At 34.3% G+C, this 113,452-nt stretch overlaps 4 protein-coding genes, 1 long non-coding RNA gene and 1 pseudogene across 5 annotated transcripts; 4 read left to right on the forward strand and 2 right to left on the reverse strand.

Annotated features, from left to right (window-relative positions):
- The first annotated feature begins 6,233 nt into the window (after positions 1–6,233).
- LOC132555516 (long-chain-fatty-acid--CoA ligase ACSBG2-like) lies at positions 6,234–21,582 on the forward strand. Its single transcript, XM_060219865.1, has 16 exons — positions 6,234–6,295; positions 6,873–7,192; positions 7,962–8,123; positions 8,588–8,673; positions 9,270–9,358; positions 10,164–10,365; positions 10,841–10,942; positions 11,295–11,342; positions 12,435–12,602; positions 13,938–14,119; positions 14,318–14,505; positions 16,133–16,242; positions 18,949–19,099; positions 19,626–19,765; positions 20,605–20,851; positions 21,503–21,582. The coding sequence occupies exons 1-16, from the start codon at positions 6,249–6,251 to the stop codon at positions 21,580–21,582; spliced, it is 2,322 nt and encodes a 773-aa protein (XP_060075848.1). The 5' UTR covers positions 6,234–6,248.
- Positions 21,583–38,270: 16,688 nt separating this feature from the next.
- LOC132555497 (long-chain-fatty-acid--CoA ligase ACSBG2-like) lies at positions 38,271–51,216 on the forward strand (annotated as a pseudogene).
- Positions 51,217–56,909: 5,693 nt separating this feature from the next.
- LOC132555515 (long-chain-fatty-acid--CoA ligase ACSBG2-like) lies at positions 56,910–84,121 on the reverse strand. Its single transcript, XM_060219864.1, has 17 exons — positions 84,034–84,121; positions 77,561–77,627; positions 73,237–73,364; positions 72,409–72,570; positions 71,889–71,974; positions 71,361–71,449; positions 70,883–71,084; positions 70,393–70,494; positions 69,407–69,454; positions 64,363–64,530; positions 64,000–64,181; positions 63,243–63,430; positions 62,633–62,742; positions 62,281–62,431; positions 61,432–61,571; positions 60,758–61,004; positions 56,910–57,381 (listed from the first exon to the last, which is right to left on the reverse strand). The coding sequence occupies exons 2-17, from the start codon at positions 77,620–77,622 to the stop codon at positions 57,302–57,304; spliced, it is 2,145 nt and encodes a 714-aa protein (XP_060075847.1). The 5' UTR covers positions 77,623–77,627; positions 84,034–84,121; the 3' UTR covers positions 56,910–57,301.
- A 10,165-nt stretch (positions 84,122–94,286) lies between these two features.
- LOC132555522 (uncharacterized) lies at positions 94,287–96,285 on the forward strand. The gene is made up of 2 exons (XR_009554440.1): positions 94,287–94,423; positions 95,563–96,285. It is a non-coding gene; the product is annotated as an uncharacterized LOC132555522 (long non-coding RNA).
- Positions 96,286–100,237: 3,952 nt separating this feature from the next.
- On the reverse strand, positions 100,238–103,267 carry LOC132555514 (uncharacterized). The gene is made up of 2 exons (XM_060219863.1): positions 102,926–103,267; positions 100,238–101,179 (listed from the first exon to the last, which is right to left on the reverse strand). Exons 1-2 carry the CDS (start codon positions 103,223–103,225, stop codon positions 101,078–101,080), a joined length of 402 nt encoding a protein of 133 aa, XP_060075846.1. The 5' UTR covers positions 103,226–103,267; the 3' UTR covers positions 100,238–101,077.
- Positions 103,268–107,310: 4,043 nt separating this feature from the next.
- LOC132555523 (ADP-ribosylation factor-like protein 15) lies at positions 107,311–112,988 on the forward strand. The gene is made up of 5 exons (XM_060219871.1): positions 107,311–107,364; positions 108,815–108,959; positions 110,484–110,543; positions 111,891–112,099; positions 112,809–112,988. The coding sequence occupies exons 1-5, from the start codon at positions 107,311–107,313 to the stop codon at positions 112,986–112,988; spliced, it is 648 nt and encodes a 215-aa protein (XP_060075854.1).
- The last annotated feature ends 464 nt before the right edge of the window (positions 112,989–113,452 follow it).

Consider the following 113,452-nt stretch of genomic DNA (forward strand, 5'->3'; position numbering starts at 1 on the left):
GTACTTAAGCTATATTTCAGAATCTAATTTGTGATACTTATCACAGTATAGCATTTTTGTCTTCATAGGGAAAGATTTCACCACATACTTTTCTTCTCACACTATTATTATATAACAGTCACCTACTTCTAGCCAAATCTAATATCTGATCATTAACTCTTCAAGGGTGAAGACATGCATTAAATAGAAATGAAGGAAAAAGACTTTATAATCATTTCTATTGTATAGTTAAAACATCAGTATTTATATGGATGAAGTTCTATGCTACGTATAAATATTATTTTGACAATAAATTAGATCCAAAAATTTATTTTGAAATGTTTAAACATCAGTCAATTGTAGAAATGTATCAGGTGATTATAGCATTTTTCAGTTTGAGCAAGTCACGATGACATGACAAAATCAGTTGAGTTGCCAACACTGATATAACTTCAATTTAAACAATCTATGTGATAAAATACCCCAAACTGTCAAAACCCATCCAAAACTACCCAACACTTACCCCAAACTTGTAAGATGTGTCCCAATATGATACATGTAGACAGCATGAAAATGCACATTTGTGTTAAATTTATGTTGTTGTCATAATGGATTAGGATGTGTAGCACTTATCTCCCCTTGATTTTATAAGATCAATTAATAAGTTTACATTAATTGATATGATAAATAATGTTGATCAATTACATTTTGACTCAACTCTATGCATAATAAAGTCAGTTATCTATGTGTGTATCATTAAAATATAAAAATCTAATGTATATTGATTCATTTATTAATATATGTATTATTCAAATTCATTTTTGCAACATTTACACATGATCGATGCACACAATTCCATTCCAACTTTCACAAACCATGTAATATACATGAACCCTATGAATAAATTCTCATCACCTTTAAGTGCTATACAAAGTCACATCCGACAGGATGACATAAACTCAGCACAATTGTTGCAAGTTTTAACGTTATCTTTCAAGTTGTAGGTATTTCCTTGTGCCGATAATTTATTAATCATGAATGTAGAATGACGTTAAGTTTAACTTCTGATTGTTATGCTTTACTTAGTTTTCACTTTTTAACACTGGTTGAGGCTGTGGCAAAATCTAGGAGGCATTTTGTCTCATTATGGGCAAAAATGGTAATCAGGACTGAAACGGTCAGAAGTATATTGCAAATTTGGCTTAAATACGAATTTCATTTGGAAAACCCCTGCTTATAGGTAAGGCGTAATATAATTTCAGCAAGGAATAGTATAAATGTTTCATAGTGACAAGGAACGCTTTAGCTATATTAAATCAATATACTCACGTAGGGGACACGTGAATTATCATTTTCGGATATTTTGTAAACAACTGGTACCGAAGATGTTAAACGATCGCTGACTTATATCATGTTTTGAGGTTGTCATAAGAAAATGGTAATCAAGGCTGATAGAATACAGCATGTTTCTCCTTTACATGTAATACACATGCTACATCATTAGTAAACATAGCTTTCCTACCTTTATTTACAAACACATGCTTCGTCCATTTTATTTCCCGCTTTAGTCTGGGTCCATCCGACGCTTGCTTCAATTTGACAGCTTTCGCAAAAGAAGTTTACGTTTGAGGCGGACCAAACGGTCCCACTCTGCATGATTTTAATTCATTCGCGGAACTATAACTTATAACTGAATAATCTTATTTATCTTTCTACTGCATTGGTACGAAAGTTCAATTGATCTGTCAACATACAGGCAGGTCCATAACTATTGAAGCTGAAACCAGATCGGTTTCTCCAAATAAATGAATAGGGCATTAGACTTGCGGATGACCGAATTTCAAATCAGAAGACTGACAGCAAATTGACTTTCATAAGATAGAGTTTTAGTCAACCCAAGGACTTTAAATTCAAAATCCGTGATTAAACTCAAAATGAAATGACTGGTCTACTTGATCAGTTTAATTATTTTTTCTTAGCTTATAAATCAGAAAACACAAACAGTAGTATACTGTACTGTATGTTTTTATAACGCCAACGATAAAGTTGTCTTGTTTGTACTTCTAGCATAACAGTCTGACAATGCCCGACTTCCTCCCTCCTTTGCTTTGGGCTTACACAAAATCTCAAGTTTTAGGAATTACACAAGGCTGTTAAACAACCGCCTTTGAAGTTCCCTGTGCTTAAATGAAAAATCATTACAATTACGGAATTGCCACAGAATGGCATAAAATCTTTGATTCCATTATCAAGTCTGCGTCATTGTTTGGTGTCGGATTCCTTAACCTTGTAAACGAACCGGAAGTGAAAGTTGATATGTTGCACGTGTTAGCGCGAGATTTTGAGATCGAGAGTGCTTGTAGACCCAGTCGTTCGTAGGCCAACGGAGCGAATACAAAATACAAGGTATAGGACCTACTAGAACTGGTAAAAGACATGTAAACTATTTAAGTTATTTCCGTAGAACTTTGAATGTTTCAAGTCAAAATTGTGATTAGCAGAGGATGAAAAAGGATTTTCAGCCAACTTCTGGAATAAATTCCCTTTGCCATGGACATTCATATTCAGGGTTAAAAGAAGTGTGTATAACATATTAATACAGACTGACATGACCAAAAAATATTCTTTCAGAGGGGTATGATATATTGGTACTGAACAAGCTGTATAAAACTGAAGGTTCCATGTGCGACACCTTGTGGACAAGACGTGAAGACCTTTGGTTTGATCCTTTGATGTACATCAAACGAATCGGGTCGCATAACAGCATATTGAAATGGCTTTGAAGTTGGGTATTGCTCCTTTGCTATCTTCAAAAGGGGCGTATCAGCCTGTGAAATGTAAATGTTAACTTCCAGGGCTTAGTCTTATCAGAGACGTATATATATATATATACGTCTCTAGTCTTATGTAGATGATGCATTTGTTTATCTGAAGAGCAGTTAGCATTCTACTGTTTTAGTGCATCGTCAACTAGATATCTGGGGTTTGATTCCCGAAATGGATGTGAAAAGGTATGGGGTCACCTGCTCGACATATGAGTTTTCCCCAGGTAATCCAGTTTCCTCCCACACTTGCAAACTTCCATCCGAGCCAACAAGAGTAATTAATATAAGTTGAAAAAACTTGCTTCGCAATTGTTGTAAAATAAATAAAATCTATTATGATTATATGGAGCAAGAGAATGTTAAAATTTCACATTTTTTTTGTTTGTTTTTGACATGTGGAAGACTAGTTAGGCTACAAACGTATTCAGCTGATTATTTCTTAAAATTTACCTTTGTTATCAATTCTATCTTTTTTTTACCCAGTCCTTTGCAGACCATTGAAAAATTACGTGATAAAACATCACACGATTACATAAAAGAATTCTTTGAAGAAGTGTAACCAGGGCTCTCACACCCCATTTTGGGACTGGGGCCCGGGGCCCTTAGAATTGGGAAAAATAATGGTGTTTTAAAAAGATATTATTTTGCATTGGGAATAGGGCCGAATATCTGCCCCAAATCTGGCAGATCCGAGAGCCCTGGTAACAGTAATAACTTACTACAACACCAACCTCATTATTAACACAATTAGTGCCAAACTGGGAAATAGTAAGAATTTTCCTATGACCATGATGGCATTTATTTTCCAATGCAAAAAATAAAAATATGATCAGGACTCTTGAAAGAATCCCATTGGGATATCTTGATTTCAATATTTGGATATGCATATTGCCAATTTAAATCAGAATGTGCTTATGATTATGTGTGTATATTGCTTTTAATTGGTATTTCTTGCAACTGTACATAAAATAAATTGACATTGCATATGGAGAAAAAATACATGGTATGATGTCATCTATTGATAAAATAACTTAGAGGGGATTAAAGTGTTCAAACACATTCTGCATGCTTGAGGTTTGGGCAAGGTGTGATTTCACTGTTATCAAGGGGAGGACGGGTAGGTGTTTTGTTCGTGTACATGACGGCAGATAGAGTTAATGCCCAACTCCAGTGGTATGAGAGATAACAGATAGTCCAAAGTGCAGTCCTTACTCATAATATAAACAGTATACTACAGGACCTTTACTAGGGCAATGACCAGAGTGATTGGAAATGACCACTGGTCAAAGCACATTGATGAAGAAATGTTTATGGACGTGTTCAGACTTCACCACTTCCATATTAGATATTGAGTTGGTTTGAAAGCTGTAGAGACCAGTACATATACTGTGACAACATATAAAGATTTAGATATTTAATTACGCATCAAATTTCTTCAAAAGTAACTGGAACCTGGCACACACTTTCTATGGATGTTTCAAGCTAAGGTGGATATACAGCAAAGAGGATTTTAAAAATATTTCATTGGTAAGGTTAGTATCTAGATATTTATAGAAGTACGCAAGAAATTTCAGAAGATCATCAGTATAATTCATAAATTTAATTGACAGTTTAGAAGTAAAACGTCTTAATCAGATAGCATGATACCTAGATTAGGAAATGTCTAGTTGACTGACTTTTAATGGGAACTGTCAGCTTAGCAGCATTGAATGAGAATTGGACTTAGAATGGGAAATTTGTTAAATACGTTAAATGAGAGTTGGACTTAGAGTGTGATATTTGGGTTTTTTTTGTCAGAATCATCAGATGAGAATTGGACATGGAATGAAAAGTCTGTGAAAGTCTGATAAGGGAATGAATGAGTTCAAAATAGAAATGATTGAATTTAATAGCAACATCAAAGGAGAGATAGATCTAGGATTTGAACTGGCAAACATTAAATATGATTTCAATAGTGTCAGACATGAAGTGAGTGACGTAACGACATTAAGAATCATATGAGTGTTAAACCTAAAATGACCGTCAAATGTGCCAACCCTCCCTTCTGTACTTAGGACAGAAAGATGACTTCTTTTAAACTATTAGGAATTTGGAAACCGTAAATAGTTGTCAAAAGGAGGTCTTAGCACAGGGCTCTCGATCTGCAAGATTTGGGGACAAATCTCAATGCAAAATAGTATCTTTTTTTCCAAATTTAGACCCCAAGTTTTCCCAATTCTAAGGAAAACGCTGCTATTTTCCCCAATTCTAAGGGCTCCAGGCCCCGGGCACCCGTCCCAAAATGGGGTGTGAGAGCCCTGTAGCAGTTGTCCCATTTATGCTAGTTCATGTCAATTAAATTTTGCACATGTCTATATATTTATATACATCTACCAAAAGATATATTTACTAACCATCTATACAACACATATATATAATATATAGGTATCTGTTTCTTTATTATTTACCATTTAGCCTTGATTACTTTTGATTAATGTATACAGTTAATCATTACCAAGTTTCAGATGAAGTAATTGTGTTCATAAATTATAACTTCAATTCACACCACAAAAGCAAGACGTGTATACATATGTACATATAATGGGGTGAAGAAAAGTGAGTATGATGTACATGGCATGATACATAACTACACCCTTGTTTACAGGGTACTGTCATACTGGCAATGTTATTGTTTCCACTAAATTTTGTGTCTTTATACCTATTGTTCATGACGTTGCCAGTTTATGTTGTTAAATGACATCACTGATCTATGTTGTTTATGTCCATATTCATAACGACACAATTAGTCACTGTTGCTCTGATGATGAGTCACTTAGACCTGAAATATGTAAGCAATATGTGGCACAAATAAATTGTGTATTGGATCGGAACTGGTCGTGTTGTGCTCACTCCTTATGGTTACATGACATGACAAAGTTTTACAATCATCATGATCTCATTAGACAACATTTTTTTTATTGTACAATATTAAGCTAGACGTGTTTGATGTTTCTTAGTCTACCTGTTGGTTCCATTGTTGTTTACCTTCTCATTTGGGAATGTGACATTATCTACTTGAATTTACCAAAAATTATATTGTAGGTGTGGTTGATGAAGCAGAATACATTTACTGTTCAGGAACACTTTATCTTATTCTCCTTGTACTTTTTCAGGAGTCTCTGTGTGAATATTTCTTTTGTACATAGCTTGCCCTAGTTTTATTGACTTTAATTAATTCTGTTGACATGTTGGAATTTTCTTCATTGCTTGTGAATCTGTTTTTCCATTCACATTTTGACATCTTGGGAAAGTCGTTTGAATGGTACGGGTTGTGAAACAAACAAAAAATAATAACAAAGGATATATATAACCATTGGAATGAGATAAAATAGAAATTCTGCAAGTACATGTACACATTTATATTTGCAGTCATTCAAACTGGAGTAAGAGGAAGTATAACTAAAAATGGCTGACGTGGATACTTTGCCTTCTGCAGGCGTGGAAGAAGTGGAGTAGGTATTCAACATTGATAACATATAAGTATCATCCTGGTCACTTACATATATGATATAGTCAGGCTGAGACAGCTAATATGAATTCAAACTTCACTTACCATAAATATGCTAACAAGATATAAAACAGATGGATCCAGCTAAATTTTATGCTAGAGAACTTTAAACTAATTTGATGAAGTGACTAAAGTTGCAAATATTTTACTGCATGAAATCAGAATATGAGAAATGAATACTCTAACTATGAGCCAACATAACAGCAACAGACGCTGGTTTTATGAATAAATTTACTACATCATCGTAGCTGTAGATCTATACAGAGCATATTTGTTATATAACTTGGGTGTATATTATAGTATAAATGTACACGATTCTAATCTTTGTTGAAATGTTTTCAGGAAACAAAGAAATGTGCATATGAAATTATTTCACATTTTCGTGAGAGAAAAAATCTTTTACTGAATATTTTTATTATCAAATAAGTGGTATGAAGAACTGTATCACTTGTAATCTTACTGATTCAAGTTCACTACAGTGTGTTTTGGTAATAGATGTTTGTTTTGATGCGGTATTGTAGAGTCCAGATTGAAGAAATCAAACCTTTTGAAAACAACAATTTATCACCGCCACCATCTGAGCCAATCGGAGGTAATGTCAAAATCATCAATGACAAGGATGCAGATGTCGGGAAGGGAGAGATATTTGTTAATGGTAATGAGAAAGGCAATGTTTCAAGTACCACCAACGGTGACATTAAAGTCAATGGTAATGCTAGTGATGAAGTTATTATCACTAATGAAGAGGTCAAGGTCAAGAATACCACTCCTATAGAGGTCAAGGCCAATGGTTCTTCTAATGGAAAAATAACCGTCAATGGATCTGCACCAAAACGAAGCAGTAAGTTGGAACTGTTATTTTTTTTTATCTCACTTGGCCGGAGTGGACATGTGAGCTTAGGGCATGATGCAGTGTCAGTCAGCCATCCATCAATTTTTTCTACCAATTTGCAGCTGGTCATAAATAACTGCGAATTTAATGGAGGATATAAAAATAGAAAGGGAAAATCCTTCTTCTGTTGGGATAAAGGTATATGGACCAACTTCGTTCAGGAGCATTCTTCAGGAAGAAAAATACAAATTTGTAAATTGGGGAAGGAGAGGGGCTCCAATAGAGGAAATGAGAGTAAATATATAAGTTCTTTCTTTTTGGGGGAATAAAGAGATTCTGAGAAAATCTGTTCTGAGATATTATTGGATTTAAACGGTTCTATTTGGTGTAAGCCACAGATCTAAACCCCTTGGGACAGAAGAGCAGCGCCATTTAGGGGAAAATAGAAGTAAACCTTTAAAATCCTCCTTCTTCATTATGGATAAAGCAGTAGTGATCAAACCAAACCAGGCATGCAATACAGGCCCTATTTGTTAAAATATTTTAAAAATGTAAGAACTTTAATTTCTTGCATGCTTTGGAAATTTGATTGGTCTGTGATTCATTCAATTCCTGTTAAAACGTATCTGGTATAGTTGTGTATCACAAACATTATTTATAAATTTGAAATTAAAGTTGGAAAAGTTAGACTAAATTCTCATCATAGCTTAGAAAAGAAATGAAAAGAAAACAAATTGACTGATTTGCCAGTCTTATGTATAGCTTTACTTATATTCAGGTATTGATGATCTAATGCCAGCCACATCACAGTTCACAACACAGAGAGATGATGCGGTCAAGCTCCGAATGGACGAAACTGGACCCGGTGCTATGAAACCACAAACTGTTCCAAGTGTTTTCAAAGGCACTGTAGACAAAGCTCCTAATGCTACAGCTCTAGGTATGAACAACGCAGAGAAATATCTATCCCTTCAGCTTAAGTAGTGGGTATGCTAACTAAATAGACACATCCTATTCAGCACCAGGTGTGAGGTGCTGTTTTCTCTTTGTTCAAATAAAATGTACACATAAATTGAACTATGATGAGTCTACGTTTTTTCTGTTAAGCTCATACATGATCTAAGGTTCCAGCACTTTAAACTAAAGGTCCTGCTCATTTCAAAGATTTATTCTGAAACTGGTCCCAACTGTATATTTCTAAGGTACTTTTAGTATCACTATGAGAAATAGATGAGCATTTTGTAAATACAAGTGCATACTGACCCCTGTCTGTCCTGACCATTCTATATTACAGTTTAAATCTTGACCACTCAGTGTTGCATATTTCAATTATGCACCTTTATTACTGTTCATCTTGACCATTCAATACAATATTTCTTATCCACCTGTATTCTATGTCTGTAGGTGTGAAGAGAGATGGAGTGTGGGTAAGATGGACATATAAGCAGTACTATGACGATGTCCGTCGTGTGGCTAAGGCGTTCATCAAGGTAGGTACACAAAAGTATTGATGATACCATTAATATGTAAAGGGAAGGAGGGGTAGGGGAGGGGTACAAGAGGGAGAGAGAGAACTAGGTTGAATTGTACCTGTTGATAAAAGTTTACACAATTATCAAAATGTTAATGTTTTTGCCATAAGGCAATGACAGTGTAGAATCAAGACTAAGTAGGGAAAACCAGCCTAAGGTATATAGACCAAATTTTTTTTTTATGTCTAGATTATCTATGGATTTGAATAATTAGGTTTTAAAAATGTCTGTTAATAGGCACAAGTTGTCTAGAGTAACCTGAACTATACAATAATTATCTGACAAGGTGTCATTGTCCTAAAAATGTGTTGCCTCCTTGGATTATTGATGGAGAAATCTGATGATATAACTTATCCAGAAGGTTTGCAGCATATCCTTCTATTCACAGTAAAAAACAGTGGCCACTTAAAATACATAAAGGAAAAGTTTTAAAATCCCATAAAAACAAACTGAAATATTTTTTTACTAATGTCAGGTCTGCTAAAATTGATATTTGTATTATTTCAATAAAGTTGAATTATTTCATTATTTAATTTAAATTTTGTCATTTGTAGCTTGGCCTGGAACCATACCATGGTGTTGGAATCATTGGATTTAACTCGCCCGAATGGTTTATAGCTGACTTAGGTGCCATATTCGCAGGGTAAGTTTTAAATCCGTTACTAAAAGTGGAATCGAAAGAACACTCAGAAACACTCATATGATTAAAAGATACTTTTACTCTAGTGGAACACTATCTTCCTATTTCAGTTTTCAATGCAAGGGAGATAACTAAAACAGGACGTTTGCAAATCAGGATATTTTTCCGAAACATAGAAACATAGGAGATATGAAGTTTGGTATCCATGTTTATAATTCAAGTAAATTAAAAAAAAAGTTGTGCATGTAAGATCTTTCAAGAGTGTTCTATATCATTTCATGGGGGTGCAAATGTGACCTGTGTTCGTCTATCCGGTTTCATTAGGTTCTATTCAAAATAAAATAGATTTCTTTAATATTTAGACCATAATGTCGTCACATCAATTTACACAACAGTATCGTAACATCAAATTCTACACTTTTTCATGTTCAGATGGTCATCGGTCAAGGTTTAAAGGTCAAATGTCATCATGCATGGGTGTTGAAGACAGACATTTTCTGCTTTTGTCATAAATTGCTGAATTATACCAGTTGCCATCTTGCAATAAATCTGTGTTCAGTCTACTTCACTTCACACTTTGAAGTAAAGTTTACAGTTGCTAGATAAGAAATTGGTAATAATTTGACCCATTTGGCTTCTTATATCATGGTATAACTCATGAAAACATTGGTGTTGTTCTTGCTACCTTACAGCACAGTGTGTGACAAAATTAAGACAGATTAATGGTGAGACTGATTGAGAAAATGTTCTTTATAAAAGAAAAAATTATATTTCTTTGTGTTTGTAATATTCACATCTACTTTTGCAGGGGATTTGCTACAGGTATTTATACCACTAACACTCCAGAGGCTTGTCAGTATGTGGCTGCTGATTGTGAGGCTAATATCTTGGTAGTGGAGAATAATCAACAGCTCCAAAAGATTTTGAAGGTCTGGGACAACCTGCCACACCTCAAGGCTATAGTTCAGTATACAGGGGAGGTGGCTGAGAGGAGGGACAATATCTACTCGGTAAGACCAGAGAGATAGGAAGAATAGAAATTCTTATAACACTGCCAGTAGGAAATTTATGTGGAATGTTTTGATGACTACACTGTCACCTTCATCAGGCCAATGACCTGTGTGAAATATACTTGTACTTATGTATAAAGTGTTGGAAATGGTAATGAATCAAGAGGACTTTTGACTGTACTGTGTAAAACTTTGTACACTAAGGTGGAAAAAAGTCTGATTAATGATGAAATTATAGTGAAAGCAGGTCAAATGGTGATCTTCTATACAATGTACTATCCCAACTACACCAAGAAACATGGTCAAGTTGCACAGTAGTAAAACACTTGCCATTCACCTAGACATCCCTTTTGATTACTCGAGCGTACATGAAATTGTGAAAAGGGCAGTCATTTCCTTACCATCTTGTGCTAGTAAGCTTCATACTGAAGAGAGTGATCATGTAGTCATTGTATTCATTGTGTATCCATTTCAGTGGAGCGAAATGATGGCACTGGCTGAACAAGTCCAGGACTCGGAACTTGAAGAACGACTGCAGCTGCAGGCACCAAACAAGGCCTGCACCCTCATATACACAGTAAGTAGTCTTGTTATTCATTTTCACTTCTGAGGTCAATTTCATTTTCAAATCAAACAAATATCCTAAAATATAATTCATATGATCATATGTTTGTCTATTAATGTGAAAATGATCCAGTTATATTTGAAACCATAAAAATATGAGCAATCAGAAAAAGAAGTCAAGTTTACAGAATAATGGGTTTTATTCACATTTATTTAGGACGAAAGAAAAACTCGCTTTGTTGTATCTTCTTAAATATTTTATACATCTGCATATGTAATAAAGCAAATGACCTCATGCTTATCTTTTTATTCTGCCATTATCTCATTTTGATTAATAATAGTGAGATTCAATTTTTGCCTTGCAGTCAGGAACTACAGGCAACCCCAAGGGAGTGATGCTTAGTCATGATAATGTGAGTCTCATTTATAAGTATTTTAATGCTGTCTCTTGATTATAAGGAAATTTAACAAATACAAATTTTTTTATGCTCTCGATCCTTTTTTGACCAGAGTGGGCAGTGGGAGCATTTAGTGTTACCTTTGTCCATTCTATCATGCTCTTTTGAGAACCGCACAACCGATTTGGTCGATAATACTCCATTTTATCATGACACCCGCAGCTTTTGTTTGAAGTTCTACACCGGATCAAGTTCTCGCTTACAAAGAAATGAGAGCTTTTATGTTTTATAAATATTTTCTAGGACTTGACTTTGGAATTTGGTATGTAAAACTCCTCTTGGAAGTTTTTTTTTATTTACAGAATATACTTAGTGATTAGACAAGTCTTATGTGTTTGTTGAATTAGTGAAAGAATAAATATGATTTATGAACTTATTTGTATCATTTATCTAACAATAGTTCTATCTATTTGTTTATTAATACTGTAAACATTCTTTGTAAAATAATGTCTGACCAACTAAAACGTTCTATAGCTGACATGGACTGCAAAGTACTTCGGACGGCATCAGGGCGCTGTTTTTCAAATGGAAGTGATTGTAAGTTATCTGCCCCTGAGTCATGTAGCTGCACAGATGATTGATCTTCATATCCCAATGTCTTATGGTATGGCTGTGTATTTTGCTGATCGTGATGCACTCAAGGTTTGTGCTGTAATTTTATTTGACAAAACTGTTCTGCTTGTTGTACCAACAAACACACAGTATACAGAACAACATAATGTGATTAAAAATATAAGACTAAGGTAGAGAATTAGAGGAACTAGGTTATGGCCTATGAATGGGTGTCATTATTTTGGAGACAAAATTCAAAAATGAAATTTTTAAGAACATAAAAAAAAATTACATTTGGGAAATTTCCTTGTTGGCATTTGTAATGAATCTTTGATAAATGTTATAATAAATAATATGATTTGTGTAATGTCATAATCAGTAACGAGGATGAATTATAAGAATTATATACTTTGATGTGAGATGGTACAGCAAGGACCTCAGTTATAGCTTTAGTGAAATCTTAGATTAACCTTATAGTGTTTCTTCCCACTACAGTTGACCTGGACTACACAGAGAGTTGGGGAGATTAGTAAGTTGGCTTTCAATGCAGATGTTGGTGTGAGTTATCTCCCCTTGAGCCATGTAGCGGCCCAAATTATTGATCTGTACCTCCCTCTAGTACATGCCATGACTGTGTACTTTGCTCAGGCAGATGCTCTTAAGGTTTGTTGTTCATACTTGGCATGAAAATGGGCAGTGAATCCTATGTTTTTTGTTTAAATTGGCATGCATAATTTATACAGTTGTTGTTTTGGCAATATGTGATTGTTATTAACATTTTGCATGAGTTTCTGGTTTCAACACAAGGCATGGGCAGTTTTTTTACAGGAACCATATATCATTAAACACATTGATGTGTTTTGTATGTTTTTTAGTTTGCATGTGGAATAACTATGTTGATGTACTCACTATTTGTTGCATGCTTGTCAACTTTTGTAAATTACTTAATCATATTTTATGAAATATGTGTCACAAACTGTACGTTTTTTCATGGGAATTATGTATGCTATTTATATCTATAAGATTAACATAATCACCAATTAACATGGTCATGAATTAAAGCTAACATTTATGCCTGGAAAAGGTTATTCAGATTTAAGTTATATATATACCTAGTAGACAAAAAACAAAAACAAAGTTTTTAAAATGTGCCCTGTTGGTAGTTACCCGAATTTCTGTTTTCTTGCTTTCATTCTGAATGATCAAATTAAATTAAGACTTTCTGACAGTTGCTGTTGGTCCTGTGGTGGTATCTGATAGTTATGTTGAAGAATTCTCTTTGGTTGTTTATTTTTCCTTCGTCACCTCCTGCCTTCAATTGTTTATTTTTCCTTCGTCACCTCCTGCCTTCGATTGTTTATTTTTCCTTCGTCACCTCCTGCCTTCGATTGTTTATTTTTCCTTCGTCACCTCCTGCCTTCGATTGTTTATTTTTCCTTCGTCACCTCCTGCCTTCAATTGTTTATTTTTCCTTCATCACCTTCTGTTAAGAAAATGAACTTAGATTGATTTAACAATCATTCATTTGACACTCATAGAAAATTTCCTGGTTGGTTTTGTAGCTGATTCTATGTACATGTTGATCCATGGTGTACAGTTATTTTACAGATGTTTAAGAATTAGAACTTTTGTACAGCTGCGATGATTGGTTCAATATAACGCAACAAATACACAATGTTTAGACACTCTCTATTAAAGTATTTCTCATTACCATAGAAACACCATGAATTTCAAGGAATATTGATGTTTTGCTTTATGAATACTGGTTAGAGTGGATTGATTATGATTCTGTTATTACTAAATATCATTTTCATATGATTCTGGATTTCCTTAAAGCCTTTTATAAGAGGTTTGGCCTTACCACCTTCCTCTCAATTTACTTGGTTTACAGTAGAATTATTTCACAAAAACACTGGAAGATGCAGTAAAGGAAATAAAACATTATTACCTTTCAATGGGTTGACTTGATTTTCAGTAAAAATAATCTACCTAATACAGGGTTCCCTGAAAGACACGTTGAAGGAAGTTCGTCCCACTGCCTTCCTGGGAGTACCCAGAGTATGGGAAAAGTTTGCAGAGAAGATGCAGGAGAAGAGTCAAGAAGTGAAAGGGATCAAAAAAAAGATTGGAGCATGGGCGAAGGGAAAAGGCAAAGAGGGTGTGATGGCAAAAATGGAAAAGTGAGATTTTAGTTTGAAGTTTTTGTTTCTCTGTATATATTGTGTCAGGTTTAAGAAAATTGAATTAAAATCTTTTAAATGGCTCTGAAGAGGGATCAAAACAAATAAAGAATATGAAAAAACAAAAACCAAAATGCTTTGTCAGACACTGAATGAATAAGACACTGATTATATTTAAATGTAATATTTGTTTTGCAGTCGGTCACTTCCATGGTTTTGGGGTTTAGCTAATTCATTATTGTTCCGTCCGATAAAAAAGGAGATGGGGCTTGATCGATGCAGGATCTGTGTGTCTGGAGCAGCTCCCATCATGAAAGACACCCTGGAGTTCTTCTACAGCTTTGACATCACAGTATTGGAGGTGTATGGCATGAGCGAAAGCACTGGTGAGTTATGAGCCCTTGTTTGTTATAAAAGCTAGGTCCGCTTCCATTGTGGTCATGTCCCTTTCCATCTGGATTATGTCTCCCTCCATCTGGGTTATGTGCCCATCTTGGTTATGTCTCCCTCCATCTGGGTTATGTCTCCCTCCATCTGGATTATGTCTCCCTCAATCTGGGTTATTTCCCCCTCCATCTGGATTATGTCTCCCTCCATCTGGGTTATGTCTCCCTCCATCTGGATTATGTCTCCCTCCATCTTGGTTATGTCTCCCTCCATCTGGATTATGTCTCCCTCCATCTCTGGGTTATGTCTCCCTCCATCTCTAGGTTATGTCTCCCTCCATCTGGGTTATGTCTCACTCCATCTGGGTTATGTCTCCCTCCATCTGGATTATGTGCCCATTTTGGCTATGTCTCCCTCCATCTCTGGGTTATGTCTCCCTCCATCTGGGTTATGTCTCCCTCCATCTGGATTATGTCTCCCTCCATCTGGATTATGTGCCCATTTGGGTTATGTCTCCCTCCATCTGGGCTATGTCTCCCTCCATCTGGGTTATGTCTCCCTCCATCTGGATTGTCTCCCTCCATCTGGATTATGTGCCCATTTGGGTTATGTCTCCCTCCATCTGGGCTATGTCTCTCTCCATCTGGGTTATGTCTCCCTCCATCTGGATTATGTGCCCATCTGGGTTATGTCTCCCTCCATCTGGATTATATCTCTCTCCATCTGGATTATGTCTCCCTCCGTCTGGATTATATCTCTCTCCATCTGGATTATGTCTCCCTCCATCTTGGTTATGTCTCCCACCATCTGGGTTATGTCTCCCACCATCTGGGTTATGTCCAGCTCAATCTGGCTTATGTTCCCTGCCACCTAAGTTATGACCCTTTCAGTCTGGGTTATGTCTCTTTCCATCTGAACTGAGTCCCTCACCAACTGGTTTGTGTTCCAATCTTTCTGGATAATGTCCCCCCTCCATCTGGGTTATATCTTCCTCCATGTCGGTAATGTCCACATCCATCTGGGCTTTGTCCCTCCTCCATCTTGGTTGTGACCCAATCCGTCTGGGTCATGTCCCCCAGTCTTGCAATGTCTCCATCAGTTGGTCATTTCCCCATCTATCTAGGCTCTGTCCTCCTCCATTTGGGTTATGTCCCCTTTCGACCTGGGTTGTCTCCAGTTATATTCCCTTATGTCTAAGATCTCTTCTCTTACATTAGAGTTTTGTCTCTCTTATTTCTCAGATACATCATCCATATGTTTTCCCCCTTTACATACAAATTTCCTTTCCTTATTCTCCTTTATACGCCTTATGTCTCCTTACATTTGACCTCTGTCCTTTTGAATCAAGGCTTTATTTACGGCTAATTTGAACTTGAATTATATTACTGTTAATATATCTCCCATAATATTTCTTTTTGTATTGGATGTCTGTGATCTTACCTTTATATTACATCCTATTACTATTGCAATTTTGCCGTTAGCATTGAGTTATTTCAACTTACATTTCATCCTCCTGTTTTTTAGTTATGTACAGTCCTAATCTGAGTTATGTCCCCTGATGTATTTGAGTGATTTGACAAGATATCAAAGTTTTTTGATGTGGTGAATACTTGCATTTTCCTATAGGTCCTCACACTATAGGGACTAATGATTGCTTCAGGCTGAGCAGTGTTGGCAAAGAAATACCAGGGGTACACACCAAACTGGCTGACAAGGATGATGAAGGAAATGGAGAGGTAGAATGTTTTATACACTTTGCAAAAACATGAGAGTTCTTCTAGTCTTAAGAATAAATGTGTCCATCTGTCTATCTGTGGATGAATGCTGCTCCGTTCTTATTTAACTGTACAGGCGGCCATCTTTTATTTTGAAAGTAAAAGTTTGTTACCGCTATTTCTGAGAAAGTACTGGATGGATCTTTCTCAAATTTCATATACAGGTTCCCTTTGGTCCCTATTTGTGCATTATACCTTTTTGGAATGATCCGAATTCAAGATGGCTGCTTGTCAACCATCTTTTATTTTGAAAGTAAAAGTTTGTTACCGCTATTTCTGAGAAAGTACTGGATGGATCTTTGTCAAATTTCATATGAAGCTTCCCCTTGGTCCTTAGTTGTGCAGTATACCTTTTTTGGACTGATTTGAATTCAAGATGGCCCACAGACGTCCATCTTGGATTTTGAAAGTAAAAGTTTGTTATCACTATTTCTGGGAAAATACTGGATGGATCTTTCTCAAATTTCATATGCAGGTTCCCCTTGGTCCCTAATTGTGCATTTTACCTTTTTTTGGACTGATCCGAAATCAAGATGGCTAACAGGCAGCCATCTTGGATTTTGAGAGTAAAATCTTGTTACTGCTATTTCTGAGGAAGTACTGGATGGATCCTTCTGATATTTCATAGGTATTGGTTTCCCTTGGTCCCTAGTTGTGCATTGTACCTTTTTTGGACTGATTTGAAATCAAGGTGGCCCACAGGCAGCCATCTTGGATGTCAACAGTAATACAGTAGTTTGTTATGGCTGTGACAGGATCCTTCTCAAATTTCATATTTAGCTTCCTCTTGGTACCTAGTTAAGCATTGTCCCATATTTAGAATGATCTGAAAAACAAAATGGCCTATAGGCCTCCATCTTGGATTTGAACAGCGAGTAATTGTTTTATGGCTATTTCTTACCCAGATGATCAGTCATTCTCAAGTATCAGATTTTCTAAATTAAGTAAACATTGATAAATACACTGTTCAGGGTATGTATACTAAACCATGCAATGAATTGAGTTAATGGCATATGTGTTGACACATGAGAAGTAACAGAAGAATTGATTTATTAAAAATGTCAATAATTCCTGATATTTAAGTGTTGGTGTTACAAAAACATTAATGTAATAAAATAAAATATAAAAATTTAAAAAAAAAAATATAGTTTTAAAAAACTTTGAACTTTTATTATACTTGTTGCGCTCTTGTACATGTGCATCATTTCATCATCATCATCATCATCATCATCATCATCATCATCATCATCATCATCATCATCATCATCATCATCATCATCATCATCATCATCATCATCATCATCATCATCATCATCATCATCATCATCATCATCATCATCATCATCATCATCATCATCATCATCATCATCATCATCATCATCATCATCACCATCATCATCATCATCACCATCATCATCCATTTTGAATTTAATAAGTATACAACTTAATAAAGGCTGTTCATTTTATCACTATATCCCTATAAAAATATCTTGTGCCATCATTGAGTACATTCAATGAAGACCAGTTCATGAACATTTACAACACAAAAACAAAAAAATAAACAAATCTTCAAGAACTGAAAACAGATCCTCAAATGGTGGGCGCCAAGATCCCTCTGGGATCTCTTATTTTGACTTGGATGGTATTTAGAGATACACCCCTTTTAAGCATCCACTGATTAATATGTTTTTATGTAGAAAATGGATATATTGAGTTAGTCACATCCTTTAAGAATGTTGTATGTATTGATATGTAATTTTACCTATTATATGTATGCAGGCTGTCAACCGATTCCTATATTCCTATATTTCCCTATATTCTGGTTCAAAAACCAATATTTTGAAAGACCTTTTTCCTGTATTTTTCTATTTTTTGGCTTCTTTATTTGAGAGAATTCTTAAGTCTTTAACAGCATCACCAGCCACCAGAAAATGTTTCAGTGCATCTCTTTAACACCTGTATGGGCACCTTGCAAGGCAGTACAAAGGATATTGGCCTTTTAGGTGCTCATCCAAATGATGATGATGATGATGATGATGATGATGATGAGCTATGCAGCAGCTCTTTGCCTGGATTGTGATGTTGTTGTAGTTTTTAATCATTGATTATTATAGAAAAAGTAAGTGAAGGTAAAGATTGTTAGTATAAATGCCTTTGGATGAAATGATTTTCGTTTGGAAAACTCCTATATGTTGCTTCAAAACTAGCAAAAACCTGCTATATTTGTTGAAAAAATATTCCTATATTCTTCTGATATTTTGAAGAAGACGTGGTTGACAGCCTGTGCATGTTTCCAATCTCAATACATACATAAATACTTAGATATGCTTTCTATAGGCTGGCAATAAACATAACAAATTCATAAAAAATGCTTAAATTAAATTTAAAGATTTTATGATATAAAGTTTGGTTGTAAGTTAGATGTGGTAATGAGTACAAACATAAGGTGAAAAAAATCAACAACTTATGGAATTAGGACATCTCCAACATAGTTCAGGTAAACGATTTACAGCCAAACGTGTCTACAACTGCCGCTCAACTAAACAGAAAAAATAAGTTTAATTTTGTACCACTGTATGGTCACACGGCCAAAGCTAATCCTGATACAGAAGTTGTTATAAATTTCTACTTGAAGATCTTGTGATAATTTTCATCTTTCTGTGTTAGATATGTATGCAAGGTCGGCATGTATTCATGGGTTACTTGAACAATGCTGAAAAGAATGAAGAGGCTTTTGACTCTGATGGCTGGTTACAATCTGGTGACATCGGCAAAAAGGACAAAGACAACTTTCTCTATATTACTGGGCGTAAAAAGGGTAACTCATTTTAATTCATGTTAGGGAAGATGGTGGAAAGAGGAATTATTTAATATCTTCAAATATGATATTTAAAGCTCAAATAATTTCTGTATGTTTTGAATGTCAAATTAAACACATTTCAAAAGATTAATGCAGTAGAAACTTAGAACTTCTCTAGTTGGAAGAAGTTTCAATACATCACTGTGCCTGGAATAACAACAGCTTCTCATGTTAGATTTTTTCGATGTGTCAGTGTGTCAGAAATTTAAGAAATTTCTATTTAGATCTGAAGTTATTCAGTAAATCAGTATATTGGAAATTTAGAACTTTTCATGTTGTACAGAAGATTTTTGATAAATTATTCTGTCATAAATTTAGTAATTTTTTTATGTCGGACTAAAAATTTTTCAATAAATCATTATATCAAAATTTTAAATCTTTTCAGGTTGGACTTAAGATTTTCCAGACAGCAATATATTAGAATTGAAAACCAATCATGTCAAACTGCTTTAGTTCTATAATTGACCTTTTCTTGCTTCCTTAGAGCTGATCATCACGGCTGGGGGAGAGAATGTGGCACCAGTACCAGTAGAAGACATTGTTAAGGAGCAGTTGCCTGTCATTTCTAATTGTATGCTTATTGGGGACAAACGCAAGTTTCTGTCGATGTTGATCACATTAAAGGTAGGTGTAGGAAAAATTTACCCACCATTTTGAGTGGTTGGGTTGCACAGTGACAACACACTCACTTTTATTTAAATGTCTGGAGTTTGATTCCCTAAGGCGACGTGAAAAGGGGTTTTCACCTGGTAATCCAGTTTCCTACCATAGTAAGAACCCTCGCGCACTTCCATCAAGGCAGCAAAGAGTGATATGATATGTTTTTACTTTGTTCCACAATTGTTGAAGAAAATGAACAAAGTTAAAGGAAAAATCTAGAAAAGAAATTTGCACCTCAGTTGTTGGCTCATATTTCACATAGAGAAATTACTGAGACTAAATATAAAAGTATATTGTTGTTCTTGTAGTTTTAAGCAGAAACAGGAAATCCTTTGATTTGAAAAAATTTGGCCCTATTGTTACAGTATCTAATTCTGAATTTTTACTGAAATGTGCTATTTAATTTTGTTTCTGTTGTATGATCCTGACTAAAAAGATGACATTTTCATATATTTGACATGTTAATGTGAAATGTTTGCCACTCATAAAAGTTTCATCCTCCACATATACATACAGGTATCAAATGTCAGTATCTTTCGGATGTTGGGAATATTTGACACCTTATGAAATCTTAAACAACTTGTAATTGTGCACAAGAAATCATTTTCTCACAACAAAAACTGTTCTACAATTCAAAATACCCACTTACCTAAAATGCGAAATCAGATACAAGGTAAACAAAACTGGATTTTCTTAATTCTGTTTTTGTTTGAAACTATCAGTTTTTATAAATGAATGTAAAAACAACATAAACCATGGAAAAAGCTACTGATGGTAATGTTGAGGCCTTTGTTGTGTTTTAGGTGACTGTTGATCCTGACTCAGGGGAACCAACAGATAATCTCACTAGAGAAGCCAAACAGTGGTGCCAATCTGTGGGAAGTGAATCTACAAAGTTGTCTGACATTATAAATGATAAAGATGCTGTTGTCCTTAACGCAATTCAGGCTGGTATCGATCGCGCTAACAACAAAGCTGTCTCCCGCGCGGCAAGGATTGCTAAATGGTCTGTCCTACCCCAAGATTTTTCTATTCCTGGAGGTGAACTTGGTAGGTTAAAAAATGACAGTATGTGTCAGTTTGAATATTTAAGTGAAAATTTGAAAAATAAAGAATAACTGTTGATCATTTCTCCCCCTTAAATAATTTACTACCGCTCCGAGTACCATCTTTTAATTTGTCAACCCCTACAAAGCTTCAAATTGTTTTTTCAAAATAATAATAAGATAAAATACCAGTCTGAAAGATACCTGATTGTGCGCAGTACAATTAACGGTGCTGGTTTTTCTATATGTGTTAACGAAAATTATGGTCATATGTCAACAACACTACCTAATGGCCAACAAGATATGAGAATATTATGGATGGATATTGACACCTGTATTAAGATTAAGAGTAATCAAACACTCTGCAAGATTTGCGTCATTACAACTTTGAAACTTCCGCCTATTATGATCCATCTCCATAGCTCCCCAGCTGTGTATTGATAGGGTTTTGATAGGCACAGAGATTTAAATAAATAAGATTTTCTAGTGTCCAGAACTTGACACAGCCTCAATTTAAACTAAACGATGATCTTTCTTTAATTGGGGCACTGTTTTTCCACCTGCTGCACATATTGTCAGACATTGCATTCTATATGTAAATCTTGCTGGCTGTTTTTATCTAGTCATATTTCATTGTGTTCAAAACTGTTTTCAGGACCAACTTTGAAACTACGAAGACCAATTGTGAGCAAGATCTACCACAAAACCATTGAATCCTTTTATGCTGAGACATGATCGCTCCAAAATTAACACTACTGATTGGATGACTTGGACAAGACAAACATTCTTCATTGTGGATATAACTTTACAGATATATTGTGAACAGAAAAAAAAGGAAAACTTCTGATGGTTTACAGAAAATGATGCATTCCTGATTATGAAAAGAAGACACATTCCTGGTTTCAAACAGGCAAAATGTATGTCTGTGTATGTTTGTCTAGAAGTACAAGGTGAACGTCATTTTGCAGTGTTTTATGTATCAGTTTATTGGTTGTGTTCAAAAATTGAAATTTAAACACAAAGAATATACACAAGACATGGATCTATGATTTCTCTTAGGGGTTGATTCAGTCTTTGTAATGTTTAATTCATAATCCTGACATCTTGCTTGAAAAATGAAATTGTATACATTTATAACAAACTTCAGTCCCAGTTTTAAAAAGAGGATCCAGCTGAATCCTGATCCCCTGGATCCAACTCCGGCACTGGGTATATTTCATCATTTATATCATTATATATTTGTTGACAGCATAAGATCTGCTTTACGGTGATTCTAGTTAAATACTTCATGGTGATCTATTATGAATGATAATCTTATACATGGATAAATGTCTTTTGTACTTGGATTAACTTTCATCGCTCTTTAATCAAGCCTCTCTACAGTTAACACAATATTATACAAAATATGTTTCTTAAACACTCTTTATCTTACAAAGATTCAGAAAATTTCCCCTGAGGTAAGCAAATGAAACTGAAGTTGTGGAAAAAAATTAGTTTAAGGAAATTTTAATCAATTTCAGAAACATTTCAATTTCTATGATTTAAATTTTAAAAAAAAAAGGTTAAAAATTTTCCTTCACTTCTGAAAAGTTTGGTTAACCAGTGATTGTGCTACTTGCAACCTATATTAAAAAGTGTTTTCATAGTTTGCTGCCACTGTATGGTAAGTAGAAGCATGTGCATGGATGTTATATGTTAAGATGATCAAATAAAATGCCCAGAGTTTGTTGGAGTTATGCCCCTTCGCATGTGTCATCTGTAGAAAAACTTTGTATTATTCAGTAAAGCAAAATATGCTACATGTACAAATATTTTCATCCACATAGCCTTATACAATGTATTTTTAGTGTTGATTTGTTGCCACACAATAAACAGGTATTCATATGAAATTAGCATGGAGTATTGAAACAAATTAACGTTTTACTATATACCTTGTAACTGACATGAGGAGGAGTTGATTTTGCTATTTAACCCCAAATAATGCAATTTAAAAAATTTTGTCCTTATTTCCTCCTGAAATTGTGTAATGTTATTTTACTTTGTTTACTGCCTGCTCCTTAAAGAATCTCATGGTCATTGAAAATTATGAATGTCATGCATGACTGGGTCACTTAATAAGAAGGCATGTCATCCAATCACATTAGATGTCATTTGCAAAGTACATGAAAAGGATGTTTGAAAAAAAAATAGTATAGAAGTAATTAAAGGCCAATTCCAAAGTTGAACAAAGATGTAGGGCCCAAAGAGATTGATAAATGTTGCACTTTATAAAAGTTTTGGCATTAAAGGGTTACATACATGTAGAGGACAATTTTTTAGGATTTTTTTTTCATTTATAGCTTTTAAACTAGTTTGGAAAAAAACCTTGATCCCTTGAATTATACCAGAATGTGTTTTCTTTTTTCCTTCTTATTTTTTTTTTGTAAAAGCTGAATCATTTTTTAATTCCATAATCAATATCCTATTTATAGAACTCTCCATACACACAGTAAAAATAATTGAGTATCAATGAAGTCTCTCTATTTGTTGAATTCATGGTTAATCTTAATCAATAATTTAATTTGCTCACAAAATGATGAACAGATGAATGTTGACATAAAATTGTAACACCAGAGGTTATTTGAGCAGGATTTAACCATGAAATCAAATAATTCACATTATTGAAAAAACCACAAAATCTTAGCTCAAATGATGTCATAGTAATATAGCCTTAGAAATGAATATGTACACAGAAATCTACATGTATTTTCAATCTCTCATTTTGTCACTAATGCCCTGTCCATTACCATACATGCATGCCCTGATGGAAGTCAGTGCATTCTCCTTAACCCATACACCATTTCATGGCATGAAGAACAATTCATTCATGGTATCGGCATTGACCCCAGAGTCCAATCCTAAGGTAGCATTCTTGACCCCCTCATTTGAAATGGTATTTGTTGCATATAAATAGATGTACTTACATCACAACCAATTAGAAAATTATATGACATTTTGCTGACCATGTGTCACTTTCATCGGACAAATGACCCGTGTAAAGCACTGAGGTATGCAGTGTAGGAAATGATAATAAAATCACTGGACTTAACTGAAGGAGAATCTGTTGTATAATCAGGTGGAAAATTGTGTAATGACATAGGTGGTAACATTACACCATCCCACGAAATTGTTTTAATTTCCACCCACTATTGTAACCATATACATAATTTTATTCTAATTCACTCTGCTCAACCAAACGAAACCATATCAAACTGGATAGGTATAATAGTGTACACTAATTCTACAGTGAGGAATACATGGGCATTAATGACTACTAGCAAGTCTCACATGAAATGTGAAGGTGCTTCATTGAATTTGCCCTAATGTGGTTTCCATTGATAATGCTCAGGAATTAAAAGCATCATGTGATAAACAATAGGATGGTTTTTGCCAATAGCACTGAACAATTTCCATCCACATTGCATTATTGTCTTGCAGAACAACTTGATTTCATACACAGCATTTGAATTAATAGAAATATGTTTTATATAGTCAACGTCATAATTTAGTGCTAGAATGATTAATTTATGCAAAACTTTTAAATGACTGCCACAGCATGCAATGTTTTGTACTTATATTTATAAAGCATGTACTATTCTGTAGGTAGAGGGCTGTGATAGCTCAGACTGTAAAGTGCTAGCTTACGAATCCACTTATGAATTCCCAAAGTGTGTGTTATGACACACCCAACCCTTGGGGGCTTGTGTTTCTTAAGGAGTTTAGATATGGACTGGTCTGTGTTGGCATGGCTACGTATAGCCTTATTGCTTTGGATGGCATCAATAGCCACCAGACCCTTCCTCTTATTGGCCTTGGCTGGGTGATAAATCCTACCCACAAGTAACTATTTCACAAAACAAACAATTTTTTCTTAATGATTTGGGAGTTCTTGAAAATTTGTCTGAAGTCATGACATACATAATTCTTGCTCCAGGGGTCAGTGGATTTGTACACTGCTGCCATGCTAATGGAAAAATCTTAGGAAAGGAAGAAAATAATCTAAAAGTAAAGAAAAATGAAAAAGGAAATGCATTGTAAATACCAGAGAGGTCACAAACTTGATCTTTTGTTGTTTGTTTCTAGTCATAGAAAATATCTCATACATTTCATTTATATAGATCTATAAGCTTGTGAGTTAAATTATCCATGTTTAGATTATATTTTGTTTTTGTTTATCACATTTATGCAAATAAACTTACGATGCATCTCAACATTTGTTGTTTCTTGAACATGTTCAGATCAAGAAGATATTATTATACATCACATGAAATCATTACGGCAATTCTAAATTCTAAGTACCCCGGTAAATGAATAATGCTATGTATATATGTGTCCAACAGTTTTCAGATTCTGAGTGAAATCATGCTATTATTTTGTTAAATTTTTGTAAACAATATTTGATAATGAACTAAAAATTCAAAATTACTGCATAATGTAGATATGTTCTTAAGGTAGGAGGGGTGAGGAGGGTGGGAGGGGTGAGCCGGAAGGGGTGGACCCATTTGGGGAAATTTGGAGTGGAGAGTGGGGGGAACAGTGGGCTCATTTAGGGAATGAGGGGTGGGCCAGGAGGGCCCATTTAGGGAAATGTAAATTATCAACAGTCCTTCTTCCATACAACAATATTGTCAAAGTATGGGTTTGAAGCAATTTTTATGAAAAGTGAATCTGACCTCTGTTTGACCACAAGGGTGGGACCCAATAGCGGAATTATATCAGAAATTTTTTGTCATGTTTGAAATTCTTTAGTAAATAGTTGAATAGCTAAATTAACCAGGCAAGCGATTCAAGCCCCTTTGGCCTCTTGTTTCACAATTTTACTCGTTAGATTCTCCTTGAAGACATTTGTAGCCATACCTCGTCGAAAGCGATTGATTCCTTTGCCTGCAGAATTGGCCACCTTGCTCAGCTTTAGCACCTCACCTTGACTCAACTTTGATATAAGGGAAAGTCAGGCTTGTTTCATAATGTGTGCTGCTCCAGGACTTACGTGTCATTATAGGTCGTGAATAGAAGATATCTTTTACCTTTGGTATTTATTGGCTCCAGGTCATTTGACAAATCTGATGGTTTTATTAGCTCACCTGCCCAAAAGGCATATGTCCATACAAAGTAAACACATCTACATCATCACAGCATGGAGATTATTTAGATCCATATCATTTTGCTTTAACACTGTTTATACAAATTGTTAAATGCATGTCAAACTAGTTCTTCTAGCTGTCAATACTTCAACAGATTGTCAGTTGATTGGAATTTCTATAGAAAATATTGTACTTGTTTCATAACTTACAGATATCTTAAAAATCTTACCACTACTTCTTCTAAATGGGAAGTGGTATCGGAACAGAACTTCCACTGATGATTTGTGTTTGGTCCATGTATTGTCAAGAAAAAGATAAAACCTGTATTCAGGAGGGTCACCATTGACTGCATACCTGTCAACTTTCCAGTTACATCTGGAAATCACATCTAATATTTACATTTTTGTAGATCTCTATATAGCAAAAATGTATCAAGGCAGCACTTCTTATACCTAATGAGTTGTGAATAGTCAACATATATTTTTTACTGTAATTTGGACCTGCCACATTGGCCGCCATCTTGAAAATCTTGTCATCTCTTTACTTCTTCTAAACTGGAAAATGTAGCTTAAAACCTATTAGAAGAGGTACCAAGTAATTGCGTACCATCTTAAATAATAGTTATATGACATACACAATGTTTGACACCAGGAGAGATCCAGTTTCATCAGGAACTCATTCAAATTATGTGATGAAATATTAATGGCCTTTGAAATTGACCTTTTGTTTTAAAATATATATATATGTAAACTTTATTTATTTTATTACAATTATGAAACAAGTTATCAAAACCCTGGGACAGCCAGGTGAAAGGCCAGTGTGTTAACACAGTGCCACCCGACCTTTTTATAGAAATCACTCTGAGTAGCCTACTCAAATCACGACCTGGCAAATTGTGCTAGGTGTTGTTAACAAAAGGTTGAGAGAATTATCTACCTATACAGGTGAAGTTTCTGGTTGGCTAGCTAGTTTTGCATACTTGCCTGGTATAAGATTTTACTACTTATCCTTACCTACCTGTCGTCTGACGGAAGGCTGTATTAGCCAGAGCGGAACCAGTTAAATAAAGAATAAATGTACTCTTACCAATTACAGGGACATACAGCTTATTTAATTTGCAATGAATTTTCATTTATAATGGTAACTGGTCAATAATATTTTAAGTAAGAGATATTTAGGTATAGAAGAAAGGTAGATAATTTGATCATATTAAGGTTCTGAAGAAAAGAGTTTTCCTTTAAAGAAATTCAAAGTTTTTAATAAATTATCTGTTTTGTACAGGTAACAAGATATATTGCTTTATTTTATTGATATGTGATAAAACACTCCCTAGTTTCAAAGTGTACTTCATTGTTAGGATCAGTAGTTAATATCTCTTTGGGAAGCAAGTCAATTTTGAATATATTTGTATCTCCAAAAATGCTTTCAAAATATGTGTATACATGTATGTAAATCTTTTCCCTTGTTCATTTTCAAGTAACTTTTTAAAGTCTTTGAATGAAAACAATGCATATTATTTTTTAAGTGGACACTTTCGGTGAAGTGTTTAGTTAAGATTGTTTTAGATATACTGAGAAATCTATTGGAATAGGAAAGATTTGTGAAAAAATCTGTTGTACCTAGCATGAAATTAGTAGCAGACAATGCCTATGTGGAAACATTTGTATAGCAGCAGACGACAAACAACAATGATTGAAGTTTTGCAGGCATTGAAGCCAACGCTTATAGCCCAAGTTGCCGGATGTCGCTGTCCCTCAGTTGATCCACTGGGTGTCGTCCATCAATAGGAGTCACTGACGCAAAACAAGCCTAGGATATTGCGTTCTTGTGGTTAGCAGACCTTGACATCCTATACCTGTACAGGTAAGCTGGTTATATGTTTGATATGGCAGTGTAAGAAAGGTGAACGCTCGACTGTAAAGTGGTGAGTATATGTAAAGGTAGAATTTGTTTTACGATGCACACCTGTAATGCTAACTCTTTCAAAATTATCTTTATATCACTTAAAATCAAGGTAATGTTTTTTTTTATTGTGCAGGAAGTATATGATATACAGACTAGCTGATATATTTTATGGACTGTTTGGAAAGTGATTTTAATGTTTACTGTGTACGCAGGTCACAAATGATTTGTTTACATGTATGGAACACTAGAAAATCTTAAGATTCCTCCAGGTTCTGGGATCCATCCTGTCAGTCCCATGGGGTATTTGAAACCCGCCATTCTACGACAGAATTAAGTGTGAGACTGCAATGATAAAGTAACAGTTGTTATTGCCATAATTGAAATATATCAATTGGTCAAACAAGTTACCGAGGGGTTAGACAATGGAGGTGCACAACAACTTTTTTATGTATGTATTTTCTCATTGGTGTAATATGTTTCTGTATTGGACATGGAAGATACATGGTTCAAGGTGCATTGATTGAAAGCCTGTACTTCTAACAGTCCTTGCCACGGAGTAAACACTACAATACAGTTGTGACATCAAGAGAACTAAAGGTGATTCACTCATAGGTCACTACATTTGAGCTGATCATAAATCCAGTCAGTTAACAATTAACACGACCTACAGGTTTAACGGGATGTTGGTCTGATCCTCTGATAATGAAATCTTACTGAATGGAAAAATTGTTGAGGGCATTTTCGTCCTAATCACCCGTACTAGAAGAATATTGTGTGATGAGAAGATTAGACATGTTATGAAGTCTCTTTACCTTTGCTACTACTACACTCCAAATACATCTAATTTTAGAGTGCTGATAATATAAGTTTTTCCATTTTTCTTTTAACAAAGACTTGCTGTCTGTTTTTTTCTTCCATTCAATTTTAATATCTGCCATATATGGTACTGGTACCTAACCCTACACACCAGATTTTTTCTGATCTCTGCCATATACATTGTATGGTACTGGAACCTAACCCTACACACCAGATTTTTTCTGAGCTCTGCCATATACATTGTATGGTACTGGAACCTAACCCTACACACCAGATTTTTTCTGATCTCTGCCATATACATTGTATGGTACTGGAACCTAACCCTACACACCAGATTTTTTCTGAGCTCTGCCTCTCTATGAATATAACCATCAAAGTATAGCATCAAATGGATGATGGCCTCCTAACCGACCCTAAGGGATTCCCTCATCTGTCCTCTACACAGTCCATTTCAGAGACTCTAGTCAATGTCTTGACATCGACTATGGGCAGGATCTTAGACTTAATATGTGGGGATAAGGAACCCCCTCCCCCTCCTACCCCACCTCACATCTGCTGCACACTTATATGTCAGTGAAACTAAACATGTAACCAACTTATAACCATCAACTTCAGTGCAAATTATATTTTAATTACTAATTAGTACAGTTAGGTATTGTGCTGACCAAAAGCCTAGAACTATAGGTATATATCTCTATACCATTGAAGAGGAAGACAAACACAGTCAGGGTAGTTGCCAAGTTTTTAATTTGTAAAACACGCTACTGACAATGTAATTCTAAACTTAAAGCCACAAAGTGGAGCATTTATAGACAACCTTCTCAATGTTCATAGTATAAAATTTGTTAAAACATGTAACATTTAATTGCTGCCTGTTATTTAGTTGAAATATTTCATGTTTCTATTTATTTTATTGATATGTTGATGATTCTACAATTATCAAAAACAAATTTGGAGTATAGATTGTGCAGTGTAAAGAAACTTGTTTTAGACAGTTTTGATAAATATTATGTATAGTTTATATATAACTTTCCTCAAAGACCTTTAAAAGGTATAAGCTGATCTTATCCTCAAGAAGATTGCTTTGTGTAACATAAGACATAGTTGTACAAGAAGTTATGTATCATTTAAATCCTCGGGCGTAATAAATCATAAACTATAAATTATCACATGATTATGCATGTTTTTTAAATGACTTGACTAGAAGTAGAATAGATTTTTACTAATGATACTTATGACATATGTAATTTTAGAAGTAGATACTTATGACAGGATAGCCTTGTTATTCAGTAACTATACTCATGTAAAATTTCTTATATATTACTCATGAATAACTGAGCCCTTTGCGACAAGGTTTAGATAATAAAATCACATCCCACTCACTGATTACATTGTGACGGGACAATGGAGACGGTAGATATAGTCAAGATGTCTGAGTTTGTCGTGGAAACATCTATTTTCTTCAATTTGATAAAAAATCATCTGAAAATCATTTTCTATTTAATATTATATTGGAAATTCATAACAATTTGTTTTTGCATTTTAGCATGGCAAATTAAAAGGCTCACTTAGAATTCATTGACACATTTGGAAAAGAACAAGTAAGATCAATATATAGCTGTGTATATTCATGATGGATGGATTTCTATAAACTCTGTCAGAATGTGTTTTTGTAGTTGTGGGGTACTTGATAAGCTGTTAATTGGTTTGTACTTAGATTAATTGTCTCAGTTTAGATCTGAGGTTGTGTAATTATCGCACAACAACTATGTTATGTATGTAGACACACCCACGTCATACTAGTTATGTAGGTGTGCTTCCTCCTGTTCATCCTTTTGGTAACAGATTTAGACTGATGGACATGAAATATGATAAAACAATAATAATACAATATAGCTATAGCAAACCTTTCTGCATGTAACAGGTACACCTTCTTATCTTGATAATGGTAAGATAAAGGTTCCTATTTGTGAAATTTTCTTTCATTATAAACTGTGCTTCTTTTCATCTTAAAAAAATTTTTTTTTCAAATCTCCAACAAAATAGAAATTGATGATAAAATATACAGATTTCCATGTTCTCAAACTTTGCTCCAACTTCTGTCAATGCTGAACATGTGCCTATAATGATATACTTGTAAGCTTATAAAGCTTTTTTTCCATCACAAATTTTTTGATAGGCTAGATTTAACATCATACATCGGGCAAATTTCTACAAAATTTGTTTGTACTTAAAGATTTTATCAACAACCCAAAGTCTAACCACTCATACGTGGATTTAGATCAAGTATGATAATACGTGGGCCGTGTTCATACTTCATTGCAATTCTGAGCACATATTTGACATACCTGCTCTTCTACTTACATCAATACCGAAAAATGTCTCCACACATAAAACTATACAATAAATATCAGTCATTGTGAAGAGCATTAATATGCTTTTCAGTTTTGGACAGGTCTCCAAAGAACACAGGAAAAATGAAGGCAATGGCTTTAGATAAATATTGTACAGTATTTCGTGACATTGTATCATTAACCTTTTAACCTTTAAGATGTCTAGTCTAGTTGGTTTTAGATGTAGCCCCAAATATGTTAGTAATTTTTAGAGAAGGATAGATTTTACAAGTATATCCCTTACATATGTTCAGTGGAGAATGTCTGCAATGTCTGAAAGTCTCAATTTTCTGGCTTAGCAGTCTAACAAAAAAGGTTCTATAATACAAATTTTCTTGAATTATCGTTAGTTCATTTCAAAATTAGAGGTATCAGTCTTCCAGTACATGTGTAGGGTTTCATTCCAGCTGAAATTGACATCAAGTGTTGATAGATCTGTTCAAATGGGAAATTTGAGGTATCTAGGTTAGATGAATATATTATTTAGGTTCTAAAGCAATAAAATTGCTGTCTCCCTTCAACTGTAACTTATAGCTAAATAAAATACCGGAGTATTTTACAAAGGGTGTTTACAAGATGTGTACTGTACTAGAACACAGGGCAAGCAACAGGGAGAGAAATTAGAGACTGTTTTAAAAGAATGTTTACAACAGAATTCTCCTACATGTATTATGTAAGAATAAATGTGGTGATGTTAAGATTTAAATTTACTGGTAACTGTGGCCTACTTTATCAGTTTTTGACCTTTTTTTCGTAAAACTCCTTCAGTTTTAAAACCTGATAATTTTTTGGCACATAATTTGCTGTTATTTTAATTTTGAATTTGTAAGCACTATTAACAACAAAATTTTCTTATTACAACAACACCAACCCTCCCCATTTTACCCAGAAACCTTGTGAGCTCACACAAAGTCTGATGTATTCAGAATGGAAAATCCACAAAATTGTTCAAATCTGCAGCCTCTCTTTAACATGATTTGTAAGTATATATCAGTTACTCTCTGGTTGAACTAAGTATAGATTTTTACCAAATCTGGTGATGTTATTGATACTAACTGCATTAGGAATATTTTATAAGATGACGAGAAAACAGCATTTACCCATAGCAATGTCAATGTATAGAGTTTGTATCCAGTAGTATTCCTGTCACCTTCTGTGGACACTTGGATGATGAGTTTGTGCTTGGAATGATTCTGTATGTCCAGTAGTGTGATTGGAGGATGACTTGGTACTGTGCTGTCTATGTATAATGACATGATGACATCATTTATGTAGGAGCGTTTAGCGCCTACACCACCCTGGTGTGGTTCTTAATGTCACTAATGACATCTCCTCTTGATGTCATTTAGGTGTTCAGTCTCGGGTACAGAAGCTGAATTCATGCTTGATTTTTCCAACATATTGTCACTTATTTTTGGAGCAGATTATCATGTATTTTACGTGTAGGTTTTAGGTATTGCAAATGACCTGTAAGTCTGCATGATAGGTTTGCGTGCATGCTAGTCAAGTGTGTGTTTGCAGACCTTCCATTTGTTTGCAGTCGATGTCGTGGGTGGTGATAGTGGGCCTGATTCACATGGAAATTGAGCTCTAACTTGTCAATCTGCAAAGATTTTTTTTACCTTGCTATAGAGCAATATACATCAATTATTTCATGCATGATAAGTTAACAAAATTGAAGAGTCGAATATAGCTGCACTCATGTGATAAGTATAAAATGACTTAGTCTTTTCTTTCAGTTAGATTGTAGGTCCTTGGTTCCTAAATTTTACCATCAGATTAAAAAGCATCATAGATACCAGCCTCGTCTGTCAATACATTCATATACATGTAGGCATAATGGACATGACTGTATTTACAGGCAAGGCTTAATTGTACATGAAACCCAGTATGTGAATGTTACAGGATATAAATTGTATCCCTAACTTCACTTGTGAAGGTATTTATAACAAGTGCTTTAAAGCTAAATATATTAGAGATTGCAATTATACTGGTACTATAAGTATAGGTTACTAAGAGTGATTCTCGTGTGAACCTTTTACCAAATATATTTGATGGAAATAAAACACACTAGACAAGGATTATTGTAACATGGCTTATACCAGGTAAATAGAAAGATGCTTTGTTGTCCTTACCTATTGAAAAGCAAAATTTCACTATCTTTTGAAAACATATTCTCTTTGTGAGTAAAAGATTGTAAATATCACCAGCTGTTGTGGTAGTATATCATATGTTATTGAAAAAAGCTATTTAAAATACAGTTTGCTGAGTGAGTTGAAAAAATAAGAAGTTTATTACAAATATCTCCATCGCAATTGCACTCTAATGCCTGTACCTAGTACTTGAGAATGCTGTTTATTTGGGTTTCGTTTTTCAGGCAGAAATACTGTAAGTAGGCTGTTGTTTCTCATTTATATAAATTTAACATCAAACCGTTTAAGGTTCGTCTTTCCCACTTTGTTGTGTTTTCTTTGCAAATCTTTCATTTTTCTTCTAAACAACTTTTGACAAAATTCTATTGTGATTTTTTGATCATTTCAAACAAAGATTATTTAAGATATGACAAGTTAGTGTGCAAACAGAATTTTCAATCTTCCTAGCTGACACATTTTTGAAGGATGACGTTGACCTACTTATCCATGCCTAATAGGGCTACACTACGGTAATTACAATTGGGAATTGTTTTGGAAGTATTCAGGGTTCAAAGTCTGTTAATCTTGTATGGCAGATATCCACCCAATAAACAAAAGGAGATGGCCGACATATTTGCTAATGTTTATGTCCTTCAGAATTACCTACCTGACAGAACCTAAGTCCTTGTTTATGGTGTACAGGAACAAAAAATTGCAGAGCTTAGACATTACAGTGTATGCTTAGATGGAGCATTGCCAATAACTGCTGTTATTCCACACTGTTATCATTAAGATATCAAATCTTATCCTGTCCTCCCTTAATTAAAGTGCCTGTGTTCCAGGACTACTTTATTTGCTCAGAGGATTAAACCAAAATGACCTCTCTCTCTAACTCTACATTTTTTTGACTTGAAAATAGTTTAAGTAACTTCACTATGAAACTGAATATTAGGATTACATAAAATAGATGTAGGTAGTGTCCTAGTTGTGCCTCTTGGTAACAGCATGTTGACACTCTGGTCTGATTAGTATGGATGTACCATTGAGCAAGACACTTTGCCCCAATTGTTCTCAATATTTTAAATGGGCCTCCAGTATGTTGTTCAGTGAGGTAGTAAGCAACTACTCCAACCCTGGTAGATGAGAGGGTGATAAATTTAATTAAAAAATTGTGTAGATAATTATGTAGAGTGATAATTCTCCTTTATCTGAATACCCTATACTTTATAGACACGAGAAAGTTTGTGTGTTATAAGCATTCATATAACTTACAGATTCAGGTCTAATGTTTCACTCTAAGGACAAATGAAATTCTTTGATGTAGAGACCACCAACAAAATTCTGGATACACTCCAGAAATTTTGACATTTTGTGTTATAAGTTTTGTTATGGATTATTAGACCTGATGTAGTGGAGTGTGTTTGCCTGTATATACTTATTTAGATATATCAGTCAAACATCTTACTACCATATTTAAGATGTGACAGGTCGCTACCCTCAGGGCACCTTGTAAGGAACAGCCACATATGGTGTATGTTTGTCATTTCTATTTGTAAAGGTTTTTCTTTGATATACATTTTTTACAGTAATATGCTTTAAAACATAGTTTTTCAAGAAAAATGAAATTCAAAACACTGACTAGATGTCTTTACAATTGATGATGGTGCACTTCAACACAAACATGTGAAAGCCTTACAACTTAGACTAAAGTATAAAACAAAACAAGTATACAGTCAGCTACAGAATAAAAACCAAATATGGAGCATCAATGTTCTAGTAAAACTGACGACTAATTCAGTTTCATCTCCATATACATAATTCTGTGGCAGTAGTAGCCAAACTTTAACTTACAAGGATGTTTTGAGCTCTTAAGTAATATATATACATGTATAAAAAAATCTAATATGTAGCTTGATTTTGCTGGGTTTTTCCACCTCATGAACAGCACTGAGATGGAGCTTCCATGTAGTAGCTGGTGATTATCTCACTGAATAAGATGGGGAGGCCCACCGAACACTATCCAAAACAATTAAGTGAAAATGTCTTACTCAAGGTCACAACAACAGCAGCACAGACCAATTCATTTCTCAGCTCTCCAACAAAAACATACCACCATGTGTTGGAAGCTCATCACCTTAGTTTTTCATATGAAGTTCAAAGGTCCAGTGCAGTAACGGTTGAAATATGCCCCATATCTTTCAAACTTTTTATTATCAAAGTTGTGAGATTCTTTCATTGATGGTACATAATATACATATTAAGCTTATTGCATGTTATGTCAAGAACAGAAAATTCTTTCCAGTAATAATTTCTTAAAAAAACTCATTTTACATTATGTCAATATTTCACGCAACCTGTTATTAACTTGTAAAGTCAACAAATGATATGTTGGTCTAGCACATCATATTGACATAGTATTTATAGAAATACACTTTCTTCTTCTTAAAACCTTTACGGGACAAGTTTTTCAACTTTAGGTATTCTTGTTTATTGGCACCAGGAAAAACATGTGTAGGTGGAGGAGTAGGGGTTAGAGAGAACTGGAATCACCACTAAACATTTTTTTTTTTAAAATTCTGAATTTCAGATACCGGTAAATGATATATAAAATGTACTTTTCCATGTGGGAAACCCCCATATAAAACATATGTGCTTGCCCTTTTGTGGGTATCCCTTCATAAGATTCACCCACAGTCTTTTGGAAAATCCTAATAATACAGTATGATTATTGAAATACTGAAATGTCTAATGCTTGTTTGTATGGAGATAGCTGAAAGGTAATTATAGAAGGTTTTTGGGATTGAAATAGGAGCATTGCTGACTATTAATTGTAGAATTAAGGTGTGTAACAATGATCGTTGAGGTCAACGGACAACTTATGATGTCTCCATATTACCACAGATACAGGATGTGGTACATGATTTGGTCATTATGTCTCTTCCTTGTATTAATGGCCCTCAAGGTACTTTTTGTATGTACAAACAGTGTCATGAATTAATTGTTGTGTCAATGATTTATTGATATTTGTCATAAACATATGATATCAACCAAATTAGCTGAATGATGACCACAAAACATAAGTGCATAATATTTTAAGTGCAAAATATAAATATAAAAATTTTTGTCCACCATCATCAGATGGTGGACTATTCAAATCGATCTTTGTCTTTGGTCCGTCGTCCATTTGTCTGTCTGTAAATTATTTTTGTTATTACTATTTCTTGAGGAGTCCTGGATGGATCTTTCTCAAATTTCATATGTAAGTTTCCCATTGTCCTTAGTTGTGCTAGTCTCATTTTGGATCTAATTTTTAAAAAAAGGCTGACAGGCGGCCATCTTGGATTTTTCTTAGTAAAAATTGTTATTGCTATTTCTGAACAAGTACTGACTGGATATCTCTCAAATTTCATACGTATGTTTGCTTTGATCTCTCCTTGTGCTTGTTTGCTTTTGGGGCTGATCAGAAAAAACAAAATGGCTTCCAAGTGGCCATTTTGGGTTTGGCAGGTAAAGATTATCATTTAATTCTGCACAAGAATATTCAAATGCCTTATCATTAAGAGCAAAAACAGAGAAGGGGAAAAAATCCATCTTTCATATAAAGATCAAACAATGCTGGGTACTAAGATCCCTCTGGGATATCTTGTTTCTAAGTAAGGCTTCAAAACCAGCAAGTTAGACACATACTTATCCTAGCCATGCTCAAGCCGCAACTGCAATGTTGATGAAGTTTGAGTCTCTGAGGACATTCACCTTGTGTACTCTGGGGACATTCACCTTGTGTACTCTGGGGACATTCACCTTGTGTACTCTGTTGACATTGTGCACTTGCTTGCAGTGTGGCATATAAAATGCAGACTTTATTGTACCCTGTAGAGAGTGTAAAGAAGTAATTACTAACATTGTCATTGTTTAAATGACCTTGTTAGCATTGTATAACAGACATGAAATATCCCTTCCTTGTTCTGAGGGTCATATTAAATTTCCGACATAAGAGTAACGACCTTCTGTTTTCTTACGTGACTTGAAATTTAATTTATTTTAACAATGTACTCTGTAGTATAGGGACTATTCATGTCAGTAGTCAGTATACATACATGTCTTGTATTTCATTAACTACATTCAAGCCTGCTGTAGTGCTCACCCATCTATGACAGTGGATTAGCTGATTCATCGTATCGTGTTTCATGTACTGTTCCTTAAAAAAGAATGCTTCAGATTTATCTTTAACCTTCCATCGGTAAGATCACCACATTTTGTATCATGTCTCATTTGGTGGGTGTTTTGTCCTGTGAATAGCCAGCTATTAAGGGTCATTCTTAGGGTAATTCTCTCGTAGTAGAATCTGGTATCTATGTCTTTGAACATCATGCAAGAGGCCCATGATAAGCAATATAACCAAGAGGTTACGTGATGGTGCGTGATCTCGACAACACAAACAGACCCTGGTGGGAATCAACCCACACTTCTCAGGTCATTTGCTGATATGTAACATACAAGTGTTGCTTCCATGAGGGATCTGGGCTCATATAGGGAATGACTTGATACCAAATTCTGTTTATCCTTCTCCTATTCATGCTTTGAAAATAAATGTTAGATGAAGGATGTTTTCTGTGTGCAAAAAGGTAATGGAAGATATGAATGTTTTCAAAACATTTATTTTTTTTTTTTAGTCTGATTGTTTCAATATTTTTGTCATTGATACAGGCCCTTTTTGTCTCTTGTATTAAGTGGGTATTCTGCTTTTTATGAGTATGTATAGAGGTTTGACAAAAACAGAAGTTTTCATTGAAAAGAATCAACAATACTGTTGATGATATCTGACTCTCTTAAAGTGGAAGCTCACCGATTACAAGTAACTGTGAATTGTGAACTGTTCCCCCGGGCATCTTTGAATGGACATACTAATGTATACACATATAAATTGAGTACAAATACAAGTCCGTTAATTTGACAACAAACTGATCAGAAAGTTAAGAATTGTGATGAAAGTATATTTCTTTTGTGTTTTTCAGAAACTGATATTTTGAAGACGAGTTAAAATTCTCCAGAAGATGGAGATTTCTTCTCTTTACAAAGGGTAAGACAGACAGTTAGATGATGTTTTTTCTTTCTTGTGTTTTTTCATTATCATTATGACTGAAAGAACATTGAAATTATGACATTTCTTTGTGTAACTTAATTTATATTTAAATTTTTGGTTTAATGAATTTTGATGAAGGTATTGAATTTTTATGAAGTGCTCATGGAATAAAACATTAATTTAGTTGATTCAAGGTTTTCTTCTGTAAGTTCACATAACTGTACTGCAACCATGAATATGTTTAGTCAGCAGTAAGATGGTAAGCAGCTTTCTAAAAGTGCCTGTAGAGCAACACCTATCCCACCAAAAAAGAAAGAGAGAAAAAAAAAAATTTGAATGCTAATGAAAACGTTCTATAAAAGGGGAATTTGCATATTTACTGGGAGAAAATCCAATAAACAGCATTCTCTGTCAGGTTTTTAATTAGCTGGTGCATGTTCATGTGTATCTATACGTATTCTTACATGCAGTAGTTATACATCTCTTGTACAATTCACGGTCTTAGCTACTAAGAAGAAGGTTAATAAAAATCTAAATTATTCCCTCCACTTATTAATTGATTTTTTGATTGTAAAATTGATCACAATTTTGTATATTTGTGCATTGTAAAGGCCCCAGGAGGAAGAGCTACCTGTAAAGACAGGCCCTTCACAGAATGGCACATCTAATCGAGGTGAGTAATTGACACTAATGTCAGCTGACTTATTTTGTAATGTGTGCTTAAAATTTTTTTCAGATTTTCTCAGTTGAAGACATATACTGGTACTGTCTATATAAATGTTGATTTATCAGTAATTGACCATGAAGGGAGAATGCAATAATTTGTTCTGTTAGGAGTATCCAAAACTTAAAGATATTGCTTAATTTGTAACTGAATACATTCATCAGGGATATGTGTCATCAACTTTACATACCTGGTAGATGATAATTTCAGGCTTGATAATTAAGCTAGTTTATTTTTCTTTCAAATTTAAAAAAATAACTTCAAATCTAATATATATGACTTAATGTGTAATTACAAAGCATTATAACAGGAGTTTGGGGTTTTTTTATATCAAAAGTTTGAGTTGTACATATCTGGGCTTGAAAATCTATTGTAAACCTGTTTAAGAGGATCAAGTTTTGAATTGAACAGTCTTAAATATGCTCACTAGCACTGAACTGATTTGAGGATTTTTCACGCTGTTTTGTTCCAACAAATTTAATGTTCAGGACGTGATACCCCAGTTCCTGCCAAAAAGTTATGGACATCAAACAGAGCTGAACCTATAAAACTAAGGATGGGGGCTGGGAAAGGTGAAGATTCGCCACCAGTAACAGTCCCAACAGCCTTTGAACGGACTGTCCAGAAAATGCCTAATAACATCGCCCTTGGTATGTATTCTGGTGTACAACCTAAAGGGTTAAAAAAGGGTATGGCCTTAAGTTGGGGAAATAATCAAAATTTGAAATAGTAGAATCTTCCTTTATATACAACTAAAACGAGGTTGAGACTAAGATCACTTCCTGTTTTATCAGGAGTAAGTCACTCAAGGTTGAGGCTAAGATCACTTCCTGTTATATCAGGAGTAAGTCACTCAAGGTTGAGGCTAAGATCACTTCCTGTTATATCAGGAGTAAGTCACTCAAGGTTGAGGCTAAGATCACTTCCTGTTATATCAGGAGTAAGTCACTCAAGGTTGAGGCTAAGATCACTTCCTGTTATATCAGGAGTAAGTCACTCAAGGTTGAGGCTAAGATCACTTCGTGTTATATCAGGAGTAAGTCACTCAAGGTTGAGGCTAAGATCACTTCCTGTTATATCAGGAGTAAGTCACTCAAGGTTGAGGCTAAGATCACTTCCTGTTATATCAGGAGTAAGTCACTCAAGGTTGAGGCTAAGATCACTTCCTGTTATATCAGGAGTAAGTCACTCAAGGTTGAGGCTAAGATCACTTCCTGTTATATCAGGAGTAAGTCACTCAAGGTTGAAGCTACGATCACTTCCTGTTATATCAGGAGTAAGTCACTCAAGGTTGAGGCTAAGATCACTTCCTGTTATATCAGGAGTAAGTCACTCAAGGTTGAGGCTAAGGTCACTTCGTGTTATATCAGGAGTAAGTCACTCAAGGTTGAGGCTAAGATCACTTCCTGTTATATCAGGAGTAAGTCACTCAAGGTTGAGGCTAAGATCACTTCCTGTTATATCAGGAGTAAGTCACTCAAGGTTGAGGCTAAGATCACTTCCTGTTATATCAAGAGTAAGTCACTCAAGGTTGAAGCTACGATCACTTCCTGTTATATCAGGAGTAAGTCACTCAAGGTTGAAGCTACGATCACTTCCTGTTATATCAGGAGTAAGTCACTCAAGGTTGAGGCTAAGATCACTTCCTGTTATATCAGGAGTAAGTCACTCAAGGTTGAAGCTACGATCACTTCCTGTTATATCAGGAGTAAGTCACTCAAGGTTGAAGCTACGATCACTTCCTGTTATATCAGGAGTAAGTCACTCAAGGTTGAGGCTAAGATCACTTCCTGTTATATCAGGAGTAAGTCACTCAAGGTTGAAGCTACGATCACTTCGTGTTATATCAGGAGTAAGTCACTCAAGGTTGAGGCTAAGATCACTTCCAATTTGTCCTTTGAAACTTGTTGTACATGGCTATATTGGCATTCCTCTCTTAGAAATACTAACATTTTCTAATTTATTAAAACAAAAATCCACATAGTAAAATAAAATATACTAGTTATTGTCATTAAATATGAATAGAAATGGAAGATATTTTTTTCTGTTTGCGTTAAAGTCAACATCTATCCTGTTAACATAATGCATAGTGGTCAATGTTTTACAGGTGTAAAGCGAGGAGGTCAGTGGAAGAAGTGGACATACCAACAGTATTACCTAGATGTGCAGCGGGCAGCTAAATCATTCATCAAAGTACAATTTACTATCAAATTATCTCCCCTCTCACTCATTATCATCTCCCCTCCTAGTTAAATCAATATTGTCTCCCATCCCAGCCAAAGTTATCTCCCTCTCCCAAGCAATGTTATCACCTTAATGAACATTATCTCTCCTCCAAGCCAAAATTATTTCCCCCACTTAAGTAACACTATCTTGAATGAAATCTCCCTTCCCTGTCTAAGTATTCTCCTTCTCAACCAAAGTTAAATCACCTCTCAACCAAACTTATCTCCCCTTCCAACTCACCTCCATCTCCCAAATCCCCTGATGCTTTCATCATACTCATGATCTCAATAACATGAGAGATTTAATGAAATTTGGATAAAGTTGTTCAAAGACCCATGACTGCAAAGTGACAGATTCATAAAAATGATTTCATAAAAAAAATTATTCTCTTAATTCTTTTATGATAAAGAAGGTTCCTCATCATCATCTGTTGATTGTGTTACACAGCTTGGTCTGCAGCCTTTCCATGGGGTTGGAATCCTTGGGTTTAATGCTCCAGAGTGGCACATTTCCTACATGGCAAGCATATATGCTGGGTAAGTGAGGTTTGTTAATTTTCCTGATTAATTTCTTGTTAATGATTTCCGATGTACACATAAAGAGATCTTTCAGTAAATCCTTATGACTGGAGTTTGGTGTTTTCTTGAAGAAGCGTTTCTTTTTCATTTACAGTGGATTAGGTACAGGGATTTATACTACAAACACAGCAGAGTAGCATTTGTCAGTACATAGTAAAATAAAATACAGGGGATTTATTGAAGCCATCCACATGGATAACATATAGAAATCAGGGTTGGCCAAAGTAACATATCCTGTTAACATCATAATGCATGGTGGTCAATGTTTTACAGGTGTAAAGCGAGGTGGGTCAATGGCACAACTGCATGGATAACATATACACAGTAAGTATAAGATTGTGGCAGTAAGTATGTTAAGTGGGATTTATATCAAAGTCAGTATTCCAGCCTATACACAGTAAGTATACAGGGGAGGTGGCCATCCTAGGATAAATATACACAGTAAGTATACAGGGGAGGTGGCTTTCTGTATGGATAACATATACACAGTAAGTATACAGGGGAGGTGGCCAGGGGAGATGGCCTTTCAGCATGGATAACATATACACAGTAAGTATACAGGGGAGGTGGCCAAAAGTATATCAGGGGAGCATGGATAACATATACACAGTAGGTGGCCTTCAGCATGGATAACATATACACAGTAAGTATACAATGGAGGTGGCCATACCAGTAAGTATACAGGGGAGGTGGCCATCCGCATGGATAACATATACACAGTAGGATAACAGTACATACAGGGGAGGTGGCCATACTCTGTATGGATAACATATACACAATAAGTATACAGGGGAGGTGGATACACATGGATAACATATACAAAGTCAGTATAACATGGCCTTTATACACAGTAAGTATACAGGGGAGTATACAGGGGAGGTGGCTGTCTGTATGGTGGCCATGGGAGATGGCCTTTCAGCATGGATAACATATACACAGTAATAAGTATACAGGGGAGGTATACAGGGGAGGTGGTTTCAGCATGGATAACATATACACAGTAATGGATAACATATACACAGTATACAGGGGAGGTGGCCATCCGCATGGATAACATATACACAGTAAGTATACAGGGGAGGTGGCCATCCGCAAGGATAACATATACACAGTAAGTATACAGGGGAGGTGGCCATCCGCATGGATAACATATACACAGTAAGTATACAGGGGAGGTGGCCATTTCATGGATAACATATACACATGGATGGCCGTACACATGGATAACATATACACATATTTCACACATATACAGGGGAGGTGGCCACAGCATGGAAACATATATACAGGGGAGGTGGCTGTCTGTAGATAACATATACACAGGGGAGGTGGCATGGATAACATATACAAAGTCAGTATACATGGGAGATGGCCTTTCAGCATGGATAACATATACACAGTAAGTATACAGGGGAGGTGGCCATCCGCAAGGATAACATATACACAGTAAGTATACAGGGGAGGTGGCTGTCTGTATGGATAACATATACACAATAAGTATACAGGGGAGGTGGCCGTACACATGGATAACATATACAAAGTCAGTATACATGGGAGATGGCCTTTCAGCATGGATAACATATACACAGTAAGTATACAGGGGAGGTGGCTGTCTGTATGGATAACATATACACAGTAAGTATACAGGGGAGGTGGCCATCCACATGGATAACATATACACAGTAAGTATACAGGGGAGGTGGCCGTACACATGGATAACATATACACAGTAAGTATACAGGGGAGGTGGCCTTCAGCATGGATAACATATACACAGTAAGTATACAATGGAGGTGGCCATCCGCAAGGATAACATATACACAGTAAATATACAGGGGAGGTGGCCATCCGCATGGATAACATATACACAGTAAGTATACAGGGGAGGTGGCCATCCGCATGGATAACATATACACAGTAAGTATACAGGGGAGGTGGCCGTACACATGGATAACATATACACAGTAAGTATACAGGGGAGGTGGCCTTCAGCATGGATAATATACACAGTAAGTATACAGGGGAGGTGGCCATCCGCAAGGATAACATATACACAGTAAGTATACAGGGGAGGTGGCCATCCGCATGGATAACATATACACAGTAAGTATACAGGGGAGGTGGCTGTCTGTATGGATAACATATACACAATAAGTATACAGGGGAGGTGGCCGTACACATGGATAACATATACAAAGTCAGTATACATGGGAGATGGCCTTTCAGCATGGATAACATATACACAGTAAGTATACAGGGGAGGTGGCTGTCTGTATGGATAACATATACACAGTAAGTATACAGGGGAGGTGGCCATCCGCAAGGATAGCATATACACAGTAAGTATACAGGGGAGGTGGCCGTCCACATGGATAACATATACACAGTAAGTATACAGGGGAGGTGGCCGTCCTCATGGATAGCATATACACAGTAAGTATACAGGGGAGGTGGCCGTCCACATGGATAACATATACACAGTAATAAACAGGGGAGATGGCCGTCCGCATGGATAACATATACACAGTAAGTATACAGGGGAGGTGGCCGTCCTCATGGATAGCATATACACAGTAAGTATACAGGGGAGGTGGCCGTCCTCATGGATAGCATATACACAGTAAGTATACAGGGGAGGTGGCCGTCCGCATGGATAACATATACACACTAAATATACAATGGAAGTGGTTGGCTGGGGAAAGGGACTATTGACAGTCCATCCTGTCGCATCCTGTTGCATCCTATCATGTCACATCACATTGCATCATGTCTCATTCCGAATTTATGTCAAACTTTGAGGACCTTTTGACAGATTTGATTCATGTTTTTGCCACAGAGTATCATAACATCAAGTTCTACACAAAACAGCAGAGGAATGAAACATTCCAGTCTTACCAATTTTTATACTCTTATCCCTTTGCTAGAAAAACATTGTAAAATTGAAGGGTAATACCAATTATTTTCGGGAAATTCCTGTTTTACAAAGCTGCCTATGGCAATAAAACACAAACACTTCACACTGTGTTAATTTTTGCAGAAAAAAAAAGGCAGAAAATCATTTCCAAATTGGATTATATTCAATAGTTTATATCTTTTATTTTTGTTTTTCAGTGGGATGAGTTTATGAACTTATCCAAAGATATGCCGAACTCAGTTGTCAACGACCGTCTCAAGAACCTGGCCCCAAACTATTGTTGTACACTTGTGTATACAGTAAGTGAGAATTTTGTATTCTTGATCACGAACATTGTTTTTTTTTCTGTAGTTTTTTCCTAAATATCTTTGCAACATTATTGAAGAGTGTATGTTGTTCTTCAATCAGTCTTTCTTCAGAAGTTTGTCCTGGGTGAGGCTACTTTCTACATAAGAGTTGTACCTATATGTTAGGTGCTGAAGAGTTATGTCCCTTTTTATTCACTAGATATGAAATTTGTCAAGAATAAAACTGCTTACTCTTTCAGTTTGTTCTTTTCAAAATTTGTTATATCACATCCATTTGTTTTGTTTAAACAATCAAGAACTACAAGAAGGTTCCTTTGTATAATTTATAAATAAACAGCCAAATGACAACAGGAAACTTTCTTTGTATAATTTATAAATAAACAGTCAGGGGGAGACAGAAAAAATACATTGTATCATTTTATTTTACAGTCAGGGACAACAGGAAACCCTAAAGGCGTCATGCAGAGTCATGATAATGTAAGTATCAGGCCATAGACAATTAATTATATGATTATTTCTCTGAAAAATAGATTTGAATGACAATAAAGTACATACACTACTATTGATATTATATGTATGTGTATTGCCATATAGAGAATTGGAGAATCAAATTATATTCCATTTGGGATGTTTAATCAGAGATCTGATCATTACTGTATCAACTTACTTCGAATGGTATCATTGTAGGCAAGCATGTGTTACTGCTGTAAAATTGTTGAGTTATGTTCACTGATTATCTTAACCATTGCGTTACCTAATGAAAGCTTCAAGGAAATCATACATTTAAATGGAATGTTATGAAGGTGAAAAAAATAAAACAAATGAACAAAAATACTTCATTAGATGAGTGCCCAACATTCCTTTGATCATTTTAAAGTAAAATTGTACATTGTGTTCCTTAAATTTGTTTAACTTTTCTAAAGGTTTTATTTCTTTTATAGCTCACTTTCTTGTGTGCATCAGGAATGTCTGTTTACAACCTTAGAATGGGAGAGGAAGTGGTTGTCAGTTATCTGCCCCTGAGCCACAGTGCAGGGATGATAATGGATATCCATGTGCCCTACTACACTGGTGCCACAGTGTATTTTGCACAGCCAGATGCTTTGAAGGTACAGTGAATAATGAAACTTTGGAACAGTGTTGTTTTAAGTGATCATGGTTTTAATTCATTTATTTGTACATTCAAGTAGCCTACATGTATTTTTGGAATTTAACAGATCTTCATTTGGATTCACTTTTGTTCTTGGATATTGAGAAACGTATGAGTGGTCGGTGGTGCGGTGGTAACATATTTGCCTATCACCTAGATGTCCAGGGTGTGATTCTCAAAACGAATGTGAAAAGATATAGGGTCACCTGCTCAACCTTATGGGTTTTTCCCAGGTACCCCTGTTTCCACCTACAATAAGACCCCTTGTGTCCTTCAATCCAGGCCAACAAGATTTATTTATAATAGCTGTTAGCTTAGTTGTTCAGCAATTATTGTAAAAATAGATAAAGCTGATATTTCTATTTTATGGAGAAACATTCCATATTTATTTCCCTTTAATGAAAAAACAGGCATGTTACTTTTAGTGATATTGAAGAAACTGGGAAATGCATGTTTGTCACAGCCTAAATGTGTATTACTGTACCTGTGGGTAAGGATATAGTATTGAGTAACACATTTTACATTGGTAATAGGGGACATTGAAGAATACACTAGTGGAGTGTCGTCCCACCATGTTCCTCGGGGTCCCAAGAGTCTGGGAGAAATTTGCCGAGAAGATGCAAGAAGCAGCTAGATCAGTTAGTGGAGTTAAAAAGACTATTGGTATCAAGGCCAAGAAATTGGGAAGAAAAGGAATCTATGCTTCAATGAGACAGTAAGGACAGAAAAGATAGCCCTGAAAATACTTAGGATATTATTATAATTATCATATGCATACAATGAGACAATAAGGACAAAAAAAATAGCTTTGAAAATAGTTTAAATATTATCATAGTAACTATATATATACAAAAACATGTTCATCAAGTTCTTTCATCTTAATCTGCAAATTTGCACTATGGTGAAAAAGGAAATTAAATGTCAATAATCTATTGAATAAATTTACAGAGTGTAGTACATGAATAGAGTATTTGGTTCAAACTTGACATTCGTGAAATAACAAAACATCAGAATAGGAATACAAAATTTGAATTTTACATGAAAATTATTTTTTGCTCTCCAGCCAATCCAAACCCCGTGGGTGGAGTATTGCCCAGGCCTTAGTGTTTAACAAGGTAAAAAAGAGCCTTGGTCTGGACCGCTGTCACCTACATGTCACTGGAGCTGCTCCTATCACCAAGGAGACCTTGGAATATTTTTACTCTTTCAATATCAACATCCTGTCTGTCTATGGCATGAGCGAAAGTGCAGGTAAATTACGTAGAAATCTTACTTTGTGACATACTTTGTTTCTCTTCAGGATAAATTCAGATTTTGCTGACGCGTAAGTATGATTTGATGATCAGTATGGGAGGCTAATAGGTTAAAGGTCAGAGGAAAAGACAAAGTGTTTACAACATATGGAAATGGGGAGTATATCTTATTTTTCTATTATTAATTTCTTTTACCATTTCACTGTTCGATCTTGTTTTAATCCTAGCTGCCAATTGTATTCTGAAATCCGTCTAGTCTGACCCCACAATTCCCACAGAAAGTTAGGATATTTCTCTGTGTCATACTTATAAAATCAGCACAAAAATGGAGATGTTTAACAGTCAGCTCTTCTGAAAAACTATATTATGTATCTGCAGAAGGTAATGATTTCAGAAATTTATCACAAGTTTCAGTGCATCTATCACTTTTTGTTAAATTTATGCAATGATGGGTTAGTACATATATAATATTTGCTATATTAATAAAAGGACAATTACAGCAAAAATTTTATAGCAATACTTTTGGGACTAAAAGAAAATGTGTACATTTACAATATAAATTAGAAAGTGACATCAGTCTTTTTACTTTGAAACAATATGAGATTGAATTTCAATATATAGAGTTTATGTTGTATTTTCCAGGTCCACACACTTCAGAGAGAGTGGAAAACTTCAGAACCGGAAGTGTTGGGTACGAGATTTCTGGTGTCACATTGAAGTTAGCTGATGCAGAAACTCCAGAGAAGGATGGAAGTGGAGAGGTAGGACATATATTTATTCTCAGGAGTTGGACAGTTGTAATTTGCAAGGTTTTATAGTTTCTATTTTGAGCCATGCAGATACCATTTTGTAAAGGTGCTGTAAAGTTTTGTATATTTGACAGGCTCCAATTATCGTGGTTTTATAAAAACACGCGTTTTCATCGGCTCTAAATTTCATGGAGCTATCTTACTCACCAAATTCATAAATTTTAAAATTCATGTCGATTTTCAGCTGTTTATTATTTTGTGAGCCTCTGATTTCATTGATTAACAATACCCACCAAGTCACTAAAAATATAACCCCCATAATCATTTATGGTTTCGCTTAGTTTTAAGTTTATATAAGGCTTGACCACCAACAATTTAACATTTTCTAAAGATGCCAACTTTTGAATCACCAAACATGGTATTTGTCAAGATTGTTTACCTGCAATCCTCACATTACCATTAGATAACATGCAGACATTGAAAGAATCCTGAAATCTTGAAAACAGCTGTTCAATTTGATAAATGACTTCCCCTACCAAGGGTTATGATCTGCCTATGCCCAAGAAAAGTAGGTAGATTGTAACTGTTGGCTAGCAGCATAGATGTCAGATGGATCACATGGTCAGAAATAATTTTTCTAATCATCATAAAGCGGTGAAAATTGAAAAAACTTGAGGTTTACAATGTCTAGCCATTAGACTGTCTTTGTATGGCATTTATAGTCAATATGAATGATACAGATCTGGCAATATATAGAATAACCAGATGAATACATGTGGTGGATTTATTAAAGATGACTTTTCTATTTCCACCCTACTATTTGTCCTTGTCGGGGTCACATTAAGTGTGACATAAATTATTGTGATATAAATTACTTTACCTGTGATTTTTTTCACCTGTAGGTATGCATGTGGGGTCGTAATGTATTTATGGGCTACCTAAATAATGAAGAGAAGACAAAAGAAGCTGTTGATGATGACGGCTGGCTTCACTCTGGAGACATTGGCAAAAAAGATGAGAACGGTTTCCTGTTCATCACTGGCAGAATAAAAGGTAGCACATCATCAAGGGTTTTATCGGAAATGAATCAAAGCTGTTGTGAAACTTCTAGGATAAAGTTGTCAAACTTTCCACAGAAACCGAAATGTCCAGATAAAGTGGAGGCAACAGAAGGAGCACTTGTTTCAATATTGCAAAATTTATGAAAAAGATGGAGTATGCAAAATTGAATCCTCTCTGTGAGGGTTGTATACCCAGGAGTAGAGAAATGTACACTTAATTTTATTTTTACTGGTTTTTATTACACTAATGCATTGGAATAGTTGTTAGATAAAGCTAAACATGTTTTAAATACATTTCCAATATGTTATCTTGTTCTGATATGGACAATTTCCATCATTAATTAGAAGTTTGAGAGACAGACACTTTATAATGACTGTCTCCAGATTTACTCATCACAATCTTGTAATATTTTGAACTTTAATTATACTTTTTTCAGAATTACTGATCACAGCAGGTGGGGAGAATATAGCTCCAGTTCCAGTGGAAGACAATGTAAAAGAGGAGCTTCCTGTCGTTTCCAATTGCATGTTGATTGGCGATAAAATGAAATTCCTCAGCATGTTGATCACGTTGAAAGTAAGTCCTTGTAATAGGACAAATTTCTCTGTTATGATTTACTTTCTTTTTGGTCTGTATCCTCATACATGAACCATTTTGTCAAGGACTTATTGAACAATATAAAGCTTGGCACGCATCATCAAAAGGAGAAATGGCAGCGATTGTAAATTCCTGTTCGTTATTATTTGGAAACATAGCATATTTGATCTCATTAGATGGAACAGCCCAACTTTAGTAACTCGCTCATGGTCTCGATTATGTTTAAAGAACTAAAATTGTTTATTTTGGGAGTCATACAGTCTATCACAAATGTTTTCTTAAATATTCAATCATTATGATATTAAATTTTGAGCAGAATAGATTAGAAATTAAGTGATGTTCTGTTTCACAATAGTTTGAATTGTGTCCGTTCATCCGTCCTTCCACTATCTTGTCAAGTCATGTATCAAAAGTAGGTCACTCTGAACTACATTTTTACCTTAAACATTTATTACATGAAATACTTACCTGACCTACATTTTGACCTTTGATCTACATTAAAGGAGAAAATTTGTCTGGGGTCTATCTCCTATACTATCAGTCATTGGATCTTCACACTTGCAGTATGGGTTTACCTTGGTGAGGTACTGTGTTAGATGGGGACTGAAATCTACCAAATTGTCTTGCTATTCATAAGTTGAAAGATTAATTTCTAGGAGCAAATAACTGCCAAGGTTTGACCCAAATAAATGATAGTTGAACATTTGTATAATCAATACTTGGAAATAGATGTTATGGTGAAATCAATCTAATGCAGATAGATTTTGAAAACTTAATTCTCAATAACTTTCTCATCAGGTTGAGGTAGATATTGACACTGGAGAACCCACAGATCAGCTGACCGCTGAGGCACGAGACTGGTGTCAATTCCATGGATGTAATTATACTACCGTAACAGAGTTCTTGGAACGAAAAAACCCTGATATTTTCAAAGCCATACAAGCTGGCATCGATAAAGCCAATGACCGTGCTGTTTCCCGTGCATCCAAGGTCCAGAAATGGTCAATATTACCACGAGATTTCTCAATTCCTGGTGGAGAATTAGGTAAGCTCCTCACGTAGTTTCAAAGTTCAGGAAAAATTAAGATCTGTTGCATGTGCTTTCAGAATTACTAAACTTTAATGAACCTTTATACTGGAAGCATATTGGCGATTTTGGAGTATATAAAATATCTAAACAAGTACATGTTAAAGCATTTCTTAAACTAACTAAATATTCACTTGTATTTTGTAGGCCCCACTCTCAAGCTGAGGCGACCAATTGTTGTGAAGATGTATGATAAAACAATCAAGGCTTTTTACACAGATACGTGATTTGAACCAGCAAGACCAAGAACCCAGTGACTTATCGTTACATTCAGAACTGATGATAGCATTCCACTTTTACACAGAGAAAACTTGAAGCAATATATTTACTTATTCAGGGGGAACATACCACAGTACCATGCTAAAACATTTTGAATGAGATGCTATAGGAACAATTGTAAGTCTGCTAAATCTGACTGTAAGTCGTAGGCTTCAATAATATTAGGTCAGATATACTTCTTTTTTTTAGAATCACTGACAGTTCAGTGGAAGACAGCATATATACACATATATATTGCCATTATAAATAAGAATAGTTTGATGGGGGGGGGGGGGGAATCCATTTTAAAGTAACCTTTAAATATGTCAGTCACATACCCTAAGTTACATTTCAGGTAAAGTAACCCATAACTTTAGAAACCTTTTTAGTACAATGGCTGATCCTTGTTTCTGAAACTGTTTGTTCGGAAAACTCAAGATCTGGAGCGAAATTTAAGGACAGGTTTTCATAAAATCAGAATACTTTAGCTCTAGAAATTTCAACGACTTGGATCATGGAAATTTACTGATAAACATGGGTCCAGTATGTTTAAAAGGACTCTCCTTTGCTTGGTGTGTTTCTGCAGATATTGGAGAGGCATGGTATGAATTGATATACCTAATGTTAAGGCAGCATGAACTGGCAGGATATATCTTGATCTGACTAGTAAAATAACTCATTATTTTATAACAAATATTGTGAAAGTTTGGATGTAATTCAATCAAACTCTTATTTCTCATAATTTCACTGAAATACATTAAACTTAAAACCATAGGCTGTACTAAAAAGTTTGAGATATTTCTGTATTTCGTTAATGTCTAATTTCCAGTTTAATTTTTTTTAGATGATTTCGTTTTATCTACTGAGTGATGAATATAGAATGTATGATAATATATTGTTTTATTTTTTGTTAAATATGCAAAGAGAGTATAGGATGAATATAATGAGATTAGAATAGGATTGGCCGACACTACCTGAAGGAAAAAGATTGATCTGAGCTGAAAACGACATACATACTGTTGTTGTTTTATATTTAATATTCTAATGATTTTTAGTACAGAGAAATTGAAGGTTTTTTCACGAGGTCTATTATGATGTTATTTTTGTAAATTAATATACATTTACATTGAACATAATAAACCACCTGTTGGTTATTACAAAGGAGTTATCATATTTACAATATTTGACCTAATGAGCACAACCATTCACTCACAAGCATCCCAACTTTGTAATTGAATTACCCGTACCTATTCAACATTCAATATTTTGGCTTCTTTTACTGTACGAAGTATGATTGAAATTTATGATTTTATAAAAAAAGTATTTCCTGTTTGTCTTTTTTTTTTTAAAGTGAACAGTTGGCTTTTTAGGTTGAATTCAATACATTTATCAGTTACTCAGAAAGACTGTATCATTTATGAATCTACCAGTTACTACAAAGATATAATGATATAAATGAATCTACTATGAAATACCCAAAGAAACTTGAAATATCTTTTGTATCGCTTTAAAGTTATTTTCAATACTTTGTTTTTCAGATTTGTAAAAATATTTACTTCTCTCTGATTAAATGACCAAAGTTTTTTAATTATTTGAACAATGGAGAGTTGCTTCGGAGATCAAATGTATAAAGAAAAATTCCCAGTTTGTTACTTCTCATCTGATTAATAATTTGGTTGTATAATGTTAACAGATTATTACATGTCAGAACATGAAGAAACTCTGTTTAGGTAATGTAGTACGAGACAGAACTTTAGTTGTGTAAAACACCATCAAATGAAAATAATCACAGAATCTTTCACCACTTTACATGAATTACAAAAATAAATTTTGATAACTAATTAATCCAGTCCAAACAAATAATACTCCATCATTTACCATTTTTGTTTTTCCTGTATGTTATTGGGATTTGTTTTGTAATTAAAGAGGGAAAAAAAGATAATAAAAAAATAGCTACAGCAGATACATATACATGTTATCTATATATTTTTCTAACATTTATATTCATTTCAGGAATAATATAATAAAGATATATACGTTTTCTAATACATATTGTTTGTGTTTTTAAGACTTTTTCAGTTATAAGTACCAATTACTGGTCTGGAATTTTAGATCGTTGCTTTGTCAAAACAAATATGAAAAAAATAATACTGAGGACAGTATGTGTTGGTGAAATCCAAAATGGCTGCTAGTGACCACCTGACATATCTGATGCAGCTCAAAATTTGGCATGCACATATAGAACACATATTGAACATGGTCCTTAAGTTCCGAAAATTCAAAATTCTTTCAATATATCTGAAGAATAAGCAGTAATCAATTTCAAATGTTGAAATAAATATTGTCTCCAACAGTCACCTTGGATATCAGATAAAGCTTATAACAGTACTGAAGGCAAAATGTTAATAGTTCAGGAGATGTAGTTTTTGGGAAACTCTGATAGACAGATCATGTATAAAAAGCAGTTCAAAAGACCAATGCATGAAATTTGAATATAGTTTTAAGGTCAATATCTTGTTATACTGGGATAATAAAAACATTTTTGAATTCATTGCATTAGAAATTATACACTTTACTTTTACTTCTACACAGTGGTATATAGGAATTTCTAGTGCATAGCATAAAAACTGAGAGCTGAATATCTCAACTAGGGAAAGAATCCCCAAGTTAGGAAAATGTTTTCACTTATAAGTCCCATTAACAACCAGGGTCATTCAAAGTCCTTCCAGTTTTTAAGTGGTGAAAGAGTACTGGAGTTCCCGATGAAAAATCAACCGATGTGCCGAGTACCCGGTGACTGCCCTGGTATAAAGGATACTCAAGATATCATTTTGTCTGCGAAAGGATTTCAAAGATTGCCCTTATTGGCCCTATGTCTTTGTATCCCTCTTCACAAGAAGACCACACCTGTTTTTACAACACAATGAGTAGCCACAACAAATTTAGTCAAAATTTTGCTTTTCTCTACAAGTAGAATTTCAAAAGAAAATATCATTTACAGATGTAATGAAACAGCATTCTTTCACTGATATCTTTCTGTTGAAAAGGAAATGAAGATAACAGATCTATTTTTTTTTTATAAAAATATTTTATTTTCATATGTTTCATACAAATCTTATATTAAATACACGTATGCATGTATATAAATGGCAAGTGTATAATCTGCCTTGTTGTAAAATTTATTGGGAAATCAATTAATGTTAATATAATTCTCATTGACAGTATCTCTATATATACAGACACCTATCTCTATATATACAGACACCTAAAAGGTCATACAAACCTGGGTATTGTCAGTACATGTACCTCTATATGTTCTGACCCCATCATGTCACATGACCTGGGTATTGTCAGTACATGTACCTCTATATGTTCTGACCCCCATCATGTCACATGACCTGGGTATTGTCAGTACATGTACCTCTATATGTTCTGACCCCAATCATGTCACATGACCTGGGTATTGTCAGTACATGTACCTCTATATGTTCTGACCCCAATCATGTCATACGACCTGGGTATTGTCAGTACCTCTATACACCGCTGGTCAGTAATAGTATCATTTTACATGTACTACAGTGTATTTTTTTTATATTTGTTATAAGTAAAAATGAGCTACAAGTATACTTCAAATGTTAAACACAATAATTATTAATGATATGTAAAGATATATTGCTGATTTACAACAACTCTTAACCAGCTTGTACCAAGCTTTATCAGGGCACTGTAATGGTTAGACTAGCCATTGTCTCGAAAATATTAAGATAAAAAAAATTGAGCATTATAATTATATTCTCTCGAATAGTCTTTTTCAAACAAGTGGGAGATAAACTAATGTAAACATTCAGAAGAGCAATTCTTTACAAAAGCTAAGGGGTTGGTAGGCATTCTATATTGTGGTCTTCATTCAAATTTTCTATATATTAATATATAACATTTATATAATATCAAACTACACCAATGTTTCCTGGTCTTTTCTTGTAGAAAGTTTGGAGATGTATCACAGCATGATAAAATATACTGGGATGTATAAAAATAAGAGTTAATTAAATGGCAACATAGCGGACAATTTACATTTGTATGTCATATTCCCACATCTGAAATCTCACTTTCTGTTGTACAGCTGTATATAATGGATTACCTTATCAAACAAGATTTGAGTCAAGGTCACATTACACAACTCATCAGTTATTCATACACACACAAGTAATTGTAATTTCTGTTCAAGATCTACATAACTACAGTATTGTTATAAGATCTCTGCTTTTGTATACCGATTTTTCAACACTTCTTCATTGTCATTTTTGTAAATATATAATGCAAAATGTGAAAAATATATAGATATGAGGAAATCAACTTTATACACCAATGACATTGTATTTAACTACCTGACTGGAAGCACTTATCATTTAAAATACTTTTTATAAATCTCTCCTACAAAAAGAAGGGTTTCATTTACCAACTGTTTGATATACATGTATAGTTTTACACAAAGCCAAGTCCTGAAAACACATAATCACAGTTCTTAACACAGGTTTCAGGTAAGTTTGTACAGAAAGACTTCCGTTACGTGTGTACATGTAAGCTTTAATCCTACATTTAATTAAAACTGTAGTGTTTATATGTAAGTATCTATTAAGTCATACAATTATCTTTAGAGTCTGAACAACTAAGTTTCAAATAGGTCTGTTAAAGTGCTTGCTACATGTAAAGCATGTATAGTTTAGCATCAATGAAGTCTTTACAAGTAGTAAATTAAGCCTATAAAGGTAATCTTTCATGATTGTTACAGGTAAGCTTCAACTGAGCCTGTAAAAAGTAATCTTTCAAGCATGTACACATAAGCTCTTAAAGTCTCCATTTATAACCATGTAGAGGTAAAATTCAAATCAAGACTGCACAACACAGCTTCAGAAACAGCTTTAGGTAAGCATTGAAAACTATGCTCAGGTCATCTTTGATAAAGTCTGTAATAATTTATGAAGACTATAGGAATAATTTAGTTTACATGTAAATCCTATTTTGAGAAACCAGCAATTAAACATCATATGACCTGAAAACACATGATATCAGGTTTTAGGTTTACTTCTTATCGTTTATTCAGAAGTGGAAGATTTATGCAATAATTTATGAACTCCTCTACTGCTCCTGGCAGATTCATCCAACCAACCATGAATATCCCTGTTACAATCATTCAAAGCACCAGGGGAGTTAAGCATGCATCCCTAACAGGGTAGACAACTCTATCATACCTTTGCATATCACCATGTAAAAATCATTTGTAGCACTCTTAACTGAAGTCAAAATAAAAAGTTTCTCTGGTAAGCTTTCTCCCTTCAAAAACAATCTATATTCAAGATTCATTATCCTTGAGGACAACAATTCCAAAATTTATTATTGTACGTAAACATAACAATCATTACCACCATAATTAAATTCATTATGGACAATTTCTCTTGCTTTTGCATTATGTAAAGAGGATTTTTAGTGCTCAGTAAGCAGAAAGGCCTTCCCAAAGAAAAAGATCTAAATTAGTTATCTTTTTCCTATAGAAAACCAAATTCAGTCAAATCATTTTAGAGAAGAATGGCCATGAAAATTGGCCTAAAAGTTAATTTAATTCCAAAACATTTAAATAATGTATAGTAAAAAACACAGGCACAACACAAAAATCTCAAAATGGTAAATTGAAATACTGTCACAAAAATTTTTGCATAGTATAAGTTTCTCAACAAAGAGAATATTCACTTACAAGAAACAGAGTATACAAATGTTCCTTAGAAAAAGTTTGCGACATTGTGTTCTGTTTCATCCTGTTCTTTAAGAAATCATAAATTTTCCAGTAAATACAGGCAAATCATTACGCATTAAATGCACAATAAATGAGTATAAAATCAAACAATATCAGAGGTCACCACCACCTCAGCTGTGTTCCTACCCTCGATCTTAGAGATTCTGTAACGTTGTTTATACCTATAGTTTCATGAATAAAATTTTGTGCATGTTTTATCACTACCAACAGTAAGTCCCTAAGCTGTATGATATTTTCATTCCAGTCAATCATAGATTAAAACATACATGTCTGAGCTGCTATCATTAAGATTCAACATAAAATGCCTCTATTTGTTCCTTGTATTTCTTCACAATCTTGGGTCTCATTGTCTTAAGTGTTGGTCCTACAAGAAAGAATAAACAAATTATTTTGTAGAATTCATATTTCCTATTTTCAGGGATACTAGTAAAAACGTAAGTCATGTAGTTTATTCAGACCTGCAAGTACACGTATAAAGTTACAGATTAAAGGGTGTTAAGTAGAATCTGCATTTTAATGCATGAATTTACATATTCAAATGATATATATGATAATATTTTCAGAAAAACCTTGAAAAAATTGAGCCCTTTAAAAATAGCTTCTTTCATAGAGGTCAATCACAGTACAGTTGCCATGAACATGCAAATTTTTGACGATAACCCTGTTTTCGTGCCTTTTTGGGTTAAAATATGAATTTCAATTTTAATTAAAAATTAACCTTAATTGCAGTTACTGTATATAGTTTCTATGGCTATCTTTATGAATGTACAAGTTCATCATCACTCCAGTAATTTATCAAATGTGAAAATTTTGATTTTGCTACATGAAGTATGATAACATTACACTTGTGAACTCAACTTCAGATTTGAAGGAGACGGTAGGAAAGGATTAGAGGAAACTAATCCCATTCATCATCATTAACTCATACTGTTCATATGCTTCAGTGCTATTTGTCCAAATTTGTATTGAAATTGAACAAAAGAGAAACAACGAACTGTAGATTTAAAAGAAATTACGGAAATACAGCTCAGTTTTGGTTTCCATCTATTTCGTCTAAGCTGTGCAGGACAACAAGCCTTGAATCTCATCATGTGTATTTGTTTACATACATGTAGAATACAATGTGTGTAGAAGTAGTCCCGGTTCACTTCCGGTGCACCCACTATCTGTCATACAATAGAGGTTGACAGAGAAATCTTACCGAAGGGGTTTACAGAGAAATCTTACCCTAGGGGTTGACAGAGAAATCTTACCCTAGGGGTTGACAGAGAAATCTTACCCTAGGGGTTGACAGAGAAATCATACCCTAGGGGTTGACAGAGAAATCTTACCCTAGGGGTTGACAGAGAAATCATACCCTAGGGGTTGACATAGAAATCATACCCTAGGGGTTGACAGAGAAATCATACCCTAGGGGTTGACATAGAAATCTTACTCTCGGGGTTGACAGAAATCTTACTCTAGGGGTTGACATAGAAATCTTACTCTAGGGGTTGACATAGAAATCATACCCTAGGGGTTGACATAGAAATCATACCCCTAGGGGTTGACATAGAAATCTTACTCTAGGGGTTGACATAGAAATCTTACTCTAGGGGTTGACATAGAAATCTTACTCTAGGGGTTGACATAGAAATCATACCCTAGGGGTTGACAGAGAAATCTTACCCTAGGGGTTGACAGAGAAATCATACCCTAGGGGTTGACATAGAAATCATACCCTAGGGGTTGACAGAGAAATCATACCCTAGGGGTTGACATAGAAATCTTACTCTAGGGGTTGACATAGAAATCTTACTCTAGGGGTTGACATAGAAATCTTACTCTAGGGGTTGACATAGAAATCTTACTCTAGGGGTTGACATAGAAATCATACCCTAGGGGTTGACATAGAAATCATACCCTAGGGGTTGACATAGAAATCTTACTCTAGGGGTTGACATAGAAATCTTACTCTAGGGGTTGACATAGAAATCTTACTCTAGGGGTTGACATAGAAATCATACCCTAGGGGTTGACAGAGAAATCTTACCCTAGGGGTTGACAGAGAAATCATACCCTAGGGGTTGACAGAGAAATCATACCCTAGGGGTTGACATAGAAATCTTACTCTAGGGGTTGACAGAGAAATCATACCCTAGGGGTTGACAGAGAAATCTTACCCTAGGGGTTGACAGAGAAATCATACCCTAGGGGTTGACATAGAAATCATACCCTAGGGGTTGACATAGAAATCTTACTCTAGGGGTTGACATAGAAATCTTACTCTAGGGGTTGACATAGAAATCTTATACCCTAGGGGTTGACAGAGAAATCATACCCTAGGGGTTGACAGAGAAATCTTACCCTAGGGGTTGACAGAGAAATCATACCCTAGGGGTTGACATAGAAATCATACCCTAGGGGTTGACATAGAAATCATACCCTAGGGGTTGACATAGAAATCTTACTCTAGGGGTTGACATAGAAATCTTACTCTAGGGGTTGACATAGAAATCATACCCTAGGGGTTGACATAGAAATCATACCCTAGGGGTTGACATAGAAATCTTCTTATCTTCTAGGGAAATAGAAATCTTACTCTAGGGGTTGACATAGAAATCATACTCTAGGGGTTGACATAGAAATACCCTAGGGGTTGACATAGAAATCATACACTAGGGGTTGACATAAGAAACTCATACCCTACGGGATTACACAGAAATCAATACCTAGGGGTTGACAGGAGAAATCATACCCTAGGGGTTGACAGAGAAATCTTACCCTAGTGGTTGACAGAGAAATCTTACCCTAGGGGTTGACATAGAAATCATACCCTAGGGGTTGACAGAGAAATCATACCCTAGGGGTTGACAGAGAAATCATACCCAATCTTACTCTAGGGGTTGACATAGAAATCTTACTCTAGGGGTTGACATAGAAATCATACCCTAGGGGTTGACATAGAAATCATACCCTAGGGGTTGACATAGAAGTCTTACTCTAGGGGTTGACATAGAAATCTTACTCTAGGGGTTGACATAGAAATCTTACTCTAGGGGTTGACATAGAAATCATACCCTAGGGGTTGACATAGAAATCATACCCTAGGGGTTGACATAGAAATCATACCCTAGGGGTTGACATAGAAATCTTACTCTCGGGGTTGACAGAAATCTTACTCTAGGGGTTGACATAGAAATCATACCCTAGGGGTTGACATAGAAATCTTACTCTAGGGGTTGACATAGAAATCATAATCATACCCTAGGGGTTGACAGAGAAATCTTACCCTAGGGGTTGACAGAGAAATCATACCCTAGGGGTTGACATAGAAATCATACCCTAGGGGTTGACATAGAAATCTTACTCTAGGGGTTGACATAGAAATCTTACTCTAGGGGTTGACATAGAAATCATACCCTAGGGGTTGACAGAGAAATCATACCCTAGGGGTTGACATAGAAATCTTACTCTAGGGGTTGACAGAGAAATCATACCCTAGGGGTTGACATAGAAATCATACCCTAGGGGTTGACATAGAAATCTTACTCTAGGGGTTGACAGAGAAATCATACCCTAGGGGTTGACATAGAAATCTTACTCTAGGGGTTGACATAGAAATCTTACTCTAGGGGTTGACATAGAAATCTTACTCTAGGGGTTGACAGAGAAATCTTACTCTAGGGGTTGACATAGAAATCTTGAACAAGTAAAATGGGTGACAAGCCTGTGAATGATGGGAGAAATTGTAATCTTACCCAGTTCTCCCCCAGGGATGGAGAAATCGGTTGGAAGGATTGACCATTTCTGTATCTTTGTGGCCCTTGAGGTAGTTTTCGTGTTGGCCTGGTCTATACCAGCCTGAATAGCCTTCATGACATTTTCATCCTTGTTGTCCAGAACGTCAGCCATTTTTGTTGCCTCACTGCCAACAGATTTACACCACTCCTTGGCTTCTTCAGTAAACACATCTGTTGGGGCTCCAGTTTCAGCATTCATTTCAACCTTGATGATACAAAATTTTACAGATGCATAGGTTTATCTCAGTAAATTTAGATATGACTATACTCTTGTCCACACACTTGCTAACTATTAAAATTTTCATCAGGGAGATAATATTGTATGTTTTCAAAACTTAAAGCCCCCAAAAGGTGCATTTATATATCACAAATTTTATAATAATTCAAAACCAGATATCTGAAGCTATTCCTCCCATGGACTAATCAAAGTGTTAAAACAAGTGCCGAATGAGTATAGATGTAGGTATTCAATATCTTCATCGATAGACTACTTTTTATCTTATACGTCGAAGCTAAACAATGTAATAAAATTACAGAAAGAAACATTCGCAAAAACAACGAATACAAGTATAGAGTTTGTAAACTACAAACCATGAGGATTATTTTTTTTATCCAAGAACAAAGATACACACCTTAAAGGTTAAAAACATGCTGAGGAACTTCTTCTGGTCTCCAATCAACATGCAGTTAGATACAAATGGGAGTGCTTCTTTCACATTGTTTTCTATAGGTATGGGAGCCACATTCTCTCCTCCAGCTGTGATGATTATCTCTATCAAAATACAACATATACTACATCATCATCTAATAGGCATAAAGTTGACAGGATTGATTCCAAAGTAGAAGAAAGAGAAAACAATCTTTTGAGGTGACAGGTCACAGAAGCTATTTAGATATGCCAAGTGGACTAAACAGGGGGGAGGGGCCCATAGACCCTCACACATCTATGACCACGTTTAAAAAAAGCAAGGTCAAATCAACTTTCCTGGGCTAGAACATCATAACCACTGAATGAGTGCCCAAAGACTTGAAGAACTGTTTCATAAACAGATTGTTAAAAAAATTAATCATGTAGGTATTTTTTAATGTAAAATATTCAGATAATTCCAACAACAAAAAAATATATATTTTATGGTTATATTCACTGCATTACAAGGCAATCATGCAATAATGGAAAATATATACTTGATACTGAGCTGCTAATAAAGGATAAAATTCTCAGAAAATAAACTTGATGCGAGCAGTGGTTCACCTACATCTATCAGAGGATTAAAATGGTAAGGTATGACCTTTGACCTTTAATATTGACAAATGACCACCAACATCTGATGAGGTGTACACCTTGGCATTATGATGGTGTAGAGTGCATTCATGAAAATAACCTGTACACATTTCAGATACATAAACATACACACTCTCATACACAGACAAGGTGATTGCTACACCAGATTGGACAACAGTTATAGCATTCTCTCACCAACCTTTAATTCGGCCAGTTACAAATAAGAATCCATCCTCGTCCTTTCTACCAATGTCTCCTGATTGAAGCCAACCTGCTTCATCGAATGCTTCAGCTGTTTTTTCTTCATTTCTTATGTAGCCCATGAAAACATGTCTACCCCACATGCATATCTGTAAACAATTGTACAAACAGATGAATCAAACAATGTCCAAAAACCACCGTCAGCCATATTTATTTACAGATAAGTCTCAAAATGGAGCAGGAAACCAACAGGGACCAAGGCATGCTATCAGACTGACTGACAAGCTGAGATGTCCATCTACCTCTACCTTCTGTAATTAATAATGAAAAAAAATACACAAGTATCCTACCTCTCCATTTCCATCTTCTTCTGGATTTGCTATTTTTGTTTGACAGCCGGGCGTTTCCTTACCAACACTTCCTATTCTGAAATCTGTTGTAGTATCTACTGTATGTGGACCTGGAACAATCAAATTTGGAAAATTCAACAATTTCTGAAGTATAAACTGATCATGAAAAATTGGAAAACTTGACAAATTTGATTAAATAATATGATCTTGCGAAAAAGAAATTATCTGAAGTGAATATTTATCTATATGATCAATGAAACCATGTTTGATTAAGTAAAATATTTTAACAGTTCTTTTAGTAGAATTCTATGAAATTATATACAGTATTTGTCTCACCTTACCCCCTCTGACTCAAAATAATGACTGACTTAATGTAGTTCTTAAAAAACAATCTTCAATCTTGGGATACTTGGCCTAAACACACCCATCTCTAGTCTCAAGTATTCCAAAAAATTACTTGATACAATTTATATGAAATGCATAAGAGTAAGTGTCCATTTTGATTTGTCTTGCAGTAAGTCCATGTAATATCATAACAGTCTTGTAATAAGCACCCATACTCGATTACTGCACGATATATGGAATATATCTAATGAATTTGCATACGTACCTGTTGACTCACTAAGTCCGAACACAGACAGCAAAGGAATGTTGAGACTGTAGAAGTACTCGATGGTTTCACGGGAAATAGGAGCAGCACCTGTGTATGTCATAGAGCACCTGTCCAGTCCAAGTTCAGCCTTTACTTTGTTGAAAACCATGATATTTGCCAAAGTCCATCCAAATGGCATCCACTGTCTAAAAACAAATTTGTTAATAAGTACAGAAGGCAGTTGAATCTCATCAATGAGAAATCTCACTGGTCATCATAAAATATTCACAATATCAAGTGACTTTCAAGCCAAGCTTCTTCACCTTTATCCTTTCACTCAAATAATGTAACAGAACACAGCAAAGACCTACTCAACCTCAAGCATACAAGGTGTGTGGTTTGACACTCTCCTATCTAGGGCAGTTTATGTTTCCTGGAAAGCTGAGAAACAGACCTGAGTCTGCGTTGTTGTGATTGTGTCCCAATTTATAAAAACCTCCTGTTCTTAGTAATATGCATACTGGTAGCCATAATCGGGCAACTCGTGCAAGAAAATCAACAGCTAATCACAGCTTATGATTGAAGTTGTAGAAATAAAAAGCTGAATGAATTACTAAATATGCTTTCTCATCACACCATGTAACTAGATTGAGACTCAAAATAATGTATTTTTGTTTTTTTTAACTGGCTCAGAGAATTTATAAATATTAAAGATGTAATTTTTAACTAAATTCAATAGTTAAAAAATATCAACCATCAAGAATAATTTTCTTACTTGTTCATTTTGGCGTAGACACCACGAAGACCGATTTCTTTGGCCTTAGTACCAATCATTTTCTTCACTCCGGTGACTGATTTCCCTTTTTCAATCATTTTCTCCATGAACTTTTCCCAAACACGAGGGACACCAAAAAAGGCAGTTGGACGTGCTTCTTTCAAAGTATCCTTGAGTGTACCCTGAAATTGATAAAAATTACCTTGAAACAAAATTCCAATGAAAATGATGAGAAATAGATTTTGATCTTTGAGCTAAACAAAAAACTAAAGAATAGTATAAGGAAGACAAACAAATATTTCAACAAGGTATCATCAGAACTGGTTAGACTTTTATCTCCAGAACAGGTAAGACTTTTCATACCTTAAGCGCATCTGGTTGTGCAAAGTATATGGTGCCTCCAAATAACACTGGAATGTGTATGTCCATCAGTTGGGCTGCAATGTGACTCAAGGGAAGATAACTCACAGCAACCTCCACTCCAAATTTGTAATTAACATTGTCTCCATGCTGCTTGCATATCCATGTGATCTATTGTAAAACAAAAAATGATGTAATCATATACTCTCAATTTTGAAACTGGCTTTCTCGCTTCATTTAGAAATATCTAACTGGCTTTCTCACTTCATTTAGAAATATCTAACTGGCTTTCTCGCTTCATTTAGAAATATCTAACTGGCTTTCTCTCTTCATTTAGAAATATCTAACTGGCTTTCTCGCTTCATTTAAAAATATCTAACTGGCTTTCTCGCTTCATTTAGAAATATCTAACTGGCTTTCTCGCTTCATTTAGAAATATCTAACTGGCTTTCTCGCTTCATTTAGAAATATCTAACTGGCTTTCTCGCTTCATTTAGAAATATCTAACTGGCTTTCCTGTTTCATTTAGAAATATCTAACTGGCTTTCTTTCTTCATTTAGACATATCTAACTGGCTTTCCTGTTTCATTTAGAAATATCTAACTGGCTTTCTTTCTTCATTTAGACATATCTAACTGGCTTTCCTGTTTCATTTAGAAATATCTAACTGGCTTTCTTTCTTCATTTAGACATATCTAACTGGCTTTCCTGTTTCATTTAGAAATATCTAACTGGCTTTCTCGCTTCATTTAGAAATATCTAACTGGCTTTCTTTCTTCATTTAGAAATATCTAACTAGCTTTCCTGTTTCATTTAGAAATATCTAACTGGCTTTCCTGTTTCATTTAGAAATATGTAACTGGCTTTCTCGATTCATTTAGAAATATCTAACTGGCTTTCCTGTTTCATTTAGAAATATCTAACTGGCTTTCTTTCTTCATTTAGACATATCTAACTGGCTTTCCTGTTTTTCATTTAGAATATACTGGGCATTTAGAAATATCTAACTGGCTTTCTCGCTTCATTTAGAAATATCTAACTGGCTTTCTTTCTTCATTTAGAAATATCTAACTAGCTTTCCTGTTTCATTTAGAAATATCTAACTGGCTTTCCTGTTTCATTTAGAAATATGTAACTGGCTTTCTCGATTCATTTAGAAATATCTAACTGGCTTTCTTTCTTCATTTAGAAATATCTAACTAGCTTTCCTGTTTCATTTAGAAATATCTAACTGGCTTTCCTGTTTCATTTAGAAATATGTAACTGGCTTTCTCGATTCATTTAGAAATATCTAACTGGCTTTCTCGCTTCATTTAGAAATATCTAACTGGCTTTCCTGTTTCATTTAGACATATCTAACTGGCTTTCTCGCTTCATTTAGACATATTTACTAGTACTCCTTCAGATACAATTACATTGCATCACTCCTAGCTTTCAGGATTCATACGCCAGGTGTAAGCAACTCAACAACTTAGGTGTTGAACGTGATGCATTTCACCAGCTCTTTCTTTCTCGCCTTTTGGCACACCACTTTCCAACATTTAAAGTCATTAATATTTTCTACGTATGTATTTTTTGCCAATACCTCAAGTTCATATAAGTACAATAGGATTTATTCCATTAACAACTAAATGCAATTATAGGTATATTGTTTTAAGTAAAATATGGATATTTTATGTGAATGAAATTTGTAAAATGCAGTAACTATTTTCTATTGATGACACAGAGAAAATGGGTAGGGATAAGCTATCACTTAACAGGTTTTATAAACCGCTGTTTTGTATGGAACAAAGATTACATACGGTAAATCCTTGTATCTGACTCTCCATGAACGCTGTTATTGTTACAAGAAACTAGAAAAAGTATTAACGTTGATCTGTTAAGTTTACAAGATTGTAAATCCATTGGAGCAGTCAGTGAAATGTTTGTTAATGCTTTGCTCCTTATACAATTTATCTTACGCTCCATTGGATTTATGATTTCATAAACTAAAGTAAAACAAATAAAAGGTAAATAGTCTTACTTACAAAAAATTTTAACGATAAAAAAGTAAACAAAATGTAAATTTTCTTGAAATAAAATTGAAATAAGTAACTTTATTGTAAACAAGCCACTCAGGCAACATTGCTTGCAGGGCATGTGATTGACATGTAAATCAATTCCATTGTGAAGGGACATCATTCAGTGCCGATGGTTTTTGCTATCATTGTAGTCAGAAGTTACATAACTTTATCATTACCTGACCTCCATCACACATGAATGATATATTTACATCTCTCCCTTCTTAAGCCTAGTAAAAGTCTGACTGTGAATAAAGCATAGTATATACAGTGAAAAAATGGCTTGGCGCATCAATTTAGTTTCCAATATGGTGCCAGATTACTTCTATACCTGGTATATTTATTTCACGTTTCAGCGAGATTGCATCTTCACATTTTGTCTTCAGCAAGTACAAACTGAAGTTAAAACACATTAAATATGTGTAAATAGATTAAATAAAGCTTGTGTAAATAGATTAAATAAAGTATGTGTAAATAGATTAAATAAAGCTTGTGTAAATAGATTAAATAAAGCTTGTGTAAATAGATTAAACAAAGTATGTGTAAATAGATAAATAAAGTATGTGTATATAGATTAAATATGTGTAAATAGATTAAATATGTGTAAATAGATTAAATATGTGTAAATAGATTAAATATGTGTAAATAGATTAAATATGTGTAAATAGATTAAATAAAGCTTGTGTAAATAGATTAAATAAAGTATGTGTAAATAGATTAAATAAAGCTTGTGTAAATAGATTAAATATGTGTAAATAGATTAAATAAAGTATGTGTAAATAGATTAAATATGTGTAAATAGATTAAATAAAGCTTGTGTAAATAGATTAAATAAAGTATGTGTATATAGATTAAATAAAGTATGTGTAAATAGATTAAATAAAGTATGTGTAAATAGATTAAATAAAGTATGTGTAAATAGATTAAATAAAGTTTGTGCAAATACATTTAAATCAAAGTACTGAAAGTACTGAGAGGCTAAACGTATTGAAAAATGTTCACAAGTAACAGCAAAGATATGTTACTTTCCCCAAACTCCTACACTTTGGAATGCAAAAATTACTAAAATAAGAGAACCAGAGGCTGTTTTTCTGAATTTTTACGCGATTTTATATCTTTTGTAATTCTTATTTCAAATTTAACGACAATAATAATGTGAACAAATCAAAATAGGTAAAAAAAAAGAAACAACAACATACACACAACCATATATTTATCACCAACAAGCCAAATGATGAATAGCTCTATGATAAAGTTGACTAAATAAAACCTTTGAAATACCCAAGATGTTGCAATTACTATCTTATCAATATGGGGATTTATACAAATCGAAAGGACTTTATACCTACTTCTTTATTTCAAATGTATTGCAAAGCAATATTCCTTACTTATTATAATTATATTTGTAGTTGAAGAAAGTAGATAAGGTGTCCACAGCATTTCAGATAGATAAAAGTGTAAATAAATACATTAAATGTATTAACATGCCTATCTTCCTTGAAGTATCATGATTAGACTTTTCTTCCAGTAATTATGTCTATAAAGACATACCGGTAGTTCTTTGAGATTAAACCAGACTTCCATATATATACAAAATTTACAATATTTTCACTATAGCCACTACTATTTCTGATCTCCAATGCATTAGATAATGTCACCATGACACGCAAAATGAATAAATATGTTATGGAATATTTCGTTCTATTTAATTGAAAAGTATAAACATGAATATTTTGGGGTTTTTTATAAGCGCTTTGTTTGAAGGAATATTTTCATTTCAAGGAACAAAAAATACAAGTTATAACAAAGTCAACATCATGATCAGTACAGTATTAATCATATATTATTCATAAATCATGAGCACCAAATGTACCTTGCGCAAACTTTTGATCTTCAAAAACTTGAAAAAGTGTCATGGCGGTGGGTGTGAAAAACCTGAAAAAGTGTCATATCTGCGGGTGTGCGCGTGGGACGAACAGTCCAATTTTGTGACGTCAAATGAGGTAAAGCGATATTATATATTAAGACGATCTTGCCACAATGACAAGGATAAAAGCAAATTTATTTTCTGTTTGTAAGTTTTGTTTGTTTATAAGTGCTGTTAGTTGATGATTCAAACCAAGCCCCCAGACTAGCTTCTTACCATGGCACCAACTCGCATGCACAGTGTTCTGTATGGGGAGCGTTCAAGGCAAACGACATTGAAAAGGTTCACTCATTTTTGTAAAAGAACATTACATGTTAAAAAATCGACCTCAAATTCAATGGTACATTGCGAGCTAGGTCAAAATTTATCGATAGTTCAACCACACTGTGCTTATTTTTTTAAATATATAGTAATCGTATTATTATTAGAAAAAATAAACTGATTGTGGATGCTTTTATAATAGCGATTTGAAAGATCGCGACAATATTTACGCAGAAATTTGCCGCTAGAGGGCTCTAACTCTTTTTCGATATTTCAGCCAACGAGAAGGCAAGGATCGGTAAATTTTGTCTGAAAGGCCGTCGCAATAGTGTAAATATGTGTAAATAGATTAAATAAAGTATGTGTAAATAAATAAATAAAGTATGTGTAAATAGATTAAATAAAGTATTTGTAAATAGATTAAATATGTGTGTGATTAAATAAATAGATAGATAAATAAAGTATGTGTAAATAGATTAAATATGTGTAAATAGATTAAATAAAGTATGTGTAAATAGATAAATAAAGTATGTGTAAATAGATAAATAAAGTATGTGTAAATAGATTAAATAAAGTATGTGTAAATAGACAAATAAAGTATGTGTAAATAGATTAAATATGTGTAAATAGATTAAATAAAGTATGTGTAAATAGATTAAATATGTGTAAATAGATTAAATAAAGTATGTGTAAAAAGATAAATAAAAGTTAAAATCCTTATAAAAAATAAAATGAATGTAAGTAGGTGAATCCTAATAAAGTCTTGGAATAAATTCCCCAGCGTTAAAAAAATACTTACACTGTCATGACTCAGCATAACACCCTTAGGGTTTCCTGTTGTTCCTGACTGAAAGCAGAAACAAGCAGTCAGTGTATGGATAGTTACTAAAATCTCATGGCTACTATTGAGAAAATTGGATAGGGCAAACATACTTTTTTCAAAGGTAAGCCTATTTTAGCATTTATCACACTGAAAAACTTATGCTGAAATATGATTGCATGTATTGCTGTTTTGTTCAGTCATTTATACCATTGTGGATGTACAGAAATCATTCTTGTGCTTATTTGCAAAAAAAGTGATAACATGCTAAAATTTGATTGTCAAAATCTCTACAGTATATCATCAAAGTCCATCCCTCAGCACCATTCCTAAAGTTTATATGAATTAAACTAATATGTGTAAATATTGAACCTGTGTGATCCAGCACTCTGTGAGGTAATGTTTACCACTACCAAGATATCCTTTTAATAAGTATCAATAATTTTTATGACCACACATTGTTTTAACACTAAGAGGTCTCTATTCTTTAAATTCATAGCTTGATGGCATTAAAATGCATTGTGACATCATCAAATATTGAGACAGCGTGAAAATATCACCAATTAAGATTTCATTTCATTGTAATGAAGTGTTTCTCACAGATAGTGATCTGAGAAACAGAATCTTATATGAGTTTCCATTACAAATGAGATCAATGAAACTCAGTCATCACAAGCTTTTCATTTTATTTTGACAGAGGCCCAGAATAACAGAAATTAATTTGCTTTTATATATGACCCCTCCACTAAGGACAACAAGGCAGTCTTCCAAAGGTCAGTGAATGAAAAACCAAAGGTCACAGCGACCTACAATTACTGCTCTATTACCCATCAATATGTCTGCTACTGTACATGTTACAATGATTAAAAATTGGATAAACTATGTCTAATTACATAAATAATGTGTCAAGCAGAAGAGAAACAGGAATTATTCAAAGCTTCCTCCTGACAACCCTGTAACCTTACCGTATACACTAATGTACAAGCTTTGTTGGGAGCCTGCATTTGAAGTCTTTCCTGGAGAGCTGAGTCTGGCACACCTTCTGCCATAGCCATGAATTCCTTCCACTAAAAGAATAAAAGATCACATGTGAAGCAGTAAGTATTAAAAAATATGTCTGAAAATATGTCTCCATCTTACGTTATTACTGATCCTACTTAACCTAGTATCAGTAAAATCCAACTCACACAGGGGTTGTGTACCAATAATATAAATATCATTATGTGTATGCATGCATGGATCCCTGATTGACTTGTAAACAAGATAACATCCTGAACAGATTTGGTACACATTTAAAGCATAGCACCATACAACAAAGAATCGGACTACTTTCCAAAGTAAAATATCAAACATAGTTACCTGGTAGCTTGAAAATATATGATTTTTTTAATTGATCCAGTTAATGCATTTTAAGAAGTGTTATACACAAGCAGTTTCTTTTTTCTGAATACCTACAGTGTAGACATTTTCCTTTGCTTCTTTCAGTTCTCCATTATATTGTACAATGGCCTTGAGGTGTGGGAGCTGATCCCAGATACAAAGGATTTTCTGGAGTTGTGTATCATTTTCCACTACAGCAATGTTAGTCCCAGAGTCAAACAATATATACTGACATGCTTCCGGTGTGTTGGTTGTGTAGACTCCAGTAGCAAGACCACTGAAATGAGAAGCAATTAATACAATCTTCAATCAAGATCGATTATTTATGACAAGCATGTAATATGACTTGAAAATGCATGGATAGGCTACAAGTTCCAGTTGTTTCCATGGTGATGTTATACATTTGTTCAATCATTTCTAAATTTATAACCTGAGTGAAAATAAAGAGTTTTATGCAGGGTAAAACAAAAAACACTAAACAAAAGAAAAGGATGATTTTCCCCCATATACAGCAAGTATACTTGCCCGAAAATTTAAAGGTGTAAAATATTACCCTGCAAATATACTCCCTAAATCTGCGATGGCCCATTCCGGTGAGTTAAATCCAAGAATACTGACTGCATGGTATGGTTCTAGTCCAAGCTGAGGATTGAAAACATAAATTCTGAATATTTATGTAAAAGTTTGATCTCATCCTACTTTTCACTTTCAACAAAACAAATATGCATTGTCTTCATTTTTTTTTTAATCTTTTAAAAATTTACCTTTATGGAATTATTTTCTAAATTTCCAGACCTTTCTATCACTTCTATTGCTACAACATGCTTAATGTAATGTCGGTCTATCATTTTATGGGTACACTATATATCTTGAATTAAATAAAACTTAACAGTTATCTAAAGTTGAAAAAAATAACGGTGTTTCCTCAAATCTTTAAACGAAAGCAGAAATACGATAAAGATTTCTACTCTTGTGCTACAGCAGCAGTATTACACAACCACCATTGCCAGCAGCAAAGCAAAAGGGAAAACAGCATGAAATAGGTCAAAACACAAAACCAACTGCCATCCTCAATACTTACCTTAATGAAAGCCTTTGCAGCAGTTTTGACTTCATCATAATACTGCTGATAGGTCCATTTCACCCACTCACCATTCCGTTTGACCGCTGGTAAGACAACAAATCACCTGTCAGTTTAAGTTTATATATAGAATATTCATTTTGTTATATAATTTTTATCCTTTGTAAGACCAGAGTCTTTAAATTTTGGACAAAATTTCAACTTTCATTATTTAATCAAAATAATTTTCTTCCATTTCAGAGTATGAAAAAGCAAGGATTTCAAAAAACAGCTAAATGAATCTGTGCTTTCCATTTTTTTTTCTCCCCCTGATGAAAATTGTAATAAATGTTTAATTCACATTTAAAGGTATGTAAATGGAAAGGCAAGACAAAGAGAAATTATCTTAATGTTCACATAAATGATGAACAATAATAATCATTGGATAAACCAATACACGCGAGAACATTTTGCAATAAAAAAAGTGAAGCATTTTAGAGACCGAACAATAAAGGAAAGAAACATTATTACTTTAACATACTAATAGCAATGCCATTTGGCAGCTTTTTTACAGTGTTCTCAAACACAGAGATGGTTGTTATTGGTGTGTTTGAGTAAGGAGGAGTGTCTCCCATCCTCAATATTACAGGGGTGGAGGGATCAGATGTCCACATGGTTTTGGCTGTCAGACAATCATCAATATCTGTGTACAAAAACAATGAAGTCATCAAAAGTTTAGAGCATTGATAAATATATTTAAGTGATCATGTACCAAGAAATTATATCTCCTGGAAACTCAAAGATCATGGTTTTCAAAAGAACATCAGTTTGTTAACACTTGATTTTAACTTAAAAACAGTACTCCTGAAATCAACATCTACTAATAATTTAATTTTTTTTTAATTCTTCATGATTTCATGGACAGATGAAATCGTGGATTAGATTAACACAAACTTCACAAAAATAAAACTTCCATGAAAATTAATTATTTAACAGTATGTATATGTATCAGGCTGGACAAAAACCTCTTATAACATATTGTTATCATCTTATCATTTTCAGCAGACAACTGCTACTGATTTTAAGAATATTAAAAGAATTTTTCACTATGTTAACACACAAACATCATTATTATTATGTTAATGGACATGAATATCAATAACTAATAAGAAAGTAATTTACACCAAGACTTTACAAAATCTACTGCAGTTTTTTGTAGGTTTAGCGATATAGAAGATTCAACAAATTACATACATGAAGTATTTCAGGAGGTGTTTGGTCATTTTCTTATCATTTCTAATTCATTTATTGATATCACTTAGGAGATAAACATGATCTTTCTTTTTGAAACTCTGCATTACACACTTACGTCTTGCTGACTTGTTCTCCTGGTCCTGAGCTGTGGTGTTTGTAGAATTGGTCACGACATCTTGTTTCTGGTCTGTGTTGTTATTGGTAGAACTGTCTTTGCCATTTCCAATTTTTGCTTGGGTTTCTCTGTAAACATAGATACCTTGATATGTACAACAAAAGTAGCTATTCTCTACTGTAAACAATCTAGGCCAAATTGTATCCTAAATAACTGAGTTGTAAAACATATTTGACCTTCACAGCTATGGAGCTAAATGAATTTGAAAAGACCTATAGGGCCTGTATTGCTCATCTGGCTTTGTTTGGCAGAAATTCCTTCATCCAAACTATATGAAAACAAATTCTAAATTTACCAGAACATAGCACACACTATATTTATTTCCATATTGGGCCCCACCCTTCTCCGTTCATAGGGGTCAGCCAATCAATTCATGCTTCATACCAAATTGGGACAGAATCCTGCCATTCCAACAGAAGAATTATAAATAATTTTCTACATTACCCTCGAATTGCTCCTGCCCCTCCCATCCCAAGGGGCCTAGACCAACCTGTTATACTGATTTCAATTTACTCAAGGATGCATCAGACCAAATTTGGGCAAAATTCAATCCTTCCTACAGAAGCAGTAAGCTGTTAAAGAATTTGCTGTATGTTCCTTATTGGGCTCCTGTCATCCAAGGTGGTCAAAACCCACCATTTGTACATCATTGATTCCCCTTCACCCTAGATTACTTCAAAAAAACATTTGGGCAATGAAAATCCCATCATTCCTACAGGAGTCAGATTTTAAAGAAATAGCTCTATTTACCCTTTTGACCTCTCCTCTCCTGCCCTAGGGGGCAGAGACAAGCTTGCTCAGATATTTGATCATTAACATTCAACAAAATTACAACAAAGTCTGATCAACCACTTCTGTAGTGTTGGCTTTGAATATGTAACCAAAAATCTTTTGGCAGTGATAATTCAGTTCAGCTGACAAAAAAAGCTCCAAACCATAACATTCTAGGCTAAAACACAATACAGGAAATATGTATATATTTATTTACTTTTACAAGAATACACCTATCAATAAAGTAGTTGCTCAATGCCCATCAGGATGTACAAAAAGCTCTTGGTAATAATCCATTCATTCCTAAACAAGAGGCCCTTAGGGCCTGTAACACTCATCAGGTTTCGTTCTTTGAAATTAGTACATCTAAACTAAATGAAAAGTATTAAAATGATTTATATCCCTTATCAGAAATCTGCCCCAGGGGAATGAGATGCATCATTTATACAAAATGAGGTTCCTTTCATTCATGGTTGCTTCAGACAATATTAGGACAAAACTCAATCATTTCTAATGAATAAGAAACAACTTTAATGAATTTCTTGTATTGTATCCCTAATCCTGCCCAAATCTAAGCCCCACCATTTAAACAAAATTGAGTCTCTCACCAAAGGATTAAATTTGGGCAAAATCTATTCATTCATACATGAGGAGTAGGATTTTAGAGAATTTGTCCATTTCCCTTATTGAGCTCAGTCCCTCCCATCCCAGGAGGCCAAGACCCACAGTTTATGCAAAGAATTTATCCAAGAATGCTTTAGACCAACGTCAAAATCCACTGTCATTTATGACTATTAGCGATATGTAGGGAAAGATGATGGACACAGTAGTATGGCAAAAGCACACCAGTCTCTCTGACCTGGTGAACTAAAAATGCGTTAAGATATTTTAGGTGAATTCTGTGGTCACTAGACCATGACAAAAGCAAATTAATATATTCTCATGTTGTGTATGGCTGAGTATTGTTGTAGTAGATTACAGGTGTCTGAACATAGCACATATACACATATACAAAGTATATAATGTCTACAATTTTGGCTGATTTTTCAAATACTAAATAACACTTTTAAATGATACGATCTCTAAAACAACTTTCATTTTTCAATAATTTTTTGATCACATGATGAAACTTGGTCACTCAACTGTAAATCTTAAAAGATACAGGTAGACATCATACCTGTGCCAGCCAAGCAGAAAATATTTGAAAGTGTCGATTTCCTTCCAAACACTGTGCTACAGTATATACTATACTGAATATTTGATAGCTTCAGTATGATAAACAGACCTGGTTTTATAGAACTTACCACACCCTTTAACTTAAATTTACAAAGGAGAGAGAAACTGCTTGATGAAAGACAACATTTGTGTCTTTAATATTGATATACAATAACACCCTAAAGTAGTTTAGTTTTGATAATTTTAGCTGTTCTATGTAATACACTAATTAAATACAGGATAGTTTAAATTAAGTAAGTATACAAAATCTGCCATTTAAGTATGTGTATCAATCTCGAATGAAAATACATGTAAATGACAGACTGTAAAAGGAAGGACAGGAACATTCGGGACAAACTTGAAATCATCCCACTCCCAAACAGACATAATATGACAAATACATATACTAATATTCTTATGCATCAACAATTTCCAACATAAGCATTTTTAGCATTCATGTAGTAATCGATTCTGCTGAATCTAATCTTGTGATCTTAAAGTGCACTTTCTTACATCTAAGTTTCGAATTTTAGAGTTAAATTACATGTATGTATGCTAACTACAGGGTAACAGGTTAGGCAAAGAAAAAGAAATGTTGTAAAGTTCCTAAATGTATGTGCTCATCTGGCAGATAGTATAAAAATCAATGAGGAGCCGCGCATACCTAAGTCAGCAGACCATTGGCCTATTTAGCACCAGGTAAAGATCTGAGTTGTGCGGTTTGGTGCTCCATACTCATGGTAGTTTATGTCTCTCAAAAAGTTGAGAAATGGACTGTCTTTGCTTTGGGCGAAATGGTTTACCATTATTGCACTGGGTGGTATGTAATGGATCTTCTGTATGATGTTCAGTAAGGTAGTAAAGAGCTTTGACAAGGTGACGCCACCTTAAATTGACCCTGGCTGTACATGGGGCGATAATTTCACCACACTAAAAGCTAAAGATCATAAGTCTCCAGTTGACCTAAACACACACCTGCGCCTTTTTAAACCATCATTAGGGATTAACAGGTGTTCCTGGTTAAACATGTAATTTATCATGGTCATCTCTAAAAGCATTTTCTTGTAAAAGAATGTTCTGTGCTCATTCAAAAAAAAATTGGAAAAGAAGGATTTGGAAAAGTTCCAAACATCAGAGAAAACAATGCCTTCTGAAATGAATAGTTTAAACTAACATAGCAATACCTATACATTTATCATGCAAATAAGTCAAAGGAATGAACGTGTAACCTATTCTGAACAAGAGGCCCTAGGGGCCTGCATCGCCAATCTTGCTAACTTAGTTATTCAGCCATTTAATAAAGGATTTCAAATATGGTCCTCCCCTTTATCCAACAATGCTTCAGACTAAATTTGGGCAAAATCCAATCATTCCTACAGGAGGAATAGGATTTTAAAGAATATTGGGCCCTGCCCCTCAGACCCCATACAAAATTGATTCCTCTTAACCCTACATTATGCTTTAGATCAAATCTGGGCAATATCCATGGACTCTTTCAGAAGAAGAAAAGTTGAAGAATTTGCAAAATTTCCCATATAGGACCCCACCCCTCAGGCCCACCTGGCAGACACACCAATTATACAAAAATGGATCCCCCTTCCCCAAAGGACGTTTCAGACCAAATTTGGTCAAAATTTGCTCAGTTGTTCATGACTAGTAGCGATTTATAGGAAAAGTTGACTATCATTGGCTCCTCGGGCCAGGTAAGCTAAAAATCAGGGGATGGGTCTATCATAGGACAATGAAAGAGCATGGATTTATATTTTAATTGAACAGCTACATAAATGGGTTGACTTATTATATACATATACATCTTGAAAGTGGTGCAGTATTCATTTCCTCGGTGAAGATAGAAACATGACCATGATGAATCATGATGAATCATCTAGTCTGTCAAAGCATGAGACTTTAATGATCAATCGTAATGATTGTGAAAACTTTAATTCATGTCCCCCACCCATCCAAAGGTGTCTTACCAATCTTACCGAGGGGATTTTCGTAAGTGGGTGGTTTTTAAAACTTCTGGTCATTGACTTTTGAAGGCGATGAGCCTGATATGCAGTTTAACTTACTAAAGAATACCTTTTGCAGACAGGTATGTTTCTACAAATCTAGACAGTTGTTACTTGTGTTGAACTTAAAATATTAGTATAAGCCTAAATACTCAGTAATATCATAAAGTGATTGATTTAAGTTGCATGAGTCTGTATATATCATCAATGGTATGTGTTGTCTGGGGAGGGGTAACAGAGGTTGGAGGGCTAAATGTACTACTTACGTCTGGATTTCCACCTGGTCAGGTGACACTTCACTTTGCACCAGAGTTTCTGAGTCAGCCATAATTCCTACAAAAATAAACAAATATTTGTTAAAATTTGTACAGTGATATAATTAAGATACAAAATAGAACCATTTTTCATTTTTCTTTGTAAACCTTTTGCTGAAATATAATCACACAATGCCACATTTTTTGTTACAGGTATATAACAATATTATTGACTCCATGCTTTTTCTCTGCTAATTTCTTTTTGCCATTGTTGTATTAGATATAAAACTGTTACAGCTATGTAAACCTTATCAAATCATTCAAAAGTCAATTATAGCTCAATAATCTTCAGATCAAAGTCATTGCTAAACCCAGAGGCCTCTACCTACCAAATACGTATTACACTACTTCAGTATGGTCACTGATTTAAAACCTGTTTTGTACTGACTATAATATAGCTAGACCTAATATCACTGTAGATCTGTCCCCATCCTCACTAATGTTATAACATTTCATTATACCAGTCCTAACTTGACCTAATTCTGCAGGAAAAGTAGTACAATGCATGTCTAAGTGATTCTTGCCACCCAATGAAAACCGGATGTTTGTCATAAGATTTGTACTATAAACCTGAACTTCGTTTTCTCATAAAGTTGTCCCTGCATGTAATCTCAATTCAACTGTGTTCATATATAGTAGCTTTTCTGATATAAAAACAATGACCAGACTCAATTTACACACAGTAACATGATTATACACCAGAAAAATTACATGTACAGTAATAGCATATCCAATACATAATAAACACACACAAATTTCATCTAGACAGTGTCAAAGGTGTGATGTAAAATAGTTCAAATGTAATGTTTCACAATATCGTATAGTCAATACATAATGCTTGATCACTAAATTGTTTTTGAAATACATGTATTTTATGTAAATGAATTACCTGAAAAATACAAGTACTTACAACTAACGTCTGGATAAGTTGTTTTTCAAGAGAAATGACATTCCAGACTCGCACAGATATTCTCTACATTGTTGTATAATATTGTCCTTTCAAAGTGGTCCATTGTGACAAATAATGCTTTACATTTACTAATTACTGTAAACATATGGTGAATACAAAGCAAGAGGCCCAGAGGGTCTGTATCGCTCACCTGGATCTTTATGACCAACATTACTATATCTGTGCATATGTTCCACGTTTTACACATTTGACCCCTGTGACCTTGACTATGGGTCAAGGTCATTTCTTTTACTCTCTTGGACTTCATAAAAGGAAATACTGGTCAAATATAATGATTCTAGGCTTTTTGATATTTCAGAAGAAATTGTTTAAACATTTTAACACATTTGACTCTTTTGGCCAGGTGAGCTAAAAAAACCTGTTGAGAGGTTCATAAGATATCTTGTCTACAATCACCACAAAATTTGCAAACCCTCCCTATTAAGGAAGGTGACACTTGATTTTGGACCACTTATTCAGCCATTTTCAACGTGTGATTTTGCAGACTATTTTTATATTCAAAGATCAAATGTTTTCATTTGAATGATTAACCCACAATAAGCCATTTACAAGTGTTATTTCTTTACTGGATGGTCTAAGCACTCATTTTATAGATGCTTTAACTTAGAGTATGCAAAATCTCCTGCATGAAAATTTATTATTATTATTGTACGTTTGTTCAACCTCATTCATTCAGACTTTCTCCTGAAATTAGCCCAATATACCAGTAACACATTACTAATACCTCTCTCATAACCAGAAGGCCGGCTTATCACCAGACAATGAAACAGCCTTCATTTGTAATTTTTGCTGAACTGCAGTAATGAGTGGTAAGGCTAATACTTTGCATGGCATTACTGACAGATAAATATGTAAAGTTACATCAAATATTTGGTAGGTGATGCTCATTGTAGTCTGATGGTAGTAAATCTATAAAACTACTTTTAAGACTGGTTTATTGCGAGTATCTGAACGATCAAATGTTGCCCACCCAAAGTCAAACACTTGTATCTGATTCCACGTGACAAAGATTGTTACACATGACCAAATAAGTGGTGCCATAAACAAAGTTAATGAGATCTTTATTTCCCTGTACAATCATATTGTTATACTTTTGTTTATTTTCTTAGTTTTATCACCCAACAGCTGGAACCATTTTGAGGTAGGGTATTGTAGTAGCTGATGGCTACCTCAATGAACACCATACAGGAGGTCCATTGCATTCCATCCAGAGCAACTAAAGTATTGATTAGTAGCTAAACTAATGACATGTAAGCAAGGGCCTCACAATGTATGTAACTCTAAATAGGCGCTTAACAAGAAGGTTACATTTTTAAAGAAATACTGCATTTATTTTTAAACCCACTGGCCTTGAACTTTGATAAGACATTACCTCATTTGATTCTGGTGAATTTGGCTTCACAATGTTTAAATAATATATTTACTAGTGTAATATTCAAAATATGATCCAGTGACCTGTTTTCCACTGACTATCGTTTCATTATGGTCATTGCTTCAGATATTATAAAGTCATAACAAAAGATTTGACAATAAAATATTTCAAAATAACATTTGAAAATAATACATGCTCTAAAGTAAACAATGTATGAAAATGATATAGCAAAACTTCAACAAACATGCAACCTTTGAAAAAGAGATTCTTTTTATAAACTATGTACTAAGTGTATGTATATATATTACTGTACCACAGTAATTGTATACTCACAAAACAGACTGTTGAACTTTACACAATGTTGCAACAAGAGACCTGTAGTCCAATTTTCAAATCTTTAAATAAATTTGTAGTTATAAAAGTCACTTATACATCAGAAAAAAATATATATCATGTGTCATGGTACAAGAAGTTGTCAAGAGAAATTATAGAATATATACACTGTACCTAGATGTCATAATGCTATTTTTGTATAAACCTAAACCAAATCTCTTTCATCTTGTAAAAATACCTTGCATGTCAACAGTACCTAATTCTGTTACATAACTCTAAAGCTCCAGGTTCTGGTGACAAATTTCATTCAAGCTTGAATCTTTCAAAATAGATTTACCAGAGTTATCAAGCAATAGGTTCATATCTGCTAAAAGCTACATACATATGCACATACTATATCCCTTTAGAAAATCACTTCTACATTAATTAGTGTTTCAAAATGGTCAGTACCTTGACCATTGCTATACTGTAAAAATATGGAGGCATGGTCAGGTTCTTGAAGAAATAGTAGCAAACTTTGACTGTGCAATTACCGGAAAAATCATTCTCATACAACTTGGAGCAGGCAGGAAAGAAAAGCAGGGTTGAAGCTAACAGGATGATAGCTAAAGCAAGAGATTTAAAACTGAGGGCAGACATCTATCAGAGAACGAGTTTCTAATTAGAAGTGCAGCTCCAAGGTAAAGTGGTCATAAAACCCAGAGCTGGACACAGTTTAACAGGAGAGTCAGAGGTGATCAATGCAGCAAAATTTGACAACAAGGAGCAAAACCAACCAGTCTCTGTTTGGGCCTCATCAACCCAGCCAATGCACCACAAGAGGATGTTGTGGAAAAATGTCAAACCATCTGTGGAAGAAGGATCTGATGATGGGACTGTCAAGCATTAATCATACCAGCATATTCAAGACATGAAACAATTGTCACAAGAAGTATTTTCATCTGTTCAACTATTGTATGAATTATTTATCCATATTTAACCTGCTCTAATCCTAGGGGACGAACACTCTACTTCTAAAGCAAAGTCATAAGTTGACTTATTAAGGGATTGTTAAATAAACATCATTGTAATTTTACTGAACAGCAATATATGAATGGCCTTGTCAACCAACTTATCACTATAAAAAAAGGTAAGAAGATGCTTTAATGACAAAGCTTTCTACAAATAACTTTTCACCTTGACCTTGAAACCTATACTTCATTCATTTGAAGTATCCTTGCAATCCAATACCTATCCATTACATTAGAGTTAGGATGTCAACAATACTAACATACCTATGTATTATGTGACAATGCAAATTCCTTTACCGTAGGACAGTGACTTGTATCTGCCTAACAACATTGAAAACAATAAATCTGTGTGCAGAAATCTGTCATGTGAAAATCAGGCGAAACTTTATTTTATTCTCAATCTAAACCAAATGATTCAGAATGTTTACTCAAACTTTCTGAGTTTCTCTGTCAAAGTTGATTTATCTATAAATTTTACAATTAAAATGCATCATTTTATCAGAACTTTTCTTGTATTCCAAAATAATTCAATTGAAAAGGAATAAAAAATTTGTATAATTTTAGATTTGTGACTAAAATACCTAGTGGGTAATTTTAATTTTGAAAATATGTGTATGTTTTCACTTTTTAAGCTGTCAATACTTAATTTTCCTATTTCCTATAAATTTGCTCATGGTAGATAACCTTAACTCACTGGTTTGGAAAGATTAGTTTGGTTTGTAGCTGCATCACATCTCAGTTACATTCAGGGTCATTTAAGGATGTGTCATATGTGGATATTTGAGGAAAGCAGGGGTTCCCAGAGGAAAACCACCAATCTGCAGGCAATATTTGGCGACTGCACCATGTAAGTTTCGAACCCAAAACCTAGGGGTTAAGGGCTACTGATAAAAACAATAATTATAATTAATTCACTATTATAATTGACTACTCTACCACTATGGCCCTGTCAAATCCGATATATACTATGCATAGTTTGATTAAGAGTGAGACTGCCACAAACCATACAGAAAGTTTCACTAAAATGAATTTTCAATAGTTAATATTTTACATATTAAGAAATAAAAAATGGTGGGTGTTTTTCATGGAAAGAAAAAAATGTAAATATAAATGCAAGTAGTCTTGTTACTTTCAAATATGAAATATATATACAAAATAAAAACAATGTGGGTCGTGACTGACATAGATACCCCCCACCACCTATTTCTTCTGATCTTAACATATTGAGAGGGTACTGTATAAAGGGATTCATGAGATAATGAAATATCTTGCATGTAAGCTGTTTAAAAAATAATTCACTGTGGTATAGAACTTGGTGGGGAAAATGGTATTGTTTCCACTGTGAATATGAACTGAACTATCCATTAGTTCATGAGATATCTTATACACAAATTTATCATTTCAAAAGTTGTCCAGGGTGACCTTTCATCTTAATAACCTTGACTGATGACCACCAAAATGTAATGTCGAAAGTTTCACAAGTATCATGAACAATTACTTAACACATGGATAAACACATGGACATACAAATGCACACAAGTACAGATGCATGCACATGTAACAGAGTTCGTTCATTCAAAGTCTATGCTAGGATTCGAACATGGGACCTCTGACATACCAGTCTGATGCTCGACTAACCAAGCTAAAGAGAAGGTCTCTCTAGCTAAGTGGTATATTGCAGCTAGTATTTACCCGGGTGACAAATGCCCCTCCAGGAATAGCTCATCCTCAAGTTTCCAGGTTTAAGCATTAATCCCAAGTCCCTACATAGGCGCCAATGTAACAGAGGTCATTATTTATTTCAATGCCTCCGCTAGGAATCGAACCCGGGACCCCTGACTTACTATCCGAATATCCGAATTCTCTCAGACTGAGTGGTATACCGCAGCTTGCATTTTACCAGAGTCACATATTTCCCTCCTAGAAATAACTTGTCCTTGAGTTTCCAAGGGTTACAGTGATGCTTGTGAAAGTAACACTAAGTATCATCAGTGTGATAAGTCATTATTTATATGACTGTCATAGACTGAAGATGACCCAAAGTTCTTAAATAATGAAATATTTGAAATTCTTAATTCAACACATAATGCCACAAGATTATCAGATCATGAAACAAGTGTTTCATAACATACCTCGAAACATTTTAAGCAACAACATATGGCCCAATCACGACATGCCCCTGCTGGTAATTGTGATTATAATCACAGCAATCACAGACGTGTTCGTAATTAGATGGCAATGCTTATTAACGCTTATTATCAAAAACATTTGCCATCAAGCACACCTATATCAGTAGGCCAGATTCCTCTACGTCCCTGTAAACAGCGAATAATGCCAAACCAAGTCGTCTTTTAGAAGATATTATGTTTACTTGTACGCGACAGCGGGAGGCTATACACGTGTACGCCTCGTAGGTACATTACACGTGTGTTTGTCTTGTATGTCGGCTTTAGATATTATATATACATGTCAGCAAGTAAAAATACTTTTAAAACGTTTAAACATCTGGTACATAGCTGATACACAGATTCGCAAAACACAGAATACGAGTTAGCCGTCAACATATCGGATCTGAAAGTCAGGGACGACATGCATCATTACAGCTCGATAGCTAGTGCTATTTTCGTCGTCTACGGTACCAAAAACTAGCTGGCAGGCTAATCATCTACATTTAAACTAAGAGCCAGATAACAGATTTTTGATTTCGACAAAACAACATTAAAATCTTAAATCATCCTACCTGTGTATTTCGGTCGTAATTAGTTCATTAGCCGGACAGCTTGAATCCTCCTGCACGCCGAGCTAACGCACCACTAATTTACAATCTTCTCGTAAACAGCCTCTTGTTAGCTTGACCTTTCATGACCTTTGGATGTTTGATCCTGCCTGTTTACGGGAGGGCATCGAAGTATGTAACTGAACATGCCGTGTTGTGTCTAATTCATTGATGTTAAAAATCTGCTTACGTTAATGATGGATTACAGCATACATGTAGCTATTCACATGACAACAAACACGTGTGTCCGTGCTAAAGCTTTGTCGACTTTCAGGCTTACTCAGTGGAAATTAGTCAAAGACTTCACAATTGAATGTATACCGTGAGCTGCGTTTTATTTTTGAATGTGTATGTGTATTTTAAAGTTTACAACGAGTCTTTTACACGTAAGAATTCAAGAATATCTCCTACTCAGATTATAATGTATGTTACAGCCATGTACAACGTATATATACCACACATAATTTCAGGCATAAGGTCACTTTGACGTCACAGACTTTCGTTTTTCAAATCGAAAATTTAATAGGGATGTTTGGCGACTTATCAAAGCCCCGTGAACAGGTAATGATATTCTAAGACGGGTCTTATTGTAGCAGATAACGAGCTCAATGAGCAACGTACAGGGCACCTGTCCAGAACAAAAAAGGGTAAAGTGTCTTGCCTAAAATTACATCTATATAAGAAAAGACAGCCCGTTTCTCACCAACCACAGAAACATTAACTGACAGTTGTCGGGAGCATCGAACCATTGCAGCCCGAGTCTCACGTGACAGTAAAGATTTAAGATGTCAAAATATAACTTCATAAAGGCTTCCAGAACTGAAGTTATCAAAGAATTAATGAGGAAGTTCAGTAATCAAGATATAACCTAAACACTGACTTTTACTGAATTATGGGTACGAGTCTTAAAAATTCCAGCAAGCAACACAACAATCGTTTGGTTTCTATTGCTTATCGTTGTATCAACAGTAAGGGTCAGTTACGGACGGCTTCCCAATACACAGGGACTTCAACGATTTCCCAACCAACGGTCCATATATTTGTTATTGTAGTATAATACATATGGACCATGGGTTGGGAATTCGTGCCAAGGCCCTGTGTCACTATAACCTTTATTTATGGACGCTGGGATGGGAATTCGTGCCAAGGCCCTGTGTCACTATAACCCTTATTTATGGACGCTGGGATGGGAATTTGTGCCAAGTCCTTGTGTCATTATAACCCTTATTTATGGACGTTGGGATGGGAATTCAGGTCAATTCCCTGTGTCACTATAACCCTTATTTATGGACGTAGGGATGGGAATTCGTGCCAAGTCCTTGTGTCACTATAACCCTTATTTATGGACATTGGGATGGGAATTCAGGTCAATTCCCTGTGTCACTATAACCCTTATTTATGGACGTAGGGATGGGAATTCGTGCCAAGGCCCTGTGTCACTATAACCCTTATTTATGGACGCTGGGATGGGAATTCGTGCCAAGTCCTTGTGTCACTATAACCCTTATTTATGGACGTTGGGATGGGAATTCAGGTCAATTCCCTGTGTCACTATAACCCTTACATATGGACGTTGGGATGGGAATTTGTGCTAAGTCCCTGTGCTCCGATATACGAGCTGGAGAGAAGTTCCCGTGAAGAATCACTTAAATTTGATTAAGTTTTAAGTATCAGGTCGAGAATGAGATAGGAATTTATTGAAGTACCGAATTAAAAAACTAAACTACAAATTTATTCAGTTCTAATATCAACTGTACAGATTGATTAAAATATTGGAGATGGAAGTATTGAAGTACAGTAGAACAGGTATCAACTAAATAAGGATTTATTTAAGTATATGTATCAACGCTAGATCTTTAAGGACTTACACTGAAGTCATTAGCTCAGTCTAAAAAGTATCAAACTTTTAAGTATATAGTTATTTCTCTTGGGGTATCAATTCATACCTTCGACGAATCTGATGATAAAGATGCAACATTTTAAAATACTTCTCAATTTTTATCATATAAATGCAAGAGACAGACTGTTACAAGCTACTAATGGCTCTGTGGAGAAATAACTTTATTTTCGGCTAATTGGTTAGCCTTAAACCTCACAGAGCATGTGGTGTTTCTGTCATAGCGATAATTTTTTAACAATTAATGGTAACGTAATGATTTGTGGTTTGGATAAATAAGGTATACTTCACTGGTATAATTTTTTAAAAATCAATATTTAATGTCAAAAACATTCGCAAATACATGTCATTTTCAATTGAATATCTGTTTAGCAGAAAATAACTTTCTTTACAAGTGTCATTCAGGATTTAGGAGATTCATTTTTCCGATTTGATTAAATTTTGGACAGTTGTCAACTTTTACACTTGTCTCGTTGTATTTGACCTTCAAAAGGCTTAAATTGGAATTTCCTTTAAAGAAAAAAGTAACTCCTCTCTTTCCGGCATATGAGATTTATCTTTTGAGAACATCTCTCCTAAATCACGGAATATTGTACGTGGTGCACTAAAGGTCATTATTTTGAACTCTTTTTTATTCTATTGTTATGAAAATGACAAGAACACTAGGAATTTAAGATTAAATTTCTACACTTAATATCAATGCTCAAAGGAATCGTCATTGTATGAGTTGAACATTCTAACACGGAACACTATTTTAAGTCCCGTCCAACTGATTTATTCTTTTGGTTTCTCTGCGTGGGTCATCAGTTCATAGCTGTCTTTCGTAAGGAGACAATCCTTATTATTACAATCCTTTCTTTCTCTTCAAGCATGTGAGCTACTGACTTGATGAAACTTTATCCAACCTTTTTTTATATAAAAGTGCATAATACAGGGTAAAGTATGAAATTAGATTTGAAAGTCTTATAAAGAATAGCATTTGGAATATCAATGTTATTAAAATGGATATATATATGTAAAATTGTTCTAAGATAAATGCTTGTCATATGGTGATCTGGCGTCACAAAGTGCCTGATGTAGAAAAACTACATATAAATGTTTGTAAGGGAATCTCAGGGCTTAAAATAGTACAAACATTATGGCTTACCAAGAAATTGACAGACATCCTCTATATATAATTTGCAAACTTAGACTTTTGAAATATTGGCTAAAACTTAGAAACTCGGATAACGGCGTGCAAAGGGTTTGCTAAGATATGATTGATAGGGGGGAGCGAAAGGACTGAAAGTATAAAGAATGAAGTATTTAGAATAACATTAGGGTGTTTCTAGGAAAATGGTAATAACAGCAATGAAATTGTGATATTGATTTGAATTAAAAGTAGGATGAGTGATGTTTTTCAGCAAGAATTCATATGTTTGATTGGGTTGCTATTTAAGTGTATACTATATATATACTAGTGGTAACTTTTGTATTTAGCAGTATTTAACAAAACCTATTTGTTTACGAAATATTAAACAAATTTCAAAAATTAGATTGCCATCGCATAAATTGGATATTGAAACAGGTAGATATTATAATGTTGAATAGAGTTTACACATATTGTACTAGTGGTGATATAGAGGAAGGGTATCATTTTATCTTAAAATGCGAGCATTATAACGATATCAAAAAACGTTTTATCAAAAAGTATTATAATTTGAAACCTAGTATGGCAAAATTTATCCAATGTTTGGAAACAGAAAATAATAAAGTTTGTCGAATTTAGGAAAATATATCATTATCAGTAACAAAAGGTGGATAAATGCTGCTTAAGAAATATATCTACATACATAAATATATTGGAGTTATTTGGATGTTTGGAATTACTCTCTATGCTTTGTTCGGATATGTGTGATCTGTGTGTTCTAAGCCATGTTTTGTCTTCTGTTTGTTGTTGTTTTTGTACTTGCACTGTAAATATATGCACTGTACTGATAAACCGTTGGGTAAATAAATTGAAATGAATTTGAAAGTAAAATTTGAGGAGGGATTAAATGGACGGTATAGACAGGGCGGGCCAAAAGATGAGGGCTATATGGAGGAGTATTATTTCCCAGGAGTACCTTTGTGAAAATTTGTTAATGTAAAAATGATGTCTGTTGTGAAGGTGGTTTGTTGGTGTCGAGGAAAAGTAAAATTAATAACTTTATTTGTATAGTTAGTGCAGTACAGTGACGGAATTGGGGTAGGGGGCGGGTGGTGGTGAGGGATGGGAGTTAAATTCAAGGGGAAAAAGATACAGGGTTAATAATAGTAAAAATAACGCACATGTTTGAAATTTAAGATATGTTATCTGGTTAATAACTATATGCATGCTATTTTATGATATTTATTTGTATGTTGCCTGTGTACCAGTTTTGTTGTGATCTGGATGTCTTCTGTCCTGATTAGAAGGTGTATACAAGTAGGTTGTTACACAATCTTACAATAAGACAAGGTGTTCAATAATTTTAAAAATGGAAAAGGAATATAAATTGTTTAAGTATTGACTTTGAAATTTTAGAGCTGAAGATGTCAATTAATCATCTGTATTTTTCAATAATTGCAACATTTCCATCTATCATTTACATACTAATTTATTAAAATAAAACACACGAGGTGCTTTTAACATTTATATCATTATTATATTGTAAAGTAATTTAAAGTGGCATAACTCGTATGTTGTGTTGGGTTCGGATTTTCTACTAAAATATCCTTTGCAATATAATAACTACATACTTAATATTCAGGAAGAACTATGAGCGTTTCCACTCAAAATAGCAGAATATTTAAGAAAATGTCGTAAAATATTTGGTTATAAGTAAATATAAGTTTTCCCCCAATTCAACTTAGGTCATTTAATGACATGGAAGACATATTTTATCTTCTTGTTTCGATGTTTTACTGTAGCTATTAACAAAGGAAATTATATTGATGTTATTCTAGAAATTATCTAGTGGTGTTTTTAAAGTAATATAGGGCGAGACATCATACAGAGGTTTTACTTTTGTGATAGACTAGGGACATTATATAGAAGTTTTACAATAGTGATAGACTAGGGACATTATATAGAGGTTTTACTGTCGTGATAGACTAGGGACGTTATATAGAGGTTTTACTGTAGTGATAGTCGAGTGACATTATAAAGAGGTTTAACTGGAGTGATAGACTAGGGACATTATATAGAGGTTTTACTGTCGTGATAGACTAGGGACATTATATAGAGGTTTTACTGTAGTGATAGACTAGGGACATTATATAGAGGTTTTACTGTAGTGATAGACTAGGGACATTATATAGAGGTTTTACTGTCGTGATAGACTAGGGACATTATATAGAGGTTTTACTGTCGTGATAGACTAGGGACATTATATAGAGGTTTTACTGTCGTGATAGACTAGGGACATTATATAGAGGTTTTACTGTCGTGATAGACTAGGGACATTATATAGATGTTTTACTGAAGTGATAGACTAGGGACATTATATAGAGGTTTTACTGTCGTGATAGACTAGGGACATTATATAGAGGTTTTACTGTAGTGATAGACTAGGGACATTATATAGAGGTTTTACTGTAGTGTAGGGACATTATGTGATAGACTAGGGACATTATATAGAGGTTTTAGACTAGGGACATTATATAGAGGTTTTACATTTAGAGGTTTTATGATAGACTAGGGACATTATATAGAGGTTTTACTGTCGTGATAGATAGGGACATTATATAGAGGAGTGATTTTATATAGAGGTTTTACTGTAGTGATAGACTAGGGACATTATATAGAGGTTTTACTGTCGTGATAGACTAGGGACATTATATAGAGGTTTTACTGAAGTGATAGACTAGGGACATTATATAGAGGTTTTACTGAAGTGATAGACTAAGGACAATATGTAGAGGTTTTACTGTCGTGATAGACTAGGGACATTATATAGATGTTTTACTGTCGTGATAGACTAGGGACATTATATAGAGGTTTTACTGTCGTGATAGACTAGGGACATTATATAGAGGTTTTACTGTCGTGATAGACTAGGGACATTATGTAGAGGTTTTACTGTCGTGATAGACTAGGGACATTATATAGAGGTTTTACTGTCGTGATAGACTAGGGACATTATATAGAGGTTTTACTGTAGTGATAGACTAGGGACATTATATAGAGGTTTTACTGTCGTGATAGACTAGGGACATTATATAGAGGTTTTACTGTAGTGATAGACTAGGGACATTATATAGAGGTTTTACTGTCGTGATAGACTAGGGACATTATATAGAGGTTTTACTGAAGTGATAGACTAAGGACAATATGTAGAGGTTTTACTGTCGTGATAGACTAGGGACATTATATAGAGGTTTTACTGTAGTGATAGACTAGGGACATTATATAGAGGTTTTACTGTCGTGATAGACTAGGGACATTATATAGAGGTTTTACTGTAGTGATAGACTAGGGACATTATATAGAGGTTTTTTACATTATATAGAGGTTTTACGTGATAGACTAGGGACATTATATAGAGGTTTTACTGTCGTGATAGACTAGGGACATTATATAGAGGTTTTACTGTCGTGATAGACTAGGGACATTATGATAGGGACATTATATAGAGGTTTTCGTGATAGTGATAGGGACATTATATAGAGGTTTATAGAGGTTTTACTGTCGTGATAGACTAGGGACATTATATAGAGGTTTTACTGTCGTGATAGACTAGGGACATTATATAGAGGTTTTACTGTCGTGATAGTGATAGACTAGGGACATTATTATATAGAGGTTTTACTATAGACTAGGGACATTATATAGAGGTTTTACTGTCGTGATAGACTAGGGACATTATATAGAGGTTTTACTGTCGTGATAGACTAGGGACATTATATAGAGGTTTTACTGTCGTGATAGTCGAGTGACATTATAAAGAGGTTTAACTGGAGTGATAGACTAGGGACATTATATAGAGGTTTTACTGTCGTGATAGTCGAGTGACATTATATAGAGCTTTTACTGTCGTGATAGACTAGGGACATTATATAGAGGTTTTACTGTAGTATATAGAGGTTATAGACTAGGGACATTATATAGAGGTTTTACTGTCGTGATAGACTAGGGACATTATATAGAGGTTTTACTGTCGTGATAGACTAGGGACATAATATAGAGGTTTTACTGTCGTGATAGTCGAGTGACATTATAAAGAGGTTTTACTTGCGTGATAGACTAGGGACATTATATAGATGTTTTACTGAAGTGATAGACTAAGGACATTATGTAGAGGTTTTACTGTCGTGATAGACTAGGGACATTATATAGAGGTTTTACTGTCGTGATAGACTAGGGACATTATATAGAGGTTTTACTGTCGTGATAGAGTAGGGACATTATCATATAGTTGTTTTACCGTCGGTTTTCTTTAATTACCAAGGGCTTTATATAGAGATTTTACCATAATAACTGATGAGAGATATTGCTCAAAGTTTTACTGTAGCGATATATTGAGGGTATTATGATTAGCTTCTAGACTAACACTCGAGGGACATTATAATGAGATGTTAAACTGATAGACGATGGGCATTATAATGAGATGTTAAACTGATAGACGATGGGCATTATAATGAGATGTTAAACTGATAGACGATGGGCATTATAACAGAGATTTACTGTCATGATGAACGTCGGACACTAGATCGATATTTTACTGTAATGACAATGTACGGGGTTTATGTCGATGGAAAGAATACTGTGGTGTAACAGAGGTTTTAAACGACAGGTGTGTCATTTCAACTGAATATTGATTTGGTCCTTGCATCTGTTATTGATGAACACATTACTAGAATATCATAAGTATGAACAATATTTTGAGGTACATGCACAAGTTGTCACGTTGTAAGGAGTAATATTTTGCAGTTACTAACCTATTTAAAAATTCATTCGACAAAATCTTGAAATCTGTAAACTTATATCGTTGTCCTTGTGTTAACTGTATGTAGTGTAGTGATAAGCTAAAGCAGTAAAGAACACTTTGTATAACTCGTCTTTATTCCTTGCTTGCATTTTCTCTCCTCTTCCTTTGAATTACCATCAAGGTAGACCATAACACATAACACGTGATAGTAAGTTCCAGGAAACAAGCTTTATGTTTAAAGTAAACATTGATAAAACGGTTCTTGTAACATATGTATTACAACGTTTTCAAATAATGTTATTCCTCCGTTGAATGCATCACAACATTGAGTGGTAGAACATTGTTTAACGCAAACATCAGTGTCATGAAAAACTATCTAATGTTGTTTCATCATTTATAAAACTATTCGAAATAATCCGTATCTTCGTGTAGTCATAATGCTGTTGAATGTGAAGCTATAATATTATTAGGGCTTTTCACCAAAAGGTGAAAAGACCTCTTGTTTTCGTTATGTTTCTTCCGAATTTGTGAGCTCGTAATCGTTTCAACGGTAAGGGATATACACGCAAACTATATAGTATATTATGAAAGTACCTATGGACTTGTTAATGCCGCATTTTGAAGTAGGTCAAAAATCCAATATGGACGCCATGACCCAATTCTAAAAACAGCAATAACTTGAAAACTATTTGTCCTACAAATTTGCTACATTTATATTTTATGTAGAGGAGGGTCATATCTAATTTTCTTAATCTACATGTTAATAAAATTCTTTCAAGTAAAAAGGTCGCCAAGAGGTCAAGGTCACCTAAAGATATGAAAGAAAATGGTTATTATTTTTTTTCGGTTTTTCCCACAGTTCAATGCAGAGTGTCAATGTGATCATTATAGTGTCTACATTTCTTCTGCAATGTGCAGACAAAAAGTTTGAACTAAAATTATTACGATGAAATTTTGTTTAATTGTTAAGGAACAGGTTTACTAACGTGCCTTCTAAATTCTGATGTGATTTTCAACTTTGTAAAAAAAAAAAAAAAAAATGGCCGCCACGACGCCATATTTGATTTTTGCCCTAACGTCAATATCTCAATGATGACGTGACATTATAAAATAATCTTTGGATATGTTATATAGAATTGAAAACAAATGGCACTACTTATAGGACATTTTTGTGTAAAACGTCAACTTCCGGTTTTCAGTAGGGGTCAAATTTCAAAAGTGCAATTTGGGGTACCAAATAACCAGAAACTTCTTCTCAAGTTTGGAAAGGTTTAGACGTTCAATATTTCACACACATAATGCTAAAGTAATTGTCTATTAGGTTTGTTATTATGAACGACCTTGACCTACTTTCAAGGTCACAGAGGTCAATTATATTAATATCATTAGATGACGTTTTCTTACTTTTTAACATTAAAACAGTTACATGATGAGACTTGCTTTTGATTGGTATAAGCAAAACTTCCACAAAATACGAACTTCCGGTTTTCCTTAGAGGTCAAATTTCAACACTTCTTTTGTAGGGTACCAACGTATACAAAACTTCTTCTCAAGTTTGAACGGGCCGAGAAACTTGATATCTTATGCATATTAAGTTAATATAATTGTCCATCAATGTAGTTAATATTGAAGACCTTAACTCACTTTCAAGGTCACAGGGGTCAATTATATTAACATCATTACATGAAATTTCTTACTTTTCAAGAATAAATCGGATACTGTTTCGGGTAAAACCTTCTGTAGGAACTTGCTTTTGATTGGTTTAAGCAAAACTTCCACAAAAGAACAACTTCCGATTTTGCTTAGGGGTCAAAGTTCAAAACTTCAATGTAGGGTATCACATACAACATATAGGAAACTTCTTCTGAAGTTTGGAAAGGCCTAGAGGTTCGATACATCAAAAATATGATGCTAAGATAATTGTTTATTGAATTTTGTAAATATGAATGACCTTGACCCACTTTCTAGGTCACAGGCGCCAATCATGGAAAATATTCATGAATTCAATTTAATATTTTTAGAGGTAAGCAATTGTGAAATTTCGTTAAAAACCTCCTGTGGTCCTGTGGACACTGGTTTTTCCCGCTACAGTTCAAAATTACAACATTGTTTTGGAAAACAGCACACTCAGTACTTTGATCTCTTACTATTGATGATTCCTTTTGTACTTTGATTTCATACAGAGTGTTAATGTATTGCAGACATTGCTATTAATTACAGGCCAAATATAGATGAAAAGCCCGTCAAGTTTGTCTATGATAATATAAAGTATATAGACTAAAATATCTTCTGGCATCGATTTCGTAGTAAGCTAACAATGCTTTACATGACGTGGTTTCGCCAGTCAATATTTACTTAGTGTAAACATCAGCTCGCGTAGCTCGGTAGCTCGTCAGTCGAGGACTTTACGTGCACTTTATCTTATGTAATGGGTGCAGTCAGTCAGGCTTATTTCCATTTTCCCGTGTAAACTCTATCCGTGCAGTATTTGGTTTATTGATCTAACTAACGACGGCCGGAATCTGAGGTGAGTACCGCTGGATTGTTGTGAAACTGGACACAACTTGGGTGTGTGTGGTGTGTGTGGTGTGTGTAAGTTCAGGCTGTGGGTTGGAGTCGAGGGTACGTTTCAGTCAGACACCGTCGGGTGGCGTATATTAACGTTTATGGGTAATGGTAACTATTTAGCAATGTTATTGTGATTGCGACTACGAACATAGTAACATGAAAATATGTGAATGTGTAGCTTTATTGGGGCAAGTACTGAGTAAATTATGCCTGTGTATACATACCCTGGTTGATGAACATCAGTACACACAATAGATAACAAAATTTAAAATGCACAACAGCTATCATAGTAAAATAGAAGATCCACATGACTCATTATCGACACGTGATAACAGTCTATATATATATACGGGGATTAGGAAGCTATCGCCGTGTCTATTTGACAATTTCTGGTAGGAACTGGTAGTCGTCCATCACCATAAGCCTGGCCAATGTCAGAGTTTATAACTGTGTCCGATTTCCTAGAAATTCATTATAAATATCATATTCTGTATACTTTAGAACAATATAATGCACTGTAAAGCCGGCACCAGGATATCCGTAACATGCATCAGCTAGTCAGATAACGAGCATAGATCATTGTCCGGTGTTCCGTATAAAATATATTGTTTATACCGCATTAGTGGCATTTCAGTGTGATCAGGGACGTATAAGACTGTCAGCTAAATGATACCTTCCTGGTGTAGTGGGACAGAAAATTACTCTTGTGAGAAAACACTTTCCGTGGACATTGTTTTCATTTAACCGTAACTAACTTATCTAGATTCTGCGTGTGGTATTTGAACCCAATCGTTGGTTCCTCGACTGTAATTTTGCGATTCTGTATTGACCACATATATTGCATTCAAATGGCCGGCGCGATTTATATTTTTTTTAATTAAACCGTAAATATTGTAATGCGTCAATGCAAACCGTTAACTTTTTGTCCCACTACACCAGGAAGGTATAATTTAGACCGATAGTGTTCTTGCCAGTATCGAGATTGTATGTTATATTTAGTGGTCAGGTGTTAATGTTTGTACTAGAAGTTTCGTTATCATTTCATTCTACCTTAATTTTTTATTTGATGTAGTCTTCTTGTTTTCTCTACTTTTGCAGCTGGATATGGAGCTGAATCCGTTTCGCCCCATCATTACAATCCTGATGGAGTTGTTCAAGATCATCCTGCTTCTGGTATGGCACCCCATGAGGGGAATACTAGAGGTGTTCGTGCCGGCCCTCAAGAGGACAAAACGGTCATAAACAAAATTCGACTGTGAATAATTTCACATGGTGGTTTACAGCTGATAAACCACCATATTACTTTACATTACAAGTCCCAAACATACTTGTACGGAGCTGAAACATTTCTAGCAGTCAAATGGCCATTGGAAGTGTAGTCGGCAAAGAGAACAAGTTAAATTTCCATTGAACAACGGTCTGGTCTCTTCCTTAAGCAGTGTACATAACTACGAATTTGTACAAAGTTTATTTGTGAAGTACAGTATGCATGTACATGACTTTATGGTTCCCATCTCTATATGGGTAGATGGTTTGGAGTAAATTTCGATACGGAGAAGCAACATGAAATTGAAAGTTAACACATCCATGCCCGTAGCCATTAGCTCTATATCAATAATTTAAGAAATTAAAAATTAAAGACGGAAAAAGAATCATTCATGAAGGAGGGTTTTACGAAGGAGTCACGAGGACTTGACAGAGGCGAATTAGAATTGACGTTTCGGTGGTAATGGTAACATTCTATCAGCCATTTAAAGGCTTGTTGCCATGTTCACGCTGTAGAATTTGAAGATTTTGCAACCATTAAAACTTCAACAGTTTTGTTGTACAATCTTTGTTTACCTTATGTTGACGTTACGCTGAATTTTACTCCGATGAAGCACGCCAAAATGGTTGCTCGGCGCAGATATGTAGTTCTAAACTTCAACGAATATGACAGCGATTTTATGAATTTTCGCAAATAAACTTATTCATTACAACATATACATTTACTTATTTCAATAGGTATTTATATTTTTAAACGTAAATTTAAAGTAAATTCAGAAAGTGATTCTGTTGAATTACCGCACGTGCCAAAAAATATACAGATGTTTTCCGTCACTGCCGAATACAGCAAAAAAACATGTGGCAGGTGTATTCCGACAATGACAGCGCTAGTTGAAGGATAAGATAATATAATCTAGTTCCACTACAGCCATTTAGTTGAAAATTAGTATGAATGCTATGGGAAGCATAAGTGCCGACAGAAATATTACTTGTCAGCCTGACACTGAGGTGTTTGTTTATAATATGAAACAGTGCAAAAAATTACATTCCGACTAGAATAACTAGTTTCCAGTGGTATATATATTATGCATATTATTTCAAAATATGAGTCATCACACGTCGACTATTAACAATGCATGTCCTGATGGTATCCGTGTAATTTATCGATAGTTTACAAGCATATGTGAAATTGCATTGAAAACCTTTTCTGATTATTTCGTGTCACGTGTGTATCGCTATTGTTGTACACAGGATCAATCGGTACTTTACGGTAATAAGCTCGGCATACATATATTAAAAGCCGATCAATTTCTTTACCTGTAGTATACCTATCTGTTTCAGTATAGATGTCGTATCTCGATCAGAGACCGTACGAGAGTACTACTTTTTTTTATGAGACTTGCATCCTTGTAAAATGCTATGTTCTTCCACACGACAAAAACAAATATTAAAATTTAGCCAAAGTTTTCATTGGATGGCGTCTTTCGTCCATTGTCCATCCGTCCGTGAACAAAAACTGTATTGTTTTTCTGGAGATATATTGAAAGTATATTTTCAATCTTCACGTGCATCATTCGAGTCTGATTATGAAACAAAATGGCCTTTGAGAGACCATTCCGGATGTTGACAGTTGAAGTTTGTTATCTTGTTTCTCAAATTGTTATCTTTGTTAGATTTATAGTATCCCGTGTGAAAAAGGAGACTGTCGCCTTTTCTCGTGATTCTAACACAGTTTTCAGAAACACTTTACAGCGTCTCTACATGTTCAACTCATTTTTTTTTAGAAAAAAAAGCCGTGTTTAACTTAATTCAGTCGATACCATCTGTGGGCTTCAAACAATCCATTACTTAAATGGAATTTAGGATTCCAGGATTACGAAGTATGCTTCACTCCAGTACCGAACGACCGTGTTTCACATACACATGTAGCCGGCGAATCAATATCACTGTGTTTTATCTAAACATCACGCGTAAATATAAAAACACTGAGATTGTTGATCATATATCAATCATCATATTCTAAATTGTTAGGTTAAACCAAGGGAATACAAGTTCACATTTAACACAACACAGTATTGATTCAACATCAATTTGATAGTTGAAATAGAAAGCGTCCCGTTAAAAAAACTTTGTTCAAATCAATGTATATATCCTTTTTAATTTTTCGTGTAGGAAAACTTGTTTTTAGCACATAATTGAAATTGTTACAGGATGAATTATTATCGTTCATTTTCAATATGTGCCCGTTAGCTTCCCAATATTTCAGGGTTTAAAATACAGCGTTAAAAATTCAAAACACTGATGGGATATTTCCTTTCAAAGTTATATAATCTAACCAAGCAAAACACGATTTTCAGAAATCGGGGACATTTCTCGGTGTTGTTGATATGTATATATGTAGAATTGGCCGACTGGTTTACACTAAAAGGCACAAAATATGTTCTTTTGGCAAATCAAATTTCGTGTTATATACATCTAATTAATTATGGTAATGATGATGATAATTACACTCATGTATATTAAACAGGGGTCGAACATATATTTTTTTTTACCTTCATGGAATTACTCTGTTGCAACACAGATGTAACCGAATATCTTTCACAGCGCCATGAAGGTTGAAAATGACTTTCAATTCGTTTGAAACGAACCGATGAGATTTAAAAGCATCATAAAATTAAGAAATTGACTTTAATTCCAGGGATGTATTATATTTTACAATCCAATTCATTCTAAATTGTTAAAAAAATTGCAACACCTTTTCAATCTGATACATAACCGAGGGCTGATGCAATGCGTCCGTTGATTATGAGATCATGTACCAATGGTACACAATGCCCATATATAGAATTGAAGTATTTTTGTATCATTAATCAGCGCTGTGCAGATTTAACCAAGAGGCCCAGAGGGCCTGTATCGCTCACCTGGATCTTTATGACCAACAGTACTATATCTGTGTATATAACACATGTGACCCCTGTGACCTTTACTATGGGTTCTTTTCGCAAATTTTCTTGGACTTCATAAAAGGAACACACTGGCCAAATATAACGATTCTAGGCTTTTCGATATTTCAGATGAAATTGTTTAAACGTGTCGACACATTTGACCCCTGTGACATTGAAGATTGGTTAAGGTCATTTCTTTTTGCAAGCTTTGTAGGACACCATAAAAGGAACATAGTAGCATGATATAACGATTCTAGGCCTTCCAGTATTTGGGGAGTTGTTTAAAGGTTTTAACACATTTGACCTCTACGACCTTGAATATGGGTCAAGGTCATTTCTTTTTGCAAGCTTTGTTGGGCTTCATCAAAGGAACCTTCCAGCCAAATATGATAACTCTACACCTTTCGGTATTTTGGAAGAAGTCAGTTTAAAGGTTTTAACACATTTGACCTCTTTGACCTTGAATATGGATCAAGGTCGTTTAAAGGTTTTAACACATTTGACTTTTGTGGCCTTGAATATGGGTCAAGGTTATTTTTTTCACAAACTTTGTTGGGCTTCATCAAAGGAACCTTCCAGCCAAATATAATAACTTTACGCCTTTCGGTGTTTCAGAAGAAGTTGTTTAAATGAAAAGTTGACAGATGCAGGACGGACAGATGATGGACGCCATGCTATGGCATAACCTCACTTGGCCCTTTGGGCCAGGTGTATTGTTACATCCTGATTTATTGAAGAGAGGGCTTAAAATATTTGATATATTAACCAGCACAAATTCTTCTTGCTTAAATTTTGGAAGCAAATTAAATATACTTGAACCACACTCCACTTTTGATTAGAAATGAGAACACATATATGATTTTGCAAGGCGGTGTTCATCAATTCAGTCTCTTCAGGTCATTCAACATAATTTTTCGGCAAAGTGAAACAAATCACATACACACCACTATCACCACCTCACACTCGCACAAATGCAAAAAAAAACAAAAAACAAAAACGAAAGCCATAATACTTTACCTAGTGGAAAAAAACCCACAAGCACACCATGACACACACATTTGAAAAAAAAACTCCACTCACACCATTACACACACCCTATTGGGGTCATGCCCTTTTTCATCGCAAACTTGATGTGGCTTCCCATGGGGATGCTTTGCGCCAAGTTTGTTCAAAATCCATTCAGTGGTTCTTGAGATGAAGTCAAATATGTGAAAAGTTAACGACGCACGGCGCACGACGACACACAAATCATGATGGCTCAGGTGACCTAAAAACAACACAAACACCCTGACCCACACAAATGAAAAAAAAAAAACTACACACACACACACACCCTAACACACACAAATGAAAAAAAACAACACACACCCTTACATACCCAAATGGAAAAACAACACATACACACCCTGACACACACAAATGAAAAAAAACAACACACACCCTTACACACACAAACGAGAAAAAAACAACACAAACACACCCTGACACACACAAACGAGAAAAAAACAACACAAACACACACCCTGACACACACAATTGAAAAAATAAGATCAACAAGTAAATTGAAAGCCATAATACTTTACTCAGATTTGAAAATGGATAAAATAATAGAGTTCCTTTACTACCAGAAATGTCAATACACAATTTATATTTCACTAGTGAATGTACAATGGAATCAGAAACATCAGAAATTCAATACAACCAAGAATTCATTTGATACACCTCTAGCCTTTTTTGGAAGGATTATTTTTTCTGAGAGCGAGAACAAACATAAAAAGGATGTAAACCTGCAAAATTTACATCATTTGAAGAATACAGTTTGGATTAGATAGTGACTAGACAAGCATATGTTAAAACCTTTTGTAACATCACGTACAGTAATGTGATAAATTCATGAGTTAATACACAGTCAACCAATTACTCTGCATAAGGATGTTCAACCTACATTATATTTAGCTATGACTGAAGTTACATAGATATATTGTTTAGTTAATTTAACTTCTTTTCAGGAGACAACCAATAAAGTTAAATATTCATCTTTGGTATAATTAGTCTTATTGATGTATGTTTTGAGTAAAACAATCAAACATTTATAGAAAGGAAATAACATACAGTAATACAAATGTACAATATACTTATAAGCCAGGATATACAAGGACATATATAACTAAAAAAACAATTCAAAATAGTAAATACTTATATAATATACTTGATGACAGTAATATGTGAGTATTTACAGTTATTTTGCTTTGTAAATACAAAAGAAACCATTTTTCTGAAGAGGACAACACAAAGTCAATATTTTCAATCATGATTTTTTTTCTGTATATATGTATTGGAACTTTTTCAAGAGGAATCCTCACAGTAAGACATTGGACAATGTATGTGACCGTGCCATGTGATTACTTTTGGTTTAAAAGCTCTGCCACTTTTCCATTTTTAACCCCAATAACTGTGTCATCGCCTCCTCCATAGAACTTTCCGTTGATAAAAACTCTAGGGACCTGTAAATTGAAATTATTTGAACATGATGACTCTCAAAAAATATACTGTTCATTAACATGAATACTGTTGAAAAAGTCACTTGGAGAGCTAAAAGTTGGTTTACTTTATTTTTTTAAGTCATAAAAATTATCCTTCTTTGGTCACACTTCCAATATATACCAAATACTTGGGTAAGAAAATAATCTACAAGTTACTTATAAATTATTGTGATTTATGCAACATGTATTGTTTGTTTCTTATTCTTGGCACCAAGTTATTATGTAACTTAAATTGGACAATAAAATGCTGAAAGAATCAAATTGTATTCTCTGTCAAAAAATTTACATGTATTCATGAGTGAGTATGTGTGTGTGAGAAAATATCTTTGATAAGTGTAAGTGATATAATATTGTATTTGTGTGTGTGTGTATTTGTGTGTGCGAGTATTTTGTTAAGTGCATGTAAGTTTGCTATGTGAGTGTAAGTGGGTGTGAATGTTGTTGAGTGAGTTTGTGTGCATACATGTGCATGATGATAAAGATGATGATAATGATGCTGCGTGTATATGTGTAAGACATATTCAAGTAAGAGCACACAAGTGTAAGAGTGTGGGCGTATGTTTTTGTGTGGATTCTCTTGTATATTGTGTATTGTGTAATATGTAAAAAATGTCAAAAAATTTTAAAAAATTAAAAAAAAAAAAAAAAAATACATCCATTTTATCACATACAGTTGATGTAATGTGATAAAACAATACGACAAATTTGTTACACAAGCTCTTTTAATACAAATATTGTGTTGTACTGAACAGGGTCGGGGTCAGCTCAGCATTTACTATATATGTATGTATATCAGAATGAACTTCTACTATGCAAAGCATACATTTTAACTAACTGATATTAGATCTATCACAATTCAATTAATCAACAAATTTCGGTACACATGGGACAACAAAGGATAAATGTGCACATAAACATGGGATAGACTGGCCAAAAAACGGACATTGATAGACGTACTTATTCAGATTATATTGTTACAAGCACGTTTACATTCTTTGTACTATAACTGACAATATTAGTTCTACCAGCATGACGAAATAACAGTGTCAAGGGAAATAACTATCGTTCCATATCGTCAACCTGATCCGGCCTCGCATTCCGGATATTCACCTGTGCTATCATAATCAAAGTGTTAGAAGGTTGATTCTACTCAACTTACATATACAGCAATTATATCCTAAGGTATGATAATATAAGCTTATACAAATATTACTGTGTCGCTAATTGCAACATAACGTTGGGTCCTTTTCATTATGTTGATCGACTCCTAAACATATATAAGTCTTTACAATGTTTTGTTGAAATAGGGAGGGGTTTAAAAGATAGCTTGAACTTGCATGTAGATCTATATACAGACTACAGTTTTACGAATCTTCCTTAACTGAAGAAAATCTTTACTGTCTTTCAAAAGTTTTACGAAGTTAAGGGAAAACTTAAATTTAGGGAAATTCCCTTAACTTACGTAATGCTTTCCTATGGGCAATTTTAAGTTAAGAAAATTCCCCAGGTTAGAGTAGATTCATGGAACTGGGACAAACTCTGTATAAGAGTTAGGCAAATTGGTTATTTTAACCAGGGACGTATACGTCCCTGTTTTAACTTGTGACATCATTTTTCAGTTAGCAACGCTGACTCACAATATATATTAAAGTACATTAAAAATTGAAAATTGTAAACAATGATCTAGAGAAAGGTGGGTATACTTACACTTCTTCCGCCAGTTATCTTTCCAAGGATATCTTGCCTGTCGTTCATATCAGGCTTTCCATCTAACTCAATCGCACGGAACTTAATGTTATTTCCTGTCAATGCCCTTTTCGCCTTTATACAGAATGGGCAGGAAGATTTCGAAAACATGACAACTTTATCATCTTTACTTAAGATAATACCTTTGATTTCACGCTCTAAGGGAGACATTTTTGAGTCACTCGACATAGCTCTCGGTACAACTAGACCTCTGTATAATCCTCTCAGACTAAATATTAGCCCTGTTACCGTGGCTCTCATGGAACAGGATGGCCAAAAATCTAATACGTCTAATGGACAAACTACTATATACAAGCGCGTAGGTACCGACAATACTTTATCGCTTATATAAGCCTGATACAATGTATTACCCTTATGGTAGACTTGCGCAAGTCACTTTATACAGGAGAGAAAAACAATAACTAATATCGGTGTAGAGATGCCCACAGTTATTTCCGGCAAAGACCAATTAACACCAAATACGAAGCGTTATCAATATCCGGAATTTGCTTGGTGTGATACACGATATTCCACGTAACATTCACTTGAGAATTACGTATGAATTTAAAGCATATTAGGCAACACATATGTTTAAGCTTTACTGCAAATACAAATGATATTGATGTGATGGGGTTTTTTTGTACTGAAATGAAATGTATCTTTATATTACACAAAATTTTCACACACATTTATATTGACAGTGTGCCCATTCTGACAAATTGTGATATCCCACTTTTTTGTTGATTTTCTTTTTCAATTTTTGGGCTACACTAAATTTGGTTCAATTCCTGGATTATTTGAATCTTGACACAAAGGCATCAGTATTCCTTCGGGATATATATCTTAATTGGCTATTATCCGTTACTACTATGAAAGTGGTTCCATACAAACCAATTTTCTAACAAGGCAAGACGAGAAATATTTCGGTGAAAGAACAAGGAGAATACTCATTGCTGTAGAGTGCCCCGACCTGGAATCGAACACGGGTCTTTGGCTCTACCAGCTGAGCAATAGAAGCATGCTGCGTCAGCTGAGTAACAGAGACAGAAGTTAACAACTGTGTATAAACTAGCCACACCAACCGCTCCTTTTACAATTCAGGTTAGAGGAAAACTTTTCTCTAGGAGTAATTTTTGTATGCATAAAAGCAATGAGCTATGAAGTGAATGTTAAAAGCTATGTTAATTTATTGCCAGTACAGGATCATTTATACGAAGAAAGTTAATTCATTATGACAACAGTTCTAATTTGTATAAAATTTCGAACTTATAGTTATTTAAAAAGTCTTGATCTTCCCAGTGCTTCATTCTAATCTATTTTGAAAGAATTTACTGTCGTGATGACATAACTTGTTCTATGGTGATTTTCTATGACTACGCACATACTAAAATATATTTTTATTATAAACAGTTTATAGTACTGCGACGATAGCCTTTTAGAACGTCCTCTTATCCCCAGTCTATTAGACCATGTCGTTCAAGTGTTAAAAAAACCTCCGGCTCGTTATTTATTGTTTTTTGTTTGTTTTTGTTTTGTTTTTGTTTATATATCAAACACTTCGGTCATATCAATCATAACGCGTTATCACATATATTGCTCGTTACTTTGAATACTTCAGTCGTAACGACAGCATTAATGTTCTATTACTTTTAATTTGAATTCTGTAGTATTGCTATTAGACTTTTCACATTCTCTCCGCTTCTATAGTTTATGACATGAAGGGAAACTCCTCTCCATCCTCCCCAACCTACCATATCCCTTTCTTTTCCACCTCATTCCTAATTAGCCACGTTTTTTCTGAGTTTAGAATGTTTACACCGTGTCGCGTCAAATTTAATGAGTTAGTATCTTGAAGCGGATTAATATAAGTGTCACAACACTTGTTTCCGTATCTAATTCATTTGACATGTTTTGATGGCTCGTGTACAATATTTATATAATGAATGAATTGAATATAGTTTATATCAAAATGAAAAGTTCGCCTCGTTAATGCAAACATAGAACTTGATCTTTTTCAAACTTGTATACTTCTACGTTAATCTTTCGTTATGAAGTTTTTTTTTCGGCTGACATTATGTCTGCTAATGTGGATTGATTTACATTTTGGGAATGTAATTTCAGTAGCTATTTATAACTCCAAGTTGACAGATGGTCAAGGTCATCTTGAAGTATGTTTGCATCAAACATTTCCCTGTATACATCTAAATAATGTTGTGTCATCGCGAAAAGCTAAGCTCCAGACTGCATTGTATAATGTAGGACGGCCCGAGTACCTATCCCTGGGGAACTCCTGAGGACATACCACTCCAAACGGCATAGCAGTATTTTAGCGAGACTCGTTGTTTCCTACTGGAGATGAAGCTGGCCGTCCATTAGATAATTTCCGCGGTAATTCCGTATGACGACACTGTATCGACTGACGCTTTTTGAAAATCATATAAGCAATTAATCCAATTATCTAACTGGATACCTTTTATCTAAAACACTCCGAAGTTGTAATGATGTAAACCTGCCACACCAATTTGGAATACGTTTGGTATAGTTTATAGTATTTTATATATAATTGATGTCAAACTAGCTGACGGTTGATAACTACCATATCCGCGGTTATCTGATCTTGTTTCCAATCATTTTTAATGGAATAGTTTAAAACTTTGCTAATGGTGATCGTTTCGGATGTAATCTTTCCTATCCTAATGATTTTTTTTTAATTTTTCAACTTTACCAGTTCTTAAAGAACCAGGACACGAGTTATAATCGTTGTCGTTTCTTTATGTGAAAGGATTGGGATTTCTATTTTCCCGTCTAGTAGCGTAACAAACACACTTTTAAAACATGATTTTTTTTGTCATTTCGTTCTTTAAGGAAGAGGTTTTTAACCGCTCAGTTCAACTTGCTCTCAGGTTCAGTTTTGCGGCTACTATATCATGAAAATCACCTTTTAATATTCTCGATACATTTTGTAGTTTCCTTACTTTTTTTTCTAATTTTTTAATATTCTGCCTACCAACAGCTTTTTTGGTTTTTTTTTGCAGTAAGGTATTTACATATCTTAGGCTACATTATCATTTCTACTTTGCTTTTTTTGTGTTATTGAAAGAAAAATATTACTAAATCGTCATATTTCCATTACATATAAAGTATTTGTTGTCCTTGTATCAAACTAAAAATATATTTCTAAGTGATTTTATCATATTAATATTGAGATAGAAAAAAAAACAACCCACCAAATCCTTATTTAACAATGCATTTATGTACCATTAGAAAATGATCACTTGAATTCCTATGAATGAGCACTGTAGAAAATAAAACTCATCAACGTCTTCATTTTCACCGTTGATTTGTTTCAGTCATGAAGAAAGTATCATCACGAACGTTTGATGTAATAGAGAATTTTCTCTGTTAGGCCTCATTTATCTGCATAAAGGTTTTTAACTTCGTTTATGTTTGTTTTGGGGGTAAGGAACTCGCGAGCGTCGATGTCATATACAGGACGATGTCCAATGATGATTGAGGAGCTGATGGGTGCTTTTTTTTATAGTGCCATCACATTGAAATGTCATAATCTGGATGCGTTAGAACGATATCCGCCAAGCCACATTATACTAACAAACTAACCAATGGAACCAATTCGGAACTTTTAATTAATTATGCGGACAAGTAAATATCACAACAAAATTCTGACAACTGATTCGCAGATTAATCTAAAGCGCATGTGTATTTAATGTATAAATGTTATATCTTTAACACAACCTCAGTTTTGGTTTGGTTTGTATATGACAAAAATAGTCCAATAAATCCTTGCGATTACTAGTCACTCTGCCCCAGTTCTAATTTCTTAGGCTATCTCTTGTTCAAGGAATTAATCCAAATTTTCGAAAAAAAAATTAGTTATGCCTGTCTTTAAAATAAGTGAGAAACAATGTACCAGCAATCACAGACCTTCATTTGGAGCTTTCTTAATCACTGCAGGAGGTTAAAAAAAGAGTATCTTTTCCCCTACAAAACCTCTTTATTAGATAATTAATTGCTTAGATCGAGTGCTATAATGGCTAAGCTTATAACTAAAAATTGCAAAATTAGTCCTGTCAAAGACATTGTTATTCTATCTTATTTACTAAGATATAGAGACCAGTCAGAATTGATGTCTCAATTGTTCTTTTTTGAAAAACTAATATTAGATGAAAAAGCAATGTTGGACTTGGTTTGCTAATGATATATCCGGTTCGGTGATATATGCTAAACACCGGAAATAGTTTTAGACTCTACTATGTTCACTCTGACGTCATTTCCCGCCATCCGTAAACAAGAACCTGCCAACAAACTGAAAAAGGCATTCTAAGAAAATGTGTGAAAATCTGCTGCTAATATGTGCTGTGTTCAGAATTGCCGTCTACTCGGTGAGAATATGATGCAAATTACATAAGACAAAATGCACTACAACCACGCAAGCAGATAAGAACATGTCCACACATGATTTTTTTTACAGAATTAGTTTCGAACACCTTGTTGATAGTCCGAAAGGTTCGACTCTCTCCGCGATTTTATTTTGTCTTGGAAGCTAACGACTGCGATCTTTGTCAAGATCGAATTTTTTGTATTTGAAATAATAAATTCAATGTCAAATTCACATTGATTACGTTGTTATTGATATTTACATTTTTATTGACTATGCTCATTTTAGAGACAGAACGGATCCAGAGGTGTTCGTTAAAGTTGTATAAGCGCACCCACCGTGGATGCAGTGAATTAAACAATTATTCATGCAACGTACCCGGTTATCTTGGGTTTATTTCATAGTCAAACACGTTTATTTGTCTCACTGACCTTTTCTGACTTAATATTTGCTTTTTAAAGATATTTCTGTGTGTCTTTCTCTCTCTCTCTTTCTCTGTCTCTCTCTATCTCTGTCTCTCTCCACTTCGAGTTAGAAAATCAATGGCAAAGCAATTACCAGCTATACTAGTAACAATCTGTTACCGCCCAGTACTACTCAGTACAGCCTGACACTGTTCAGTTGGTTATGAATTCAGAAAATATTACTGTGCATCTGTTTTCTGGTGACTAAGACTGCAAAGTTTACTGGATTTTGTAATAGTTTACACAGTACCAGGTTAAATGTAATCTTGTACTAGAGTTACAAAATATTGATCATATCACAGCTTTGCACACTTTGTGTACATAGTTAAACTACTTCAAACTGAAAGTTATCTTTCCATGAAACTCTTTAAGATGTGTTTAAAAGCATTTCACTGTTGATAGCAAAAATTCCAGGCCCTTATTTTTTAATTCACTACAGCAGTGCATGCACTTTTAGGTCAAATTATTCTGACAACTATTAATTGTTTGTATCTGCCTCGAGTTGATGAAAGCGAGAACTCAGCCCCTTTGAATATAAAGAGAAATAAGTGCCCAGCATTTAAATGGTAAATGATAATTGTGAATAGAAATGGTCTTTTTTACATGCATGCCACAAACGGAGTAAGATTTTCTATTTAAATGTTGGCCAGATTTGCAAATGGATTCGGTTCTTTAACAGATCCATGTACATGCATATTTTTATTCACTTGGGCGATGACAACATTTCTGTGCATTCAAAGATGATTTATGGAATATATCTTACTAATAATCTTGCAGTTGTTGCTTTTATAAACTATCTGTGTGAAATCAGTGTAAGGTCCAATACTTTTTTCATGCTATTTAATTGTCCAAAAAGGGATGATTGTTTATAATATCTGAGAAAGGAGCAAACATATTTGGAAAGGATATCTATTTAAAAAAAATTTTTGAGTTGTTTTTATATAAGAAAAAAATGTATGGAAACTGTTTAAAATAACTTTATACATGTAGTTCTTCAGGAGACTGTGTGGATTTGGACCTCCACCTGCGAAACCAAACTTTACAGTGTTGTGTCTAGGGTTAGAAGGTTCTGGAAAGAGCTCACTCCTGGCTGTGCTTAGTGGAGAAAAATATGAGGACATACCACCAACTATTGGTAAGACCAAATGCCAAAATTTCAAAGTTTTAATTCATAAGTTTTACAAATTCTAATGTTCTCTTTATATAATCACATGCTTACCTTACTGTTCAGTTATCATCTTTCATCTTAATTTGTCAGTAATTAGAGAATAGATAATTACATAGAATAACAAGGTCTTTCTGAGCATTAGCTCAATGAATTGTTTCGTTGAAAATAAAATATATGTTGGGAGCTTTCTTATTGAAAAACACACATTGCTCTGGCAATCCCCATTGATTGTTGGCAATATTTGATCATTCAAATGTCTCTAAGGAGAAAAGTAGATGTACATTTGGTGCCTAATTGTATCAAATATGAACCATTCACAGATTGCACAAATTTGTGGCTGTTCATTGGTGTAGCATTAGGTGAGGTTTGAATATCTTTAAATCTTTTGAAGTCACTGTCAATAATCATTCCATTTGAAAATAGCTTTTCTTTTTCTTCTATTAATCCTCTTATTGTATTTTTCCATTTTGATTTGGATGTAAATTCTGTAGAATTAAAATTATTCTAAATTTACCAATCCAGATTATATTTTGCTCAAATGGCTACTAAATCTGGAAGTCCAAATTGTCTGTGCTGAGTTCCATCTGTGTATTTGTATAGTCTGCAGATACATTTCTCTTGGCACACTTCTTCACAGTTAATAAGACATTGCAAAAAGTTAACTTTCTTTATGTCTATCTGCATAATAGTTTGTTGAAAAGCAAGAAGGCTCTGAGTATGTCTGAGCATGTAGATGTTTTAAAGTTTAGAATCAATTTCACTGCATAAAGCTGGAAAGTCTCTGATTCTTGTTCAGTTTTGTCTTGTTCGTCCACATTTCACAGCCATATAATACTGTTGGCAGAATGACTTTCTTGTAAATACTTCAATTTTTTATGGATTTTTATGTACATGAACAGAGCCTAATCTCGATATGGCATGAAGCAGTTTTCATCCTTTACAACAAGTTTTCCAAATTTCATATTTCCTACCATTTTTGATATTGAATTAGTTCCCATTGGACATGAGTGATACATATGAAATTTGACACCAATTCTTCCTTTTCGCTTGTCAAAGGCTTGCTAAGGTTTGCTAAGGTGAAAAATTCTTTGTTTTTTTTTTGTCATAAATATATTAATTCACATATCAAATGGAAACTCCTGAAAAATTCTACGTAAAGGATATTTAATACAGCATAGCCATGTGATATTGAATCTACTAAACATGTTTAATATTTAATAATTTGATATGATACAAGTCTACAAGATTTTATTTGTCATAAATTCATAATTATATTCTTAACAACTAGAAGAACATGAGTTTATCTCTCTATATCTATACAGGCCAAACAAATTTTGAGTGTTTAATGAGACATTTTTTTTCTTTGTGCACAATTTGATTTATCGTGTTATGTACATAAAAGTTACAATTGTCTCTATAGTATATTTATGTATGTCATAATGTGACAGATAGTGTGTAGTTTTCTTCATTTTTTTTTTCATCTTTTTTCAGGTTTTAGTATCAAAGCTCTAATGTTTGATGACTGCATTGTTGATGTCAAAGAGCTTGGAGGCGAGTATACACAGATATTTGTGTCAAATGTTCTGACTAAACTCCCATGAATATATTATAAATTTTATAATTTCATTAAATTTACATCAGTGTGGAATGAGTCCTTATTTCATTTGCTTTGGTTATGACTTGTTTCAGCCCGGTAAGTAATTATGTATACCCTAGTTAGCAAATGCTACACTCTTTTCAGGGTTTGAATTTTTCTGCTCGTGTAAATGGCTTTTATTCACCTATTTTTTTACCTATTGCACCTCATTCTAGCCCTCTGATACAATTTTTATTATCATTATTATATTTATTATATTCTTAATGGCCTGTCAACTCATAAAATGTCTTATTAAGGCCATCAACTGGTGAAAGACACACACAGTGATGAAAAAGGAAATAACATCAAACAAAAGAAGAGATAAAAGACAATTGCTAAAAGTCTTACATTGTTATACAATCAGGAGATAAAATAGTAAGTCATATCCTATAATATAGACCAACATCTTTCAGATAAGATAGAATTTTTACAAATCTGAACAGTTTAAAAAAAGTCTTTAGATTTGTAACATTATGATAAAAAATTTCTCAAGTATACAGAAGGTCAAAGAAGTCCCTTGAAAATTATTTAATGGTGACCTCTGACACAAGTTGACTGTACAGCTATGAGGCTAAGTGTTTTCATTTATAACTATCAAAACCTATACATGTAATTATATCGTAAGAGCACTATTGAAATTTTGGCAAGTAATACAAACTTAGGGATAGGTGTATTTGGTGATTGCTTCCAATTTCAAGATTGTTATAATAGGCCTACCAAAGTGCTTTATCACTAACAACATTGTCTCATTTCAGAAATGCAATTGACGTGACCTGCCATCATCTCTTATGAGAATGGCTATTACTAGAAACAAAACACAAAATTATGTACAGAAATGAGGTGGTTGATGTTTTGTAAGATAAAATTCTGTTGCAAAACACTTTTATGTTTACTGATCATTACATAATAAACAATTATATATATATATTAAAAATCTTATCTTAAGAGCCAAGTCAGAATGATATTGCCCTGTAGTCAAGCATAACATTCATTATCATGAAATTCATGGACATATAATTCCCGAAATGAGAAGTAGGTTACATTGATTGTACTAGAATTCTTTGACTACTCTGTGTTTCTCTCAATGATATTTAACTTGCCCCAATATATTATGGAATGCTAATTGCAAACATTATTGAGGAATGTGAAGAAACTTTAGTATGTTGTGCAAAATATGAAAATAGTACTTCATCCATTAATGTTTCAATTGCAGAAATTTTTTAGTGGACTTGAAAAAAAAGTAATTTTCTGTTTGGGTGTAGGTCGTGAATCTGTTCGTCCGTATTGGGACCGATATTATGCAGGAGCCCAAGGAATCATATTTGTGGTGGATAGCACTTCATCTGATGAGAACCTAAAGCTAGCCAGTAATGAGTTACACAAAGCACTGGGTGATCCTGTCCTGGATGATCTCCCTTTGTTAGTGTTGTGCAGTTACCAGGATAAACAAAATGCAAAGTCTCCCACTCAGGTAAATACAACTAATTCTCTATTTTGACATTTTGTATATCTTAGGAAGCTTGAGGAAAAAACTGTTCTGTGCTGGTGTCTTTATATCTCAAGGCAAGACACTTTACCAAAATTGTTCTGAATGACATGCAACAGGCCTTCAGTATGTTGTTCAGTGAAGTAACCATCAGTTAGTTCAAGTAAACACTGCCTCAGACTGACTGATAAACATAAAACCAGCAAACAAACTGTTCTCAAAGAACTTTTCAAAAAATGAAAATTTGAAAGAAATTAGGTACATGGATCTGTATGTCCTGTTCCATGATACATTATAGGGGATATCAACATGAATCAATGGCATTTTTAGCTCTGTTCTTCTAAGAACTTCCAGTTCAGTATGTGATGGTATCATTATTTTTTTCTTCTTAAAATTGTTAAAATTTGCTGTAAAGAAAGTATTTGTCAGTTTTTCCCTGGTAAATGCAAGGATCTTAAAGAGAAGCTTGTTATTATGTTTGTGCCCTTGACATTTAGGGAGGGCATATAGCGGTAGTCTTGTTCATCTCTTCTGTTGCTTCATGTCATGAATTTGTGTCATATCTAAGCATCAACTTTTACACTGATTAGGTTCTTGTTTACATAGGGGTGGTTTAGTAAATGAGTATTTTACACATGATAGATAATTTACATACTTAATTTGTATTGAGAGTGACTTCCCTTTACTTCTGCAGATTCAAGAAATTCTTGAAGTGAACCTGGAGGACGGTCATAGGCCTTGGACTATACATGGCTGTAGTATTCAGGATAGGGAGAGTATCAAAGAGAGCTTTGAAAAATTCAATGAATTCCTTTTACATCCAAGTCATTCCAAATCAAATAATTCAGCTAACAATGATTTCAGCAGATTGTGAAGAAAACTTTATTTTTATCATATATAATACCTGTATCATTTAATATGTTTGTTTGTCACTAGATTTGTTGTATACTTCAGTGTTGTGTGTCTGATATTCCCTCTTTGCAAAATACAAATCTCATTCCAGATCAGATGGAATTTTTTCTCAGTATCAAAGGTTAATATCAGTATTTTTCATATTATTTGTTGTTTTAATTTCATCAGTAATTGAGGAATTGTTGGATTAAAAAGAATACTAAGTTAGATTAGTGAAACAAAAATAAAGCAGAAATACATAACTAAAATGGAGAAATAAAATCCATTCACATTACAAGAAGCTTCATCGAGTATACACTGCAAGTATCCATAACACTATGGCATTAAGAATACATATATGGAATATATAGTCAATGTATTAAAATATAAACTGCATTTTGGCAATGGCAAAGACAGCCATAAGCTGGCCACCTCCATCATTATGTC

The sequence above is a fragment of the Ylistrum balloti genome, unplaced genomic scaffold (genome assembly GCF_031769215.1).
Source record: "Ylistrum balloti isolate Yb309-2 unplaced genomic scaffold, AGI_CSIRO_Ybal_v1 Utg370502, whole genome shotgun sequence".
In the NCBI taxonomy this organism is placed as follows: domain Eukaryota; kingdom Metazoa; phylum Mollusca; class Bivalvia; order Pectinida; family Pectinidae; genus Ylistrum; species Ylistrum balloti.

Excerpts from the sequence above, each read along its gene's own strand:
- LOC132555516 (XM_060219865.1), top strand. The coding sequence starts at position 6,249 with ATGGCTGACGTGGATACTTTGCCTTCTGCAGGCGTGGAAGAAGTGGA. Across the intron at positions 8,674-9,269 it reads TGGCTAAGGCGTTCATCAAG|CTTGGCCTGGAACCATACCA; the intron begins GTAGGTACACAA and ends TGTCATTTGTAG. Across the intron at positions 19,766-20,604 it reads CGATGTTGATCACATTAAAG|GTGACTGTTGATCCTGACTC; the intron begins GTAGGTGTAGGA and ends GTTGTGTTTTAG.
- LOC132555515 (XM_060219864.1), bottom strand. The coding sequence starts at position 77,622 with ATGGCTGACTCAGAAACTCTGGTGCAAAGTGAAGTGTCACCTGACCAG. Across the intron at positions 63,431-63,999 it reads GTCTACGCCAAAATGAACAA|ACAGTGGATGCCATTTGGAT; the intron begins GTAAGAAAATTA and ends ATTTGTTTTTAG. Across the intron at positions 57,382-60,757 it reads CATCCCTGGGGGAGAACTGG|GACCAACACTTAAGACAATG; the intron begins GTAAGATTACAA and ends TCTTTCTTGTAG.
- LOC132555514 (XM_060219863.1), bottom strand. The coding sequence starts at position 103,225 with ATGAGAGCCACGGTAACAGGGCTAATATTTAGTCTGAGAGGATTATAC. Across the intron at positions 101,180-102,925 it reads AGATAACTGGCGGAAGAAGT|GTCCCTAGAGTTTTTATCAA; the intron begins GTAAGTATACCC and ends TTCAATTTACAG.
- LOC132555523 (XM_060219871.1), top strand. The coding sequence starts at position 107,311 with ATGTGTGAAAATCTGCTGCTAATATGTGCTGTGTTCAGAATTGCCGTC. Across the intron at positions 108,960-110,483 it reads GGACATACCACCAACTATTG|GTTTTAGTATCAAAGCTCTA; the intron begins GTAAGACCAAAT and ends ATCTTTTTTCAG. Across the intron at positions 110,544-111,890 it reads TGATGTCAAAGAGCTTGGAG|GTCGTGAATCTGTTCGTCCG; the intron begins GCGAGTATACAC and ends GTTTGGGTGTAG.